We start from the raw sequence: 101,281 nt of genomic DNA, 5'->3' as shown, positions 1-101,281 counted from the left end.
CCCCTGCTTCCTTCCCCCTCCCTTTTCCTAGGAGAGATACCGGAATCCAACTACAGAGGGATGCCTCCCTCCTCTCCTTTCCTGAGAATCCACCCAAGGAAAGATCAACCAAGTCCTTTACAGAAAAGATTTATTAAAGAATAAAAAGAAAGTCACTGTCTCTGTAACCAAGATGGAACAATATACAGGGTCTAAACTTATCAATCTCTGGAGAGAATTCCCCCTCCTTTCTTTCTCAGTAAAAGCAATAACAGTACAGGATTAAAGAAATTCTATAGCAAAACACACAATTGCAAATACAGAAATAAAAGTATAAGAATACTAGTTCCTTGCTAATACTCACTAGCTTGAATAGAAGAATTTATTGCAGAAACCTGGGAGGACTTGATTAAGATGTCTGGACTCTCTTAATTCCCAAGAGAGACTCTCTAAAAAACAAAGAACAGTAAAAAAAAAACTTCCCTCCACAGGGATTTGAAAATATCTTGTCCCTCATTGGTCCTCTGGTCAGGTGTCCACAGGTACTGCTTGTTAACCCTTTACAGGTAGACAAAAACCTTACCTTTAACTAACTATTTATGACAGGGGTGCTTATAAATGTATGTACGATAACTGGAATAGGGTTTTGCTACATATGCCATGTAACACATCTATGTAAAGGTTATGATCTACTGGTTATGTTCATCCTAGTTGTAGGCAGGCTGAGGCACCATTTGTGTGTTCAGGGTTATGAACAGTGGCTGTATACTTGCTTGATTTCTAAGTAGCCTTAGTTAGAGCATTTGGTCACTTCCTGGGAAAGGAATGTGCAAGTTAAGTGCTCAATCAGGAAGCACTTAACAGACAAAAGAGCTTGGAAGACTCCAATCCACATAAGTTTACCTGAGGACATTCAAAGTAGCATGTGGGTAATGGCCGCTACCTGCAAGTCCTGAGTCATGCCTGGGCATGTGACTTGCTCATGTGATTCTGAATCTCCATTTTGTGACTGGATTCTACACAGGGGGTAGGGTGACCAGATCGCAAGAGTGAAATATCAGGACACACTGGGCGAGCGGGGTGGGAGGACAACGACAGACACAGGTGCACAGAGCCATGAGAGGGGGCCCTCGGAAGCTGCGAGAGGGGTTGTACGGCCCCTGCTGCAGCCCACACCACAAGCCACAGGGCAAGGACACCTATTGAATTCAATGAGAATTTTGCATGTGAATTGATGTACCTAGTTCTGAGATTATAAAGCCAGAAGGGATCCGGTGATCACCTGGTCTCACTGCCTGTATAGCACAGACATAGAACTTTCCCAAAATAATTCCTAGAGGATAGCTTTTAGAAAAACACCATGATCCTTAGTATATTGTTGATCGTTAATTACTCTCACCATTGAAAAAGTATGCCTTATATCCAGTCTGAATTTGTCTAGCTGCAACTTCCACCCGTTGGCTCATGCGCTACCTTTCTCTGCTAGACTGAAGTGCCCATTATTAACTATTTGTTCCCCATGTAGATACTTACGGTCTATAACCAAGTCACTTCTTAACCTTCTTTTTGTTAAGCTAAATAGATTGAGGTTCTTGAGTCGATCACTATAAGGCATGTTTTATAGTTCTTTAATCAGTCTCGTGAATCTTCTCTGAACACTCTCCAATTTATCAATATCCTTCTTAAATTGTGCACACCAGAACTGGACACAGGATTCCAGCAGTGGTTGCACCAGTGCCAAATACAGAGATAAAATAACCTCTCTATTCCTGCTTGACATTCCCCTATTTAGGCATCTGGTCACCCTATTTCTGTATGCATTTCCCTGGGTTTTTTTGTAAAAATCAAAACTGAACTGCCCCAGAAATTCTGTCATGTGGAATCATCGTGAAACTCGCATGGCTCCAACCCTGCTGATGAACCTTTAGATCCACTGCACAGACTTCTGCCACTTGAGCTAATGGAGTAAGTGATGGCAGATGCAGTAGGTTGTCATCCTATACGTGATCAGCTCTATAGGGGGATGAGAGACTTTTTTGCCACTGGGTTTCATAGATATCTGCTGACAGAAGAGGAACTGTGAAACTCAGGAATCCTGGGTCTATTCCAGGCTCCTGAACAGAGTGGTCTCTAGTAGTCAAAGACCCTTCTTCCCCATCTCCTCCAGTCTATGTCTATCCTATTGCTGTCTAACCCCCCCAGCTCCTCATCTGATTTCAACTGCCCCCCACTACCGCTCTGGATTCCTTGTCCCAGTTTCCTGGTCCTGTCTCACTCTCCTCTCTCCCTGCCCCCATCCCTCAGATGGGATTATCATTCCAGACTGGCAAAATTATAAGGCTTCCCAACATTTCAACACTTCCCATTCTAAATTTTTGGTTGCTTAACTATATGCTCGCTCTGCCTACAACAAAGCATATTCAGAACCTCTGATTAAAGGGATTATAAGTGTAGCAACCTCCATCATAGCTAGTCACCAAAGATTGAACCCGAGCCATCCAGACTCAAAAGCACGAGCTTCTACTACTTGAGTTCAAGATATAAACTCCCTTAGGTGGCAGCTATACAGCTATCCTCTAAAAATCCACCAGAGGAGGGCACAAAACACATGTTGGACAGTGAATTACAGAAGTGCCAAAGATTATTATTAGACCTGCAATACTTTTCATAATGAACATCAGCGGGGGATAAACTGGGAGTAAAAATGTTCGGGTCTGAGCAAAGGCTGCAAACTTCCCTTTGGAAACCTCTGCTGATCTTTTGCCCCAGGGGCTAATGACAGCCTGGAATCTGGGACAGATTTCCACATCCATGCAGGGTGAGATGATCGGGGGGAGGGGAGGCAGAGGGAACTGGGTCGGGGGGCTGAGGGCAGTGGATTGCGGGTGGGGGATACAGGGGGGACTGCGGGGGAGGCTGAGGGAATAGGGTCAGGGTGGGGGCTGAGGGCAGTGGGTCTGAGGGGAGCCCCCGAAAAGGGACCTGCCAGGGGGCCAGGGGAGCCCAGCAGTGCTTACCTGGAGTGGCTCCCAGGAAGCATCCAGCAGGCATGTCCCTCCCAGTCCCTCTGGCTCCTTCCTAGGCTCGAGCTGGGTCGAGGGGAGGGGGGCGGGGGGGCTCTTTGCCCGGCGCTCGCTGCTGGAGTCTACAATTCCCGCCCCACTGCAGCACGCAGCGGAGTGAGACCCCCTCGCTGCCTCTCTGTGTGCCCGGGGCAGGGGCAGGGCTGCGCTCTGCAGGCTCCTGCCGGCTGGGCGGTGGGCCGGTGCTGGTGCTGCCGCGCCAGGAGCTCAGCTGCGCGCTGCCCCAGGGCCTAGGGAGGAAAGATGAGTGGCACCGGCTTGCTGCGGTCCCCCTGATATAGGGTGGCCAGACGTCCCGACCAATGTAAGGTCGGGATGCGGGACAAGTCCCCTAAAATCGGGACTGTCCTGATAATATCGGGACGTCTGGTCACCCTAACAGGGGGAGGGAGGGGTGTCTACCCAGAAGATAAAGTCTATTTAAACCTTTCGGAGACCCCTTCAGTTGGTCTTCAGCTGGCTAAAGAGGGAGCCTCTCCACCCCCCAGGATACTTGAAAGAAACTGGAACAAAGGACAGTAACTACAGGGGGTGTGAGTGATTGCTGGACCCAGGTTAAAAGGAGATTAGCTGGTAAAAGGGAGCATTCTGGAACTGGTGAGGATCTTATCTGTATTCAGTTTGATTAGACATGGATTTGCGCATTTTATTTTATTTTTCTTGGTGACTTACGTTGTTCTGTCTGTTACTACTTGGAACCACTTAAATCCTACTTTCTGTATTTAATAAAAATCACTTTTACTTGTTAATTAACTCAGAGTATGTATTAATACCTGGGGGAGCAAACAGCTGTGCATCTCTCTCTATCAGTGATATAGAGGACAAACAATTTATGAGTTTAACCTGTGTAGCCTGATTTAGGGTGTACTGATGATATTAATTCGTATGGGTTTAGGCTCACCAGTCTGTTTGATCAGAAGATAAAAGTTCTTGTCCTGAATCAGGCTCCACAGAATTTATAAAGGAGCCTCAGGGGTATGACAGGAAGCTCACACTGAGACAGATACAGCCTCAAAGACTTATTAAAATCAGTAATAGTAAGTAAATGGTAAAATACTCAAGAGTTACAAAGTTACAATTGCATTGCTGCTATTCGAAAGATACATATGAGAATATAGTATTACCGTATTGTCCCGAGTATAGGCCGCACTTTTTCCCCCTAATTTAAGTCTTTAAATTAGGGGTGCGGCCTATAATCAGGAACTTGAAAAAAAAAAACAATAAAAATAATTCAAATCCCAGCCGCGGCCGGGAATCAGAGCGCTCTGGGCTGCCCGCCGCGGCGGGGAGCCCAGAGCGCTTTAAATCCCAGCCGTGGCCGGGAATCAAAACTCTTCTGCTCCTGGTCTTCGCCTGCGGGGGGGGGTCCTTCCGCGCGGGGGCGGACGGACCCCCCACTGACGAGTTACTGCCCAAGCGGGACCCACTGCCGAAGTACAGCCCGGTCTTCGGCGGTAATTCGGCGGCGGGGGGCCCTTCCGTTCCAGGACCCGCCGCCGAAGTGCCCTGAAGACCCGCGGCGGGGCCTCTCGCCGCCGAATTACCGCCGAAGACCGGGCTGCACTTCAGCCGCGGGCCCCGCTTCGGCGGTAATTCGGCGGCGGGGGCGCCCCGCGGCAGGTCTTCGGGACACTTCGGCGGCAGGTCCCAGAATGGAAGGCCCCCCCCCCCCGCCGAAGACCCCGGGCCCCCGGAATTCTCTGGACGGCCCTGCCCCGGCCGCGGGTCGCCGGCCCCGGCCGCGCATCCCCCGCCGCCCGGCGCCGCGTCCCCCGCCGCCCGGCGCCGCGTCCCCCGCCACCCGGCACCGTCCCCGCGTCCCTTCCCGGCTGCCCTACTCTGGCTGGCCAGCTACCTGGCTCTGGCCGTCCGGCTCCTGCCACATCCTCCAGCTCCGGGCTCCGGCCGCGTGACTCCTGCCCCGGCCAAGCATCCCGGGGCTCCTGGCTCCAGCCGCAGCCGGATGGCCACATCCAGGCAGCGCAGTAAGGGGACAGGGAGGGGGTGTTGGAGAGAGGGCAGGGGAGTTCGGGGTGGGGGGTGGATAGAGGTTGGGGGGGTCAGAGGGCAGGGAACAGGGGGATTGAATAGGGGCAAAGGTCCTGGTGGGGCAGTTAGAAAGGATCAGGGGATGGATGGGGCGGTGGGAGGCAGTCAGGGGCAAGGGTTCCAGGGGCTGTCAGGGGACAGAGAGAAGGGGTGGTTGGATGGGGCAGGGGTCCCTGGGGTGGGGGGAGGTGTCAAGGAACGCGGGGGGTTGGATGGGGCAGGAGTTCGGGGGGGGGGCCATGATTCCTAACCCTAAGAACATTTGCTAATGTTGTTGATTGTTGTGCAGGGGAGAGGGTGAGAACTGTTCCCATCAGTCTCCTTGTTGTCCATTCCTTTTCCCTTCTTTATTTACAGTATAACTACAAAATAGTTTTCAATATTTCTGAGTATATAACATATGCCGTCAAAAGCAGGACTACCAAAAGTGTTAAAAGTGTTAAAAATACTGGTACATGTCTTCCTATTCATTAAATAAAATACTGTTTTACTGTTCTACTAATGTGTATATTTTCTTTAAGTTAAAAAAAGTTAAAAATTTAATTTTTTTAAAATAGCACCAAACTTTAAGGGTGCGGCTTATAATCAGGAGCGGCCTATACTCGGAACAATACGGTATATGCAACAAGCTCTGGTTAACATACTCACACCCTTCCTTGATAACCTGGTGGTAAGAGACACAGGACCGGCCTTGCAGTTCAGGTTTCTCAATTCTTGAGTGAGGGATGCAGTGCTTAGAAAATGCTAAGAGGTATTAAAGCTGACTAGGGTTTACTTGACTATCTTAAACTTAAATCAAAACCTAATAAACAAACTAAGAATAAAACTTAGGGAAACCAAGCTTAGCCTAGTTCCCTTGAAACTTAAAGTTTAAGAAGAACAAGTATAGCCTACAAATAGTAGCACTCATCGTAGATAGATAGACTGGAAGTAGTAAGTGAGAAATGGAGACAGAGAGAAATTGAGAGCATGAAGAAAAGAAATGGAGAAAATGGAGATCTAAAGCTAGTAAGAAAATGGAGATACTCTATTGAGGTGGTTACCTCTTTTATAGGGCAAATGCCGGACCTCCTTCCTCTTATGCCCAAATTTCATTCCTCACCCACAGAAATGTTAGGGTACACTTACCCCATAGGTTAGTATGTATGTGCATATTGGTGACAGGTATGTACGCACATCAGTCTCTTTGTGGTGTACTTGTTAAGTCTGTGGGAAAACCCTCTATGCCATTCGTCATTGTCTATCAGTCTAAATAAAAGGACAGGCATGGGTACTCATCTATTTAGATAACAAGATATAGGTTAACTTTGCTTTCTGAATAAAAGGCCTTACTATCGATATGCTAACTTTGCTTTAGGTTAACATACAGGATATGGCCTGTAGGTCTCTTGCATTACAGCCAAACTTACTTTAATATTAATCTATAAACCTAATACAATACATCAAATAAAAAGATATCTATATCTATATCTATATGCAAGCAGGTTAGTCCTATAGGCTACACCTGTATAAGCTTTATACAAGGTAAAATGGATTTATTTGGATTTAGACCCCATTGGGAGTTGGGCATATGAGTGTTAAAGACAGGAACACTTCTGTGAGCTGCTTTCAGTTTTGGGGCAGGTAATTCAGAGCCTGGGTCTGTGTTGGAGCAGACGGGAGTGTCTGGCTCAGTAAGACAGGGTGCTGGAGTCCTGAGCTGGCAGGGAAAACAGGAGCAGAGGTAGTCCTGGCACATCAGTTGGCAGCTCCCAGGGGGGTTTCTGTGATCCAACTTGTCACAGGGCTGTTACCTGAAATTGGGCCAGCTAGTAAGTTTAGGGAGGACTAATGACCCACCAAAGTTTGGCTGAAAGCACCACATTTATTATACTGATACTAAGCTCAAAAGAGGGGGCAGGGGGACGGTCACACTCACACGACAGGCACAGCACTGGAGATGTCAGGATCCTTCAAGGTAAGTGTCCCACAGCGCAGCGACGCATGATGAAATGTAACGCGGCGAGCCACTGGCCAGGCGGTCCGGGTGAAGGGCCTTCACAGGAGGTACAAGCTTGTCAGTGCACTGCTGAGCACATGGCCCCTTCCCCTTCTAAGGACCGGACCTGCTTCTCATGGCCTGTGACTAGAGATGACTTGGCCGTGTCTGGTTGGTCACACTCCACCTCGGGCAGTGCGCATGCATTGGGTGTGTGAGTGCTGCTTAATTAGAGTCCCAGACACCTTGTCTACCTAGGAGCTCTTCTGATCTTCCAGCTGTTCAACCAACCCATTCATCCCAGAAGCATTCCAGGAGGGAGGGGGAGGGGGAAAGCCACTTCACAGGTATTCAAGGAGGGAGGGGAGACAAAAGTGGGGGGAAATGTAACAGACCTTTTGAACATACAGGTTATACATAGCACAGATCACTGTTGCTCCTACAACAGGGCCACTGCAGTGCACACGGCTTGAGGATGACTTTGCAGGACAAGTGGAAGCTCCAGCTAGTACAATGCAGAACAGCGCTCGCTAAACAAGAAAGATGCATGAGATCCCAGGAAACTGCTAAAGTGCCAGGATTCTCCCTTCAACTCTAGATCCACTTTGAAGCAGTTAGATAAAGGTTTCTTAGAAAAGCATGTAATTCTTACCTGTGTATTCCATGCCTAGGTACTATGGTGATGGGTGCTTTACGGGTGCTGTAAGCAGGCAGACAGATAGCTACACTCTAGAGCAATGAGATGTGTAAGGGGGCCCGGGGCTGGAATAGCAGTGTGTGCTGCAGCTCCAGACTGCAGTGCAAGGACACACTTGCCATAAGGAGACCAGTTTGCACAGCCCCTGCCACTAGAGCTGGGTGAAGAACAGACTTTTCGGTTCAATGGCAATTCTGCAACATCTGAACAAATAATTTGAGGTTGAACCAAAAAAGAAAGTTTTTCCAAACTCTTGGCAAATTAAAAAATTGAAAAGAAAAGAAAATGGTTTGGGATTGAATGAAATGCTATTTTTAAACATTTTGGATTTAAAAAGGAAGAAAAGTAAAGGGAATTTTGAAATGAAAAGTCATTTTGGACCAAAAAATTGAAATGCATCATTCAGAAAATGTTGAAACATTTAGATTATATTTTTTTTGGGTAGGGTTTTTGGGTGCGGGGCGTTCAGCCAAACAATTTAGTGAAAGAGACACAATTTTGCAAAATGTTTCCGTGTTGCAAATTTGATTTTTCTCCAAAAAATGTTTCCTACATACAATTTCACCCAGCTCTAGCTGCCTCTTTGCTGAGGGTCCAGAATGCTCAGTCCTTCACTTAGTGATTCATGTTCAGGTCCCCGGCTTCTCCCTTACTCCTTGAGTTCCCTCAAGCAAAGCAACTCAGAGTATTATGGAAGAAACCTCAACCTCCACCCTAAAAGCATGAATGCTCTATGATCTTCATTTGTCTCTACTTTCTCATCGATTCTTATTCCTTTAATGAAACCTAACGGGGTTGTGGTTTTGCATCAGGTTCTCTTTTGAATCCCAATATTTTTGCCTCTTCTTTTACAATAACCTCCACCAAGCAATTGCCTCAGCACTGTCCCCATGCAGAACCCACTGGCTGATAGTTATGCAATAATCCCATGCACATATAAGGTACAGAAACAGGTGCTGAGTCACACCCCACAGTGCTGTATTTCTGCACAGCCAGCAGGGTAATAATAACCTGCTTCTAAATATAGAAAAATATAATTAGAGGATATAGAACCAAGGTGTTTTCAAATGCTGCCTGTCCCAATTCACAAGTATTTCCTTCAGGTGACCATAAATCCTTTGATTCAGATCTAGGCGTATACTCTAAAATTACCTCAGTTATCAAACATGTGAATCATTAGGGAGGGAAAAACATTAAGCTGGATTAAATGTTCATGGATCCATCTTTCAGGTGGGGTTTGCAGTCACCAGCCATTCTCACATAGCACCTAGATTAGAACAAGTGAGATAATTATTTATATGGATAATCATAATCTTGGACGAGTCACTGGCCATTGTAGTGTATCCCAGTTAGTCTGTAGGGTGTGAATACCAAGGTGTATTCCATCACACATGTCCACCTTCCATCTTCTCTTCTCTACACTAAACAAACCCAATTTTTTCAATCTTTCCTTGCAGGTCATGTTTTCTAGCCTTTTAATCCTTTTTGTGACTGTCCTCTGGACTTTGTCCAATTTAGTCGCATCTTTCCCAAAATGTGGGGCCTAGATCTTCCATTTTTGTCAGGATTTCAGTTTGCCCACCCTGTTCTCCTTCATACTCCATTTGCAAGATTACAGCCAGACGCCTACCTGACTCCTCCTCCTCCTGGCATTGTACTTGGTGTGTCCTATTATTTCTGGTCGGGCTAAAAGTACAGTGTTTCTGTTGATCTCTATGCACTACTCTCACAAGACTTCCTTTCTCTGGCTGAATAGTAGAGACTAGAGGTTCTGGGTTTCTATGAGCATCTGCCGTGTAGAGACTTGACTTCCACTTGTCCTATATTTTATTACTCCTTCAGTGCTTATGGCTACATACCAGTACACGATCACCAGGTCTAATGAGAGCCCCCATAAGTCCTTTCTCTGCTTTGTGCTGTTTTGGGCTGTGCTGAGAGCAATTTCACAGGCCATCCTCTGTCTTTCATGGGGACTTGTGATCCGGTCATCCAAGTTGGTCACATCTTCCTCCTTGGGACCTTCTTTGCTCAGATGTCCAGTGGCAATCTGGGATCTCTCCTGAACATGAGGTAAAAGAGAGTAACCTGTGGAAGAGTGAACATGACTGTTGTAAGTCAAAACTAACACAGGGAGATGCTCCTTCCACATTCGCTTCTTTTCAGGTAGAAGTGTCCTTAACATGTGGTGCATCGTTCTGTTAAATCTCTCACACTGAGTTTTTCCTTGCAGGTGGTGGTGGGGGGGTTGTCTGACTCAGAGATATGTCATACAGTTTACACAATTTGGCGATAATCTCGGACTCAAAATTCCTTCCCTGGTCTGAATACAATCATGATGGACATGACATAGGAACCAGCGCTTTATGAAAGCCTGGGCAGACAGTGTGGTTTCTGGTTGGAACAGCAATGGTAAGCCAGGTAAACATGTCAGTGAGGACTAATACACTTTCTTACCCATCTGAAGACCTTTCTAGCAGGGTGCAGTCCATTGCTACAACTCCTACTGGGGCTGTAACGTTTGTGCAAGATAAAGGAGCGCCGGTATGAGGAAATACGTCCTTGGCTAAGGCACATCGCTTGCACTGCTTAACCCTGCACTGGACATCACTAAATATCGTGGGCCAGTAATAGCTTCTCATCTCAAGGATGCTCCTATCTCTGAAATGTCCTCGGTGGTCATGTTTAGCTTCATTAACTTGTTGAGTAGTGATACTAGTACTACCGGTTGCCACACCTCTTCGCCATCTCTTTGGACATATATCGCCCAGAATAACACTCCATGCTGTAACTTAAGCTGTTCCCACTACTGGGTTAATTTCTTGGGTTGTGAGTGCTTGATTCTAAATGTCTGGTTAGGCCTTGTTTGCTTCATGACTGCTTCTAGGACTGACCCAATGTCACCCTGCTGCTGCAGAACCTGAATCTCTTCCCGGTAGTATCCTGAAATCATTAGGCCAATCCTGGAAGACATTTGCTCCCCAGTGCATTCTGGGAAGCCTTCCTTACACCTCTATCACCCTCAGGTTCACGCTGCTTCAGCAACAGGCAGACCAACACAGCATCTTCAGGAATTACTAGGATATTTTTTCCTAGTCCTCACTCTCCACTGGCTCCTCTGTTAGGGGCAGTCTAGACAGCGTGTTGACATTGATGTTTTTTCTTTGTGGCTTGTAATGCACTTCAGAAATAAATCCTGTGAGCTGGGCCATCAATCTGTGCTCAGCGGCACCCAGGTATCAGAGAGGATTGTAGTGTTCACCATGAACTTTGAATATATTAAATAGTCCTTAAACTTTTCTGAGACAGCCCACTTGAGGGCAAGCAGCTCCAGCTGAAAGTCACTCTAGTTCTTGTTGTTTTTCCTCTGAATGCCTTAACCCAGGGCTTGCATATGCAAGCACATGTTCAGCCCTCCCCCTTTGTTTTTGACTGAGTACCGCACCCATTCTGTGGAAGCTCCCATTTGTGGTTACTATGAAAGACATACTAACATCAAGGTATGCAAGTACAGTTGGTGTCCTTAACCATCATCTTAGCTCATTGAAGGCTTCTTGACAGGTGCACTTGGTCCTTCCCCTTCTTTCAGGCCAGTCTGGCCACCAGCTGATGTAAAGGTGCAGTAACGTGTGTGAATTTTGGGATGAATCATCTGTAGTAACTCATGAAACCCAACGACTGTCTCACTTCCTTGGCATTCTTAGGGACAGGCCAGTTTTTCAATGCCTTGGTTTTTTCCTTTATCTGCCTGGATGCCATCTCTCGAGACCACATGGCCCAATAATTTGGCTTCTGCTTGTAGGAAGCAACACTTGCTAGGTTTCAGTTTCAAGCCATGTTCCTTCAAATGTGTGAAGACCAAATCCAGCTTTTCCATATAACTTTTGAAGTATGTGGAGAACACACTAATATCATCTAGATATATTGACAAGGTGTCCAGAATGTCGTCTTCCAATGCTCCTTCCATTAGCCTCTGGAACATAGTGAACATGTTGCACAAGTCAAATGGGATATGTGTTGATTCAACAGCCCCAAAAGAGTTATCACCTTGTTTTTTTCCTTATCTTGTTCCTCCACTGCTACTTGGAAGTAGTCTGAAGTCAGATCAAGATTAGAGAACACTCTTGCATTTCCTAATGCATATAATGATTCCTCCACACAGGGCAGTGGGTAGCATCCTTGCATTCAGTTTCCTGAAATCACAGCACAACCATATTCTGCCATCCTTTTTCATCATGATTACTGCAGGTGATGCCCAGGGACTGTGGCTTCCTTCAGGAACACTTTGTGATACCAGATCCTGGATATGCTTTTTAACCTCTTGAAACACTTGAAGAAATTCTATGATGTATCTGCTTTATCGGGGTGGTGTCCCCAGTAGGAATATGATGCATTACCATGGTGATATAACCGAAGTCTTGCTCATCCTTATAAAAGACTTCTCAGTGTTTCTCAGGGGGGATAGCTCAGTGCTTTAAGCATTGGCCTGCTAAACTCAGGATTGTGAGTTCAATGCTTGATGGGGCCACTTAGGGATCTGGGGCAAAAATCTGTCTGGGGATTGGTCCTGCTTTGAGCAGCAGGTTGGCCTAGATACCTCCTGAGGTCCCTTCCAACCCTGATATTGTGTTTAAAAAAAACAACAACACTCTTAAGTCAAGTCACCTGCACAGGAGTCAGAGCTCTGCTTGAACTGGAACTGGCAATTTCCAAACCATGTCTTTCTTGAGAAGAGGCAACTTGTTCCCTTTCTCCTGTCTTGTTGCCCGTAGCTCATCTACATTCTCTTCAAAGGCCAACTTAATCTGATGGACCACTTAGAACCTACAAGTCATAGAATCATAGATTATTCTTCAGGTAGTGTACCTTTACAACTCTGGTTCAAAGATACAACTCCATAGCCTACATCAGTCCTGCACAACATGCGGGCTGCATGCGGCCCGCGGAGGCTCACTGTGCGGCCTGCACACATGGCGCTCTGCGGGCAGTCCAGAGCCCTTTGAATCCCGGCCATGGCTCCAGCGGCCAGGCTGGGGCTGAGATTTAAAGGGCTCGGGCTCCCCTCAGTGTCAGGAGCTCTTGGCCCTTTAAATCCCTGCCCCAGCCCCGCAAAGCTCTGGGTTCCCCCAGCCGCCGGAGCCCCGGGCCCTTTAATTTTCCCCTGAGGGCTCCCAACCACCTCTTCAGCTGGGAGCCCCTGATTGATTTAAAATCAAGTATCACCTACCCACCACCAACTTTCCTTTTTGGCCCACAGCTGTTTTGGTGGGGCGGCGCTGGGGAAGGAGGGTTTGTTTCTGCAGGGCTGGGCGGTGCTGGGGCGGGGTGTTTCCGTGGGGCCGGGAGGTGCAGGGGGGGGTGTTTCCGCGGGGCTGGGGGGGTTTCGGCCCTCAGCTGTTTTCTTTGGAGTAATGTGGCCCTCGCCGCTTTACGAGTTGTGCAGGCCTGGCCTACATACTTGAGTTTAGAAGTCTCATGATACTCTTCCTTTGATGGCATTAGCCAGTACATTGGCTCTGAGGAGCCCATTAGGTAGGCTCACCCCAGAGGTAGGCTCTAAAACCCACAGTACTTTGGAATACTGCTTGATGTTTTCTCCTTTATCACCACCATCACCACCTTTAGTATCTCCCCCTGCCGTACATCCAGTTTTTGGATATCCTCATTTAAGCTTTCTAATGTTAACTGTGTCTGTGAAAAAGCTCTTTCCATGCAGCTGAATTCACTGTGCTTCCACTCCTTGTACAGCAGTTGGGTCCAGCATCATCCTTCACAGGGATCTCCTCTTCTTCAGTCCACGTAACATCAGCTTACATGAGATCATGGAATTTCTCCTCCAGCTGCTCCTTAGCTTTCCTCTTCATTTCATGCCGGAGGGAATCATCTCAGATTCCCATGACTGGCAGCTCCTTCAGGAGCGGATCCATATCTGGAACTCATCTTGGGTCCCAGCGCTCCATCTTACTCATTCTCTCCTGGAGGTCATATGCATAGCCTGAACAGTCTCACCTGCATTCTGTGTCCTCTTCTAAAATTCCTTGAGTCTGGTTCCAATAGCCACTTTGTCTCCATGCACTTCTAAGAAGAGCTGAAATATATTCTCTGCATCTGTCTTGTCAGCTGTTGCCATGAACTTCACTGTGGATCTGGCCAGGCCTTTGACATGCTCCCCCATAAAATCCATGTGATCTTTGGGTACTCTCAACACTCGCAGAGCTGCCTTCACTGACTTGAACCATTCTTCTATTGTGATGTCCCCTGGCTTTGTTGAGAAGTCACTGAACTTGGAGATCTTCCAGTCTTGTGGAACATAAATGGTCGGCAGCTCCCTAACTGCAGCCGCCTGCTGGTCTATCGCTGCCTTGACCAATGATAAAACTTCTCTCTATTCAGTCCAAGCTGCCTGTGACACCCCAGCTTGGTCAGACAACCTGCTCGGAAGTTCAGCAAACCAGGCCCGTAACTCCTCAATTTCAGCCGGATGGGACTCCCAACCAGACCTGGCACCTACAAGGACTCTGCACTGGAGAGCACTACCCTAGAACCTAACCAATTAACCACATGAGCAGACCTTATGGATAGGATGTTGCTTGTGATGCCAAAATGTACCATAGTAGGGGAATTTCTCTATGCACACAGTATCCTGGCTGAACCGAGTGACAAAAGGATCCGAGTTCCCACCCCTGGTGTTCTCCCTGGTACTGCCCACCGTGACTTTCCCTCCCATTTCCCTCATGAAATGAAGAGGAAAGCTAAGGAGCAGCTGAAATTTCCATTACATGCGTCTGACAAAGTGGGGATTCACCCATGAAAGCTTATGCTCCAATACGTCGGTTAGTCTCAAAGATGCCACAGGACTCTGTTGCTTTTCCCTCCCAGTGAGCAGAACTTGCACCACACAGGGAGGAGTGAGCCCAGGGCTTCCTGGGTGTTTACCTCAGTCTCTCCGTGGGCAACTTTGGGCAGGGGAGAGGGTGCTGCTACTCCAGGATATCCCTCATTCACTTGTTACCCCTTTTAACCCTTACTGCAACTCACTTAAGCACACAGTCCACGTACTGACACCAAAAACCGTTTCTTCGGGGAGTACAGAAGCCTTCACAGCACCTGCACTGAAATGGCTTGGGTGCGGCTCAATGCAGCAGTCTCTAAAGTGCAATAAACCTTACCCCAAATTTACAAGTTTGGCGTCTTCTTCCTGGATGTGCTGCTCTGACGCTGCTGGTGCTGCACTTCCTCAAGGCAGGCCGGACTATGTGACAGAACCTGTTCCCCACTTTCAGTCCTGGCCTCCTGTCAGGCCATGTCCCAGTCTGGCACTTAATACCTTCTTGACAGACAGTGGGAAAGGGCCCGTCTCTCCCTCTCCCCTAGAGCAGGGCACAGGACCCTGCTGCGAGAGCGGGAGACCCATGCCACCACTATAGCTTTGACGCTTCTCCGGCTCCAGCTCTGGGTGGCTGCTCAGACTGTTGCGTTCTCCCCAGCTTTGCTCTGGGCTGCTGCACACTCTGCCTTAGCAGACCCTGCTCACACGGAGGATGAGCCCTGGGCTCTCAACTCCCTCATTGGCTTGCTCACCCCGCTGACACGGAGTGCTGGCCTCTCCCCATTGGCCCTGAGGATGTGTCAGCCCCAGGATCCTGACTCGTCTTTGGCCTTTCTCTTTCTCCTGGCGTTGGGAGAGGCCCAACCAAAACACACTAAGTGTCAGTGAGGGGCCAACAGCCCCCCGACACATCACCAATAAAAGACACCCAGCAGTGTCTCCTGATTTCTAAGCCACTCCCAGTGGGCAATATTGATACCTAAACCACCCTGCAGAATGGGTGCAGTGCGGAGTCCTCTCAAAGACCAGTTACCTAACTGGAAATAGGGCTGGTGCAGAGGACTCCAGAAATGAAACTAACTCGTTCACATTCTAAACATGGACCTCCCGCAGCTGGAGCTCCACTAGAATCCCTTGGCCCTTTACATCAATTTTCTAATTCATCAGGAATCTCTCTTATGTAGCTGCCCTTTTCCGACATTCAAACAAGCACAGCCCAAGATGCTCAGAAATGGAGGCCTGAAATGAGGCTCTGAAAGGCATGTTGAGGCATCTAGTAGGAAGCTGGATTGTTGAAAGTGCTGAGCCGCAGGCAGCTCCCAGCCAAGGTGGTCAGTGGAAGCCAGTGACTCTGAGAACAAGGCAGAGGAAAAGACCAGCTAGTGAAGGAGAAAGAGCTCAGGAACAGGTTTGTGGAGCTGGAAAATGAAGCGGCATGGCAGGCAGTAACTGAAGGTGGGAGGGCCAGGAAGAACAGAACAGCGGGTAGTCCTACAAGAACAGGGGAAGTGTCAAAGGAGATCTCCTGGGGCTCTGAACTCTGGCTGACAGAGGATGACTTGCAGAAGATTGCAAGAGAGAACAAAAGACAGGAGAGAAAGAGGAACACCGGAGAATTGCACCAAGACCAAGAAGAGACAGGTCTACTTGACTGGGGACTCCCTGCTAAGGAGAACAGACAGGCCCATCACCAGAGCTGATCCGGGGGAAAGAAGGGTGTGCTGTCTGCCAGGAGCTGAGATATGGGATGTGGGGAAGAAAGCTAACAGAGGCTCCAGTGGGATAGTGCTTGGGGTATGCGACAGACCCCCAGGATCCAATTTGGATATGGATAGAGACCTCTTTAATATTTTTAATTAAATGAATACTACTGGGAATTATGTGATTATGGGAGACCTCAATTTCCCAGGCAGAGATTGGAGGACAAATGCTACTAATAATGGTAGGAGCCAGGTATTCCTGGGTGTGATAGCTGGCAGATTTCTTCACCAAATAGTCACTAAACCAACAAGAGTTAATGCCATTTTGGATTTAATATTGGTGAGTAGCAAGGACCTCATAGAAGAACTGAGTGTAGAGGACAGCCTTGGTTCAAGTGACCATGAGCTAATTCAGTTTGAACTAAATGGAAGGATGAACAAAAATAGGTCTTTGATTTCAAAAGGGCAAACTTAAAAAAATGTAGGGAAGTGGGCTGGACTGAAGAACTCAAGGATCTGAATGTGGAAGAAGCTTGGAATTACTTCAAGTCAAAGTTGAAGAACCTATCTGAAGCCTGCATCCCAAGCAAGGAGAAAAAATTCATAGGGAAGGGTTGCAGATTAAACAGGATAAACAAGCACCTCAAATCAGTTGTGAAGAGAAGGCAGAAAGACTACAAGGAATGTGATGGATCAGGAAGGAAAGCTACCTCTTGGAGGTCAGAAAATGCAGGGGGAAAGTGAGGCCTGCCAAAAGCCAAGCAGAGTTGGGCCTTGCAAAGAAAATTAAGACCAACAGTAAAAGGTTCTTTAGCCATATAAATGAAAAGAAGACAAGGAACGAAGAAAGGGACTGCTAAACACTGAAGATGGGTTGGAGATTAAAGATAATCTAAGCATCGCTCAAAACCTAAATGAATACTTTGCCTCAGTTCTTAATAAGGGCAATGGGGTAGTGGCAGGGTGGCTCATGGAAATGAGGATATAGAAGTAGAAATGATCACATCTGAGGTGGAAGTCAAACTCAAACAGTTTAATGGGATGAAGTCGGGAGGCCTGGATAATCTCCAGCCAAGAATATTAAAGAAACTGGCACATGAAATTGGAAATCCAATAGCAAGGATTTTTAATTAATCTGTAAACTCGGGGATCGAATTGGAGTGCCTTTTACACAGCTTCACTGTGAGAACCACTGTTCCTGGTATGTTTACACACAGCCTCTAGCATGCAAATTCAGTTCCAGTTGAATGATATGAGTGCTTCTAGCCAGCAAATCCTGATTTATATTGCAGAGCGACACCAGCAAATTCCCAGTGCCAGACTTGTCCCTAGAAATGTGCATCTTGTACTGCCCAGCTCTTTCCTTCTGTGCAGTACAAGCTCATAGAAAGTCCATCATTTCATTAATAGAAAATGATATGCACAAACCCTGTTATCTCAAATGGAAGTTTCCTAACACTTCAATCCAAACACACACTGGTTTAAATAAAACAAGTTTATTAACTACAGAAAAATAGCTTTTAAGTGACTACAAGTAATGAGGCATAAAGGCAGAATCGGTTGAAAATAAATAAAAGATAAAATGCAATCTGATACCTAACTTAACAAGCTAAGTGAACTTGAAACAAAAATATTTTTCTCTCACCACATGCTCACAGCAGTCTGACTGTATCTCAGCCAGGACAGCTCCCCCAGTTCAATGATGCTTCTTTTGTCTTTCAAATGTTGATGCCGTGAATAGATATTTGGAGAGAGAGGTGATTTGTGTCCTCTGTTCTCCCTTCTTATAGCATTTTTCTTCTTTGAGAATCATCTCCAGCTGGGGTTCAGATGACAGCAAGTCTGTCTGCCACAATGTAAATTTCTCGCTTATATCCTTCTTCTCAAAGGATGGCCACTCAACCAGGTAATAGTCCACTTGATTATGTTGACACTTGTTAGCCAGCATCTCGGCCAACCTTTTGTCTCTGAGGAACTCTTTGGACTGCTTTTCTAAACTTGAAGCATGTCTCAGCAATTTCATACAGTAAAATATTATAACTTTACATACAATGTTGCTACACCCATTTTACCAAGACAATAATGTTCAGTAGATTATGAGTTTTCAAATGGTATCTCACAAGGCATACTCTGTACAAAATTTACCATAGTCTTGTAAAAGTGGTGAACATAAAGGTACAGTCTCTCACACCATCAAAGTGAAGGTCTGGAACAACCTACCAAGGAGAGCAGTGGGGGCAAAAAACCTAAATGGTTTCAAGACTGAGCTTGATAACTTTATGGGAATATTGCCTTCTCCAAATTCCAAGCAGCATATTCCCTTTACCCAGAGTTCAAACGGTGACAGGATGAGGGTTTGTGCACCTCCCCTCTTCATGGGTTTGGGGAGGAGCAATCAAAAAAGTCTCTTGTTCACTGACGTTCCACAATGGCTTCTCTGGAGTCTATGGACCTTCCTCTGTTGGGCAGTGTGATGGTCCACACCCCTACGGTCAGGGCAGCGTGGCCTATCAGTCACTGTCTACAAAGCAGCGCTTTGGTGCAGGGCAGCATGACCTAGCGGCCAGAGTCTATAGAGCCACCTTTCAGGGCAGGGCAGCGTGGCCTGAGTCTACAAAATTGGGGCACCCACTAAGGGGTGTGGCGACCCTGGTAAGGGGGCCCAGGCCCACCTGACTCCACCGGGCCCTGATCCAGGACCCTAACAGTGGCATAGCGGCTTGCCACTGACTCAGCGGGGGGTGGGGGAGGGGTGTCCTACCGAAACACGCTGAGGTTTCCTGGGTGGGAGGCACCACTCTGCAACCTTCCCCGGGTCACTCCCTACCAGAGTCTGCACCGGTGTTTCCCATGGGATGTCGGGTTCATAGAATCATAGAATCTCAGGGTTGGAAGGGACCTCAGGAGGTCATCTAGTCCAACCCCCTGCTCAAAGCAGGACGAAACCTAACTAAATCATCCCAGCCAGGGCTTTGTCAAGCCTGACCTTAAAAACCTCTAAGGAAGGAGATTCCACCACCTCCCTAGGGAACCCATTCCAGTGCTTCACCACCCACCTAGTGAAAAAGTGTTTCCTAATGTCCAACCTAAACCTCCCCCTCTGCAACTTGAGACCATTGCTCCTTGTTCTGTCATCTTCTACCACTGAGAACAGTCTAGATCCATCCTCTTTGGAACCCCCTTTCAGGTAGTTGAAAGCAGCTATCAAATCCCCCCTCATTCTTCTCTTCTGCAGACTAAACAATCCCAGTTCCCTCAGCCTCTCCTCATAAGTCATGTGCTCCAGCCCCCTACTCATTTTTGTGGCCCTCCGCTGGACTCTCTCCAATTTATCCACATCCTTCTTGTAGTGAGGTGGGGCCCAAAACTGGACACAGTACTCCAAATGAGGCCTCACCAGTGCTGAGTAGAGGGGAATGATCACATCCCTCGATCTGCTGGAAATGCCCCTACTTATACAACCCAAAATGCCATTAGCCTTCTTGGGTTCTCTGTGTTCAGCGGGGCTGGTCATCTCTGGGGGTTCTTCCAGTCCCAGGGTGCGGGCAGGCCGCAAAAGACTTTGCTTCCCGGTGCAGTCAATGGCTGTGGCTGGCCCTCTGTGGGAGCTTCCCAGGCAGGTCCTTCTCCTGTGGCCTCCAGCCCAGAATGAGCTCGGTTCCCTCCCTTTATACTGCTAGAGCACTTGGAGCATGTCCAGTCTCACCAGGGAGGCGGGACTTCCACTGTCCATAATATGGGCTTAACCCTGTCCAGGCTAGTGCGGGGTAAGCAGACCCCGTCACAGGCAGGAGATGACGTCCCCTCTTATATTAGCTGGAGTGTTGTAAGCAAGACACAAGAAGTAATTCTTCGATTCTACTCCACGCTGATTAGGTCTCAACTGGAGTATTGTGTCCAGTTCTGGGCACCACATTTCAGGAAGGATGTGGGTTGTTTAGTCTGGAGAATAGACAACCGAGAGGGGACATGATAACAGTTTTCAAGCACATAAAAGGTTGTTACAAGGAGGAGAAAAATTGTTTTTCTTAACCTCTGAGAATGGGACAAGAAGCAATGGGCTTAAGTTGCAGCCAGGGAGGTTTACGTTGGACATTAGAAAAAACTACCTAACTGTCAGGGTGGTTAAGCACTGGAATAAATTGCCCAGGGAGGTTGTGGAATCTCCGACATTGGAGATTTTTAAGAGCAGTTAGACAAACACCTGTTAGGGATGGTCTAGATCAGGGGTTCTCAACCTTTTTCTTTCTGAGGCCCCCACAACATGCTATAAAAACTCCACGGCCCGTCTGTGCCACATTAACTAGGAGACAATGCAGGCAGAAGCCCAGCGGCAGGGTGGGGGCTATCCAGTTTATTGCGCTGAGTGTTGCATGTATGATTACCTGCCCTGTGGGCGGGTGGCGTATGTGTGCAGTCGGTGCAAGGAGCTCCTGGCCCTCAGAGACCATGTACGGACTTTGGAGGCCAGGGTGGCGGAACTGGAGGAGCTAAGAGAGGCAGAGAGGTATGTTGATGAGGCTTTCCGGGACACTGTAGAATTGTCCCACCTCCGCTCAGACAGCTCCTGTGCTGTTGAGGAGGAAGAAAGGCCCAGGGAAGCAGAGCAGTCAATGGGAGCAGAGGGAAACCTTCCCATAGTTGGGACCCTCCTTCCAGATGGTGCTGGGGTTGCCTCTCGCACTGAGGTTGCCTCTCCGGGGGAGGGAACTCCAGTTTCTAGGAAAAGGCAGGTGTTAGTAATGGGAGATTCGATTATTAGAAATGTAGATAGCTGGGTCTGTGATGACCGGGAGAACCGTATGGTGACTTGCCTGCCTGGTGCGAAGGTTGCGGATCTCTCGATGCATCTAGATAGACTTATGTGTAGTACTGGGGAGGAGCCGGTGGTCGTGGTACATGTAGGTACCAATGACATAGGGAAGGGTAGGAGAGATGTCCTGGAAGCCAAATTTAGGCTGCTAGGGAAGAGACTGAAATCCAGGACCTCTATGGTGGCATTTTCAGAAATGCTCCCAGTTCCACGCGCAGGGCCAGGTAGGCAGGCAGAGCTTCAGAGTCTCAATGCGTGGATGAGACGATGGTGTAGAGAGGAGGGGTTCACGTTCATTAGGAACTGGGGAAACTTCTGGGATGGGAGGAGCCTATACAGGAGAGATGGGCTCCACCTAAACCAAAGCGGAACCAGACTGCTGGCACTAAACATTAAAAAGGTTGTAGAGCAGTTTTTAAACTAGGAGATGGGGGAAAGCCGACTGCTGCAGAGGAGCGTGTGGATCGGACACAGACTTCTCTTAGGGGAGAGTCTGATGATAGAGAATCTCCAGGTTATAGTCAGGAGCAGAGAACTGAAAAGTATAATGTAAGGGCCGGATCAGATGATAAACAGTCACATAAAAAAGAATCTGGCACATCAGAAAAAGGCAGACTAATAAACAGGGACAAATTTTTAAAGTGCTTGTACACAAATGCCAGAAGTCTAAATAATAAGATGGGTGAACTAGAGTGCCTTGTGATAAAGGAGGATATAGATATAATAGGCATCACAGAAACCTGGTGGACTGAGAGCAACCAATGGGACACAATCATTCCGGGGTACAAAATATATCGGAAGGACAGAACAGGCCGTGCAGGGGGAGGAGTGGCACTATATGTGAAAGAAAGTGTAGATTCAAATGAAGTAAAAATCTTAAGCGAATCCACATGTTCCATAGAGTCTCTATGGATAGAAATTTCATGCTCTAGTAAAAATATAACATTAGGGATCTATTATCGACCACCTGACCAGGACAGTAATAGTGATGATGAAATGCTAAGGGAAATTAGAGAGGCTATCAAAATTAAGAACACAATAATAGTGGGGGATTTCAATTATCCCCATATTGACTGGGAACATTTCACTTCAGGACGAAATGCAGAGATAAAATTTCTCGATACTTTAAATGACTGCTTCATGGAGCAGCTGGTACGGGAACCCACAAGGGGAGAGGCAACTCTAGATTTAATCCTGAGTGGAGCGCAGGAGCTGGTCCAAGAGGTAACTATAGCAGGACCGCTTGGAAATAGTGACCATAATACAATAGCATTCAACATCCCTGTGGTGGGAAGAACACAACTGCCCAACACTGTGGCATTTAATTTCAAAAGGGGGAACTATACAAAAATGAGGGGGTTAGTTAGACAAAAGTTAAAAGGTACAGTGACTAAAGTGAAATCCCTGCAAGTTGCATGGGCCCTTTTTAAAGACACCATAATAGAGGCCCAACTTCAATGTATACCCCAAAGTAAGAAAAACAGTAAAAGAACTAAAAAAGAGCCACTGTGGTTTAACAACCATGTAAAAGAAGCAGTGAGAGATAAAAAGACTTCCTTTAAAAAGTGGAAGTCAAATCCTAGTGAGGCAAATAGAAAGGAGCACAAACACTGCCAACTTAAGTGCAAGAGTATAATAAGAAAAGCCAAAGAGGAGTTTGAAGAACGGCTAGCCAAAAACTCCAAAGGTAATAACAAAATGTTTTTTAAGTACATCAGAAGCAGGAAGCCTGCTAAACAACCAGTGGGGCCCCTTGATGATCAAAATACAAAAGGAGCGCTTAAAGATGATAAAGTCATTGCGGAGAAACTAAATGGATTCTTTGCTTCAGTCTTCACGGCTGAGGATGTTAGGGAGATTCCCAAACCTGAGCTGGCTTTTGTAGGTGACAGATCTGAGGAACTGTCACAGATTGAAGTGTCACTAAAGGAGGTTTTGGAATTAATTGATAAACTCAACATTAACAAGTCACCGGGACCAGATGGCATTCACCCAAGAGTTCTGAAAGAACTCAAATGTGAAGTTGCGGAACTATTAACTAAGGTTTGTAACCTGTCCTTTAAATCTGCTTTGGTACCCAATGACTGGAAGTTAGTTAATGTAACGCCAATATTTAAAAAGGGCTCTAGGGGTGATCCCGGCAATTACAGATCGGTAAGTCTAACGTCGGTACCGGGCAAATTAGTTGAAACAATAGTAAAGAATAAAATTGTCAGACACATAGAAAAACATAAACTCTTGAGCAATAGTCATCATGGTTTCTGTAAAGGGAAATCGTGTCTTACTAATCTATTAGAGTTCTTTGAAGGGGTCAACAAACATGTGGACAAGGGGGATCCGGTGGACATAGTGTACTTGGATTTCCAGAAAGCCTTTGACAAGGTCCCTCACCAAAGGCTCTTACGTAAATTAAGCTGTCATGGGATAAAAGGGAAGGTCCTTTCATGGATTGAGAACTGGTTAAAGGACAGGGAACAAAGGGTAGGAATTAATGGTAAATTCTCAGAATGGAGAGGGGTAACTAGTGGTGTTCCCCAAGGGTCAGTCCTCAGACCAATCCTATTCAATTTATTCATAAATGATCTGGAGAAAGGGGTAAACAGTGAGGTGGCCAAGTTTGCAGATGATACTAAACTGCTCAAGATAGTTAAGACCAAAGCAGATTGTGAAGAACTTCAAAAAGATCTCACAAAACTAAGTGATTGGGCAACAAAATGGCAAATGAAATTTAATGTGGATAAATGTAAAGTAATGCACATTGGAAAAAATAACCCCAACTATACATACAACATGATGGGGGCTAATTTAGCTACAATGAGTCAGGAAAAAGATCTTGGCGTCATCGTGGATAGTCCTCTGAAGATGTCCACGCAGTGTGCAAAGGCGGTCAAAAAAGCAAACAGGATGTTAGGAATCATTAAAAAGGGGATAGAGAATAAGACTGAGAATATATTATTGCCCTTATATAAATCCATGGTACGCCCACATCTCGAATACTGTGTACAGATGTGGTCTCCTCACTTCAAAAAAGATATTCTAGCACTAGAAAAGGTTCAGAAAAGAGCAACTAAAATGATTAGGGGTTTGAAGAGGGTCCCATACGAGGAAAGATTAAAGAGGCTAGGACTCTTCAGCTTGGAAAAGAGAAGACTAAGGGGGGACATGATAGAGGTATATAAAATCATGAGTGATGTTGAGAAAGTGGATAAGGAAAAGTTATTTACTTATTCCCATAATACAAGAACTAGGGGTCACCAAATGAAATTAATAGGCAGCAGGTTTAAAACAAATAAAAGGAAGTTCTTCTTCACGCAGCGCACAGTCAACTTGTGGAACTCCTTACCTGAGGAGGTTGTGAAGGCTAGGACTATAACAATGTTTAAAAGGGGACTGGATAAATTCATGGTGGCTAAGTCCATAAATGGCTATTAGCCAGAATGGGTAAGAATGGTGTCCCTAGCCTCTGTTCGTCAGAGGATGGAGATGGATGGCAGGAGAGAGATCACTTGATCATTGCCTGTTAGGTCCACTCCCTCTGGGGCACCTGGCATTGGCCATTGTCGGTAGACAGATACTGGGCTAGATGGACCTTTGGTCTGACCCGGTACGGCCTTTCTTATGCTCTTATGTTCTTATGTTCTGCATATAAAAGCCAGGGCTGGCGTTAAGGGGTACCAAGCTGGGCAATTGCCCAGGGCCCCTTGCCATAGGGGGCACTGTGAAGCTAAGGGCTAGTCTACACTTACCGTCCGGGTCGACGCGGTGAGTTCGACTTCTCGGAGTTCGAACTATCGCGTCTGATCTAGACGCGATAGTTCGAACTCCGGAAGCGCCGTGGTCGACTCCGGTACTCCACCACTGCAAAAGGCGGTGGCGGAGTCGACCTTGGAGCCGCGGACTTCGATCCTGTGGAGTCTGGACGGGTAAGTAGTTCGAACTAGGGTACTTCGAGTTCAGCTACGCTATTCACGTAGCTGAACTTGCGTACCCTAGTTCGACCCCCGCCCTTAGTGTAGACCTGCCCTGAGTTGCTCAGGCTTCTGCTTCAGCCCCAGGTGGCAGGGCTCAGGGCCACAGGCTTCAGCCCCATGCAGAAGGACTCCGGCTTTCTGCCCTGTGCCCCAGCAAGTCTAACATGGGCCCTGCTTGTCAGCCCCCCTGAAACCTGCTCACGGCCCCCCAGGGGTCCTGGACCCCTGGTTGAAAACCACTGGTCTAGATAATACTTAGTCCTGCCATGAGTGCAGGGGACTGGACTAGATGACCTCTCGAAGTCCCTTCCAGTCCTACAAATCCTGTGGTAAACTAGTATTTCACGCTTGGTAATGCTTCTCTCCTGACTGTGAGGGTTTCCAGTTTCATAGCAAACACTTCTATGGTTACAAAACAAACACTGAAATATTACCTTATAACATGGGATACACATATTATCAGTGAGATCAATGCAGGCAGCAACTCACAAGCATTTCATAAATTCCAAACACCACACACAGCTCCATAAATCTAATAGCTAGTTTAACAATACTAACACCCAGAGGAGCCAGACTGGTTTCCAGCTGTGCATTTGTCAGTGTTCAGTGATGCAGAGGGCTGAGCTGGCACCTGCTCTGCCAGCGTCACAAACCTAATTCTTTTAGAACCCAGTAATACTTTTGGCCTTCACGACAACCCTGGCAATGAGTTCCACAGGTTGGCTGTGCGTTGTGTAAGTACTTCCTGATGTTTGTTTTAAACTTTATGCCTATTAATTTCATTAGGTGATCTCTGGTTCTTGTGTTATGTGAATAGAGTGTGTGTGTGTGTGTGTGTGTGTGTGTGTGTGTGTGTGTGTGAGAGAGAGAGAGAGAGAGAGTGTGTGTGTGTGTTGGGGGTATGTGTGTGTGTGTGTTGGGGGAGTGTGTCCCTGAGTGAGAGTGTCAGTGCACTGTCTCTTTAAGAAGAGCATTCAGGAGCTTGAACAGCAGCGCTGGCAGCTCCCACTCTGCACCCAGAGGCTCCAGCACAGACACGCTCCCCCTGACCCCACCCCAGCTCAGCAGAGACCAGGTACACAGGTTGGGGGAGGGGGACACCCTGAGATCAGCCCCACCCTACCCTCCCGCTCTGCACAGCAGACAGGAGCCAGGCTCCAGGTCCCAAGCTTGGCCGTGGCGGCTCCATGGGCAGGAGTTGTGGGGGACAGAAGCAGTCGGTGGCTGCAGATGGCAGTGGAGCAGGGTGGTGGGGGAGGAGGGGCACCCCCCTTGGGAGGAGTCACCTGGTGGGTCCAGCTGCCCCCCTGCAGCTCGGTCCATCCCTCCTCTCCAAATGCTGTCATGCCTGCCTGGCTGCCTCTAAGCCCCGCTGGCTGTCGGTAGGTGAGGTGGGTGGCAGGTACCAGCACAGCACCCCCTTGAATACCGGCACCCTAGGCGGGGGCCCAGCCCACCCAACCCTAAGGCCGGCCAAGGCCCTACACAATCTCACACATCTCTGGATCTCATTCCACCAGCTCTGTCCCTCTGCCCCTCCCAGTCCACTGTTGTAATAATCAGCCCTACAGATTTACCCGTATTGGTGCTCAACAGTGAGCAGTGAGTGAAAGTGGGTAGAATGTCACAGTAAACTACAATGACACATGTTGGTGCAAAAGGGAGACAGACAGACCAAATTAGTCCAGACAAAAAGGCCTCTGGATGTAACTCAAGGACTGTGCTGAGATCATGCCTGGTAAACAAGAGAAGTGTGGCACTGGAAATTAATGAACCAAAATTGGGTGTCAGAAATTAGGCCTAATTGGCAAATCAAATGAGAAAATGGGCTATTCCACCCATCGCTCCCTTTGGGGGTCCTTAAAAAAGAGACTTTGGGGAAAGATTAGTGGATACTGGCTGACTAGAGGACAAAAGGACTAAGTGTCACCATGTTGGCTGACAACCCCACCATCTCCTGGGACCTCGGAACCCACTGGAACACTGCTGGGCCTTCATCATCCTGATCCTGGGAGATGTCCTGACCAGACCAGGCCAGAAAGGGGGACCCAGACGACATCGCCACCTCCACTGGCTCTGGCTAAATCCCAAATACCACCAGGGATGTGAGTCTCTCTCATTTCTCTTCCCCACTTTATTTCTTCTTTTTTCTATCCCCCACTTTTGCCTTCTGTCTCACAAGGGTCTGCTTAGCCAGCCAAGACTGTGTATTTTTCTCATGGATCCAATGAAGTGGGTATTCACTCACGAAAGCTCATGCTCCAATATGTCTGTTAGTCTATAAGGTGCCACAGGTCTCTTTGCTGCTTTTACAGATCCAGACTAATGCGGCTTCCCTTCTGATACTTGTATTTTTCTGTAAGCCTGTAACCAGAGAGGCAGCTAAAAGCAATGCCCTGAACAAGGAGCCTTCATGCGTCTGAGGATCTGGGCATGAGACTTCTGGGTTCTTAAGCCACCTGAACCTCCTGTGACAAAGATCCTCCTCTACCTCTGATTCTTTGCTGCTCCTCTACCTTGGTGGGTCCTGCGCTTATTGACAGATTTGCTCACCTCACAGATTCACCCTGTGGGTCGGAAAACAGCCCAGAGACCTTCCTCTCTGGTAGAAGCTACAGTCCAGGTCAATTCCTCCTGTGTCTGATCAGGAGTTGGGAGGTTTGGGGGGAACCCGGGCCCACCCTCTACTCCGGGTTCCAGCCCAGGGCCCTGTGGACTGCAGCTGTCTATAGTGCCTCCTGGAACAGCTGCGCAACAGCTACACCTCCCTGGGCTACTTCCCCATGGCCTCCTCCCAACACCTTCTTTGTCCTCACCACCGGACCTTCCTCCTGATGTCTGATAACGCTTGTACTTCTCAGTCCTCCAGCAGTTTGCCTACTCACTCTCAGCTTCTTGCACGCCTCTTGCTCCCAGTTCCTCACACGCACTTCCTCTCCTCTGGCTCCCTGGCTCCCCCTGGCCTGACTGGAGTGAGCCCTTTTATAGCATCAGAGGGGCCTTAATTAGAGTCAGGTGCTTAACAGCCTCACCTGACTCTTAGCAGGTTAATTGGAGTCATGTGTTCTCATTAGCCTGGAGCAGCCCCTGCTCTGGTCGCTCAGGGAACAGAAAACTGCTTCTCCAGTGGCCAGTATCTCTCCCTTCTACTACTCTGCTGTTCCCAACTGGCCTGGGTCTATCACACTCCACAGAGCTCACGGTTCCCCCAGCACTCACCATTACTGGGCCCAATGCAGCCTGTGTGTAACGGCTGAAACCCAGAGCCAGTGGAGGCTTTAGGGCTGGGCTGTGCATCCAGTAACCAAGTATCCAAGCTGCTAAAGATGACCCCACCCTTGCTGCCTCATGGAGCTCTGGCTGGCCACGTGAGTCCGAGCTCTGGGCACAGCACACTCATCTGTCAATAAATCAGTGGGCCAGTAATTTGCCCAGTCATCTCCATTATCCAGAGCTAGTCGTGGGGATTAGAAAAAGGCAAAGAGAGCAGTGACCAAAAAGGCCCAAAGCTGTTCTATAAAATGCAGGCTACAGAACTGTCACTGGACCTAGCAAAGGCTCGGAGCAGCCCTACGCACTGGCGGCAGCCTAGCGCCTACCTGCACAAGTCAGTCCCGGGCAGCACGGCCTCAGCTGGGAACGGGAGTCAGAGCAGGAGAGTAGTTACTAGCAGCCTTCCATCCGTCCCACCCGCTCTGCCCAGGCACCAGGGCTGGCGGTACTGCCGTCTGTAGAAAAGCTGTTACCTAGTACGTTTCGTGCCTAGATCTCCAAGTGCTGGCCACATTCTACAGGTCTGGAAGCTGAGGCCCGGGGAAGGAATGATTTGCCCAAGGTCACCCAGCAGTCCAGGGGCAGAGCTGGGAATAGAAAATGAACTCCTAGTCCCAGTCCGGGGTCCAGTTCTGAAAGCCTCTTCGTTCTAGTGATGAGGGGATAGAAGCGAGTTTGGACGTGTGCACAAGACCCTCAGAACCCGCCCTTGACAAGCATTCCCAGGACCCTCATTCAGCACTGCCAGTCCCAGACAGCGCTGGGCAGATCTCTGGGGGTGAGTAGTTCCCCTTGGCCTGGACAGATCTTTTGGGGATGATTCAGTCCCCACAGGCTGGATGGGAGCAGAGCACAGGATGGGAGGAGTATTGGAGGGGAGCACACAGGGTGAGCTTGGGGGTGCAGACAGTGGAAGAGGAAAGCTGTGTGGATTATGAAAGAAGAGAGAGAAAGTGTTACACAAGGTCACGCTGGAAGCTCTAGCTGAATGGCCGGAAGGGGAACACAGGATGAGCCACTCAGAGCCCGGGACTAATTGCTGCTCTATAAAAATGGGCTGAGATGGTTCATTTGTCAGGCAGGGCTCCAGGAGTGCTAGCAATTAAACAGCATTCGAGCAGCCTGGAGAGAGGAGAAGAGCAGAGACGTGCCATCCCCAACACCCTTCCCACACGCTGCAGGCTCCTGAAGCAAATGGTAACCACACCAACCATATACACAGGTGTAAATATTTACAGAACACAGGCACAGAAGGCCAAATCCATCTCATGCAATCCTGCCGACTTCCTTGGGCCTGCAGCAGGGGTTTTAATGACTTCTCATGATCTCCCAACCGTAATTGTATCCACCCAGTGGGGAGGTTTGCCTGGGATCCCTCTGAGCAGAGGTACGCTAAGTGCTGCAGTAGGGGGACTGCGCTGGTGAGTATCTGAGTGTCTGTTGGGGGGGCAGTTTGGCAGTTTGACTGTGTGCTTGATTGCTTGATTGTTTGATTGCTTGTTTGACCAGTGTGACCTGGGAGTGCTTTGTTCCAGCTGGGCCTGACTGTTATAAAAAGGCAGTCAGCTGTGAACCAGCTGAGCAGCGAACAGCAGAGAGGCAAACAGAAGGAGTTTGCCTGGGATCCCTCTGAGCAGAGGTACGCTAAGTGCTGCAGTAGGGGGACAGCGCTGGTGAGTATCTGAGTGTCTGTTGGGGGGGCAGTTTGGCAGTTTGACTGTGTGCTTGATTGCTTGATAGTTTGATTGCTTGTTTGACCAGTGTGACCTGGGAGTGCTTTGTTCCAGCTGGGCCTGACTGTTATAAAAAGGCAGTCAGCTGCAAACCAGCTGAGCAGCGACCAGCAGAGAGGCAAACAGAAGGAGTTTGCCTGGGAGTTCGCCTGGAGAGAGCCTACTGAGGCCCCCCTCTCACAGGTTCCCCTGAGTAGCATCTGCCACAAGTAAGGAAGCTCTTAGAAGGAACAGACTATGGATGCTGAGCGATCCGCTGTTGTGACCTGCACAGGATGCGCCATGTTCGTCTTCCTTCCACAGGATAGGAGCGACTTTGTCTGTACAAAGTGCAAGCTGATCTCCATATTGGAAGAGAAGATTCAAGGTCTGGAGAAACGAATATCAACCCTGCGTTCCATAAAAGAAAATGAGGATTTCCTGGATAGACGTCAGGATCAGCTTCAGCGGGCACAATGTTCCGAAGATTCAGAGCAGGCTACGCAGCGGGGACAGAAGGCCAGCGAGGATAATTGGCGGCATGTGACTTCCAGAAGAGGAAAGAGTACCAGAAATGTCCATGTACCAGTACCACAGATGCAGGTGAGCAACCGTTTTCATGTTCTCTCTGCAGGTACTAGTGCAGAAGGTGGAGTGGATGATACATCTGAGGGAACAGAGCAGAAGGAGACTCCACTGATTGGAAGGCATGAGATGCGCCGTCCTAGGGATGGGGGTTCCACGACCACCACTCCCAAGAGGAGGAGGAGGAGGAGGGTGGTGGTGGTCGGGGACTCTCTCCTCAGGGGGACTGAGTCATCTATCTGCCGCCCTGACCGGGAAAACCGAGAGGTGTGCTGCTTGCCAGGGGCTAGGATTCACGATGTGACGGAGAGACTGCCGAGACTCATCAAGCCCTCAGATCGCTACCCCTTCCTGCTTCTCCATGTGGGCACCAATGATACTGCCAAGAATGACCTTGAGCGTATCACTGCAGACTACGTGGCTCTGGGAAGAAGGATAAAGGAGTTTGAGGCGCAAGTGGTGTTCTCGTCTATCATCCCTGTGGCAGGAAAAGGCCAGGGTAGAGACCGTCGAATCGTGGAAATCAACGAATGGCTACGCAGATGGTGTCGGAGAGAAGGGTTTGGATTCTTTGACAATGGGATGGTCTTCCAAGAAGATGGATTGCTAGGCAGAGACGGGCTCCACCTCACGAAGAGAGGGAAGAGCATCTTTGCAAGCAGGCTGGCTAACCTAGTGAGGAGGGCTTTAAACTAGGTTCACCGGGGGAAGGAGACCAAAGCCCCGAGGTAAGTGGGGAAGTGGGATATCGGGAGAAAGCACAAGTAGGTGAATGCAAGAGGGGAGGGCTCCAGCCCCATACTGGGACACCAGGACGATCAGTGAGTTATCTTACATGCCTATACACAAATGCAAGAAGCCTGGGGAACAAGCAGGGAGAACTGGAAGTCCTGGCACAGTCAAGGAATTATGATGTAATTGGAATAACAGAGACTTGGTGGGATAACTCACATGATTGGAGTACTGTCATGGATGGATATAAACTGTTCAGGTAGGACAGGCAGGGCAGAAAAGGTGGGGGAGTTGCGTTGTATGTAAGGGAGCAGTATGACTGCTCAGAGCTCCAGTATGAAACTGCAGAAAAACCTGAGAGTCTCTGGATTAAATTTAGAAGTATGAACAACAAGGGTGATGTCGTGGTGGGAGTCTGCTACAGACCACCAGACCGGGGGGATGAGGTGGACGAAGCTTTCTTCCAGCAACTAACAGAAGTTGCTAGATCACAGGCCCTGGTTCTCATGGGTGACTTTAATCACCCCGATATCTGCTGGGAGAGCAATACAGCAGTACACAGACAATCCAGGAAGTTTCTGGAAAGTGTAGGGGACAATTTCCTGGTGCAAGTGCTGGAGGAACCAACTAGGGGAAAAGCTCTTCTTGACCTGCTGCTCGCAAACCGGGAAGAAATAGTAGAGGAAGCAATAGTGGATGGGAACCTGGGAGGCAGTGACCATGAGATGGTCGAGTTCAGGATCCTGATACAAGGAAAAAAGGAGAGCAGTAGAACAGAGACCCTGGACTTCAGAAAAGCAGATTTCGACTCCCTCAGGGAACTGATGGGCAAGGTCCCCTGGGAGAATAACATGATGGGGAAAGGAGTCGAGGAAAGCTGGCTGTATTTTAAAGAATCCTTATTGAGGTTGCAGGAACAAACCATCCCGATGTGTAGGAAGAAAAGTAAATATGGCAGGCGACCAGCTTGGCTTAACCGTGAAATCCTTGCTCGTCTTAAACACAAAAAAACAGCTTACAAGAAGTGGAAGATTGGACAAATAACCAGCGAGGAGTATAAAAGTATTGCTCAGGCATGCAGGAGTGAAATTAGGAAGGTCAAATCACACTTGGAGTTGCAGCTAGCCGGAGATGTTAGGAGTAACAAGAAGGGTTTCTTCAGGTATGTTAGCAACAAGAAGAAAGTCAAGGAAAGTGTGGGCCCCTTGCTGAATGAGGGAGGGAACCTAGTGACAGAGGATGTGGAGAAAGCTAGTGTACTCAATGCTTTTTTTGCCTCTGTCTTCACAGACAAGGTCAGCTCCCAGACAGCTGCACTCTGCAGCACAGTATGGGGAGGAGGTGACCAGCTCTCTGTGGAGAAAGAAGTAGTTCGGGACTATTTAGAAAAGCTGGACGAGCACAAGTCCATGGGGCCGGATGAGCTGCATCCGAGGGTGCTAAAGGAGTTGGCCGATGAGATTGCAGAGCCATTGGCCATTATCTTTGAAAAATCATGGCGATCGGGGGAGGTCCCGGATGACTGGAAAAAAGCTAATGTAGTGCCCATCTTTTAAAAAGGGAAGAAGGAAGATCCAGGGAACTACAGGCCAGTCAGTCTCACCTCAGTCCCTGGAAAAACCATGGAACAGGTCCTCAAGGAATCAATTCTGAACCACTTAAAGGAGGGGAAAATGATCAGGAACAGTCAGCATGGATTCACCAAGGGCAAGTCATGCCTGACTAACCTAATTGCCTTCTATGATGAGATAACCGGCTCTGTGGATGAGGGGAAAGCAGTGGATGTGCTATTTCTGGACTTTAGCAAAGCTTTTGATACAGTCTCCCACAGTATTCTTGCCAGCAAGTTAAAGAAGTCTGGGCTGGATGAATGGACGGTAAGGTGGATAGAAAACTGGCTAGATGGTCGGGCTCAACGGGTAGTGATCAATGGTTCCATGTCTAGTTGGCAGCCGGTAACAAGTGGAGTGCCCCAAGGGTCGGTGCTGGGGCCGGTTTTGTTCAATATCTTCATTAACGATCTGGAGGATGGTGTGGACTGCACCCTTAGCAAGTTTGCAGATGACACTAAACTGGGAGGAATGGTTGATACGCTGGAGGATAGGGATAGGATAGAGGAACCTAGACAAATTAGAGGATTGGGCCAAAAGAAATATGATGAGGTTCAACAAGGACAAGTGCAGAGTCCTGCATTTAGGACGGAAGAATCCCATGCACTGCTATAGACTAGGGACCGAATGGCTGGGCAGCAGTTCTGCAGAAAAGGACCTAGGGGTTACGGTGGACGAAAAGCTGAATATGAGTCAACAGTGTGCCCTTGTTGCCAAGAAGGCTAATGGCATTTTGGGTTGTATAAGTAGGGGCATTTCCAGCAGATCAAGGGATGTGATCATTCCCCTCTATTCAGCACTGGTGAGGCCTCATTTGGAGTACTGTGTCCAGTTTTGGGCCCCACACTACAAGAAGGATGTGGATAAATTGGAGAGAGTCCAGCGGAGGGCCACAAAAATGATTAGGAGGCTGGAGCACATGACTTATGAGGAGAGGCTGAGGGAACTGGGATTGTTTAGCCTGCAGAAGAGAAGAATGAGGGGGGATTTGATAGCTGCTTTCAACTACCTGAAAGGGGGTTCCAAAGAGGATGGATCTAGACTGTTCTCAGTGGTAGAAGATGACAGAACAAGGAGTAATGGTCTCAAGTTGCAGAGGGGGAGGTTTAGGTTGAACATTAGGAAAAACTTTTTCACTAGCAGGGTGGTGAAGAACTGGAATGGGTTACCTAGGGAGGTGGTGGAATCTCCTTCCTTAGAGGTTTTTAAGGTCAGGCTTGACAAAGCCCTGGCTGGGATGATTTAGTTGGGTTTGGTCCTGCTGTGAGCAGGGGGTTGGACTAGATGACCTCCTGAGGTCCCTCCCAACCCTGAGATTCTATGATTCTATGATTCTATGAGGTGGTGGGAATGTGCTTCCAGGCGCACAGATCAGACCCTGCTCCCTCTCCCCGGGCAGCATTTCATTTCCAGCCCAACACAAAGGAGTCATTCCGAGGAAGCTTGTGTTACTGTCACCCACCAGTCCTGTGTCATAGGGCACCCTGAGAAAGGCAGCAGGGACTAAGTACCTGCTCAGTCCCTGTCATCAGAGAAACCGTCACATATCCCCTGCTCTCAGCTTGCAGACCTCCCACAAACCTGGGTCTCTCCGTTTAAACTCTGGCAGTTTCATAGTCTGAAGAGTCTGGAAGTAAGGGCCTCAGTGGGGATAGACACTTCATGCCAAGGTAAATCTGGGCTCCTGCAGAACAGCTGTGGCACCAGCATCCATGATCCATGGCAACTGTACAATTCAGAGCCAGCTTCCTTAGCACGGCAGCTTCTTCACCGTGGTCCTGACCTGCTGAGCAGTGCCTGAGAATGCTGATGCCCAGCAGAGACAGCAGCTCTCCAGCTGGCTGCTAGTGGGTTTCTGGGGTTAATGTGAAAACATGGCAGAACCTTGGTGACCCCTGGCTATGCACTAGAATCCAGGACCCACTCTTGGGACACATTTGGTTCCGCAGTTGCAAAGGCCTGAGGGGACCATTGTGATCATCTAGTCTTGACTTCCTGTTTAACACAAGCCATTGAACCAAGCCATTCCCCTAAATAATTTCTAGAGCAGATCTTTTAGAAAAACATCTAGTCTTGATTTAAAAATTGCCAGCAAGGGAGAATCCACCACAACCTTTGATAAATTGTTCCAAAGGTTAATTACTCTCACTGTTAAAAATGTACACCGTATTACCCATCTGAATTTGTCTAGCTTCAACTTCCAGTCATTGGCTATCAAGTCACCCCTTAATCTTCTTTGTAGATAGGTAACCCATTCCAGTGCTTCACCACACTACTAGTGAAAAAGTTTTTCCTAATGTTCAACCTAAACCTCCCCCTCTGCAACTTGAGACCATTACTCCACATGTTCCATAGAGTCTCTATGGATAGAAATTTCATGCTCTAGTAAAAATATAACATTAGGGATCTATTATCGACCACCTGACCAGGACAGTAATAGTGATGATGAAATGCTAAGGGAAATTAGAGAGGCTATCAAAATTAAGAACACAATAATAGTGGGGGATTTCAATTATCCCCATATTGACTGGGAACATTTCACTTCAGGACGAAATGCAGAGATAAAATTTCTCGATACTTTAAATGACTGCTTCATGGAGCAGCTGGTACGGGAACCCACAAGGGGAGAGGCAACTCTAGATTTAATCCTGAGTGGAGCGCAGGAGCTGGTCCAAGAGGTAACTATAGCAGGACCGCTTGGAAATAGTGACCATAATACAATAGCATTCAACATCCCTGTGGTGGGAAGAACACAACTGCCCAACACTGTGGCATTTAATTTCAAAAGGGGGAACTATACAAAAATGAGGGGGTTAGTTAGACAAAAGTTAAAAGGTACAGTGACTAAAGTGAAATCCCTGCAAGTTGCATGGGCCCTTTTTAAAGACACCATAATAGAGGCCCAACTTCAATGTATACCCCAAAGTAAGAAAAACAGTAAAAGAACTAAAAAAGAGCCACCGTGGCTTAACAACCATGTAAAAGAAGCAGTGAGAGATAAAAAGACTTCCTTTAAAAAGTGGAAGTCAAATCCTAGTGAGGCAAATAGAAAGGAGCACAAACACTGCCAACTTAAGTGCAAGAGTGTAATAAGAAAAGCCAAAGAGGAGTTTGAAGAGCGGCTAGCCAAAAACTCCAAAGGTAATAACAAAATGTTTTTTAAGTACATCAGAAGCAGGAAGCCTGCTAAACAACCAGTGGGGCCCCTTGACGATCGAAATACAAAAGGAGCGCTTAAAGATGATAAAGTCATTGCGGAGAAACTAAATGGATTCTTTGCTTCAGTCTTCACGGCTGAGGATGTTAGGGAGATTCCCAAACCTGAGCTGGCTTTTGTAGGTGACAAATCTGAGGAATTGTCACAGATTGAAGTGTCACTAGAGGAGGTTTTGGAATTAATTGATAAACTCAACATTAACAAGTCACCGGGACCAGATGGGATTCACCCAAGAGTTCTGAAAGAACTCAAATGTGAAGTTGCGGAACTATTAACTAAGGTTTGTAACCTGTCCTTTAAATCGACTTTGGTACCCAATGACTGGAAGTTAGCTAATGTAACGCCAATATTTAAAAAGGGCTCTAGGGGTGATCCCGGCAATTACAGACCAGTAAGTCTAACGTTGGTACCGGGCAAATTAGTTGAAACAATAGTAAAGAATAAAATTGTCAGACACATAGAAAAACATAAACTCTTGAGCAATAGTCAACATGGTTTCTGTAAAGGGAAATCGTGTCTTACTAATCTATTAGAGTTCTTTGAAGGGGTCAACAAACATGTGGACAAGGGGGATCCGGTGGACATAGTGTACTTAGATTTCCAGAAAGCTTTTGACAGGGTCCCTCACCAAAGGCTCTTACGTAAATTAAGCTGTCATGGGATAAAAGGGAAGGTCCTTTCATGGATTGAGAACTGGTTAAAGGACAGGGAACAAAGGGTAGGAATTAATGGTAAATTCTCAGAATGGAGAGGGGTAACTAGTGGTGTTCCCCAAGGGTCAGTCCTCGGACCAATCCTATTCAATTTATTCATAAATGATCTGGAGAAAGGGGTAAACAGTGAGGTGGCCAAGTTTGCAGATGATACTAAACTTCTCAAGATAGTTAAGACCAAAGCAGATTGTGAAGAACTTCAAAAAGATCTCACAAAACTAAGTGATTGGGCAACAAAATGGCAAATGAAATTTAATGTGGATAAATGTAAAGTAATGCACATTGGAAAAAATAACCCCAACTATACATACAACATGATGGGGGCTAATTTAGCTACAACGAGTCAGGAAAAAGATCTTGGCGTCATCGTAGATAGTTCTCTGAAGATGTCCACGCAGTGTGCAGAGGCGGTCAAAAAAGCAAACAGGATGTTAGGAATCATTAAAAAGGGGATAGAGAATAAGACTGAGAATATATTATTGCCCTTATATAAATCCATGGTACGCCCACATCTCGAATACTGTGTACAGATGTGGTCTCCTCACCTCAAAAAAGATATTCTAGCACTAGAAAAGGTTCAGAAAAGGGCAACTAAAATGATTAGGGGTTTAGAGAGGGTCCCATACGTGGAAAGATTAAAGAGGGTAGGACTCTTCAGCTTGGAAAAGAGAAGACTAAGGGGGGACATGATAGAGGTATATAAAATCATGAGTGATGTTGAGAAAGTGGATAAGGAAAAGTTATTTACTTATTCCCATAATACAAGAACTAGGGGTCACCAAATGAAATTAATAGGCAGCAGGTTTAAAACAAATAAAAGGATGTTCTTCTTCACGCAGCGCACAGTCAACTTGTGGAACTCCTTACCTGAGGAGGTTGTGAAGGCTAGGACTATAACAATGTTTAAAAGGGGACTGGATAAATTCATGGTGGCTAAGTCCATAAATGGCTATTAGCCAGGATGGGTAAGAATGGTGTCCCTAGCCTCTGTTCGTCAGAGGATGGAGATGGATGGCAGGAGAGAGATCACTTGATCATTGCCTGTTAGGTTCACTCCCTCTGGGGCACCTGGCATTGGCCACTGTCGGTAGACAGATACTGGGCTAGATGGACCTTTGGTCTGACCCGGTACGGCCTTTCTTATGTTCTTATGTTAATATAAATAAATTGAGCTCTCTGAGTCTATCTCTTTAAGGCAGGTTTTCTAATCCTTTAATCATTCTTGTGGCTCTTCTCTGAACCCTCTCCAATTGAGCAACATCCTTCTTGAATAAATTTGTTAGTCTCCAAGGTGCACAAGGACGCCTCATTGTTTTTGCTGATACAGACTAACACGGCTACCCCTCTGAAACCGGATGTAAACAGGCCAAATGGGCCATCAGCTGCTATATGGCTATTCACTGGCAGGAAAAGGGACATGGGCGAAAAATCTACATCTTAAAAAGAAACAGTGTGGGGTTCCCATCCACACAGACTTTCTGTCTCCTGAACCTCAGCACGAGATGCTTCTTGAACAAGGGAAAGAACCGTAAGAAGGGAGAGCAGATGCCTCAAATCATTCCTCCCTTTCTTTCTACCTGCGGCTCCACAACACCTGAAGAACAAAGGAAACAGCGCTGGACTGGGGGAGGGATCCTGACTGAAAGGTTCAGCTGATAGGACTGCTGAACCATGTGGCGAGAGAGACCTTTGCTTTGAATTCCCTCTAGCTTGTTACGTATAGTTGCATTTTACTTTTTTTTGGTAATCAGTTCTGACTTTCATGCCTCATTACTTATGCTCACTTAAAATCTATCCTTTTGTAGTTAATACGCGTGCTTTATTGTTTTAGATACTTCAGTTCAAACACACTGGGGTATTTGGGGAAACTCCATTTGGGATAACAAGATTGGTGCATATCAATTCCTATTTGTGAAATGACGGACTTTATATGAGCTTGTCTTGCCCAGGAGAGGGCTGGGCAGTACCAGATGCACATTGCTGGGGAAAGTCTGGGACTGGGAGTTTGCTGGTGTCACTCTGCAGTGTAATTCAAGAGTGGCTGGCTACAGCACTCATACAATACAACTGGGAGTAACTCACATGCTGGAGGTTGTGTGTGAGCAGACCATGATTTATTGCTCCCACAGCAAAACAGTGTAAAAAGACCCCCAGGTTAGAAAGCTGAGGTGATGCAGCTGTTCATCAGTCCAAATTGTACCCTGGGTATGTCACAGTCGATTAATTCAATGTCCTGTTTAAATGACCTGTGGAGGGTCCCTCTGTGGGTGGAACAGTCCCCTCTGCATCACTGAGTTCACTGTGGAAATCCTCCTTCTGAACTGGGAACCTGGAGGAGCAGATGCATCCATCGCCCTGCCAGTCAGCTGGGCATGGCTAAGCAATAGACATGGGCTGGTATTATGCGCAATTTGGTGACCTCTGGAGTCAACTGAGGATCTGGATGACTCCTCTAGAGCAAGAGTCTCCCAGATAGTGAGATCCAGCACTAGAGTGAGGCATGAATGACAGTGCTGACACCAGAGAGCACTGGTAGAGGATGCCAATGGGTGGCCACTTTGCTCCCTGAACAGCCCCTCAGGAGCCCTGTGTGAGGGGCACCGGCTGGCAGGCAGAATGACAGACACCCAAGCCGTCCAGTCCTCATCTTGCTCACACTCTGCTGCTTCTGGTATTTCAGCAGCCATCCCCACTCCCTTCAAGCCCCAGGGACTGCTGGGAGCAGCCTACACATATGGTGGAAAGGCTGCAGCCAGCTTCTGAGGGCAGAAGAATGTCAAGGAGGCAGTATTGTGGGAGGACATGTGGTGGGGTGTATCAACCCTGTACTGGTGAGGCGAGGGTTAAGGAGCTGCTCAGGACGCAGGAAGCCACTCCTCCACATGTCTGCTGGGTTCTGTCCCGGTAGCTTGGAGTCCCAGCAGCTTCTCAGCAGGAGGCTGCTGCACCCAACTGCTCTCCATCTCGGTCAGCCTGAGCTGCTCCCAGTGGCAGGCGCATTCAGAAGGGAGCAGCTCAGGCTGACCGAGATGGAGAGCAGTTGGGTGCAGCAGCCTCCTGCTGAGAAGCTGCTGGGACTCCAAGCTACCGGGACCGAACCTCCTAGCCAAGCCGCTGGAAGCCCGTTGGCCACGGGAGCCGAGGGCAATGATTCACTCTCACCAGGGGAAGGGGCTCTGGAGACGAACCAGAAGGAAGGTTCCCCTCTCCCACCATTTGGACTATAGCCGCTAGACAGAGCAGTCCTTGATGCTCAGTGACAATAGCCACTAGGAGGTTGTGCTAGGAGCCCTTGACTCTCGCCATGGGGCAACACTGCTCTGATCTGTAGCTGCTAGCCAAAGCGGCCCTGGACACTCACCACTAGGTGGTACTGCCCTGACAGCAGCACCCGAGGAGCCCTGACATGGCATCACTGGGCTGGTGCTGCCAGCAGGTGACAACTGATGACTCATCACCCTACCCATAGCCTGAGTGGTGCTGTGGGAGAGGAGTCTCTTAGGGTTAGGACTCACTCCCTCATGCAACCAGCAGCTCAGTTCAGAGACATGTCTGCTCTGTGGGTTTGGGCAGTAACCCCGGTATCTTGGTGGAGGCCAGTCCCACTGGCTACCTGGGAAAGAAAACAGAAAACTCTGCATCTAGGGACTCACTCCAGGACAAGCCAAACCTTCACCACATGCTGACAGGAGACTTGCACCAAAAGTCCTCTCTGCCCATTCACAGTGCTGCTATTGGTAGTGGCCGCAGGCATCTATGTGCAATTAAAGGAAGTGATTTCTGCAGCAAGGTTCTAATTATAGAGCCTGCAATGTTTGGTTGGGGGCCAACCCTTGTGATGTGTCCTGCGGTGCAGGTGGAGCTGGCATTCACACTCTCGCACAGTGCTCTGAATACCACAGGAAGGTGCCTCTGACTTGGAGCAAGGGAAAACTGGCTCCATCTGGCAGAATCCCAGGCACAAAGGAGCCCTTCCCATGTACCTGAAGGGAATGCCACCTTCAGGCACTCCCATTGCTAAGCCTGGAAAGAGGTGTATGCCGTTGCCTTTCACACAGCTGCCTTTGACCACAGGGGTTCTGTGATGGTGCAACTGGATAAAGTCACAGTGTGAGCCTACTGCCATAATGCACCCAACATTTCATCCACCAGAACACCTGTGATGGAATCATAACATTCTGGTATATTATTGTTATTATAGGGTAGCCCAGGGATGGGCAGATCTGCCCACTGCCTGGCAGAAGGACTAGGCCATGGAGAAACACAGCGAAGACATCAGTGCAGGGTATAAATACTCCAGAAAGAAACCTGCATTTGTAGAACCTTCAGGTTGCAAGAGAAGCACTCAAAAGTCAAGAAACGTGAAAGTTTCCCTCATTCCCTTAACTCCGCCACTGGGCATATGCAGCATATGCAGTTTTTAATTATATGACCACATAGTATTATTTCTGACAGGATCCGGATTCAGCTTTGCATGGTACACAGAGATAGAGGCAGTTAAGGAATATTGATTGTTGTCCTCTTCCATTTTCATTTCACCGCATCTGTCCTGTTCACTAGTGACCCAAAGGTGATCTCATTCCCACTGGGGTTCATTTGGATTCACTTTGGATTTGCACCAGAGTAACTGCAAATAGAATTTGGCTAAAAGTAAGATACAGAGCGGTAGGACTCGAGTCTTATTCACTACCTGAGCCATCCCTGGAACATAGTCCATCCTGTCACTGAATGAGGCAGGGTCTTGTGGAGGAAATAGTCTTTAGTTCTGCAGTCACATGCTCTCTCATAATGCGTACTCACAAACGGGCAAGGGTTTGGCTACACAGCCGTAACTCGGGCATTTCCTGACTTTTGAATGCTTGACTTTGCAACCTGAAGGCTTTTTTAATGTAGTTTGTGTTTGGAATATTTCATAGGCACCTTCAGAGACCAGAAACTATTATTCCCATTCCTCAGCACATCAATGTGCCATACCAGTAGCATTCTGGGAGACCATTTGTGTGAAGTAGATGTTTATTCCCTTATGACATGGCCAAATCAGAACTGATTTCAGAAGGGTGTATCTGCTATTTCAGGACAGCCTTCCTGCCAAAGGTAACGTTTCAACCACCAACCCCTCCAAAAATAGGTTGCAGCAGTTTTGTTCTCCTTTCATGGCCTTCCCGCTCCAAAACTGTTCCATTGTTTTACTCAAAGTTTCCCTCGGGATCCCCCACCAGAAGACTTGGAACATAATCTGAGAAAATTATAAACCCTGTAAAATGAAAATACTTAGTGAGCCTTAACAATAGGAGGAACTCCTATATAGGTACAGCACATATCACTCCTTCCTCTGCAGTTCAGTTCTCGCATCCATTCCACACAGGAACTCACCAAGTCAATGAGGGTTACAACCATGTAACGGGGGGAAAACTGAGTTCTCTGAGTTTGAGAACAAGAAGCTGCTGGGACGAGCCTGGGTTTTCTTTGTGTAATTGTAACGGGGTCAGCACCCACCTCTCATGAGTGCCCCCTCTGGTTGGGTGTGTCCGCAATCTTTAAACCAGTCCCAGCCCTGCCATTGGGCAACACCCCCAGGGCTTCCTCCCTGGAGGCAACGGTTTTGCCCTCTTAGTCAGTTTTTGCCCCAGTCTTCAGATAGATCTCTTGAAAGTTCAGTCCCCTTCTGGGGGTTAACTGATGTCCAATTGTAGGCCCTGCCCCAGTGGCCTATGGGGGGGGGGGGGATGGACCTGGGCCCACCCACCACTCCAGGTGCCAGCCCAGGAACCCTAAGAATAGCAGCTATGTGCCACCGTGGCCCTTTAGTAAAACTGTCTTCAGTTCCCCAAGCCAATTCCCCGCTGCTCCAGGCTTCACTGCTGCCTTACCATTAGCTCAGGGCTCTTCCAAGCTCAGGCTTCACTGCTGCCTTACCCTTAGCTCAGGGCTCTTCCTATTAGCCAGTCAGGAGCTCTTCCTTGCTGACCCAGTCCCTACTAGCACTGGGCAGTCCGTTGTGCTGCAGCTCTCTTTGACCAGCCAGGAGCCCCTCTGCACTCTTCTAGCTCCAGCACTCCTTTTTATAGGCCTCTCCTGGGCCCTGATTGGCTGCTTCACCTGCAGCCACTCTAGCCTGCTTGGAGGACCTCTCCACTACTGTTTCCAGGAACAAGTCTGGCAGGACCCTGAGGCCTCCAGCAGGGGGCCTCTGGGCCTAGTCCACCCTGTCACAGTAATACTTTTCTGAAACAGAGAGGGGACCAGATGGCCATTTCCTTGCAATGCTAGTCTGGTGCTCGGCAGGGTTAGGGTCCTACTCTTTCAGACAGGACCAACAGCTTCACCTGCAGCTACCAGGCTTCACAAATAATTCAGACTTGCAGAAGTGGTAGATGCCCTCGGACTTCCACTGAAGGCCAGGCAGAGCCACTCTCTGGGTGCTGATGGTTCACCATCCTGGGCCCGCACAGGCCCAGGGGCAGTGTCCACCCCCAGATGGGAGGCTAACATTAGTGTGAGCAGCAGATGAAGAAGACCCGAGACAAGCAACAGATGGAGAGAATCTCTGGGGAATTCATGCTGAGATGTAGATTGGCTTCCCATCTAAATTCATCTCGCACAGGTGCCCCCGGGGTCCTGACACCTTGAATCCTGTGACAACAGGTTTAAACATGCAGCCAGAGTTCGTGCTGTTCCCCTTGCTAACACTGTATATGATGTCCTGTCCCTTTAAATGTTCCGGGGGCTCTGTGAGCTCTCCCCTCCTCAGTGCCAAGCCTCGCTTTTGTGTTAGTTTCAGATTTATAGCCAGAATAAAGCCAGCACCGCTCTTCTTCTCTGCTGGCAATAGAGGATTTCTGTCCCACACGTATCCAGTGCGCCTACTGCCTGAACAAGAAGAAGCAGATACTACTACTAAAAAGGGGGTTAAGGCACAGGGCGACAGACTGCTGGTTTTGCTCCTGGGACAGTGTGAACCAGCCAGTGACGGGGGAGTAGGAAAATCAAGACTGAACAGAAGAAAAGGCTGCTGCCCACAGCTTGTGCAAACGAAGAAGCTGTGAAGTGGAAGCAGCAGCCATCTTGACTGACCTCCTGCAAGCAGGCAGGCAAACAGCCTTAGCCTGCACTGAGGGTCTACAGCCAGCAGAGGGAGCCCAAGTTTGTTGCTGCACTGAGGAAGTTGTCGGAGCATTGTCAGGTTGGACAAACATTAAGCGATGCCCTGCATGACCGGTTAGTCTCTGGATTGTGCAGTGGCCAGGTCCGGAAGAAGCTATCGACTGTATCTGCGCTTACATTCAAGAAGGCTGTTGAAGAGACTGTTGTAGTGGAGGCTGCAGAGAAAGATTCTCTGGAATTTAGTGTGAATGGAGAAGTTTACCTGCTGCATCAGCGAGACAAAAGACCGCGGGAGACCGAGAGATTTCTGTATAGCCATTGTACACAAGCCACACTCTCTGTAAGGGATTGCTGGGCACATCAGGGTATTTGCAGGAGAAAGGACACATTTCTGTGACCTCTCGCACAGTTCGACAACCAGCAACACAGCGTAACTATCCATTCAAGGAGACACCTATGAAGACTGAACCTAAGAAAGGATGGAAGTTGGGAATTTGTAATGTGGGAAAAGACAAGTGGTCTAGTGATGTTGAGCACTAAGGCCTGGTCTACACTTGGGGGGGGGAAGCGAGCTAAGATACACAACTTCAGCTACAAGAATAGCGTAGCTGAAGTCGACGTATCTTAGATCGAATTAAAATTACTTACTTCGCATCCTCGCGGCGCTGGATCTACGGCCACGGCTCCCCCGTCAACTTTGCTTCCGCCTCTCACACTGCTGGAGTTCAGCAGTCGACGGGAGAGCGATCGGGGATCAATTTATCGTGTCTACACTACACACGATAAATCGATCTCCGATAGATCAATCTCTACCTGCTGATCCAGCGGGTAGTGTAGACGTTCCCTATGCCTGGTATCGGAAGCTGGAGTCAGAGATGGAATTTGGGTTTGAGGCAGTTCTTACAAGAATGGAGCTTGATCTTGGAGCTGCTGTTTCACTGATTTCTGAAACCGCCTATCACCAGACTTTGTCACAAGTTTCCCTGGAAGAAACCTCCATGGTTTTGAAGACTTATACTGGAGAAAAGTTAGTCCCAAAAGGGATACTTCAGGTGAAAGTTCAGCTAGGTAGACAAGCCGTCGTTTTACCTTTGTATGTGATTGACAGACAGTATCCACCATTATCTGGCAGATCTTGGCTTGAGAAGCTCAAGGTGAATTGGACTGAGATCAAGGAGATCATGAAAGCACCTCGAAATCTTCAAGAAATACTGGACAGACACTCCAGAGTTTTTGAAAAAGAAGTTGGACGGATGAGCAATGTGTCCGTGAAGTGCACTGAATAGCCAGCCAAAGTATTGCAAGCACGGAGTTGTGCTTTATGCTCTGAAGCCTCTGGTGAAAGCTGGTTTGGACCATTTAGTGACCACTGGACTCTTGTCACTGGTTTCACACAGTGAGTGAGCTACACCCATTGTACCAGTGACCAAGAAGTCCAAATATGTGGAAATTTCAAAGCGACACTGAATCCAGTGTTACATGCAGACCAGTATCCGCTCCCTCATATTGACGATTTGTTTGCTACTCTTAGGAGTGGATAGTGTTTCAGTACATTGGTTTTGCTCAATGCATACCTACAAATGGAGACTGATCTGGCATCTCACAATATCTCACAATCAACACACAGAAGGCTTATTTTATTACAACAGCTTGCCTTTCAGTATCACATCAGCACCTGCCCTGTTCCAGAAAGCCAGGGATGAGATTCTGAAAGGACTGAACAGAGCCCAGTGCTATTTGGATGACATCCTTGTTACAGGAAAGGATCAAGAGGATCATCTTCAAAATTCGGTTGCTGTATCGCAATGTTTGGAAGACCACGGATACATTGAGACAAATGTGAGTTTTTCATACCTTCAGCTGAATATCTTGGATTGAAATTGATGCCATGAGCTTAAGGAAACCATCAGAGAATGAGAAGGCAGGTCTTCAAGTGCCCCCAACCAGAGAATGTATCACAGTTATGTTCATTCTTAGGACTGCTTAACTACTGTGGTAAATTGCTGCCTAATCTGGTGATAGTATTGGCACCTTTACATGAACTGTTACAAGCAAAGAAAAATGGAAGTGGATAAAAGAGTGTAAGTGTGCATTTAAGGAAGCAAAGAAACTGTTCAGCCAAAGTTCTTACGCATTGCAATTGGCTGGTGATGCGTCACCATATGGAGAGGGTGAAATTCTTTCCAATGTTTTTTCTAATGGAATGGAGAAACCAACTGCCTTTGCATCATGGACACTCACTACTCCTAAGAAGACCTATGTGCAAATAGAGTGAGAAGCGCACAGCATTATCTTTGGAATTTGAAAGTTCCACGTGGTAGACTCTATACTTTACAATTCTGTCATTAGCTGCTGCTCGTATGCAACAATGGGCACTGCTACTTTCAGCTCATTCCTATGTTATTCAAGCCCATAAAGGGACTTGGTGCAGCAATGCTGATGGGCTGTTGCGCCTGCCATGCCCAAGTTCTCGTCAACCCAAAGAAACGTCAGATGAAGTGTTCCATCTCAATTTGATGAATAGGTTACCCATCACTAATACTGACATCAACAAAGAATGGTGTACTTTCTCTTGTGAAGGAGATTGTACTACAAGGTACAATGTTGGATCAAAAGAATCCCCAGTTTACACAATTTGTGTCATGTCAACGTGAATTATCTGTGAATTATGGTTGCATCTAATGTGGAATGCGAGTGATCATTCCAAAATCACTCCAATCTCAGGTTTTGGAAGCTCTTCATGCAGGTCATTGTGGCATTGTACAGATGAAGGCCATAGCCTGAAGTCATGTCTGATGGCCAGGGACTGACAAAAAGGAAGGTGAAGTGCTGAACTACAAGTCAGTAAATTCAGCATGATCCTGGCCCCAATCATCTACACCTTCGTCACGGCTTCAGACTCCTTGGACATGTATTCATGTGGATTTTGCTGATCCTTTAGAAGATTATGTTTTTGGTCGTTGTCGAAACCCATTCAAACTGGCTAAAAGCTTTCAGAATGACCTCTCCTACAGCTACTAAAACCATTGGACATTCTTGTACCTTGCTCATCCATTTATTGTTACAGTTAGTGAATGACAATGAACCTCAGTTTTCTGTTCTGAAGAATTTCAGAGGTTCCTAGCTTCAAGTGGAATATATCACATATGCTCATCTCTTTACTATCCGGCTACAAACAGACAGTGGAATGCTTTGTACAAACACTTAAGCATGCCTTAAAAGTTAACAAATCTATTCTGAGTCATCAGCAGCAATTGGACAATTTCTTGCTTGTTTACAGGAACGCATGCTACTTACCCAGGAGTCACCGGCAACTCTTGAAGTGTTCTTTCTGTACCTGTTGGGATCTGCTGCAGCCCGATGTTGCCTCACATGTAGCCAAATCCCCAGATATGTAAATTGCTCAATGATATGAAACTCATCATCATTCTTTTCAAGCTGGAGACTTAGTGTGGACACACAACTACAGCTGTGGAGTGAAATGGGTACCCGGAGAACTTGTAAAATGCACGAGACCTGTTTCATTTGTGGTAAAACTATCCAATGGTATTTTTTGGAAATCACGTATGGACCAGTTGAAGCCTGAACTAGTACCAGTGTCCAGGGATGTTCCAGTAGCACTTCCTGCTCTTACGACTCCTAATTTTGATGGAAGAAACTTTGGTACTAGATACAGCTGATTCTTTACCACCAGCTGTTCCTGTTGTTCAGGAAATTACCACCTCACCATCACCATGTTATCACAAGCAAGTGCAAAAACCAGTTGTGACTTGAATTTGTAAATTTAGTTAGTGGGTTGCTATTCCAGGGCAGAATAATCCCTTGCAATTTAAAAGTCTGTAGTGGTCCACCTGCAACATTTAGTTAGGTTATATCCTGGTTCATGTTAGCCATGGGAGTGATAATATCTACGTGCTTAGAAAGCTTTTTAAAGCAAAGTGGACAAATGTGATGTCCTGTCTCTTTAAATATTCTGTACTCTCCCCCCTCCCGGTGCACAGCCTCACTTTCCCATTAGTTTCAGTTTTGCAGCCAGAACAATGAAGCCAGCACAGCAGACAGAGGTGTTTCCATCAGAGCCCTCTGCCTCTGCCTGTCGATCTCCTTCTCCGCTGGCTCCATATAGAACACTACAAGTTCAGACGCGCTCTGGGGAAGGCTCAGGCACTCGCCCTGGGAGAGGGAGTTGATTCTTAAATAAGATTCAGCAGAACAAACTTTTCAGCCAGTTTCTGCATTTCTTTGTGCTCAGCAAATACTTTCTTCAGTGTTTGACTGCAGGGGCCGTCCTCTTATGGTGGAGAATCATGAGGGGTTTGTTGCCAGTCTTGGCTTGGAACAAGGCTCCTTCATGACTCTGAGGTCAGATAAGATTATCACTGCCGGAGAGAGGTTGAGGCAGGATTGGTTTGGTCTCTTTTACTTCTTGTGGATCCCTTTTGCCGCTGTTCTTAGCTGCGAACCAAATCACCCCTCAGTGAAACCCCAGAGCATTTGGGCTGATGTGAAGCAGAACCCTAGCACCCAAGGAAAGTGGGTAGTGCTTATAAAGGCCATGTTGGAGCACAAGGAAGGGGGCAGAGTCCCATCAACAAACCCGGGGCAGCACATGGCGATCAGCAGATTCTGCACAGCCCTAGGGAGAAAGGGCAGACCCCCGCTGCCATGGTGGAAGGCGTCAGCAGCCTGTGTTATAATCTGGGGTAGCCGTGGTTTAAGAGCTAGCAACAACAGTGACAGCGTGGGGGCTGCAGTACTCCCGCTCCAACAGACCTGGCCATACGGCTGCCCTCAGGGCATGTGGCCCTCTGATTTGGCGGGAGCTAGGTTATTGTACTGAAATTGTGATTCTTTCCCTGCTTTTTGTCTCACAGATTCTGCTGTGGATTTTGCTGTAGTGCAGCTTAGCATCCATTGAGGCACAAGCCCTGGTGATGGCCTGGAGAGTGTCATTAGCGCATGGCCAGACCATGGAAAAGAACTGGAAGAGGAGCGGAGGTTGCGAAGCAGCAGCTGGGGGGCACAATGCCCCACATGGGGCTGATCAGCTCCGAACAGGGAAGAAGGGAATGTTCCAGAAAAGGAAGGGAGGCCGGCCTTGTGCACAGGTGAGCTGTGTTTTAAGCCTACACTTGCAAAGGGGCATTTTAGGAATCAAGTCCTGCTGGGAAAGACAGAGCAGCTGTTAGTATCGAGTCCCCCCACATCAGTGGCAGAGTATCACACGGGCCCCCGGGGCCGCAGCCAATTTGGGGTCTCCCGCCGCAGGCCTGGGGTGAGAGGAGCTCTTGCTCCCTGCGCTTCTCCGGCCTTGAGGCCGCAGCCAGGGGCTGGAGAGCGGAAAGGAGCGAGCAGGGCCGGGCTGCAGGGCAAGGGGTGTAATGGGGTGGGGATATGGGCAGGGCCGCAGGCGGAAGGGACGGAACAGGGGCAGGACCACAGGTGGAAGGTGTGGGGCAGGGCCACGGTTCCGGCACCAGGGCTCCCCTTTACTTGCTCAGGCCTAGGGCTCCAGGAGACCTTCATCTGCCTCTGCCCCGCATGCCCCCGCTCTGGGAGAGGAAATGACCCCCCTTTACATTCAGCATTAAAGAGCCCAGCCTGAGGGTTTCTGATTACTCAGCCCATGTGAATCATCAACCTGCCGCCTGGAAGGCTGGCTGCCTCCTCCCCTGGCATAGCATCTAGCTCAGGAATTGTCCTGGCTCAAGTTAAAGCCTTCGCGGAGCATCCCAAGGTGCAGGGCTGGGGGAACCTGGAGATGCTGTGGGAGGCAGGGCTGGAGGAGAAGTGAAAGTCCACTGGGAAAGGTGAGGCTCCAGGGCTGGGCTCCCGCTGAACCTGTTCCAGGCCGTCCCTTCTTCCGCACGGCTCTGGAGTCACACAGAGTGTTGCCTTATGGGACTGTCTGGCTCTGGCTTCTCTACACCTACCCTGGCTGCTGCCCTTGGTCTCCAGTTGTCCTGCCCTGGATGCACCTTGTGGAACAAAAGGGTTCGGCTGCCCTGCAGAGGCAAGGCCCAAGCCCACAGATTTGCCACTAGCGCGAGAAAGAAAGTCCTGCCCTGACCACCCCTGCGTCGGTATCATTACACTGGCGCCCCAGGCGAGACGCCTGTGAGCTGGCGGAGGCTGTACGCACTGACCAGCTACCCAAGAGAAGAAATAACCAGGGAATGTTGTCGTTTTTCAAACTCACAAACCGTAGCCCCAGGTGGTGCCACCCCGCCCACTGCCAGGGCCTGGGTGGCAAACCGCCGAGGAGCCAGCCAGCGGCCAGCGCTGCAGTAGCCGAAGCAGCGACCTTCAGCCACTCAGAGACCTGTCTGCAGTGTAGACTGGACTTTCTGCACCCTACACTGATTGGCTGCTTGCTCCAACTCACCCCGCCACATACACACCTGCCCCTCCTTCTCCTTCCTTCTCAGCCCTGTCCCCCTCTCCACCCTTCCCTTCACTTGTCTTTCCATGGAGCTGATCCCCGCCTAAGTAAACCTTCCCCCCAGCAAACATTGTGCTGCTGTTTGCTAGGGACGGGGGAGGTTTCCTTTGCTGCCACCCCACTGTTCACCCTGCTGGTGCATTCCACCCTTCCCCTGCCCTGTGTCTGTCTGAGCTGTTTAGATTGTCAGCGCTTCACGGCAGGGACCGTTGGCTACTCCATTTCTGAACAGCGCCTAGCACAACGGGCCCTAGTCTTGGTCCTTTTGCACCACCGTTAAGAACAGAGATTGATAATGAGCTCCTGAGGTTAATGGGCTAACGACGCACACAGCTTGGTGGGGCTGACTCATCCGGACCGGCAGTATGTTTATATTATGTTATAAATAAATATGTACCTAAATAGCAGCTATTCTCCACTGCCACTCAACCTAGCCAGCAGCCAGAGGCTGACGTCGGAGCACAAGTGGGTCTGAAAGAGGGTTATGGGTTAGTTTGTGTGTAGGGGGTCCCGGGGACGAGTGTATGGAGCTGTTTGTGGGAGAAGACCAAGTGGGTGAAATGGAGGGATGGGCCGAGTAATGTGCTAATAGATGGAAGAAGGAAGCAGGCAGCAGACGTGTTATGAAGGTGAGAACAAGTCTCCTGAAATTGATGCAGTGGGAAATGGGGAGCCAGCAGGAGCCAAGTGATCCAGTGACTTGCAACTGGAGAAAGAATCCAGATCTTGAAAAGCTCGAGCTGAACCTTTAACCATCCTCCCTCCACACCAGGCAACATTTCCACTGGCAAGTAAAGTGCGTCATGGTCAGATTCTGCCCTGAAAGCAAAGGAGTGAAACCAGGCCCATCCGTTCGAACCGCAGCTGCAGTAATACCATGTGCCCATAGGTGGGCTGTACAAGTCATTCCTCAACAGGGCGACCGTATTTCCCAAAGGGAAAATGGGACTGTGTGGGGCTAGCCCTCCCCCATGGGGCTGGTCCAAGCCACTCCCCCGAGCCCCCCGCCCTGCGTGGGGCAGGCCGGGCTCGGGCTAGCAGGGATGCACATACTAGATAGGGTGACCATATTCCCCAAAGGCTGGGGCTGGTGTCGCTGCTCGCTCAAGCCCTGTGTGCCCCCTGCCTGAGCCCGGTCTCCCCCCGAATGAGGCTGCCATTGCCACTTGCCAGCTGATCAAGAGCAAACAGGACAAGTGCCCACCTTTGCCAAAAGAGTCAGGCAGGCCGGGGAAAGGAACTGGCCTGGCCAAAATGGGCCGTATGGTCACCCTGTTCCTCAGGGACCTGCACATAACCGGTCAGTTATCTCAGCCCGGGGTCTAATGGATGAACTCCCAGCTGAATGCACACAGGCAGCTCAGTGACCGCCGGAAAGGAAAAGCAGAGAGGAGGCTTAGTGAGGGCCCAGCGTTTTCACCTGTACAACAGTCGAATCTCAGTGTTCTGAACACCTCGGGAATGGTGGTTGTTCGTAACTCTGAACAAAACAGTATGGTTCTTTCAAAAGTTTACAACTGAACATTGACTTAATACAGGTTTGAAACTTTACTATGTAGAAGGAAAAATGCTGCTTTTAACCATCATAATTTAAATGAAACAAGCAGAGAAACAGCCTGCTTACCTTGTCAAGTTGTTTTCTTAAAACTTTCCCTTTATTTTTGTATTAGTTTACGTTTAACCCAGCACTGTACTGTATTTGCTTTTTTTTGTCTTGCTGCTGCCTCATTGCGCACTTCCAGTTCCAAATGAGGTGTGTGGCTGACCATTAGTTTGTAACTCTGGTGTTTGTAACCCTGAGGTTCTACTGAAGCACTTTACTCATGGTGACTAAATAACAACCAGTGCTCCACACTCCTATAGTGCCTTCCATCGGGGAACCACAGTGTGATTTACAAACATTAATGCCTCTGAGCTGCGTCTTTTACATTTTACAGAAGGGAAGCTGAGGCTCTGAGACAGGCAGTGACTTACTCAAGGTCACACAACGTGTTCATGGTAGAACAGGGGTGGGCAAACTTTTTGGCCTGAGGGCCACATCTGGTTATGGAAATTGTATGGCAGGCCATGAATGCTCATGAAATTGGGGGTGGGGCTGAGGGCTCCAGCTGGGGGTGCAGGCTTTGGGGTAGGGCTGAGGGGCTGAGGTGCATGAGGGTGCCCTGGGCTGGGACTGAGGGGTTCAGAGGGTGGGAGGGGGATCAGGGCTGGGGCAGGGGGTTGGGGCACGGGAGGAGGTCAGGGGTGCAGACTCTGGGCAGCACTTACCTCAAGCAGCTCCTGGAAGCAGCAGCATGTCCCCCCTCCGGCTCCTACATGGAGCCGCAGCCAGGCGCCTCTACATGCTGCCCCATTCGCAGACACCGCCCCTGCAGCTCCCGGAAGCAGCGTCATGTCCCCACTCCAGCTCCTAGGCAGAGGCATGGCGCCAGCCAGGTGGTTCTACGTGTTGCCATGTCTGTAGGCGCCACTCCTGCAGCTCCCATTGGCCGCGGTTCCCACCAATGGGAGCTGCAGGGGTGGTGCTTGGTGTGGGGGAGTGTGCAGAGCCCCCTGGCTGCCCCTATGCATAGGAGCCAGAGCAGGAGCATGCCGCTACTTCCAGGAGCCATGCAGAGGCACAGCTCATGCGGAGCGGGGCAGGCCCCCAACCCTGCTCCCCAGCAGAAGCTCAAGGGCCAGATTAAAACGTCAGACGGGCTGGATGGAGCCCGCAGGCCGTAGTTTTCCTACCCCTGTGTAGAACCTAAACAAGAACAGGGGTTGCCTGATGCACAGTGCTCCAGCCACTCATGCTCTCCCTCTAAACACCTAACGGGAAAGTGAGGCAGGGAAGAGACCAATTGTGTACTGGTCAAGGCATTCACCGAAAAACCTGGGATCTGGGCTTAACTGCACAAAGATAAAGAAATCCACCATTCAAATGAAAAATGCCGAATGACGCTCCAGCTACAATGTGAACCTTGGCTGCACTGCATTCTGCATGCAGGCCTGGCTGGTCAGCTCGTGCCAGAGCCCAGGGGAGAAGAGGGGCCGGGGTTCCAGCAGAGGGAAGAACGAGGGGGTGGTGTGCTAGGTGTATGTGGAGGAGACAGAGAAGAGCAGTGAGGGAGTGGAGGTGTCCCAGTGGCGTGTGTAACGGTAAGAATACCGTGCTGAGGCCACAGGCTAGGGTGGCGGTGGTGGGTGGAGCAGAGCAGTGGGGAAACTGAGGCAGCAGAGAGATCAGCGGAGAAGCAGCGGTGGCAGATGAGGGAATTGGAGGGAGCAGTGATGGGGGATGGGGCTGCCGGGGCTGCAGAGGGGATGAACCAGGAAATGTGAGAAGGTAGCAGTGTGTCTGAGAGTGCTGTGTGGGCTCAGGGTAGCAGTCCAAGCATGGGCCACGGGTAGCCGGGGCCAGGCACTGAGGTGGCGAATGTAGCAGGCGGTTCTCTCAAGGAGTGAGACAGTGGAGTGGGGTAGCGGGGGCAGGGAAGGGGGCCGGGTACCAGATGGAGGGAAGGCTGAGGCGGCTGGGGGTTGGGACTGTGTGTGGGGGAGGGATGAGGCAATAGGGGTGTAGTAGTGGGCAGTAGGGGTGAGGTCTGGGGGAGCATCGGGAGGCAGCAGGGGGAAGCCATGGGGCAAAACAGACATGGAGTGAAGTTGCAGAGGGAGCAGTGTGGTGGGGGGATGCCTCCTACAGGCGGCAATAGCTTGTTGTCCTGTCAGGGCTGATGGAGACAGACACAAGAACCACTGACTTTTTTTCTTTAAAGGGAGTTATTATTATGGCTGAGTCTCAGAAAGTTCCTACTGTGCTTGCTCCAGATTTTCAGAACAGCTGCCAGAGAGTGAGCCCTAAAAATTCCAAACCCTGCATGGTGATTTCCGAGTGCCGGCGAGTGAGTATCAGTCTTGGAAGGGCAGCTGGGATGCATCTTTCACCATGGAGAGGTGACCAGCTCCTCGTGAACCCCAACACTTGAGCTAAAAGCAGCACTTGCGGTCAGTCCTTAGCCAGAGCCAGCCTCTTTGTAAGGTGCTTCCGGACAACAGACACACACCATGTCTCATGCTCATTCACTGGAGCCAATGAGAAAAAATCCCTCTTGTTGAAATCAAAGAGACAGGATCAGACCCAGAACTTCCATTGAAACGTACAGCTGGGTAAAACTTTTGGTCGGAAACTTTTTTGTTTGTTTGTTTGTTTTGCTGATAGCTGCAGATTTGCATCAACTGAAACATTTTGTGAATTTGTGTCAAATTGACTAAACTGTTTTGTTGAAAAGTCCCTCCCTCCCTGGAAGAAAAATGAAAGCATCTTGTTTTGACATTTTCCAAATGAAATATTTTGGGGGTTTGATTCAAAATGACTTTTCTTTTTGAATTTACTTAGAAAATTTTAAAAAAAAAGGATCCAAACCATATTTTGATACATATTTCAGAATGTCCACAAAAAAAAATCCATTATTCACATAATTCCAGTGAAATCGATACAAACAGGATTGGCCTATAAAAAAGTCACCAACACCTTTGCTTAATTACATGCTATTTTCATCAATTCTTCCACTGCACATGAATGTTCAAGGAGAGTTAACGGTACAGGAAGTGAGAAGACAACAAACTGATTTTGAGCTAGACAGAGACGCAGAAAGCTTAGACAACAGACAGTATTTCTAATTGGGGAAATATTATAAAACCTGGAACGCCAAGGTGTACATTTCGTTGAAACTTTGCATGTACCAGATTTCCAAGCTAGGGTTACAGCAGGGCTAGAACAGGGCTTTATAATGGAAGCTGGTTGCAACCTTTACCAGCAGAGAGGTGACTGGCGCTCCAGAACAATGGCATTATCATATTTTTCAATGCTGTTTCCTCTCCTGTTCCTCCTGCAACTTAATATTTTTGTTTTTGATGGCGGCTGCCCAGTGAGTACGGGTTTCACAGAGCTGTTCCCATGATGCCCAGCGCCTGTTCTGGCATCGTTTTCGAACCCAGCAATGTGCACGAACAGTTCAAAATGCACATTACCTTGCATCTGTGAATTCCCATGTAAGGGCTCTCTAGATAATCAGTGCTGTAAATCGTACTTAGAAACAAACAAGCAGCAGCATTTATACCAAAGGCCACATGTGGAAAACCTTAACAAGCAGGCAGCTGCATTCTCCTCTAGCTGATGCTTCCGAGTAGTTTTCAAGGGTAGTCCCAAGAAAAGTGCATTGCAGGAATCTAGCCTGGAAGTGACAAAGGCACAGTCTGCCTCAGGTATAAAGGGCTACAACTTCTAAGGCAACCAGAGATGGTAGAACGTATTCCAGGAGACTGCTGTTGCCTGGGAATCCAAGAGCAGCCGTGGAGAAAAAGAACCCAAGAATGCATCATTCTGACACCAAGGGTCGGTGGGTAACAGTCACAGTCTGCACCCGCTATTCCAAATGTTTCCCTTACCTGCCAGCATCATCTCCAGCCTGGCTAGACTGATCCTCAGCCAGTTACCCTTCATCGCCGGTCCAGCCAGACCCTGGAAAGGCAGAGATTGCCTATTCCGAATGTGAAGACAAAGTGAGACCAAGCTAAGCATGCTGATGAGTCTGTCACCCCAAATGTCTCCCCATCTCCCCCACATTAAATCCCTTCTGCCGTGTACATATACTGGGGGATTTAGTCTCATCTCCTAGACTTGCTGACTCATCACCAATGAATGAACTGCTAGGTACGTGTGTATGAGGGACGCAATACGACTGGAGGCTGTCTACACAGCAATGTAAGCCTCGGGTTAGTGGGGCTCGAGTCAGCTGACCTGTGTCAGGGAACGCTGGGCTTGAGTGTCTACGTTGCATTTTAACCCTAGGTTAAGGATTTTCTGACCCGTGCTCAAACCTAGGGCTCTGGCATCCACACTGCAGTGCCCAGAAGTTCGACCTAAAATGAAGGTATCAGAGGAAAAACATGTATCAGAGGGGCAGCCGTGTTAGTCTGGATCTGTAGAAGCAGCAATGAGTCCTGTGGCACCTTATAGACTAACAGATGTTTTGGAGCATGAGCTTTCGTGGGTGAATCCCCACTTCGTCGGATGCACTTTGCTGGTTTTAGAGGAAAAACACACACACACCCCCACCCTGCCCGGCTGCTGCTGGCTGCAGAGCGGTAAAGTGCATGGCCAGGGCTTGGGGTGAAGCATGCTTCAGCACCTCCCAGCAATCCCCTTACCCTGGCTCCTGCCTCACCCCAGGAGGCAGGGATAAGGGATCCCTGGGAGGCTGTGGGGAAGTTTGGGGGCTGGTGCCTACTCAGCACCCTGACAGTGCACACGGCCCAGGTGCCCAGGGAGGGCCAGGAGCAAGGCACAGAGAGCAGAGCAGGACCAAGCTGCGCAGAGGGCGAGCGGCAGAGCTTTTGGCTCAGCACGGTCGGCGGAGGGATGACCCCCAGGAGCCACCTCCCACCTGTCAGCTCTGCTCCCTGCTCCAGGCAAACTCCGCGCAGCAGCGAGGAGGAGCTGGCGCAGGAGCAGCTGCTGTGAGAGGAGCAGGAACAGGGAGCGCGCTCTGCCAGGCAGGAATGATGCCGCCGGGAACTCTGGGATACATCCAGAGGACTTCCGGACCCCAATCAGGTTGGGGCCACGTACACACAGGAAAGCAATAGGGCTCGGATCCTCCAGCCCTGCAGGGTCCTAGGTCCTTGGATCTGGAGCCCTAGGCTAGCACATTTACAGTGTGGACACAAGGGGCTTTGGCTTGTGCCCGGGCTCAGACCCGGCCTTAAATTGCTTTGCAGACATATCCTCAGGGAGAGCTCCTGGCCTTAGTCAACAGGGGATTATTTGCAGGACAGTGGGAGTTCAGTGACTCAAGTCCGATAAATCAATAGGAGAACAGAGCTCATCTTAGAAGAGGTGACAGCTGCTGTCCTGCCTCCTGGAACCCTCTTATAACGTGGTCACTGGGACAGCTTCGTATCTGTCCCCTTGAAGAAATGCATCTTGGGCCAAAATCTGCTGTCAGTCATGCCAGCGTAGAGCCAGGCTATCTCCACTGAGTGCAAAGTGCCAAGAACAGGATTTGGCCTCTTATTTATGGTTGCTGCTACAGCAGATTGACTTTGGCTCCGACCTGCTTGCAGCCAGTTATGGCATACTCCCTGCCTCCTGTAGTGTAATAGCTGAGCTGGCTAGCTAAATTCTCAATATGGCTCTGATCGGGATACAGCCCTTCCCGCATCATCTCCTCCAAGATGCAGTTTATGACATGACTCTTCTCCAGCAGACCAAATGGGATGATGTCAGCAGACTTCCAAAGAGGGTGGAAGTGGGTCAGAATAGGCTGGATAATGTACAGCAGTTCTTCTATTTTTCTTTGCTGGTGCAGAAGGTCACTGGAAACATTCTGGAGGGCAAACGATGTGATTTCACTGCCCCCTACGTTGCTTATTAGAATGTAGATGGCATTGAGGAACTCGTTGGTCTGGTTCGGTTGGAAGAATCTGCTGAGCGTATCCAACAGGACTGGAGACATGAGCTCAACCTCATCCAGAATAAACAATGGTATCTTCTCTTCTATCTCTGCTCTGGTGACCATCTCAGAAATCTTTTCAGACAAATCCGATTGGCAAGCAGGAGTAGCCTCCTTGTTTGGACAGTGGTGCATCACAAAGTACTGAAGCACAAAGTCATTGTCCATGACTGAACGGAAGTGTTTAGCCAGCAGCCATCCAACATGGCTCTTTCCGACCCCAGGTGGGCCATTGAAGGAGATCACTAATGGCTTGTTGTGTATGTGGGTGGCCAGGTAGTCTTTCAACAATTCCATAATTCTGTCCACAGCCACCTTCTGCCCAAATACTTCCCGGTGCAAGGTTTTCTCCAGCCCATCTAGGTCATACTTCTGAAGGTTGTCATCCAGATTCTCAATAGCATTTAGTATTTGGAAGCAGATGATGCCAATGAGCAAGAGAAGGCAGCGCTTTGCTTTACTCTTTTGCTCTGTTGGAAGGTACTTTTTGGAGCTTTCTGGATACAACACCACCCTGGACTTCCTGCGGGTCTTCTTCCGTTTGTATTTATTCACCATTGGCTGGTCCACAGAAGTGTCAAAGGTGAAGTACTGAGAATTGTCAAAAGTGGCTTGATTAAAGAGGGACATGGAAGGGTTATACAGGTTTGTTCGGCTCAAGGAAATCTGCCTTTGAAGAAGCCTAGTTTGGACCAGCTCTGGAGATTGTTCTCTGGGAAGGTTCAGATGTAGGCGACTTTTCTTCAGGAACTGGACTTTTCGTCGCAGACGGACGACTGCCCGCATGGGAGAGGAAAGCAGAGAGATCCTCTTGGGAGCCGTGGGAGTCTCGGTGTGGGGCTGACTTCCGTCCATCTTGCTTTCTTCTTATAAACCATTCAAAGTGTCCTCTCTAAAAAACACAAAGACAGTGCGAAAATAAATGTACAGAAGAGCAAGAGGTGACTTGATCATGGTGCATAAATACCAGGCTCTTTTATCTAGCAGAGCAAGGCAGAACAAGAACCAATGGCTGGAAGTTAAAACCCAACAAATTCAAATCAGAAAGAAGGCACACGTGTTTAGCAGTGCGGGTGATTAACCACTGGAACTATCCACCAGGGGCAGTGGCGGATTCTCCGTCTCTTTCATGAAGATGCTTTAGCCACACACAAGTAATCGGGCTCAATACAGAGGCAACAGGGTGAAATTCTATGGCTGTTGAGCTCAGGCTAGATGGACTAATAGTCCCATCTGGCCTGAAAGACTGTGGATATTGAGAGAGAGAAGCTGTTAGAGGTGCACCCGCTCAGCGGCCGTGTATCAATCTAGGTAACGTTATGGCCCCCGTCACTCTGAGCACCCATCAGACATTACTGAACTTGTCCTCACAACACCCTGTGAGTAGGGAAGTGCTATTGTCCCCATTGTACGGATGGGGAACTGAGGCCCAGAGAGATTAAGGACCATAGTTTGCAATAAGCTCAGCACCCACTATCATGGCCAGTTGTACAGAAGAGCTCACTGCCCATTTAGTGCCTGAAGTAAATGGCCAGATTTTCAGAAGACCTGAGCATGCTGGGTGCTGAGCTGTTCTGAAAACTTGGCTCCAGTGATAGATGCTGAGCACTTGAAAACTGGACTCCGTGTAACTCACCCAAGGTCACATGGGAAATCTGTGGTAGAACTACCAACTGTGTCCAGATCACCTGAGTCCCAGGCTTAAATCCACCATTCCTCGGCTAGATACAACCATACACACACACAAAGAAAGAAAACACAGGACATACACAAGCAAACATACTCCACACACTGAAAGGGAGAAACATCTAGATGTACGAACCCACATGCGTGTGCGTGCAGACAGACAGACAGACACACACACATACAAATAGAAGCTGTTGGACATACAGAGAGAAGCTTATAAATGTTGGAGCTGTGAAAGCTAGTTGACAGCTAAGGTGCCAGTAGATGGTACTCAGCAATATGTAGAACAGGTCCTGGATTTTGCAGGATCAATAAAACTTGTCGTTGTGCACTGCAGATAGCTCGGGATATTAACTCGTAACATTAGACCACACCTTAAACACCAATATATGAGTCACTGGGAAGATCAATCCAAACACAGGCACACTTTACACTGCCCAGATCCCTGCCCTGGACAATCCACAGACCTCTCCACAGTGATACACTTTCCTTTCCAGCAGCAACTCAGGAGGATGTTAAACAGGAGTTACAAAAATAGAGGTTTTTAAATTTTTAAATGAGTAGGTCCAGAAAATTTATATCCAAGAATTTTTAAAGAGCTGGCCAAGGAGTCCTCTGGACTGTGAAAGTGGATTTTCTATAAGTCTGGGAACACTAAGTAGGTTCCAGAAGACTGGAAGAAAGCTAAAGTTGTGCAAATATTTTAAAAGGGGAAATGGGAGGATCCAGGTAATTACAGGCCTGTCAGCCTGACACCGATCCTGGACAAACTAATGGAGCAGCTGGTATGGGACTCAAATAATATTAACAATTCAAAGAGCAGAATATAATGAATGCCAATGAACATGGGATTATGGAAACCAGATCCTGTCAAACTAACCTTATATCTTTTTTTGGTAAGATTACAACATTGGTTTATAAAGGTAATAGTGTTGATGTAATACACAGACTTCGGTAAGGCATTTGACTTGGTCCCACATGACACTTGACACCTTGATTAATAGATTAGAATGATATAAAATTAACACATTAAATGGATTAAAAACTGGCTAACTGATAAATCTCAAGATGTAACTGTAAACTGGCAATCATCATCCAGTCTAGGGGGGTCTCGCAGGGATCGGTTCTTGGCCCTGCGCTGTTTAACATTTTTATCAATGCCCTGGAAGAAAACATGAAGTGATCACTGATAACGTTTGTAGATGACACAACAATTGGGGGAGTGGTAAATAACAAGCTCTCAGGAACTGAAAAGATGTCTGAGCAAAAAAGCAGCTAGGAAAATCCTCACCTGACCGTGGGAGACCAGAGCCAGCGTTGCCCTACACAGTGACCTGCCAGTGGATTAGGAGTGGACAGGGATGACAAATGGAGTCAGGGCATCATTCCCCAGCTAATAGGCAGCCATCGGGGGTGGCTCCTATTGAGCTCTGACAGGCATCACTTGTACCGTACATCGAATTCAAGTGATCACCTTTCACCCAGCAGGATTCCCAGGCTGTCGGGGCTCCTTCACCCACCACTGACATGCAACCACTGCTGGGATGAGATTGCAGCAGCCACCCTACACCAATTCTTGTTTGCTCCCATCCGGGGGTGAGGACTAACCTCCCACAGGTACTATGGTGGGAATGTAGCTGGGTAAAGTGCAACTTCCTTTGCTGAGAAACAGCCGAGATGTGAGAGCCACAGGCCTCAAAACGCCAACAGGAGACAAGGGCTTTGCTGGGACGTTTCATCATAATCTGCTCCCTACCCCTGGCCTTCGCCTCCAAGGCATGAGCGCCCTGGGCCCTGCCTGAGCCCTACGCCCTCAGCACAGATAAAACACATGGGGCTTAGCTTCGCCTGTGGCACGAACCTTGCCCGGGCAGGCAGCAGGTCACTCGCCTCCTGCCCCCCAGCCAGGCGCCGCCCCCGCCGCCCCCCTGCAGGCCACTCGCCCCCTGCCCCCCAGCCAGGCGCCGCGCCCGCCGCCCCCCTGCAGGCCACTCGCCCCCAGCCCCCCAGCCAGGCGCCGCGCCCGCCGCCCCCCTGCAGGCCACTCGCCCCCAGCCCCCCAGCCAGGCGCCGCGCCCGCCGCGCCCCTGCAGGCCACACGACCCCCGCCCCCCAGCCAGGCGCCGCGCCCGCCGCCCCCCTGCAGGCCACTCGCCCCCTGCCCCCCAGCCAGGCGCCGCGCCCCGCCGCCCCCCTGCAGGCCACTCGCCCCCTGCCCCCCAGCCAGGCGCCGCGCCCGCCGCCCCCCCTGCAGGCCACTCGCCCCCTGCCCCCCAGCCAGGCGCCGCGCCCGCCGCCCCCTGCAGGCCACTCGCCCCTGCCCCCCAGCCAGGCGCCGCGCCCGCCGCCCCCCTGCAGGCCACTCGCCTCCTGCCCCCCAGCCAGGCGCCGCGCCCGCCGCCCCCCTGCAGGCCACTCGCCTCCTGCCCCCCAGCCAGGCGCCGCCCCGCCGCCGCTCCCCTGCAGGCCACTCGCCCCCTGCCCCCCAGCCAGGCGCCGCGCCCGCCGCCCCCCTGCAGGCCACTCGAACCCCTGCCCCTCAGCCAGGCGCCGCGCCCGCCGCCCCCCTGCAGGCCACTCGACCCCTGCCCCCCAGCCAGGCGCCGCGCCCGCCGCCCCCCTGCAGGCCACTCGACCCCTGCCCCCCAGCCAGGCGCCGCACCCGCCGCGCCCCTGCAGGCCACTCGCCCCCTGCCCCCCAGCCAGGCGCCGCGCGCCCGCCGCCCCCCTGCAGGCCACTCGCCCCCTGCCCCCCAGCCAGGCGCCGCCCCCGCCGCCCCCCTGCAGGCCACTCGCCCCCTGCCCCCCAGCCAGGCGCCGCGCCCGCCGCTCCCCTGCAGGCCACTCGCCCCCTGCCCCCCAGCCAGGTGCCGCGCCCGCCGCTCCCCTGCAGGCCACTCGCCCCCTGCCCCCCAGCCAGGCGCCGCGCCCGCCGCTCCCCTGCAGGCCACTCGCCCCCTGCCCCCCAGCCAAGTGCCGCGCCCGCCGCTCCCCTGCAGGCCACTCATCCCTGCCCCCCAGCCAGGTGCCGCGCCCGCCGCTCCCCTGCAGGCCACTCGCCCCCTGCCCCCCAGCCACGCGCCGCGCCCGCCGCGCCCCTGACGGCAACTCATCCCTGCCCCCCAGCCAGGCGCCGCGCCCGCCGCTCCCCTGCAGGCCACTCGCCCCCTGCCCCCCAGCCAGGCGCCGCGCCCGCCGCTCCCCTGCAGGCCACTCGCCCCCTGCCCCCCAGCCAGGCGCCGCGCCCGCCGCTCCCCTGCAGGCCACTCGCCCCCTGCCCCCCAGCCAGGCGCCGCGCCCGCCGCTCCCCTGCAGCCCACTCGCCCCCTGCCCCCCAGCCAGGCGCCGCGCCCGCCGCTCCCCTGCAGCCCACTCGCCCCCTGCCCCCCAGCCAGGCGCCGCGCCCGCCGCCCCCCTGCAGGCCACTCGCCCCCTGCCCCCCAGCCAGGCGCCGCGCCCGCCGCCCCCCTGCAGGCCACGCGCCCCCTGGCGTCCAGCCAGGCGCCGCGCCCGCCTCCCCCCTGCAGGACACTCGCCCACTGGCCCCCAGCTCGGCGCCGCGCCCGCCGCTCCCCTGCAGGCCACTCGCCCCCTGCCCCCCAGCCAGGCGCCGCGCCCGCCGCTCCCCTGCAGGCCACTCGCCCCCTGCCCCCCAGCCAGGCGCCGCGCCCGCCGCCCCCCTGCAGGCCACTCGCCCCCTGCCCCCCAGCCAGGCGCCGCGCCCGCCGCTCCCCTGCAGGCTGCAGGTCACCCAGGCCCTAGCACACGTGCACCTGCGGGAAGGCAGTGGGGCCTGGGAAAATGCTGCCCGGCTGCACCCTCTAGTGGCCGGTGGTTTCCAGTGGCGCCCACGGGCCAGCAGGGAGCTCACCGGGCAGCGCAGAGCCAGCAGCCAGGCACGGCGGGGAGCTCCTGCACTGCCTGGGAAGGGCCCGCAGCCAGGGCCTGCCGAGGCTGCACTGCCACAGGAGAGCCTGGCGGGGTGGTACTGACGGAGGTTGCATGGAGGCTGCCTGGGCCACCGTCCGCCCAGCCCAGCCTGCGGGGACTGCCGGGCCGCCAGCCTCCCCCGCCTTCCCCGGCTTGGCTCCTGCCCAGCCCGGGGGGGCCTCAGTGCACCAGCAGCCCGAGCGCTGGCCTCGGCTGGCCATCTCCACCCTGGGCCTGGTCCCCCTGTGGGAGCCCTGGAGCCCAGTTCAGCGCAGGGGCGGCAGACGCACCTGAAGGCCTGGGGAGCGCCCTGGGCTGGAGAACTGCTGAGGGGCGCCCCGTGGGAGGAGCAGCAGCCGCAGCGTGTGCAGGGGAGCAGGCGAACTGCCAGGGGGTGTCCTGGGGTGACGGGCAGGAGCAGCAGCCAGGGGAAGGGGGGCAGGGGAACCTGGCTCCAGCCCCACTGGAAGCAGCAGAGTGGGGAGCAGAACCCTAGAAGGGAAGATGGGCCCCAGAGGGAGGGAGATCGAGGAGACTGGGCAGATCAGCCAAGAGAACCTTGGCCCAAGTAGTGGGTGGCCAGGGGCTCCCCCTCCTCATCTGACCCCTTCACCCACCGAGCAGCAGATGTTTCTTCCCACCTTCCCAGACCATGCATCTGGAGGAAGTAACTCCACAGGGAGGGTATTTAACTCTCCACCCCCTTGTCAGTGCTTGGCCTAAGCTCAGGCTGCCACAAAAGGGGCCAGTTAGTGCCACTCGTGATGACCCTGTAGACACAGACCATGAATGGTGGAAAAGAGAGTCTCCATTACGCGTCTCCACCCTCTCACTCAGCCTGCTGGTCCCCCACAAGCGCTTTGCCAGGGCAGCGAGTACGTTTGCTTTTTGCCGTCTTTCCATTTCGTTTGTAGAAGCCGGAAACATCTAAGCCAGCTCTTGGTAAACGATTTATTCACGAGGTTTTCGTTTCGCTATCGTGAGAGTAAATCATGAGTCATTCACCACAAAACAAATTAAAAGACAACAAAACTGCACGTAGGGACAGTAAGCAATGAGTAATTCTGCCCAGTTCTCTGCTTCCAGCTGGCCTCGCTCCAGTTACTCCTCTACTTTCTTCAGGCCTAGACATCACACAGGTTAAATACAGCTTAAGCAAGCCAGGGGAGCGAATTCATTCTCCCCCTTTCCTTCTGTGTGGAGTACTCTGCTTTTCGAATAGTTGAGAGTTCCTAATTATTCCCTGGGAAGTTCTGACTGTTAGATGTGTCACCGTAACACGAACTTTGTTAGCCCTTCGTCACTACAGCTGAGATCCTGCAAACTCTGTGCCCGCAGGGAGTCTGAGGAACCATGTCACACAGACCTGTAGGAGGCACTTATATTGCCAACCCCAAATGTTCAAAAATCATGACTTAGGTCTACCAAAAATCCCGAGAGTGGCTTTAAAATCATGGAGAGTATGTGCAAATAATAGCCGTGGTGTTCTTTTCATTTGCCTTTTTGAGCCTTTAGGGGGCGCCGGAGTCACATTTTGACGCTTTCGTCACATCCAGGAGGGCTGGAAACTAACTTTTTCTCTAAGACTGAAGGCTGAAATCATTGCGTATCCCACTTGACTCCAGGAGCTGGGGCTTTAAGGAAACAATAATTACCATGAGACTCAGGACAAAATCACAAGAGTTGGCAACACTGAATATTTATTACCATGAAAGCGAGTCTATGGAACTTGTGTTGGATAATGTCACCTTTAGGACTTTGCCAGAAGTAGCAGAACCCGTTAGGTCAGATGCCTGTGAGTAACCAGGGAAACGCCATGGGACAAGCCAGGAAGTGAACGTTATTAAAGCTAAATGGTCCGGAAAGATCCTACTGGGCGTGTGCAGGTTCCAAGAGATGCGTAGAAATGGAGGCTTCCCTGCGCTTTCAGCTCCGTTTCACTCTTTCCTCCCCATCTCACAAGCTTTGGGTTTGGATGGCTCCCCGTGAGCAAGCGTGCAGGGGAGGGGACAAGCTCCATCACTAAGGCTCCAGCCAGAGAACCTCAGACTGTCTTGCCGTGTTTCACCAGGAACTCAATGGTACGGGGAGAGCCCGGAGAGCCCCCGGCTCTCCACAGCATGGCTCCCCGTCAGGCCTTGAAAGGGGGGTGAAGAGCGGATCGCACTGCCTGGCGGTGCTGGGCCTTGGATCTCACCATTAGTCTGCCATCCTGTGTCGCTGTGTCCCATACGCTTTGCACTTTCTGTTAGCAGAGACCTGGCGCTGCCCTTACCTGGCTGGCTGAGTTAAGAGGAGTATGCCATGGCCAGGGGTAACGGCTGTAGTGCTGGGCGTGCAGCTTGTGTGCATTTGCAGGCCATGGTCCATAAACAGATGTCAGCATCCTAGAGAGGGAGATTTTCATGGAGCCAGAGGTAGACCTGACTTGGATGCAATATGCTTCTCTTGCATAAAGAAATGGTTTCTGCTTCTGCCTTACAGCTGGGGAATCACAAAGTTAACTGTACGGGACTGGGGGAAATGTTCTCTTCCTAAGGGGATGTCTACACTACCTGCCGGATTGGCGGGTAGTGATCGATCTATCAGGGATTGATTTATCGTGTCTAGTGTAGATGCGATAAAATCGATCCCCAATCGCTCTGCCGTCGACTCCGGAACTCCACTGCGGCGAGAGGCGGAAGCGGAGTCGACGGGGAAGCGGCAGCAGTCGACTCGCCGCCGTCCTCACGGCCAGGTAAATCGACCTAAGATACACCGACTCCAGCTACACTATTCGTGTAGCTAAGTTGCGTATCGTAGGTCGACTCCACCCCCAAGGGTAGACCTAGCCTAAGTAACACCCCCCACAAAAAAAATCATGGAACTACAATGCCATTTGCTACCATCCCTCTGCTGGTGTGTTCTACCCCTTTCCCTGCCCTGGGTCTGTCTGGTCTATTTAGACTGGAGGCTCTTCAGGGCAGAGGCCGTTTACTGCTCTGTATTTGTACAGCACAGAGATTGATCGGGGGGTGCTTGATCTGCAAGGATACTATGTCCCCATGTGGGATTTGCCATGCGGGTGAAAAGGATGATGGCACAATGGGACCCCATTCTGAGGTCGCCCATCGGTACTACCGTCATAAACACAATTGATAATAGTGCCCAAATTATTCTATAATAGACATTTCTAAACAAATTCATAGTAAAACTAACACTAAATAAGCCAGGAACTCAGTACAAATTACCCAGCATTGCTACAGCTAGTTTGTTCTTATACTTCACTACTTAATTGGTTTTAATGTCAAAACTCAACATTTCAATAACATTTCCCCAACATTGTACTGAATTCACTAATAAATAATGAGCCTAGCAAGCAAAACCAACCACCACGCAATCAATCGTAGCTTTGACACATGCTCTGCAAAGAAAACTGCAGTCATAAGTACGCAAAGCAAACCAGGAATCTCCTACCAGAGTAGCTCTGTGATCAAAGTGATGATAAAAGTTCTGCCACTCTAGAGTTTTTAAACTATGCCAGTTAGCCATACTCTACGTCGGAGAAGTTAAATTAGACACTGTGACAAAACGGCACGAGCTCTACCTCCATTGCAGCTCCTCCGTTACAATCCCCGTGGAACTGCACTGACAATCCATTATGGAGATTTGCTATTACTAAACATGCTGTTATTAATATTGGTGTCGTGCTCTACGGCCTCAGTCATTTCATTGAATGAGGCACTATCCAAATGTGTAGTAAACATCAGTCCCTGCCTCCCAGCGGCTACAATTTCAGAATAAGACACAACAGACAGCTGAGTAGCAAACAGGCCAGGGAAAGTCAATGGGAGTTAGGTGCTTTTGAAAATCCCACTAGGCACCTATCTGCCTCTTTTGGTGCCTAAACACCTTTGTGAATCTGGCTCTAGACTCTTGCAATTTTTACGTTAAAACAGCTCCTTTGCAATATTTTTACTCATTTGCATTTTTCTGTCACCCTATATCTGCCAAACAAAGCCACCTAGCACAACAAACATCCATACGTAGGTAAATCTGGACATTGGCTCCTTCAACAGGTAAAGTGGCCAGGTGCCTAGAAAGTCCAGTCGAAAAGGGGACCTGACAGTTTCCGGTCAGTACTACTGACCAGACACCCAAAGTCCAGCTACTGCAGGCAGGGGAGGCGCCGGATCATCACCCACGCCAGCCCCTACTCAGCCAGGGCTGCCTCCTACCTGCGTCGGGCGGTTGCAGCTCCCAGCCCCGGCTCTGCAGGTGAGTCTCTCCTGACCCAGGTTCAGGGTGGAAAAGCAGCAAGTGATTGGAGGAGGGGAAAAAAAGAAGCAAATGGGGGCAGTGCCTTGGGGAAAGAAGTGGGGCAGAGGCAAGGCCTCAGGAGGAAGAGGCGGGGAAGGGGTGGGGTCTCAGGGGGAAAGAGGCGGGACGGGGGAGGTTCAGGCAACCCTGTCAACAGGCAGGATAGTGAAATGTTTCCGAAATTAACCTACGGAGAAAACTGCTCACTTCTCTGTCAGTGAAAGCAACGGAGAAGGGAATGGAGGTTATGACGTCACACTAGAAAAGGAGCTATTATGTGACTGTCTGCACCGGGGATTTTCGGAAAGTGCTATCATCAGTTCAGCTGAAGCAGTGGTAGCGCTCGGGAGAGCCCCAGGGTGGACAGCACCGTCTCTGCTTCTTGCATTTTTTATCATCATGTTAACTAAACCTGCCGAAACGGAAATGAACAGGTTTCCAAGGATGTCTTCAGGAAAGTGCAGAATTCGATCCCAAAATGAGACTATACTGGCCATTCTAGGGAAAAAACAGTGGTTGGTAGAGCTGGCTGGAACATGGAACTTGTTGAAAACTCAAAAAATTGAGAGTCTTTGACTGAAAACCAAAAGTCTGGGAAAATCTAAACAAAATATTAAATTTTAAATCAGGACAACTTGAATCAAAATGTTTCAGTTTATTGAACTGAGCTCAAACATTTTATTTCAAGGCAATTTGACAATGAAGTGTGTCCGCCTGCATTGACATGGGCAGTGTCGTTTGGATGCCTCCTGCTCCCATTCAGCTATCTGGGCTGGGATCCCATTTCCCTCGATGTACCATCATTCTGAGGACATGTTGCAGAACATCATGGAAGTCACATGTCTGTGGTGCCTCAACGTCCTCCTGAACTGCCACAGAGCCTCATGGGAGTTGGCCCAGAGCAGAGAATGAGCACGAGGCTCCCAAAGTACAGCTTCCATGAAGCTCTGTGGCAGTTCAGGAGGACATGGTTTAGCATCAGCCGAAATGCACCATTTTGATTTGGGAGCGTTGGAATCGTTTGGTTCGCTCAGACCGGTCTACGTAAAATGTCTTGATCTTTCCAGATGGAAAGTTTCCGGTTTGGGCCAACACTTTTGCAGTTTTTGGATGTTTGGTTTTTCAAGGAGAAGTCGGCATTTTTCACGCAATGCAAACACTAATGCAAATATTAGCAACGATCAGAATGAGAACAAATCGGCAGCTGGTTCCAGGGTGGCAGAAGGGAGAGCAGAGCCAGATGGGAGGCCATCCAGGGCTGAAGGAGAGGAGAGTACAATCAGGCAGCAGTTGCCAATAGCTCCCTCTGTGAGCTTAGAGCAGGGGTCGGCACCTTTCAGAAGTGCTGTGCCGAGTCTTCCTTTATTCACTCTGATTTAAGGTTTCGCGTGCCAGTCAGACATTTTAACGTTTTTAGAAGGTCTCTTTCTATAAGTCTATAATATATAACTAAACTATTGTTGTAAGTAAAGTAAATAAGGTTTTTAAAATGTTTAAGAAGCTTCATTTAAAATTAAATTAAAATGCAGAGCCCCCCGGACCGGTGGCCAGGACCCGGGCAGTGAGAGTGCCACTGAAAATCAGCTCGCGTGCCGCCTTCGGCACCCGTGCCATAGGCTGCCCACCCTTGGCTTAGAGTGACGGAGAGGAGGGAGGGGAGGCGGGAGTTGGAGACAGCTGCCTTAAAAGCAGTTTTTCTCATATGGGGGACACTAGAGCTGGCTTGGTCTTTTGGGGAAAGGAGTCAGAGGAAGAGAGTGGGGGAGCATGACTGAGCAAGGGGGAAGAGAAGAAAGGGGAGTCAGCAGCAGGGATGGACGGGGCTGAGGAGACAGCTGGAGGGGACTGACCGTAGGCAGGTGTGCTCAGAGTCATTGGCAGGGGAGACGGGGTAAGAGGTGAGGAGGGGGTGGAGGAAAGTCAGACTATGTCTCGTCAAGACTGAAGGTCAGCCAAATGGTGGCAAAGATGGGGGTGATGGGAGAGCGAATAAGAGATGGCGCTGGTAGGTGTAGGACAGTGACCCTCAGGGCCCAGTGAACCAGGGTGGGAGGCTGATGCTTCCCCAAACCCACCAAACAAAGTTATCCCTCCCGCAACTGAACAAGGAGGATCCTCCCCTTTCCCCACCAAATGGGGACAAGAGCCGGGCCCCTCCCCCAGCTACCCGTCAGACCGAACTCTCCAAGCATCTAGATGTGACCCGTCCCTCTGACAGCCGAACATCTCTACACTCTGGCTCTGGTGGCATCAGCTTTGCTTCCTGCCCAGCTGTGAACTGAAATGCTGCAAAGGTTTGTCAGCCACGGGGCCTCCTAGCCTCACTGCATCTCCTCCCTAGAGCAGGAAATAGCCCAGGAGGCCAGTGCAAAGACACCGTTACAATCACAGAGTTTGGCCACTGGGGGTTAAGCTGCCGTTTCGGTCCCTGGCAAGGAGCAGAACTGGCCCTGCGGAGCCGAAGTTGGAAGAATGTGGCCCCACACAGTGAGCGCAGCAGTCTGGGGAGAGCGAGACACCAGCTGGCCCTGGGCCCAGAGCACTCGTTGGGGGCCCTTGGAAAAGAAAAAGGCAACTCCGAGAGCGAGCAGGAAGGGGTGGGGAGAACAGTTACCAGGGAGCTTTTTCTCTGGGTCTCACTGGGAGAACTTCACTCCTGGTTCCTGCCTGCAAGCCAATGGAGCAGCAGCAGCAGCAACACAGGCCGGGTAAGCAAGGGACTCTGTAGCCGCAGACTCGCCGGCTGTCCCCTTCGTACCAACACAGCTGTCTAAAAAGACTTGGCCAGGGAGAAAAAAGGAAATGACAAGAGGGAGTGGCCCCTATCTCCAGCGCTTCCTTCTCCCCGTTGCACCGAGACCTTATCTATACCCTATTCTGCAGCTGTGTTTGCTGCTGGCCTGCTCCTGTTCTCTGCAGCATGGACAGCGTAGTCCCATGCTGACGGCTGCAGACAGGCTGCACCGTGTTTTACTCCTGTTCTCTGAGCTGTTCGGAAGCAGGTCAGAAATAGCCTGTCGCTAGCAGTGTCCCCTCACGGGTACCAGGAGAGATGCAGCCATGACGCAGAGCAGCGTGCGAACGGGGAGCGGGGGCAAGAGACAGGCAACATTATTGCCTCCATCTAGAGGCACTGGAAAATAAACAAGAACAAATGCTTCCAAGTTCAGCTCCGCTGCTGCTGCAGCTGCACAACGTTCCGGGCAGCCAGGTGCCTCCGAAGCCACTTTCAGGTAGGCAGCCATCCGGAAAGCACAGCAGCAGGGTGGGCCTGGGCCTAGGCCTGCCTAGCACAGCAGAGCGTGGGGAAATGGGGCAGCTGCCGCAGAACATTAAAAATTACCTGCCCTGAGCACAGCCTGAGGGGAAAGGGGCAAGTAGGGGACGCCAGACAGAGCACATAGTAATGCCAGACTGCATCAGCCCCATGGGCCATGTATCCTGTCTCCAGCAGTGGCAGTACCGGATACGCCAGAGGAAAGTGTAAGGAATCTGGCACTAGTCAGATATAGGATGATCTCTCTGCTCACTTTAGGGCACCTCCTAATCCCACATAGGTAGAGGTTGGTTTAAGGCAAGAAGCATGAGGTTTAATAACGCCTCCAAAACTTGTTAGCATGAACTATGACAAAGCTGGGTAATCTCGTGAGTCGTAGAACTGCCCAATCCCTTTTTGAAATGACAGCTAGGGGAGGGATCGCTCAGTGGTTTGAGCACTGGCCTGCTAAACCCAGCATTGTGAGTTCAATCCTTGAGGGGGCCATTGAGGGATCTGGGGCAAAAATCTGTCTGGAGATTAGTCCTGCTTTGAGCAGGGGGTTGACCTAGATGACCTCCTGAGATTCTAGTCTATATATTTTAAGCATTAAGTACACATATTAAGTGTCATTATAGCAGTTATATAGCACGAATTAGCCTGTACCTTTCTTATAATCCTATTCACATATGCTAAGTATCCCATAACACCTAGCGTTAGCTGAGGTAAGCTTTGGCTTCAGCAGATAGGGAAACTGTCAGTATCAGGACATACAGTTGTTTCCTTATAGCAACAGAAAGGGAGTTACTCTCACAAATCTATTTATATTGGTACAGGCCTAGGAAGTGTCTTCATGCCCCTTAGTATCTGGAAGGCATGTACCCAGCACAAAGATAAGAGTGTGCCGTGGTGCATGCTGGGTTCAGAACAAAGATAAGCAGTCCACCGTGGTACCAGAGAAACAAGATACAAAGCTAATTGGTTGAATCAAGTTTCAAATGACGCATACGGTACCTTTTACTGGTAAGCGTGTAGGGTATAAAACTATGGCGTTAGAAGTAACTTTGGAGCGCAAACCTTCTGCATAAGTGATAGTAACCTCGCTGCATAGGACAGCTCCTCAGACACGGGAACCATACGGAACCTTTTTCCTGTGCCATGTTAATAAACCCGACTGACAGGTTATTTGGTCTCTGGAGTAAATTTTATAATGAACCAAAGTGTGGTCAAGCAACTCACTATACAATTTATCAAGAGTGCAATCTTCCATGGACTTACCTAATTCTTTTTTGAACCCTCTTATACTTTTGGTCTTCACAACATCCCCTGGCAACAAGTTCCCAAACCTCCTCTATAGACACCTGAATCTGGGACAGTTCCTCCGATTTGTCACCTAAAGAGAATGGCTCAGGTGTGGGACTCTCCCTCACATCCTCTGCAGTGAAGACTGATGCAAAGAATCGTCTTGGCGTCTCTGCAATGGCCTTGTCTTCCTTCAGTGCTTTTCTACCACCTCAATCATCCAATGGCCCCACTGATTGTTAGGCAGGTTTCCTGCTTCTGATGTGCTGTAAAAAAATAAATTGCTGATCGTTTTTACATAAGAACATAAGAAAGGCCGTACCAGGTCAGACCAAAGGTCCATCTAGCCCAGTATCTGTCTACCGACAGTGGCCAATGCCAGGTGCCCCAGAGGGAGTGAACCTAACAGGCAATGATCAAGTGATCTCTCTCCTGCCATCCATCTCCATCCTCTGACGAACAGAGGCTAGGGACACCATTCTTACCCATCCTGGCTAATAGCCATTTATGGACTTAGCCACCATGAATTTATCCAGTCCCCTTTTAAACATTGTTATAGTCCTAGCCTTCACAACCTCCTCAGGTAAGGAGTTCCACAAGTTGACTGTGCGCTGCGTGAAGAAGAACTTCCTTTTATTTGTTTTAAACCTGCTGCCTATTAATTTCATTTGGTGACCCTCTAGTTCTTGTATTATGGGAATAAGTAAATAACTTTTCCTTATCCACTTTCTCAACATCACTCATGATTTTATATACCTCTATCATGTCCCCCCTTAGTCTTCTCTTTTCCAAGCTGAAGAGTCCTAGCCTCTTTAATCTTTCCTCGTATGGGACCCTCTCTAAACCCCTAATCATTTTAGTTGCCCTTTTCTGAACCTTTTCTAGTGCTAGAATATCTTTTTTGAGGTGAGGAGACCACATCTGTACACAGTATTCGAGATGTGGGCATACCATGGATTTATATAAGGGCAATAATATATTCTCAGTCTTATTCTCTATCCCCTTTGTAATGATTCCTAACATCCTGTTTGCTTTTTTGACTGCCTCTGCACACTGCGTGGACATCTTTAGAGAACTATCCACGATGACTCCAAGATCTTTTTCCTGACTCGTTGTAGCTAAATTAGCCCCCATCATGTTGTATGTATAGTTGGGGTTATTTTTTCCAATGTGCATTACTTTACATTTATCCACATTAAATTTCATTTGCCATTTTGTTGCCCAATCACTTAGTTTTGTGAGATCTTTTTGAAGTTCTTCACAATCTGCTTTGGTCTTAACTATCTTGAGTAGTTTAGTATCATCTGCAAACTTTGCCACCTCACTGTTTACCCCTTTCTCCAGATCATTTATGAATAAATTGAATAGGATTGGTCCTAGGACTGACCCTTGGGGAACACCACTAGTTACCTCTCTCCATTCTGAGAATTTACCATTAATTCCTACCCTTTGTTCCCTGTCCTTTAACCAGTTCTCAATCCATGAAAGGACCTTCCCTTTTATCCCATGACAGCTTAATTTACGTAAGAGCCTTTGGTGAGGGACCTTGTCAAAGGCTTTCTGGAAATCTAAGTACACTATGTCCACCGGATCCCCCTTGTCCACATGTTTGTTGACCCCTTCAAAGAACTCTAATAGATTAGTAAGACATGATTTCCCTTTACAGAGGAATGTTGACTATTGCTCAAGAGTTTATGTAATAAAGGTAATAATTGGAGATATACCAATCTCCTAGAACTGGAAGGGACCTTGAAAGGTCATTGAGTCCAGCCCCCTGCCTTCACTAACAGGACCATTTTTTGCCCCAGATTCCTAAGTGGCCCCCTCAAGGCTTGAACTCACAACCCTGGGTTTAGCAGGCCAATGCTCAAACCACTGAGCTATTCCTCCCCCTACATGCTTTGCTATGTGTCTGACAATTTTATTCTTTACTATTGTTTCAACTAATTTGCCGAGTACCAACGTTAGACTTACCGGTCTGTAATTGCCGGGATCACCCCTAGAGCCCTTTTTAAATATTGGTGTTACATTAGCTAACTTCCAGTCATTGGGTACCGAAGCCGATTTAAAGGACAGGTTACAAACCTTAGTTAATAGTTCCGCAACTTCACATTTGAGTTCTTTCAGAACTCTTGGGTGAATGCCATCTGGTCCCGGTGACTTGTTAATGTTGAGTTTATCAATTAATTCCAAAACCTCCTCTAGTGACACTTCAATCTGTGACAGTTCCTCAGATTTGTCACCTACAAAAGCCAGCTCAGGTTTGGGAATCTCCCTAACATCCTCAGCCGTGAAGACTGAAGCAAAGAATCCATTTAGTTTCTCCGCAATGACTTTATCATCTTTAAGCGCTCCTTTTGTATGTTGATCATCAAGGGGCCCCACTGGTTGTTTAGCAGGCTTCCTGCTTCTGATGTACTTAAAAAACATTTTGTTATTACCTTTGGAGTTTTTGGCTAGCCGTTCTTCAAACTCCTCTTTGGCTTTTCTTATTACACTCTTGCACTTAAGTTGGCAGTGTTTGTGCTCACGAGGATTTGACTTCCACTTTTTAAAGGAAGTCTTTTTATCTCTCACTGCTTCTTTTACATGGTTGTTAAGCCACGGTGGCTCTTTTTTAGTTCTTTTACTGTTTTTCTTACTTTGGGGTATACATTGAAGTTGGGCCTCTATTATGGTGTCTTTAAAAAGGGCCCATGCAACTTGCAGGGATTTCACTTTAGTCACTGTACCTTTTAACTTTTGTCTAACTAACCCCCTCATTTTTGTATAGTTCCCCCTTTTGAAATTAAATGCCACAGTGTTGGGCAGTTGAGGTGTTCTTCCCACCACAGGGATGTTGAATGCTATTGTATTATGGTCACTATTTCCAAGCGGTCCTGCTATAGTTACCTCTTGGACCAGCTCCTGCGCTCCACTCAGGATTAAATCTAGAGTTGCCTCTCCCCTTGTGGGTTCCCGTACCAGCTGCTCCATGAAGCAGTCATTTAAAGTATCGAGAAATTTTATCTCTGCATTTCGTCCTGAAGTGAAATGTTCCCAGTCAATATGGGGATAATTGAAATCCCCACTATTATTGTGTTCTTAATTTTGATAGCCTCTCTAATTTCCCTTAGCATTTCATCATCACTATTACTGTCCTGGTCAGGTGGTCGATAATAGATCCCTAATGTTATATTTTTACTAGAGCATGAAATTTCTATCCATAGAGACTCTATGGAACCTGTGGATTCACTTAAGATTTTTACTTCATTTGAATCTACACTTTCTTTCACATATAGTGCCACTCCTCCCCCTGTACGACCTGTTCTGTCCTTCCAATATATTTTGTACCCCGGAATGATTGTGTCCCATTGGTTGCTCTCAGTCCACCAGGTTTCTGTGATGCCTATTATATCTATATCCTCCTTTATCACAAGGCACTCTAGTTCACCCATCTTATTATTTAGACTTCTGGCATTTGTGTACAAGCACTTAAAAAACTTGTCCCTGTTTATTAGCCTGCCTTTTTCTGATGTGTCTTTTGCTAGTTGCTCTTCACATTCTTTTTGTCTGCCTAATTATACTTTTACCCTTGACTTGCCAAAGCTTTTTTCTTTTCTATTTTCCTCAGTAGGACTTAACTTCCAGTTTTCCAGGGATGCCTTTTTGCCTCTAACACTCTGCTGTTTAGCCATGGTGGCATTTTTTTTGGTCCTCTTACTGTGTGTTTGTTTTTTAATTGAGATACACATTTGGTTTGAGCCTCTATTATGGTGTTTTTAAATAGTTTTCATGCAGCTTGAAAGGATTTCACCCTTGTGACTGTTCCTTTTAACTTCCGTTGAACTAGCTTCCTCAAGTTTGTGTAGTTCCCCTTTTTTACCTTAAATGCTACTGTGGTGGATTTCTTCAGAATTTCCCTCCCTGCAAGGATGTTACATTTAATTACATTATGGTCACTATTACCAAGCAGTTCAAGCATATTCATCTCTTAAGAGGGCTGCCCAGAGGATTCCGGGGGCCCGGGGTCTTCGGCAGCGGGGAGCCCTTCAGTTCCTGGACCCGCTGCCGAAGTGCCCCGAAGACCCGCGGCGGGGGCCCCCCTCCGCCGAATTACCGCCGAAGCGGGACCCGCCGCCGAAGCGCAGCCCGGTCTTCAGCGGTAATTCGGCGGAGGGGGCCCCCGCCGCGGGTCTTCAGGGCACTTCGGCGGCGGGTCCCGGAACGGAAGGGCCCCCCGCGGCCGAATTACCGCCGAAGACCGGGCTGAACTTCGGCGGCGGGTCCCGCTCCGTCTTCGGCGGTAATTTGCCAGCGGGGGGTCCTTCCGCCCCGGAGCGGAAGGACCCGCTGGCGAAGACCGGGAGCGGCAGAAGCTCCTGCGCCCGGCCCCGCACAAGAGTTTGCCAGGCCCCCCGGAGCGAGTGAGGGACCCCGCTCCAGGGGCCCCGAAAAACTCTGGTGGGGGCCCCCGTGGGGCTCGGGGCCTGGGGCAAATTGCCCCTCTTGCCCCCCCCTCTGGGCGGCCCTGTCTCTTAAACCAGATCCTGTGCTCCACTCAGGACTAAATGAAGAATTGCCTCTTCCTTTGTAGGTTCCAGGACTAGCTGCTCCGAGAAGCAGTCATTGATGGTGTCTAGAAATGTTATCTCTAGATCCTATCCTGAGGTGACATGTTCCCAGTTCGTGGGTATAGTTGAAATCCCCCATTATTACTAGGTTTTCTGTTTTTGTAGCCTTTGTAATCTCCATGAGTATTTCACAGTCACTGTCACCATCCTGGTCAGGTGGTCAGTAGTATATTCCCTACTGCTATACTCTTATTATTCAAGCATGGAATTTCTATCCATAGAGATTCCATGAAACTGTTCGATTCATTTAAAATGTTTACTATATTTGGTTCCATGCTTTCTTTCACATATAATGCACCAGCACAACCTACTCTGTCATTCCTATGTATTTTGTACCCTGGTATTATTGTGTTGCATTGATTATCATTGTTCCACCAAATTTGGCTGCTTCTCTTCAGTTTCTACCTGTACTTTTTTAACTTCTATTGCCTCCTCTTTACTAGGATATAGATTATCCCCCTTAATAAATCTTCCCCTAAAGGCTGTGTCTGTCTGAACCATGTGCTCCTCCGCTCCATCAGCTTTCTCCCAGCCCTTAGTTGAAAAACTCCCCTACGACCTTTTTAATTTTACATGCCAGAAATCTGGTTAAATTTTGGTTTAAGGTGGAGCCAATCCTTACTGAATAGGCTCGTCCTTTCCTCAAAGGCTCCCCAGTTCCTAAGAAACCTGAATCCCACCTCCCAACACCATTGTCTTGTCCACACATTAAAACCTTGAAGTTCTGCCTGTCTAACTGGCCCGCGCGTGGAACTGGAAACATTTCAGAGAATGCTACCATGGAGGTCCTGGACTTTAATCTCTTACCTAGCAACTGAAATTTGGCCTCCAGGACCTCTCTCCTACCTTTTCCTATGTCACTGGTACCTACATGTACCACAATCACCAGTTTCTCCCTAGCACTGCACATACAGCTATCTATATGTTTTGAGAGGTCTGCAACCTTTGCACCCAGCAGGCAATTCCTCATGCAGTTCTCCCGGTCATCACAAAACCCGCTATCAATATTTCCAATGATTGAATCCCCCATTACTATTACCTGGCTCTTTCTAATAACTGGGATTCCCTCCACCGGAGAAGTATTCCCATCCTCAGTACAAGAGGACACCTTGACACCATCTGGAAGGAGGGTCCTAACTATGGGATCATTTCTCTACACTCCAGCTTGATGTTCTCCTTCCCCAAGACTTTAACCTTCCTCAACAGCACAGAGGCTGTCAGAGTGAGGGCGGGGGGTATTTTCATGGAAGAGTAATTTCATGGAGTGTTCCCTTGCTCTTGTGTTATGAGACAGGGCACGCCCAAATAGGAGCAGGGAAGTGATTTTACCTCTGAACTGAGCATTGGTGAGACTGATACTAGACTACTCTGTCCAGTTCCGGTGACCACATTTTTAAAAGGATGTGAAAACATTGGCAAGAGTCCGGAGAAGAACCACAAGAAATATTTGAATGATGGAAAAATGCCTAACAGTGAGAGACTTCAAAAGTTTGTCTTGTTTAGCTTATCGAAAAGATGATCAAGAGATAATTGAATGATTATCATGAGGAGCATCATGGGGCGAAAATGCCAGGTAGTAAAGTTGTCTTTAATCTAGTGGAAACAGATGTAACAAGAACCAATGGCTGTAAGCTAAAGTTAGACTAATTCAAATTAGAAATTAGGCACAAACTTTTAACACAGAGGGTGATTAACCACTGAAACAGACTGCCACTGAAAGTGGTGAATTCGCCATATCTTTAAGTCTTCAGATTAAGACTGGATGCCCTTGTGGAAGGTGTTTTAGCCACACATATGTTGCTGGCCTCAATACACGAGTAACTGAATGAAATTCTCAATGTCTGTAATATACAGTTCAGAGGAGATGATATAATGGGCCCCTCTGCTTCAAAATCAATACAAAACAGGTCTTTTTACACAATGTGTAATTAGCCAGTAGAACTCATTGCCACAGGATGTTGCAGAGGCCAAAAATTTTGCAAGATTAAAAAAAAAAGAGTTAATCCAAAAATAACATAGAAAGCAACTCTGAGCATTGCTGCCGCAGAAAAGTACAAGCTCTGGCAACCGTCTCTTGTCAGAGGGAAAAATAGCATGATCCCCTCCCCCTTATCCCCTACCACTCTATACAGCTCCATGACCCAGTGAGCTCAGCCCCACACAGCCCCCCTGACCCCCTGCCGCTGTAATCTAGTGAGCTCCGTTCCATATAGTGCCCCTGGCTCCCTGCCGCTCTGTCACAGTGAGGGGAGCTCCAGGCAGTGCCTCCCCTGCCCCTAGTTGTTCTGCCTCAGAGTCAGCTGAGTTTTGTCCAGCCAGAGTCGCTGGTTCTCACTTCAGGCCAGAGCTGTGGAGCAGATGCCATGCAAATCAGACCGTGCTGTGAAACAAGGGCAGAGGTATGTGCCACATGGGAGAGTCAGTCCCCTCTCCCCTCACCTAGTCAAATCAACTGAGTCATGTCCATCCTCCCAGGAGTGCTCAGGGTGGAAGGTATTTAACAGCCGCCTGTGGCTGAGCTTGGCCTGGGAAATGGCAGAGGAAGATGCTGGAACCTGCTGAGTGGCCTGTTCACCTCTCAGTCCTGAGGGCCCATTGCAGGTCAGAAAAATCTGACAGCTCCTTATCCAAGGGGCCTCCAGCAGTGAAACTCCCTGGAGCACCCCCATCCCCTTCCACAGTAACCACTGAGCAGCCCTGCCCCCTTCCTCTGGGCTGGGATCCGCTGCAGAGATAAGTTGGTGAGTGCAGGAAACAGAACTTTCCCAGGGAGAACAGGACCTGCATTCTGATCCTGCCAGAGAGACGAGACCACGGGCCCCACAATGCTCAGAACTAACTGAAACACTCAGCTCTTCAGCTCGGCTTTGCCTCTCCACACGCACACGTCCACGTCCACAGCCGCACGCACACACACCACAACAACAAACCCCACTCCCACCCACAGACTCAAAACACCTGTGCACTCGCACACACCCCTAGGTCCACCACATGCCCATTCACTCACACACACACAAAGATCAACAACACACTCACACATACAAATATAAGTATATAACCCCAACCTCCCTGCCACAGACAATCAAGCTCCGATGAGCTAGGTTGGAAGAGAAAGTGAGAATGTGAGAGGTGTTTTATTGTTATTTCTGTTCTGGAATACATAGAATCATAGACTTTCAGGGTTGGAAGGGACCTCAGAAGGTATCTAGTCCAACCCCCTGCTCAAAGCAGGACCAATCCCCATGGGCAGGGAGAAAATACTACACCAATGGCGGCTGCAGCTGAAGTTTTGTTTACTGCTCTATTTTGCATCTTCTCTGAAATCCACATAGATATTAGGTTGGTTTGAAATTTGATAGGCCAGGTCACGGACTAGGGTAGACTTTTTTTTTGTGGGGGGAGGAGAAGTGGAATTCAAGGCCATCTAGTTAAGGGGTGCCCAAGATATAGCATCCCAAAAGTGAGTTGTTGTCAAAGACTTTAAAGTCATCAATTACTTTTAGATAGGGAAAAAACAGAGGGCAGGAAGGAGTTATATTTCTGGAGACTTATATTCCTGGAATGCCCTCTGTGAGAGGTAGCACATGGTACCAAACCAAGGTCTAACAGTTGAAATAGTAAAAAGTTAGCAGACCATATTTTTGAAATATGGAGTGGTGCAGCTCTGGGGTAGGTAACTATTCATAGATGACTGGCTGTGACGAAGTGGGAATGTTCTTAATGTTTTCTCTGAATACTGTGTGGGTGCCTCAGTTTCCCCTATACAGTTCTTAGGTATCTAGGTGGGGGGGATCAGGGTGTGTGATTGTTGCAGAGCCCAAGGAAGCCCCTGTGATACGGTCTGCACAGAGAATGGCTGACACTCTGTCTCCTGGCAACTAATCACCTGGGCCCCTTTGTTGGAGAACAAAGAGATCAGGTGACCTCCTGGCCTGGGAAAGAGACAAAGGCCAGAGAGGAGGGGCTGGAGAGTTTCAGTTTGGAGCTGACTAGGAAAATGGAGGGGAGGCCAGACAGATCTCCTAGCCTCCCCTGGCCCCCCAAGATGGACCTGAGTGAGGGGGTCCTGTTATATGTATCTGCAAGACCTGTCTCGGACTGTGTTCCTGTCGTCTAAATAAACCTTCTGGCTGGCTGAGGGTCATGGTGAATCTCAGGAAGCCGGGGGTGCAGGGCCTTATCTCCCCCAAACTCTGGGACCCGGGCACTGTGAGCCAGGGAGCACTCCCCAGCAAAATCCCCTTCAGACCGGATGAAGGTGCACTGGGCTGTGATCCAAGAGCTCTGGACTAACATCTGTCACCGACCATTGTTAGTATTTCTCTGCAGTTCACAACCCATATTGTGCACCCTGGCCTGGAGGTAGCAGCTATCATTCCCCCAGCTTGCAGGAAAGATAACTGGGAGACTTGCACAGTCCCTTTCCTGGCAGAGCTGGGAATAGAGCCCAGACAGCCAACAGAGAAGACCCAACTCTCATCTGTTTTGCCACTAATAGGCCCAGTCTATGTGCTCACTTAGACTGTCTGCAACCGAACCACTGATCTTAGAGCCAGAGCCAGAACCCCGGAACCCTGATTCCCCAAATCCCACAGATGTCTAGCAATGCTGTATCCCACTGGCAAAGTGGGTGAAGCTTGTGGGCGAGAGGGCTATGATGAGCACCTGAAGGCCCCTTGTTTAAACCCTGCTGTGGAACTAGCTGGAGGTGATTCCAGCTCCAAATCGCACAGGTTTTGCTGAGTTAAGGTTGTGCAGCTGAGTTTCTGCTAAAACCAGATTTGCATCCTCTCTACAATATACAAAACAATCAAATCAGCTGGAAAAGTGGTTGCTTGAGGCCTGATAGGGTCTGTCCACACTGCAATTCGACACCCCTGGCTGGCCCATGCCAGCTGACTCAGGCTTGCGGAGCTTGGTCTGCGGGGCTGCTTACCTGCTGTGTAGACGTTGCCTGAGTTCTGGGACCCTGCCAGCTTGCAGGGTCCTAGAGCCTGGCTCCAGCCTGCGCCTGCAGTTAAACAGCCCCTCAGCCTGAGCCCCACAAACCCAACTCAGCTGGCCTGGGCCAGCCCTGGGTATTTAATTGCAGTGTAGACATACCAGAGAGCAGGGCCGGCTCCAGGGTTTTTGCCACCCCAAGCAGCAAAAAGAAAGCTGCGATTACGATCTGCAGCTCTGCCGCCGCCGCTTCAGTCTTCGGCGGCAATTCGGCGGCGGGTCCAAGAGGGAGTGAGGGACCCGCCGCCGAATTGCCGCCGAAGGCCCAGACGTGCCGCCCCTCACCGTTGGCCGCCCCAAGCAGCCGCTTGCTGGGCTGGTGCCTGGAGCCGGCCCTGCCAGAGAGGCTCCAAAAGGTCACAGCAGGCAGAAGTGGGCCTAAGAGTGAAATCCTCCTACAACGAGACCAATGCTTAGCCCCGCTGCTGCTCAGAAAGGCTAGATCAAATTTCCAGCCTTGTCTACGGCTTCTGTACAATGCGGCTCCTGCTGCATATCCACCTCTGCAAAGCACCGAGTCATACAGATGGATTTGCCTACCAAATACTTGCACACGATGGAATTTCTGTGCAGTGAATGGGAAAGGGAGCCTGCCGGAGGAGAAAGGCTGGGCCTCAGGCAATGAACAATCACCTGTAGCACTGGGCTAGTAATTTAACCCAGGATATTTGGCAGTGGCCGTTAATTTTGGAAATAATCTACCTGTGTCTCCATTTCCCCTTCCTAAACACGGGCTGATAATACTCATAGAAGTCTCATAAAAATACTCATTTAAGGCCAGAAGGGAGCACGAGATAATCTAATCTGCCTTCCTGTAAAACACAGACCAACAAGCACCCACACATTAAACCCAACAACCAAAATGAGACGAAGGTATGGCAGGCAAAGGAGACTAGACTCTCATGTACCACAGATGAATAGGAGGGTGTAACACAGAGGCATTTTGGCAAAGGGTCCCCTGTTCCAGGGCCACCCAGAGGATTCAGGGGGCCTGGGGCAATGCAATTTTGGGGGCCCCTTTCATAAAAAAAGGTGCAAAACTATAGAATATTATATTCTTGTGGGGGCCCCTGCGGGGCCCGGGGCAAATTGCCCCACTCGCCCCCTCTGGGCATCCCTGCCCTGTTCTTTGGGAACAACTCTCACCTCAGACTTGACAAATTCAGCACACCAAACACACGTCTTACAGGACATTTAACCATGAAGAGTGACCGTCCACTAGCCGCTAGCTGAGTGGGCCCTAGCAAGGCTCGAGTCTCCTGCCCTTTGATCACCCTGGGGATCACCCTTCCCCGGTTGTTAACGAGGGGCCGGGGCTGACCTAGGAGACAAGAGCATAGAAGTCAGATGCTAAGCGACAAGAGGGGCTAGCAAACAGGGGGCAGCAAACAGGGAGTCTGAGAGGCTGTAGAAGGAAGAAAGATTAAAATCAGCCTGGTTCGGAAAGGCCGTATCGCCAGTGCCAGCACTGCTCCTGGCTCCTTCCACTGCACCTGTGTCCAGACAGAACCCGATTGGGACACCCCGGCCAAGGTCCTGGGGTAGATTTGCAGAGCCTGCGGCCTGCATTTCCCCATCATAAAGAGCTAGACTGGGGAGACCATCCAGTGTGAGAAGGGCCTGCTGGTAGAGTCTCCCCGGAAGCAGGTGGGAGAGCTACAGGAGGAGGTGGCCAGGCTGAGGAGCATCCGTGCACACGAGGTGTTCATTGAAAGCATGCATATGGAGACCTCCAAGGAAGCTATTCCGCTGGAGAGGACTGCAGTAGCACTACCAGGGCAGGAGGAAATGGCTCCTTCACAGAGAGGAAGCTAGCTGCTGGTTACTTCTAGCAGCAGGGAGTGTTCCACCCCTGCTCCCAACCCACCATCCAGAGATAAAAACTGGAGTGCCCCCCTGGCAGTGAGGGCTGAGCGGAGGAGAAAAAGCCATGTATCCCCAAGGCTGGGAGGATCATGGCCACCACCACCCAAGAGGAAACCAAGGTGGTGGTGGTCGGTGACTCCCTTCTAAGGGGGATGGAAGCATTCATCTGCCGGCCTGACCTGGCATCCCAGGAGGTGTGCTGCCTGCCCAGGGCCCATATCACAGACATTACGGAAGGATTGCCGAGGATCATCAGGCCCTCTGACCACAAACCCATGCTGCCCATCGACATGGGCACTAAATGATACTGCGAGGTATGACTATGAGCAGATCATGTGACTACCGGGCTCTGGGTGTAAGAGGGAAGGAGCTGGGGGTGCAGGTGATGTTCTCATCCATCCTTCCGGTCAAGGGTAGGGGCCCAGGTAGAGACCGACACCCTGGAAGTGAATGCACAGCTGTGCAGATGGTGTCACCAGGAGGGCTTTCACTTCCTTGACCATGGGCTGTTGTTCCGAGAAGAAGGACTGCGGAGTGGAGACGGGGTCCACCCCTCAAGGAAAGGGAAGAGTATCTTCGGACACAGGCAGGCTAACCTAGTGAGGCAGGCTTTAAACTAAGTTCAATGGGGCAGGAGACAAAAGCCCACAGATAAATCCAAAACCAAGAACTAGGTGAAGGGTTGGCATCTGGGCGGAACATGGGCAATCACCGCAGAGACAAAGGAATACAGGGGGGAAATCTAATAAACATCCTAGACGTCTGTATATTAATGCAAGAAGAAAGGGGAATAAACAGGAGGAACTAGAAATACTAGTAAATAATGGCAGTTATGACACAATTGGCATCACAGATTTGGTGGGATAATTCACACGACTGGAATATTGGTGTAGAAGGCTACAGCTTGTTCAGGAAGACCAGCAGGGCGGGGAAAGGGAAGTGGCAGTTGTTGCCTTGTATATCAAAGGTGTTTACGCTTGCATTGAGGCTGAGATAGAAGTGGAGATGGACCTGTTGAAAGTCTGGGTAAGGATAAAAGGGGTAAAAAAACCAAGAGTGATGTCAAGGTAGATCTACTATAAACCACCTAACTAGGAAGAAGAGGCAGATGAGGCTTTTTTTAAACTAATAAAATCATCCAAGAAACAGGACTCAGTAGTGATGGGGGACACGAGTTACCCAGACATCTGTTGGAAAAATAATATGGCAGGGCACAGATCATCCAACAAGTTCTTGGAATGCACCGGAGATCACTTTTTTATTACAGAAGGTGGAGAAAGCGACTAGGGGAGAGGCTGTTCTAGAATCATAGAACCATACGGTTAGAAACGACCACAAGGGTCATCTAGTCCAACCCCCGCCAAGATACAGGATTTGTTGTGAATAAACCATCCAAGGCAGATGGCTCCAGTCTCCTTTTGAAAACCTCCAGTGAAGGAGCTTCCACAACCTCCCTCGGCATCTGTTCTACTGTCCTACTGTTCTTACAGTTACGAAGCTTTTCCTGAAATTTAATCTAAATTTGCTATGCTGTAGTCCTGCCCTCTGTGGCACAAAAAGAATAACTTTTCTCCATCTTTTTCATGGTAGGTTTTCAAGTATTTGAAGACTGCTCTCATGTCCCCCTTTAATCTCCTCTTTTTGAAACTAAACATACCCAGCTCCTTCAGCCTTTGCTCATATGGCTTGTGTTCCATCCCTCTGATCATCTTTGTTGCTCGCCTCTGGATCCTTTCCAGTTTCTCTACAGCCTTTCTATACATTGGTAACCAAAATCCTAACCAGTGACAAATAGAGAGATACTATCATCTCCCGAAGCTATGCCTCTGTTAAAGCAACCTAAAATTGCATTTGCTTTTTTTGCAACAGCATCGCGTTGCTGACTCATGTTGAGGTTGTGATCCACCACAGCTCCCAGAGCCTTCTCAGCAGTGCTGCTGCCAAGCCAGTTCTCCCCCATTCTGTATTTGTGCATTTGGTTTTTCTTCCCTAAGTGCAGCACCTTACATTTGTCTTTGTTGAATTTCATTTTGTTGTCTATAGCCCAGTTCTCCAGTTTAGCAAGTTCCCTCTGAATTGTAGCTCTATCCTCCAACGTGTTGGCAACCCCCCTAGCTTTGAGTCATCTGCCAATCTGATCAGTACGCTCTATAGTACTACATCCAGGTCATCAGTAAAGATGTTAAATAGCACCAGACCCAGAACAGATCCCTGTGGAACCCCACTTGAGACCTCCCTCCAATCCAACATCATTCCATTAATAGTTACTCTTTGTTTGGGGTTATTTAACCAATGTATCTACTTAAGGGTAGTTCTGCCGAGCCCGCATTTCTCCAGCTTACCTATCAGAACGTCATGTGGGTCTGTGTCAAGAGCCTTGTCCACCGCATTCCCCCTGTGCACCAATCCAGTTACCCTGTGAAAAAAGGAAATCCAGCTGGTTTAGAATGATTTGTTCTTGGTAAATCCATGCTGGCTGCTAGTGATCACCCCTTCATCCTCCGGGTGTTTGCAAACTGAATGTTTTATACACTGCTCTAATAGCTTCCCAGGTATCTAGATTTGATTTGACAAACAGGGAAAAACTAGCTGAGAATTTTAAAGTGGAAGGCTGCTTGGGTGAAAGTGGTCATCAAATGATGGAGCTCATGAGTCTAAGGAACGGTAGGAGGAAAAACAGCAGAGTAAAGACAACGAACGTCAAGAAGGCAGACATTAGAAGACTCAGAGAATTGGTAGGTAGAATCCCATAGAAAGCAGGTCTAAGGGAAAAAAAGAGATCAGGAGAGTTGGCAGTTTTTTTAAGAGACATTATTAAGTGCACAGGAGCAAACTATCCTGATGCCTAGGAAGTTTGGTAAGAGCCCACTCTGGCTTAACCAGGAGATCTTCAACAATCTGAACTCAAAAAAAGTCATACAAAAAGTGGGAACTAGGTCAAATTATGAAGGATGAATATAAAAAACAACACAAGCATGTAGGGACAAAATTAGAATGACCAAGGCACAAAACGAGATTAAACTAGCTAGGGACTAAAGGGCAACAGGAAAACATTTTACAAACACCTTAGAATCAAGAGGAAGATGGGGTAGGCCCCATTACTCAATGAGGAGGGAAAGACAATAACAGAAAATGCAGCAATGGCCAAAATGTTATTTGCCTTTTTTGTTTCCGTTTTCCCCCAAAAGTTAGCAGTGATTGGATGACTAACATAGTGAACATCGGTGTAAATGAGGTAGGATCTGAGACTAAAATAGGAAAAGAACAAGTTAAGAATTACTTAGATAAGTTGGATATTTTCAAATAGGCTGGGCCTGATTAAATACATCCTAGAATACTTAAGGAACTAGCTGAAGAAATCTCTGAGCCATTAGTGACCTTTGAGAATACATGGAGGATGGGAGAGATCCCAGAGGACTGAAAAAGGGCAAATACAGTCCCTATCTATAAAAAGGGGAATAAGGACAACCCAGGGAATTAGAAACCAGTCATCTTAATTTCAGTCTCCAGAAAGATAATGGAGCAAATAATCTAGCAATCAACTTGCAAACACCTAGAAGAAAATAAGGTGACAAGAAACAGCCAACATGGATTTGTCAAGAACCAATCAAGTCAAACCAATCCAATATCTTCTTCGACAGAGTAACTAGCCTTGTGGATGGGGGGAAGCAGTAGATGTGGTATATCTTGACTTTAGTAAGGCTTTTGGTACTGTCTCACATGACCTTCTCATAAATAAACTAAAGACATATAGTCTACACAAACCTACTATAAAGTGGATGCAGAACTGGTTTGAAAAGCTTAATCAGAGAATAGTTATCAATGGTTTGCAATCAAGCTGGAAGGGTATAGCGAGTGGGGTCCCACAGGCATCTGCCCTTTGTCTGATTCTATTTGATATCTTCATAATAATGATTTTGCTAATGTCATAGAGAGTACACTTATAAATTTTGCAGATAATACCACCCTAGGAGGGGTCACAAGAGTATTGGAGGACAGGATTAGAATTCAAAACAATCTTAAACTGGAGAAATGGTCTGAAATAAACAGGATGAAATTCAATAAGTACAAATGCAAAGTACTACTCTTAGGAAGGAATAATCAATGGCATAAATACAAAATGGGAAATGACTGCCTAGGAAGGAGTACTAGTGAAACAAGGTGGGTGAGGTAATATCATTTATTAGACCAGCTTCTATTGATAAGAGAGACAAGCTTTCTTTCCAGATCTAATGCATCCAAGGGTGTTGAGAGAGCTGGCTGATGTGATTATCTTTGAAAATTCGTGGTGATCGGGGGTGGTCCCGGACGATTGGAAAAAGGCAAATATAGTCCCCACTTTTTGAAAAGGGAAGGAAAAGAACCCGGGGAACTACAGACCTCACTTCAGTTCCTGGCAAAATCATGGAGCAGGTCTTCAAGGAATCCATTCTGAAGCACTTGGAGGAGAGGAAGGTTATCAAGAACAGTCATCTTTATTAATGATCTGGATGATGGGATTAATTGCATCCTCAGCAAATTCGCAGATTACACTAAAATGGGGGAGGGGTAGATATGCTGGCAGGTACGGATAGGATCCAGAGTGACCTAGACAAATTGGAGGATTGGGCCAAAAGAAATCTGGTGAGGTTCAACAAGGACAAGTGCAGAGTCCTGTACTTAGGACGGAAGAATCCCATGCACCACTACAGGCTGGGGACCGACTGGCTAAGAACATAAGAACATAAGAATGACCGTACCGGGTCAGACCAAAGGTCCACCTAGCCCAGTATCTGTCTACCGACAGTGGCCAATGCCAGGTGCCCCAGAGGGAGTGAACCTAACAGGCAATGATCAAGTGATCTCTCTCCTGCCATCCATCTCCATCCTCTGACGAACAGAGGCTAGGGACACCATTTTTACCCATTCTGGCTAATAGCCATTTATGGTCTTAGCCACCATGAATTTATCCAGTTCCCTTTTAAACATTGTTATAGTCCTAGCCTTCACAACCTCCTCAGGTAAGGAGTTCCACAAGTTGATTGTGCGCTGCGTGAAGAAGAACTTCCTTTTATTTGTTTTAAACCTACTGCCTATTAATTTAATTTGGTGACCCCTAGTTCTTGTATTATGGGAATAAGTAAATAACTTTTCCTTATCCACTTTCTCAACATCACGCATAATTTTATATACCTCTATCATATCCCCCCTTAGTCTCCCCTTTTCCAAGATGAAGAGTCCTAGTCTCTTTAATCTTTCCTCGTATGGGACCCTCTCCAAACCCCTAATCATTTTAGTTGCCCTTTTCTGAACCTTTTCTAGTGCTAGAATATCTTTTTTGAGGTGAGGCGACCACCTCTATACACAGTATTCGAGATGTGGGCGTACCAGGGATTTATATAAGGGCAATAATATATTCTCAGTGTTATTCTCTATCCCCTTTTTAATGATTCCTAACATCCTGTTTGCTTTTTTGACCGCCTCTGCACACTGCGTGGACATCTTCAGAGAACTATCCACGATGATTCCAAGATCTTTTTCCTTACTCGTTGTAGCTAAATTAGCCCCCATCATATTGTATGTATAGTTGGGGTTATTTTTTCCAATGTGCATTACTTTACATTTATCCACATTAAATTTCATTTGCCATTTTGTTGCCCAATCACTTAGTTTTGTGAGATCTTTTTGAAGTTCTTCACAATCTGCTTTGGTCTTAACTATCTTGAGCAGTTTAGTATCATCTGCAAACTTTGCCACCTCACTGTTTACCCCTTTCTCCAGATCATTTATGAATAAATTGAATAGGATTGGTCCTAGGACTGACCCTTGGGGAACACCACTAGTTACCCCTCTTCATTCTGAGAATTTACCATTTATTCCTACCCTTTGTTCCCTGTCTTTTAACCAGTTCTCAATCCATGAAAGGACCTTCCCTTTTATCCCATTACAGCTTAATTTACATAAGCAGCAGTTCTGCAGAAAAGGACCTGGAGATTACAGTGGATGAGAAGCTGGATATGAGTCAGCAGTGTGCCCTTGTTGCCAAGAAGGCTAGCGGCATATTGGGCTGCATTAGTAGGAGCATTGCCAGCAGATCAAGGGACATGATCATTCCCCTCTATTTGGCACTGGTTAGGCCTCATCTGGAGTACTGTGTCCAGTTTTGGGCCCCACACTACAAGAAGGATGTGGACAAATTGGAAAGAGTTCAGCGGAGGGCAACGAAAATGATTAGGGGGCTGGGGCACATGACTTATGAGGAGAGGCTGAGGGAACTGGGGTTATTTAGTCTGCAGAAGAGAAGAGTGAGGGGGGATTTGATAGCAGTCTTCAACTACTTGAAGTGGGGTTCCAAAGAGGATGAAACTCAGCTGTTCTCAGTGGTGGTAGATGACAGAACAATAAGCAGTGGTCTCAAGTTGCAGTGGGGGAGATCTAGGTTGGATATTAGGAAACACTATTTCACTAGGAGGGTGGTGAAGCACTGGAATGGGTTACCAAGAGAGGTCCATCTTTAGAGGTTTTTAAGGCCTGGCTTGACAAAGCCCTGGCTGGGATGATTTGGTTGGTGTTGGTCCTGCTTTGAGCAGGGGATTGGACTAGATAGTCTCCTGAGGTCTCTTCCAACCCTAATATGCCTTGATTCTATGATTCAAACCACAAAACTCTTCTTCAGGTCAGTTCCTTCAGGTCAGAAGGAATACTGCAGAAATGGATGTGGGGGTTATGATCACAATCCTAAAGTGAGTCAACAATGTAATACTGTTGTTGAAAAAGTGAACATCAGTCTGGGTTGTATTAGCAGGAGTGTTGTAAATAAGACACAAGAAATAATTCTTCCACTCTACTCAGCACTGATAAGGCCTCAGTTGGAGGACTGTGTCCAGTTCTGGGCACGATACTTCAGGAAAGATGTGGACAAATTGGAGAAAGTCTAAAGGAGAGCAACAAAAATTATTAAAGGTCTAGGAAAGACTGAAAAAAATGGGTTTATTTATTTGAGTTTATTAGGTTTATTTATTTGGAGAAGAGAAGACTGAGGGAGGGACATGATAATAGTCTTCAAGAATGTAAAAGTTTGTTATAAAGAGGAGGGTGACAAATTGTTCTCATTGACCACTGAGGAGAGAACAAGAACAAATGGTCTTAAATTGCAGGAATGGAGATTTAAGTTAGACATTAGGAAAAACTTCTCAACTGTCAGGGTAGTTAAGCACTGGAACAAATTGCCTAGGGAGATTGTGGAATCTCCATCCTTGGAGGTGCCTAAGAAGAGGTTAAACAAACACCTGTCAAGGATGGTCTAGATAATGCCCAGTCCTGCCTTAGTGCAGGGAATAGACTAGATGACCTGTCAAGGTCCCTTCCAGCCTGACATTTCTATGATTCTGTGGAAGACTGACATGGAGGTGCCTGAAGGGACCCTAGTGAATGATGTACAGCCTGGCCTGTTGGAGATTGATAAAGAGTTTATCATGTCATAGGTTTATTCCCCACTTTGAACTTTAGCGTCCACAAGATGGGGACCTGCATGGACTCCTCTAAACTTAAATCCTAGTTTAGATCCGGTTACGCTGCCACCAGCTAGAAATTCCAGTGTCTAGCACACTCCCTGTTCCTCCAAAACCTTCCCTGGGGAACACAGATCCAAGCTTCTTGGATCTTAACACAAAGGGAAATAGCCCATTCCCCCACCTCCCCCTCCCTTAGCCGTCGGGAGAGATCACCTTGATTCAAACCCCTTGAATCAAAACAAAGAGGGACTCACCTTCCCCCTCCCTTCCCCTGAGATTCCAAACAAGGGAAGAAATCAATCAGGTTCTAAAAGAAAAGATCTTTTAATTAAAGAAAGAAAAGTAAAAATATCTCTGTAAATCAGGATGGAAATGTTTACAGGGTATAACTTATGAAACTAGGGAGCTAGCATCAGGACAAATACAACCAAAAAATAAAATAAAATAGGGTTTCAGCAAACACACATTTGCAAATACAGAAATTAATTAGAAGACTAATCCGCCTTTCTAATACTCACTATACTGAATAGAAGAGAATACTTCAGGAAACCTGGAGAGCCTGGAATTACGTCTGGCCCCTCTTAGATCCAACGAGAGAACAACCCCCAAACAAAGAACACAGATAAAAACTTCCCTCCACAGAGATTTGAAATTATCTTGTCCCTTGATTGGTCCTCTGGTCAGGTGTCCGTCAGGTTACTGAGCTTGTTAACCCTTTACAGGTAAAAGAGACCTTAACCCTTAAGTATCTGTTTATGACAATCAAAGATGCTAAGGTGAATGGCAAAGTGTGCCAAGCTCTAGGCTGCAATGTAGGCTCTGTGGTGCAATGGATAGCACATTGGACTTCTAGATCAATGACAGATGAAGCCATTCAAAGGCTGTGGGTTCAAGTCCCACCAGAGTCATAATTTTTTTTTCACGCAACGCACTGTCAACCTCTGGAACTCCTTGCCAGAGGGTGTTGTGAAGGCCAATACTATAACAGGGTTGAAAAGGGAGCTAGATAGATTCATGGAAGATAGGTCCATCAATGGCTATTAGCCAGGATGGGCAGGAATGGTGTCCCTAGCCTCTGTTTGCCAGAAGCTGGTATTGGGTGACAGGGGATGGATCACTTGATGATAACCTGTCTGTTCATTCCCTTTGGGGTGCCTGCCATTGGCCATTGTCAGAGGACAGGATACTGGGCTTGATGGACCTTTGATCTGACCCAGTATGGCTGTTCTTATGTTCTTAAGGTTGGAGGGATACTGGTGCCCAGATTTCACTGGTCAGAAAATATGCGGTTATGGAAATTGTGATGCTCTCCAGGGACAATGTAAAATTCTTTGCATTGGGAAAATCTGAAACCACTGTTCCCTGAGTTCAAGTAGAGTTGGCGTGGGAAGGTTTAAAAGGTATTTAACTGCTGGTATACTGGATAGCGTTCCAACAGATATAAAATGGAACTGATCTCTTGTCTCTGTGTAAAGCTGTTAATGTTATAACTCACAGGAAGAAGAAATGTAACTCCTGAGTCCCCAGCCATGGACCCTGTAGAGGGCAGGGCGACCACTGCTTCCTTAGCAGCAGGCAGTAACACCCATGTCTTCAGAGGAGGGGGCTGAGAAATTAGCTTCTTTGTGTGAGAGCTCTGGGTCTGAGCACAAGCCCAGCAATGTTTGCCACAGAGTGAGATGCTGGCCCTTCTCTAGGAGGCAAAGGGAGGCTATTGGCAGAGATGCCCAATAGGAAAGCAGGGGTAAGATCCTTATGCAGGAGGGCAGGCTATACAGGGAAGCCCGGGTGGGCAAGAATAGGGGTCTGGGAGCACCCTGAAGACAGCTTTTGGTGCTCAAAAGGTATCGTGCAGGGCTACTGAGGTTAGCCACGATGGCCCATCTGGGGAGGGAAAGAACTTTTGAAAGACTTAAGAAAAACATTTATTAGCCTCATATTCTTGATGAGGCAAAGGAGTATTGGAGGGCATGTGACTTACATCAGAAGCAGAAGGAACCCAACTGTCTCCACAAGGTTCCATTCCAGCCTTTACCTGTGATTAAAGAAGCATTCCACAGGCTTGCCAGGATATCCTAGGGCCATTTTCCAGGCCATCCAAAAATGGGAAAATTAGCAGTGGTTGATTTTTGCAACCAGAAATCCAGAGGCAGTTGCGCTGTCAAATGTAGAAGCTGAGACAATTGGAGACGCACTGGTCGCTATATTCAGCAGAGTGGGTTTTGCAAAAGAAATCCTATCAGATAGAGGGTCAAATTTTATACCTCTAATATTTAGTCAACTGAGGAAGAAGTGTGGGGTAAAACAATTAGTCTGCCCCTTACCACCCCCCCAACAAACAGTCTAGTGGAAAGGTTCCCTAGGACTCTTAAATCCAATGCTAAGAATGTACATGGACAGAACAGCTGGAGATTGGGATGAGTTGTTGCCTTAGCTATTATTTGCTTACAGGGAAGTACCCCAAGAGCTCACAGAGTTTGCCCGGTTTGACCTTTATGGAAGACAGGGCAGAGGCCCCCTAGATCTTGTTAGGGACTCCTAGGAGGAGGGCTCTGAACCAGATGGGGGAGCCCCTAGCTGAATATGCAACCAAGCTCAGAGAGGCTTTAAAATCCATGATGGCTGTAGCACAGCAAAATCCAGGCTTCACAAGAAGAGTGGTACAACAGAAACACCTGTGAACGAGCATTTGATGTGGGAGGCTTGGTCCTGATGTTATTCCCAGTAAAGCAGCACAAGATGCAGAATTCTTGGGAAGGCCCTTTGGAGGCTGTGGGGCAGGTTAATGAGGTTACTTATAACATGCAGAAGCCCCTCAGTGAGGTTGCCCCGTAGACTGTGTCCAGAGACTAAAAGCTTATCACACCTGTGAGGCTGTAGGAGTATGATACATTGTAAAGAGGAGGACGGCAGCCCGGCCTCTCTCATAGATTTGGTGGTGGAGAGCTACGGGGAGAACGGTGATATAGGTGAAGGGTTAATCCCAAGGGAAAGGTTGGAAATCATGGCTGTGTTGGAACATGAGCAGCAGGTGTTTTCATGCACTTATAGAGCCTAGCTGCCCCTGGGCATCCCCAGTTGTCATGGGGCCCCCCAAAGGATGGATCTATCAGATTCTGCATTGACTACAGAAAACTTAATGTTGTCACAGTACCTGCGCCTTACCCTATGCCAAGGACTCACAGACTCTGAGGACACACTAGACGTATTAGGCCGTGCAAAATTCCTGAGCTTTTGGACCTTACCAGGAGATACTGGCAAATTAACCAGATGTTCTGTGGCCTACAGGACCTCACGCACGTATGTAGATGATATCATCGTTCTTATCAGCACTTGGCAAGACACAAAAATCACGTGGGCACTGTGGGGGAAAGACTCGAAGTCGCAGGTTTACTGGCTTAGATGTCAAAATACAAAATAGGAGCAGCTAAAGTCCCTTATTTTGGTCATTGGGATGCAAATTCATCCTGATCCCCTAAAAGCAGAATCTGTTATTAACTGGCCTATACCCCAAACTAGGATCACGGATTTGTAGAAGGCTCTAGTGATATCGTATCAGTTATCACCGATCTCTGTAAAAAGAATAAACTAACCACAGTGGTTTGGTCTGAGACCTGTCAAAAAGGTCCTGTCCAAAGAGTCAGTTCTGGCCAGTCCTGATTTGAATAGTGTTTGAGCTGTGAACAGATGTGGGGACAGTTCTGATACGAGCAGGGGAGAGCAACCTCACTGCATTCTTAAGTAAAATATTGACCACCACTGAACACAATTAATCCGTCCTAGAGGTAGAGTGCTGTGTGATTGTGTGGATAGGCAAACAGTGAAAATGTTACCTGTTCAACAGAAATGTAGGGTGTTAACAGCTCCCTCTCCATTGGCGTGGTTGCACAGGACCAAAGGTACCAACTCTAGGCCGTGGTGCTGGAGCATAGTGCTGCAGGAAAATGAGATGGAGATTGTGAACATCAAGGGGAAGGAAAACATAGTAGTAATTGTCCTGTCCAGAAAAGCGAGCCCAGAACGATGCCTGCGGAATAGCCAGTGGCTATCCGTAATGTGTCAATGTCCAGGGGGAGGCATGACACAGGGATTCCTTGGCAAAGGTCCCCTGTTCTTTGCAAACAACTCTTTTCTCAGACCTGACAAACTCACTACACCAAACATGTCTTATAGGATATTTATCCATAAAGAGTAACATGTAAAGGTACCTACAGAAAACTCATAACTCATCAGGATTCATACAGCAGGCAGGAGAGTGCTCTGGCCATGAATAAAGACAAAAGATTGTTTCAGTGTAACAGAGCGTAGGGAAAGGCATTCTGGATCCATTCACTGAGGAAATCCCTCCAGGAGCGGGTGGGCCTTTCATGAATAATGGGATCCTGATGCTTGTGAAACCAGCCAGCTGTGCCATGGACTGGACTTTGCGAGGAAAGCTGACTTCATTAGGTAGCAACGGTAACTACTGATCAGTGTAGAGCCAAGTTTGCATTTTATGATTTTATTTTGAGCTGGAACCAATTGTTTCCCCTGACTGTCTCTCACTTCTAGGAACTCTCTATTCTTTGTTATGAACATAAGAACGTCCATACTGGGCCAGACAAATGCTCCGTCTTCTGATAGTGGCCAAAGCCAGGTGCTTCCGAGGGAATGAACAGAACATGGCAGTTATTGAGTGATCAGTCCCCTGTCGCCCACTCCCAGCTTCTGGCAGTTAGAGGCTAGGGACATCCAGAGCATGCAGTTGTGCCCCTGGCCATCTTAGCTCATAGCCATTGATTGACCTATCCTCCATGAACTGATCTAATCCTTTTTTGAGCCCTGTTACAGTTTTTGCCTTCACAGCATCCTGTGGCAATGAGTTCCACGGGCTGACTGTGCGTTGTGAAATAAACCTGTTTTTGTTTTATTATAAGTGCTCCCAAGTGCTGTGTGGTTTACAGGTAAAACTGGTAGACTGAGGGAGAAGAGGGACCATGGGGGCCATTGTAAAAGGGGTCTGGAGAGCTGGGGGATAAGGCCCCGGAACACCCCACTGAGGTGCCCACGAAGATGCTTAGGAATGGTGCAGGTGCAGGGCCAGTGCTGTTGTCAGGCGGGGAACCCTACGTGGAAGTCCCTGAGGCTCAAAGTGATGTCTAACATTGTCTGCAAGGACTTGGTATCCCAGCCATGAGAGAGCAAACCCATTCTGCTGGCAGACAGGCACCAGGAAACCCTGCCAGCCTGGCTCGTTTGCGTATTTGGAAAGCAAAGGAAATGGTGGTGCCATAGGACAGGGCTTTCTATGGCACCAAAAGCCCAAGCAGTCAGGCTGGCAGCACTGGTCCAGAGGAGGATCTCGCTCACTGTTCTGCAAACTGTTATGTCCCTCACGACCCGCCTCACAATGTGCCACCGCCCGGCTGTGGGACAAAGACCCACTCGAGACTCCGAAGGAGCATACATGCAGGAGCCTGAAAATGCTGTGAGGATGCCCCTCCGCCTCCCCCCTCCCTTTGTATAAATGACCAGCTGTTACCTTCATGGCATGAAGTCTATTTCTGGTGCCAGTAATGAGTGGCGATAACAGAGACAGACACAAAGCGGTGTGAAAGGCAGGGAATTTGGTGCCTGAAATGAGTGACAGCTCTCCGGCCAGAGCAGTAACAGGACTTGGGCAGCGTGTCCATAGACACAGAGATCCCAAGGCACAAGGGACCACTGTGCTCCCTAGCCTGACTCCTGTATACCGCAGGCCAGAGAGCTGCCCTGAATTAATTCCTTTGGAATTAGAGTCGAGCTTTAGACACATCCAATCTGGATTTTAAAATTGCCAGTGACAGAGAACCCACCGTGGCCCTTGGTGAGCTGTTCCAATGGAGCCTCCCCATCACTGTTAACAAGGATGCCCTATTTCCGCTCTGATGGGATGGGGCTCTTCATTCGCTGGGCTGGCCACACATGGATTCTGTGCTCCCTTTTTTCTAGCTTGCAAACAGCAGAGGGAGCAACTTGCACGCACCTTGTCACTGCGGATGGTCTGGCTAAACCCTGGCCTGGACTGGACACTAACGGAACAGGTTGATGACTACACTGCTTGGTTTCGCTCCATCATTCCTGTTCATACAAACACAGGGCTGCCCCTGCCTTCAGCCAGACACTCGAGAGAGGGAGGCAGTAGCCACGCACAGGCACTGGAGAGCAGAACTGATTCCCAGGCTTCCCCTTGTCAGCTCACAGCAATCGTTTATACTTCCCCCTTCACTGAATTTCCTATGTATGTTTGCACTGCTGAGGCTGGTTAGGACATGCCCTTAGGAGCCTGCAACATTGCACCCTTGTGCTGAAACATTATCATACGCTGATGTAACAGCCACAGCCAGAGGGTTATTGACTTTTTCTTTGGTAGGAGAGGCCTGAAAACTGCACAGAAAAGCCCCCTGTTCTGTCCTACAGCCAGGGGTGGTGGAGTGGGGCCCCGAGGCCCTATGCCATGGCCGGGGCGGAGGAACAAAGTGGGGCCCGAGGCTCTGTGCAGCATCTGGGGGCAGCGGAGAAGAGTGGGGCCCGAGGCCCTGTGCTGCAGCCGGGGGCGGCAGAGCGGAGCGGGACCCAGGGCCCTGTGCTGGGAGCAGCGGATCGGAGTCCGGGGATCTGTGCCATGGCCGGGGATGGCAGAGCAGGGCCCGGGGCCTGTGTTTCAGGCAGGGGTGGCAGATCGGAGCCCGGGGGCCTGTGCTGTGGCAGGGGTGGCAGAGCAGGGCCCGGAGCCTGTGTTTCAGGCAGGGGTGGCAGATCGGAGCCCGGGGGCCTGTGCTGTGGCAGGGGTGGCAGAGCAGGGCCCGGGGCCTGTGTTTCAGGCAGGGGTGGCAGATCAGAGCCCGGGGGCCTGTGCTGTGGCAGGGGTGGCAGAGCAGGGCGCCGTCTTACTTGCAGTATCAACCTTTTACATGTTATCTCAAGCTGGAGGCAGCTCTGAGGGACTTGTGTATCAGCCTTTCCAGCTGCTCAGAGCAAGGGGGAGGGGAGGAAAATGCAGTTCCTCCTTTCTCCTTCCTCCCTCCGTGAGCAGCTGGGATGGGGGGGCGGAATCCTTCATCTCTTCCTCTCTGTGGAGCCCCTGCCCCTCGTCTGGTTAAAGCTCCTCTCTCTCATTTTCAGGGCAGTTTTCTATGGAGTGGCCTTGGAGGACAGAGGTTGGAAGCCACAGGCTCTACCTGCCCCCAATCTAACCCTCGCGGTTGGTCTCACCTCAGTACATCCCGAGAGCTGCACGTCTTCAAGCCCTCGGTTCCTTGGCTCCGCGGAGCAGGGTCCCCGAGCTGGGTGACACCAGAGCAGCAGGGAGCTCAGTCATCAGGGAAGAGGAAACCACTACTCCCCGCAGTGCTCTGCTGAGGGCGTGAGATAAAGTCCCCCTGCCCTTCCTGGAGCGCTAGGCAGGCAAAGAATGCAAATCGTGCATAAACAAAAATCTCCACTGACCAGTTCCTGGAAACGCACCTCCAGCCTGTGCTGTGCCAGGGAAAGAGGCCAGGTGGGGTATCTGGCCCCGCTCTACTCCCCGGTGCTTCTGCTGCGCTTTACCCTGCAGCATTTGAACACAACGAGCTCGCTGCTGCCTGCACCCCTGGCCACATCCTGCTCTCTGCAGACAGACGGGTCAGGCTGCTGTGGGACTGCACGAAACTGCACCCGATTCAAAGTTTGGCCTCTGCTCTAAATATGAACGCACCAGCCAGCCGGGCTGTGCCAGGGCTGCCCGACTCTCAGGAACAGCCCCAGCCTTGGTCTCCTCACCCCTGCCCCTCCTGCTGAGCTGGGCTGCTCGTCTCACTGCGCGAATGGCCCCTTGTGCTGTGTTTGTCCTAGTCAGGAAGCTAGAGCGCTCGCAGAACGTGGCTACCTGCCTGTTCGAAGGACTCAGCCCCGGGGGACTATTAACATCAGTTCTCCAGGAACATCGCTAGCTTCCTCTTTGATTGCAGGGGTTCGCTTTGGTAGAGAGCCCCATACCACTGGCAGGTGGTGTTCTGCATGCTTCCGCAGGGGCGCGGTGCAGCCTGCGGCTTTCGGGGAGTTTAGCTGTTCCTCAGTACCCTGAGGGTGGGGGCTGGGCACCCCACTGGCACATTCAGCAGTGCGGAGGCTCCCCACATGCCACAGGTGCACAGCCCAGCCAGAGGGAGGAAGTTAGGGTACTCTGCATGTCACACATTGGGAACCCCACTCCACACTGGGGGTAGGAGACCGAGGGAGAAAGGATCAGCTGGGCAGTGAGAAGGAACTCCCAGCAGCTGGGGCCCAGGAGAAGGGCGAGGAAGGGGCGGGTGCATCCAGGGTTTTGCAGCTCCCAATGGGAGGCGTACCAGCCATGCACTGCAGCACCACACCCCACATGCCATGGGGGCAGCGGATAAAGTAACGGCGGGAGAGGACGAGGTGGGTGAGGCTGCCCCTGGCTCAAAGACAAAGGACAGGCCAATACTTTCCAAACAAAACTAGGAGACAAGGAAGGACTCCCTTGGTCTCGCTGAGGTGCAGATCAGCCAGCAGCACAGGCTCACCCAGAACCCCGGGGAAGCTGAATGGGAACCTGGAAAGGATGATGCATTAGCCATGCCCTGCCAGGGTCACCACCATTCTGGGCATGCGGCCCACTAGGTCCTTCTCAGGACCATGGGTGCCATTGGAGTCAGTCCGTTTCTGCCTCTCGCTGCCTTGACGGCTTCCTCAGTGCCCGAGTGAGGAGGGCAGTGCAATGCCTCATAGACAGAAAGAAGCCTTTGGAGGCGATGCAGGAAGCGTACGAGACAGCCCACTTCCCCTCGGTGACAGGCCGGGGCACGCATCTCCCTGCGGTCCCCGCGCAGACAGTGCGGCTTTCAGACACACAAACTCTCAGATCCAGGAGCCCTGCCAGGGCACAACTCCCAGGTGCCCCAGAGACAGGAGAGGTGCCCATGTGATCTGACTGTGTCTTCGGCTCAAAGGAAAGGGGCAGAAGTTGTTCTCCAAAAGGGGTGACTGTAGGGCATGGGAGTTCACAGCCTGATCTTCCTCATGGGAAATCAGCCTGCAACAGTCTCTATACAGCAGCCAGGAGGGCCCACAATGAGCCACAGACTGTGGGGCTGAGCCCTGGCCAGGAAGAGCCACCGGTCAGATATCTAGGAATGAATTAGAAATGGTGCCTCAGGTACTTGGCCTGAGGAGACAATCTATTGGACTGCCCCCACCTGGCCAAGCTAGGGACTTTCTCTATCTTTAGCTATGTAACTGCCCATGGTATCTACAACCGTTCCTTAACCGCCAGGCCTAGGAAATGATTCCTGCACTTCAGCTGTGGGTTGGAGCACTTACCGATACCCCACTGGGAACAGAGCCCACCAGGCTCTCAGCTGAAGTGCATCCAGTTCTTGGCCCTGGATTGTGGTGATCCCAGTTTTAAGAGGACTAGTTAACCTGATCTCAGCTCACAGCGGCAGCATACACACCATCAAACACTTCGGGTGGGAGGCGGGGTGGGAAAGGGGAAATCCAGGTGTGATAATTGGCTGTGCATTACAGCTAATCGGTCAATTAACACCCCTGGCATTCCCCAAAGTCCAAAGCATTTGATCATGTAGCTACGCCCTAAAACCAGATAGCAACTGTGAAAAAACAGGACAGGGGAAGGGGGTAACAGGCACCTATATAAGAAAAAGTCCCCAAAAATGGGACTGTCCCTATAAAAACGGGACATCTGGTCACCCTACCTAAAACACAGGAACCACTGAGCGTGTCTGGAGAATCTAAGCTTCTGTAGGTTGCAAAGGTAGGACTTTAGCTAAAGATAAACAAAAAAAGGAGCCTCCATGTGTCTGTTTC

The 101,281-nt window shown here is 49.3% G+C and overlaps 1 protein-coding gene and 1 non-coding gene across 5 annotated transcripts; one reads left to right on the top strand and one right to left on the bottom strand.

Annotated features, from left to right (window-relative positions):
• Positions 1-54,832: 54,832 nt before the first annotated feature.
• On the bottom strand, positions 54,833-98,797 carry TOR4A (torsin family 4 member A). 4 transcript variants are annotated; one of them, XM_044993152.1, is made up of 4 exons: positions 98,663-98,797; positions 95,263-95,363; positions 86,279-86,352; positions 54,833-58,875 (listed from the first exon to the last, which is right to left on the bottom strand). In XM_044993152.1, exon 4 carries the CDS (start codon positions 58,836-58,838, stop codon positions 57,558-57,560), a length of 1,281 nt encoding a protein of 426 aa, XP_044849087.1. In that variant the 5' UTR covers positions 58,839-58,875; positions 86,279-86,352; positions 95,263-95,363; positions 98,663-98,797; the 3' UTR covers positions 54,833-57,557. The 4 variants fall into 4 exon arrangements, 3 of the variants coding, with proteins under 3 accessions (XP_044849087.1, XP_044849088.1, XP_044849089.1); XR_006574257.1 differs by lacking the exon at positions 54,833-58,875 and adding an exon at positions 72,540-72,722; XM_044993153.1 differs by lacking the exon at positions 86,279-86,352.
• On the top strand, positions 92,245-92,337 carry TRNAR-UCU. Its single transcript has 2 exons — positions 92,245-92,281; positions 92,302-92,337. It is a non-coding gene; the product is annotated as a tRNA-Arg (tRNA).
• Positions 98,798-101,281: the final 2,484 nt, after the last annotated feature.

Source organism: Mauremys mutica, chromosome 18, assembly GCF_020497125.1.
Source record: "Mauremys mutica isolate MM-2020 ecotype Southern chromosome 18, ASM2049712v1, whole genome shotgun sequence".
Taxonomy (NCBI): domain Eukaryota; kingdom Metazoa; phylum Chordata; order Testudines; family Geoemydidae; genus Mauremys; species Mauremys mutica.
The sequence above is the reverse complement of the archived record's forward strand: the minus strand, read 5'-3'. Positions and strand labels throughout refer to the sequence as shown.

Excerpts from the sequence above, each read along its gene's own strand:
- TOR4A (XM_044993152.1), bottom strand. The coding sequence starts at position 58,838 with ATGGACGGAAGTCAGCCCCACACCGAGACTCCCACGGCTCCCAAGAGG.